Below are 116593 nucleotides of genomic sequence, written 5' to 3'. Positions count from 1 at the left end.
GTCTTCATGTGGATGACCAGCGGTGGGTATTTACGCACTGAAACCATGGCGAGGTGAAGCAACCAGAACTGGTCAACCTCCCCTTGACCATGATGTGCCCCCGAGACAAATGCTCTAACCAGAGCCACCACAGCACTAGTAAAACAAAAAATATGACGAAACCCAAAGGGGTAACGCCACTTGGCCTCACAGGGGAACATTTGTTTACATTACAGTAACATTGTGCACACCAGTAAATTACAATTTTACTACGCTTCCACACAGAGCAGGAAAAAAAAACAAAAAAACTCCTCCACCCAAAACATAACTCATAAAGGCAAACAAAAAAAAAAAACATAAACCAAAGATAAAAGTCAGAATAGGTAAGTGAGTGTAACTGTTAATTTGAAAAGAAAAATGTTATGTCTCCATAAACAAAACAATCAGGCCTGAAGGAGAGAACAACACCAGGCAACCTTGGAGCCTCTGTCTCTCTGCCTGCTTCTCTCTTTTCTCTCTCCACACTGAAAATAACTCAAAAGATTTACTTAAAAAATATATTGTCAGTATTTGCACACAAATGACTTAAGTAAAATGTAATGCTGCAATATCAAGTAACACTCACTTGCAAGTATCAAGTAAATTTTACATTCCATAAAACATAACAGTTCTGAAGATATTAAGTAACATTTACTTAATTCCATCCAAGTTTTAAATTATATTTATTTAACCAAATTAAGTAAAGTCTATTTGTTTTTTCATAAACAAGAACATCATTTTACTCAAAAATTTAAGAACACTTTATATATCTGTATATTGTAAAAAAACAAAAAACAATAGCTACTCAATAAAAAATTAGGCAACAGATTGCACGCAATATTATGAATTAAATCTAACTATGTTACAAGTTGAGTTAATAACAACTTAAAAGGAAGTGCCTGTCAATTAGAAACAAACAAAATTCTCTTGATTTAGAATTACATACACATAAAGATTGTATTTAATATGATCAAAATAAGTAGAATACTTCTCAAACATTTTTATATTTAAAGTTACTTAAACAACTGCCTCAAAATCAAGGACACATTTATATTGAATACATTTTATCAAATATATTAAGTAAAACAAAGTGACTACAGAACAAGTCAATTAATCACCTTTGACTTTGTAATAATAAAATACAATAAAAACTGAGCAGGTAAAATTTTAACCAAAATAGAAACTGGCAAAGCTGTTTTACTGGACATGAATATTTCATTAGATTGTGCGGGTGTCCCAATTATTTTGTACTTATTACAGATCTGGAATAGTACTTTTTAAATATGTAGTGAAAACTTATCACCCTCTTAAACAGAGTTTCAACATTCATTACAGAAATCAATCACACAGACATGCTCAAAACAACTTCTGGGGGAAGGTCAAGACAGAAACAATCTCTTAAACTTTGAGCAGTGGTATAAGGATTATTCATATCCTTATTTAAATGGACAAACAAACAAACAAAAACAAATTTTTTTACACGTACTGCATTAAAATTTGTACTAACAGTAAATTAAAGATGTATCTCCAGCAAAAGGAATTTAAAGTAAGACTTAGTATATTTTTAAAAGAAAAATATCCAAATTTTGAGTACAAGCGGGGTAGTGACTGGCCTTGACCAGTGTGTGGATACTTCCACCTATATTTTTGTATGTATAACACATAGTAATGTAGTATTTAAACTTATTATCACCATTATTAACCTACACCACCTGTTACCATCCCCCACACACACACCCACGCAGCACACACTTTTCATCTCACACACCTATTTTCATCCCTATATTGAGTGAAGACATGCTCTTTTAATTTGACTTTGAAGTGTTTAATTCTTCAGACATCCCATTCCAAATTTTTACTCCACTGAATGAGATGCAGAACCTTTTCTATGATATATATGTTCAGATAAATTACTTTGCCACACATGCTGAGTCACAGATTGTATTGGACGCATTGCCCCGTGTTATGAACCAGACTGAGAAGCTTCTACAACATTTATAAGAAATGTTGCGCTCAGACACTTGGAGTTAACTCAGTTCAGCACACAGTTTTAAATACAATCTTGACAGAGTCATCAATAGTTTAAAACCAACCTCCCACAATACCCACAGACAATTCTCAGAGTAGACACACCAGACGTGATCTTTAAATTCACTCTATGAGAAAAGACCCAGCCCATACATTTCAACCCTTCATTAATCACTCTGATTGATTATTATATAAACACACATGTTATGAAAACTTCTTGATTAGAACAGTTTTAATTAAAACATTTTGATTGGAATATTGATTGGAGAAATACAGCGAGACACTTTGCCTCCTGATTTTTGGCCGGATTTTCTAAAAAGAAAATCCCCCTTTAATCAACACAGAGAACCGTATTCTCTGTCTTCAGGCTGGATTAAAATCACGTAATCCACCTTTTCTGCAATTTATACAGCGAACTCCAACCGCGGATTCCTGTTTTCGGCAAGACTTGTCCAGTCTTCCTTTACATCAATAGGCCTTACAGCGGGACCGTTATCCCCTGTCTTCGAGCTGGACAGTCGTATGTCCCCTCTTTGTTCTATTTTTATTTTATTCTATTTTAATTTTTAATTAAAATAAAATGTTTTATTTGTTTTATTTATTTTTTTATTATTTTTATTATTTTTTATAAGTCAATAAATCTTCTTGACGTATTGTATTTCTAACTATGACATCTGTTTTCTATTGACAACAACTCAATTTTGCAATTAGGCCAATTTGCACAGATTTTATTAAAAAGATTTGTGCTCACCTTCCTTTTTTAGGGTACCCTGCTGTTGTCAACAAAGTCTGGATGTCAGTGGTATCAGCAATAATTCAGGCTGTTATCTATTTCCAAAGAGAATTACAGGTTAAATTTCAGATCAAGCATATATAAAAAAATAATTTTAATACTCACGTCCTCCAGCTTCCACTCCCCATCACGTCAGGGTCACCATTTGTTAGAAAAATTGCATGAGGCAACCTTGAAAATTGATAATCTGTCACCGACAGAAAAAAATCTGTCACCAACAGAAAAAACCTCACCATTTTTCTGCGCATTCGTTGATGAGGAAATGAAGAGCTGGAGACGTCCAAGTTTCTCAGTTTAACAAAAGTTTTATTACAATACGTCAAAAAATGTGCACTTTACAGAGATCTCCGGGTTCAAAATTAACTCATGTCCCTGAATACAAACAGACGTGTTTCAGTTCGTGAAGTCTGAACCACGACTCCCTCCCTGGAACCCATTAAAATACTAACATTTGTTTACAAAACATGCTGGTCGATTTCTTCCAGGAAGTCCCACCTTCTTGATCCGCTCATTCGCCAGTTTTAATGCATACAACGGCACGTCATGCCACCTGGTTGCTTGCTGCCGAAACCAGGCCTTGCCTCCCACCTTCTTGATCCGCTCATTCGCCAGTTTTAATGCATACAACGGCACGTCATGCCACCTGGTTGCTTGCTGCCGAAACCAGGCCTTGCCTTGGCCTACTAACAAACTTGTTAGCACAAACATTTTTCCTTGTTATGACTTACAGAGATTCTCACACGGGATTTTCATTCGGCCTTCTGTGGTCTCCCCTCTCCAGACACACATACACACACACACACTCACAAATGCACATACACACACAGCAAAAACTGTGCACCAATATATCTGGATGTCATTCTTTGTGATTTATAGAATCTTAATCAGTTTAAGCAAATGGAATATATGTAATTAAAGTAATCATAGTTTTCTACATCAATATTAACACACAAACACAATCAATGTATCAAATCATATTGTCTGACTGTTAAAATAATTGATTATTTTCTATATTGGTAAATGGTTCTCTGTGGTCTGTCTCTGTTCTCTGTGAGTGATGCAGGTCACTATCAAATGTCAAACCTTGACTGTAATAAATATCTCTATGCATTTATATTAAGTCAGACAATATGATTTGATCTATCTATCTATCTATCTATCTATCTATCTATCTATCTATCTATCTATCTATCTATCTATCTATCTATCTATCTATCTATCTATCTGTCCGGTGCACAGGAAAAAGTCAGCCATTTTTACAAGTTTAGATTTGTTTGGTGTCACAACAAGCTGTGGTTTAAGCACTTCAGTGACTGCTGTGCAGAACTTATGCACACAGCAGCAAACAGACGCTTCCCCAACAGTGACGATCTGCTGCAGTTTTGTAGTCACAGGGGTGGGCCAATTTTACAGAGGGAATGCCACTCTCCTCTGCGGAGAGATGCAGAGGCGATAAGTGGTATCCTGCCTCTTCAACTGTGGCTTCAGTGCCACGCAGTAATAGGGGAAGGTATCTCTTGATAGCCTGTAATACTGCAGCTACTGATCATCTGTGAAAGTAGCAGCTGCGCCCCTTCCAGTTGCTGTACCAAGGATGGAACCACACTTCGGTTCTGTTTAACATACGATCCTGAAATGAAGTTCTGGGTTTGGATGTAAAAATAAACATGTAATAACAAGAAAGCATACAGGGAAGCCAGAACACACCGACACCATGTTATCCTTACAATTGGGGATGGGCAATAGAAATATTATAAATCAGTCAGCGTGGGTTCTCTCCGGGTGCTCCAGATTCCTTCCACAGTCCAAAACATGCAGTTTAGGTTTAATTGGTGACTTTTAATTGAATTAGAGCCTGAATGGTTTACTGTCTCTATGTGTGAGCCCTGCGATAGTCTGGCGACCTGTCCAGGGTGTACCCCGCCTCTCACACAATAAATATCACAATACAATATAACAGAAATCCAGCAATCACTTGTGGAGCATTAATAGGCAAATGTTTTGTACTTTCAGCTATAACTAGCTAGCCTGGTCAAGTAGTTAGTCTCTCACAAAAATACACATCATCTGGGACCATCTGGCACATCAAAAGTTATGGAAGTCTCCAGACCTTATTATTATTTAAATCTCACTAATATCCATTTGTCATGAGCACAGAGGCCCAACTCTGTTTTGATTTTTCCTCAGTTATTCTTGCATCCTGTTGAATGGCTCTATCATGCACTCCTGTGGCCAAAACTGGACACTGCATGCAATTGCCCGAAATAAAGTCACCAGAAGTGTCAAGAGGAACAACTGGAGTTGAGCAAACGCAGGCTACATGTGGCGGCTGAGGGTCGGATGGACCTTTCTCTTGGCTTGCTGAACTTCACAAGACAAACTTTCTATACATGTGAGAAACAGCAGCGACTCTGCTTTCCATTATGTCTATCATTTTTTCTAACGACTTTTTTGGATGAGATATTCACTCTCAAAATGAGATAATGGCTGTAATGGAGAACTCAACCAGCGCTGTTCCCTATGAATGGGAATACTATTATGATTACCTTGATCCCGTGATTGTGGATGAGAGCAAGCTCCAATACAATAAATGTAAGTCTTGTGTTTTATAGATTTTGTTTGTAGCGATCTTCTTGTGTTAATAAGTAATAAAGACAACATCCATTTTCTTCCCTTTCAGACTCAATTGTTATAATATTCTGGATCATTCTAGCTGCTTTTGTGGGATTCCTGTTTCTCATTTTGAATCTAATGTCTCACATTGGAAACTTGCCAAGGTAAGTGTGATGCATCTTTCAAAGACTTCCTCTATCTGTGTAAATACAGATGAGCTAATCAAAACACTGAAATACACACACACACACACACACACGCACGCACACACACACACACACACACGAATTAGCCCCAACATAGCTCTACTTTAACTCAAACTTTGTTTTTATTGTTGCAGGAGTCAGAGATCCAAATTCAGAGGAAGGCAAAGGATGTCAACAGTTTGACACGGGGCTGGATCTAAATGAGAGCACTTTTTATGGATATGAAAAGAATTAAAAAAAAAAAAAAAAGAGGTGATGGACACAAGTTCAAAATCAAAATAATGAAAAAGCACCTGGAATGGTGTCAGGGAAACAGACATCTGAGATTAGAGGTTTCCAGGCCATGTGTAACAAAGTAACTAATGATTCTGCTTTCTTTCCATTTCACAAAATAACTACAAAGTGCAAGGCTAACTATTAAACACAATGTTATGTAACCATCATCCTGTGCTATAGCCTGCTTTAACCTGCAGTGTGCGTACTTGTGAACCCTGCACTAATGTTTGTAGAAGGATAGCACAAGTATAACAGCGTGCTTCATCAAGAAGGCAGCTTTTCTGCATTTAATCCAATTTTGCCTAAAAACCAAAATGTTACACAGGTTAACAGTTAGATCATACCGACCATAGTATTTCATAGTTAGATCACTATGTAAAAAAACAAAAAAACAACACTTTCACAAATTTGTATACAATTTGAATATTTTTATAACAAGAGGGGTTTACAAAATATCTTCAGACTTTTTACAAGAACCAAAATGCACTAAAATGAGAGAACACCAGCTTCCTTGGAATGAAGTCTATTTCAGAGAACACAGTTGTGTTGAGCAATCTTCTTTTTTTTTTAACTCTTCATGGTCATGATGTCATTGCAGATGGCTCTGATGGCTGTTTGCGTCAGTGATGATTTGGATGCTTTCTGTTTCTTACACTTGGCTCTGTTCACCATAGTGACATGAGACAGGAACAGCTCCGCTGACATGGCTCCACTCCACAACTCATGGATGTAGGACGACACCAGAAACAGCCCTGCTTCTGAAAAGGAGAAAATAAGAGGCTTAATTAATTTATACTACAACTTATTTATAATAAGTAATCTTTAAGTTATATTTATAATATAGTTATCTTCAAGATCCAGTCTCTCCTACATACTTATTGTAAATGTGGCACATATGCTAGAAAAATGTGTTGAAGATAAACAACTGATTGCATTGTTTTGTATGAGAACCACCTCGCTAACACTTGCTAACACTGTCTTTGTACTACTTTTATGGTGAAAGTAAATCTTTTAATTTAATTTTAAAAAAGAACACAAAAATATGTATCTGTATTACATCAAGAGACATACAGTTTGTCGCATAGATATATTTCATCCAGTAAGTTTTGTGGTTTATAAAAACAAAATGCAAAAAAAAAAAAAAACTGAAAAAATAATCGAAAAATTACAATAAAAAAAAAAAATCCTGAATCAAGTTCCACATAAAAACAACAACAACAACAAAAAGGTGGTAATTGGGGCCAAACCTTTCACTTCAGAGTTATAATAATGTAATAATACAGATAATGTATACCACTAGATGGCATTCACATGAAGTTACATTTTTGGCCATTCTTTGTTAAAAGTTTGTGCACTCCTGCTAAAGAAGCTCTAACTCCAGTGTTACAATACATTAGAGACCTTTTAGTAGTATGGAGTAAAAAAGTGAGTACTGAGGTAGTATTGTTTGGTATGCATGCACACTAGCAGTCACTGAGGATCTGTGAATAAGGTGGCAGAATCTTACCATGTCTAGACTGATCATGTGTGGCTTCTGGCAGGCAGGCAGAGATGACTGCCTGATGCAGCTCTGGAAGGTGGCCTTGGGTCTCTAGTAAGTGTATCATAATGTTGGTAAACAGCTGAAGGACTTCCCCTCTTGCTGAAATGCTGGAGGGACACTGAGCTGCAAAGGCCTCATGGTAGAGTCGAAGGATGTCTGCTTTCATGCAAGGATCGAGCAACACAACATTCACAATTTCCCCGTGTTTTATCACAGCCTTATCGATCCAGCGCAAGAACTCTTTTGCTCTGTTTTCGTCATACGAGTTCTCCAACAAGCACCTCAGGGACCATTTAGTCAGCAGGTGTGCAGTATCGCTAGCCAACCGACTGGGATCCAGTTTGTCTCTTGGCTGAGCTAACTGGGGTTCAGAGAGGGGAAACACAGGCTCCCAGTGAACAAAGATACTGCTAAGGTAAAATTTACACTCTGTCAGGAGAGCGTCTTCTTGTTTCTCAGCCTCAGCATCTTCTGCCAGGTTCTCTTTTTGTGTGCGAGTCTGGGAAAAGGACCCTTTACCTCTGGCCCTTTCCTTCCCGATCCCTGCAGAGGAAGATGAAGAAAACCATGTTTATGCCATTAAGGATAAAAAGAATGATTTAGATACTGTGAAGGGGAACAAAACTCTAAATTATCCACTGTTTGTAATGGAAAAAACGATGAATCCAGCATGTAATCTCATCACATGTAACAAATGTTAAAGCCTCATTTCTATTCATTTCCCTGCAGAGAAGAGAACACAGGGTCAGCAAAGGAGCAGCCATCCTGGAGCAGTTATTGACTAGAGCTGATTCAGTTATAGTATAGTTTTGCAGGGTTCAAACTTTCAAACATGAAAACTTTATATCAAATATTGAGCATCATTTGTGGGAGTAAACGTCAGTTTCATTGGTTCTATGTTTTTTTACTGCTCGCATAGGATCAGCAGAACATGCAACTGTAACAAGACTTAAAGAAAAAATATGATACATTAGTAAAAATGGTTTTCTTCCATTATCTACAATCTATAGTTAGCAATGATGTAATTATCAAGGATATGCAAAAGCTCTGTTCGAACAACAGTGTAGACAGTAGGATTTGATAAATACACAAATTAAGACGTAAATAAACCTTTATTGGAAATACTGCTACAAGGTTGGTCATATTTAGGTTTTCATGACAATTATTAGTTAATGTGTACACAAATATATACTCTTGTTAAACAATTTATTCCATTTGTAAATGCTATTTCACTTTGATGATGCCCTTTGTCTAAGTTTGGCAGATGTTATAACTTTTTGACAAATTGAGTTTTTGTGACCGATGTACAATTCAGACAAATTCCATTAGGTGTTGACAGTAATTTGTTCACCCGTTTGACAGAAAGACAACCATGACAACATTTGGAAAGAACTTTTTCTGTATGATTGAATTCGTTAAGACATTTAACGGCACTCACCCAGCAATTCCTTCACTTTGTGCTTTTCAGACAAGGCTCGTATTTGGGTTTGAAGTGCTGTGTTACGGGACAGGGAGGCCCAACAGAGAAGCAGAGCGAGGGCTTCGGTACAAGAGAGGGGCTGTGGGTGGATTGTTAGCCGGTCAGCCTGTTTGTTTACATTGAGAGCTGTCTCCCGATGCTTCAGTACAGAGCAAAACGTCTGTAGAAACAAGCTGAGCTGAGCGGCCTTCACACGCAACCTGATGGGAGGAGAACAAACAAACACTGACCCATGACCAAAATATAGTTGACATCCAATATGTAATATATAGCATGCAGTGGTTAAGGCAAGATAATGCTTGTGAGCTTGAAGAGTTGTCCAGGAGGAAATATGTAGAATGTATTAAATTAGGAGTTAGAAGAAAATGTATTATTAAGTTTTGGGTCAAGTTTCTGAAGAGTGACTCGAAACTTAAGAAAAATACATTCACTGTGATTGCCTCTTGCATCTGATAGTTATGGCACTTTACCTGAGGTGCCTGCTGATAGTTGATGTCACACTCAGGAATTCACTGATGAGTGGGAGTGGGAGACACTTCACTGAGCTCTGAGGTTTCTCCTTTGTTGATGAGGAGGTCTTTGCTTCATCCACCTGCTTCTCTTTCTGCCCAAGGTTAGTAAACCACAGCACGTGGAGCAGATCTATGATGGCACTTAGCAGCTGCTGGTCTAGATTCCTAAAGAAGATAATCCCTACAGACTTAAGTATATAGATTGAAACTGATAGATTATTGTAGTAATATGGATGATAATGTCAAAATAAAGAGCTAAAAATAAGACTGGACGTTACTCTCCAGCTTACCTTTTTTCAACCATTTGTATTATCCAGGTTAGGAGTCCACAGTTCTTGGTGAGGTTATAAGCTGCTCTGGTCACACGGGCGGCCTGGCACAAAATCCTGATAATCTGTGTCTATTGGAAAAATACATGTGAAGTAAATGCTCATTAGACAGAATTTAGTTGTTTTTCTTATGGAGTGCTTATCAGAATAGCTTGAAAGAAAATGTATTGCATCATTCCCATTGTGTACCTGGGAGTGTTCATCACACAGGGGGCTGCTGCTGAAGCATAAAAGGGTCTGAAAGATGCCTTGTTGTTCACACAATTCATAGCAGTGTCCATCACTTATCCCTTCCTCCAGAACACTCAAGATCCATTCACGTTCCATTTTATGCTGCAGAAAAAAATAGACAGTCAGTCTTACTCTCATGGCTGACACCCCTTCAAAGAAACAGATAACATCAGCCTCAAATAACACAAGCTCAGCAAAATAAACAGACAAAGGTTAAATGTTGGCAAGGGTCTATTTAGACAATCATTTATTTTTGGCTGGACGACAACAAGGCAAGGCCATATAAACGGAAAAAGCTGTTACTGACTGAGTCACTGAATGAGTGATGAAGTAACACCACTGGCCAGTTGAGTGATGGTTTTACTTCATTGGCCATTGCTCTTCAAAAAACAAATAGGCGCTCATATAGTGCTGATGGTAACGTCTTTGACTTAGTGAGTCAATTAGTCAATTACCTGATCCACTTTATCAATACATAAGCAGTCCTATATTACTGTAGGGAGTTGACACAATTTGATGTATACGTTATAACAGTAGTGTTGCTGTTTTGAGGAATAGCTGCGTAGCGTGTGGAAGTGAGCATGTGGTCGTGCGAGTGGCAGGGGATGTAGTCTGTGATCAGAGAAATTAGCAGTAAACTTGTCAAGTGGTACTAAATGTGCAGTGTAGGATTTAGTCAGTCAATTAAAAAAAAAACAGTCTCCCTTGTCTCTTTAGATGCAATCCAGAACAACAAATTGTTGATAATAGCATTGACTATGTTGTTGAATTTATGAATTAAAGCACTTCTCAAAGATTTGACTGAAGCATAGCTTAACTATGTCCTATAATGCTCTATTTCTGTACACTTTAAGAACAACTATTACTGGGACCGGACCAACATTATATGTCCAGGATTTCACATTATAGACACCACTGCTAACTATCCCTGTAACTATTTAAAATATTGATCATAAACAGTTCTGCCATATACTAGTCGTCAGATTAATGACGATTAATAACTTGCAGTACCAGTATACAAAACAATGTTTTCAACAGCATATATTATACCTTACCTCCAAGTCAAAGCCATAGAAAAGTTTAAAGAACTCAGGGACTCTTCTGAAGTCAAGGCTCTGATGGGACAGCAGAAACCTGTTCAAAACCACGTACATGTGGTCCTCTTGGAAATCAGGAAAACAAAGAAAAGGGTCAATGATCCTGAGGACAAAGGAGGTTGTGAAACAGGTAAAAGTATACATCCTGCATGTAAAAAAAATAAACAAATAGAGCATTTAAAATGATTACAATTTTTATGTCACTTTGTAATTATGCTTATCAGTTCAGTGAAAGTCTTATACAAGTCCTAAAGAAATACATTATCTCTGTAAACACTATGGGTCAATTCATTGTGGTCAGAAACTAACAAGTTTTTAGGCTTACACACCAGGTTTGAGCATCTGCTGAGCCACTTTGGCGATGTAAGTAGTCAGAACAAATGGAAGTCTTTGATTCTGTTGTTGAATTCCATTCTTCACTGTGTCCATCAGGTACAGCAGCTGTTTGATAAGAAAACCAAGCTCATCAGTGTTCCTGGAGGTGATTTCCACATATAAAATATTTAAATACTGAAACGTCCCATTACACTTTACCTGTCTTTTCTCTCTGAAACGAGCACCCTCCAGGTGTTGGTAGAAGCAGCTCAGCACATAATATGCTGCCGCTCTCACTTTTGGGTCATAGCTACTGAGAGCCATTATAGTCACCCCAAGGGCATGACTGGATACAAACTTGAGGCAGTCAATCACACACTCTGTCAGACAGAAAAGGGAGAAAATGTATTAGTTATAAAGCAGTGATAACCTTAACAGATGAGGAGCAATAATGATGGCAATGAGATATACTCACCGGGCTGCAGTATGGTGCTGAATAGAGGCAAAAGAAAACGAGGATCATACAAATTCTGAAGGTCCTTTACTGCATTGGTACAGTACAGAAGCTCCTTGTCATCCTATAGGAGAAAGGGATAGGAATAGAGATAGGAAACGTCAATCTAAACGTATAATATATTTATAACAAGTTTAGATATCAGTCTTTGAGATTCTTGCAGCCACACGATCAAAATGACATATGAAACATAAAAACGAAATCCATATGTTATAATACATTTTTGTAAATAACTGACTGTTTAAAAGGTAACTTTCAATAAAAATCCTTTCTGAAAAGTAATTTAAAAGAAAAAAACTGACCTGCAAGATGATTCTGCGTTGCTGAGGGAAGTGTGCAATCGTTTGGAGCATCCTGTCAGTTTTCAGCAGGGCCAACAGGTCATCTGAGCTGGCTTGCTTCCACAGAGAAGCTCCAAGGCTTTTCCTGGTCTTGTGGTGCTCCACAGCTGCTGGGCCCCACAAGAAGGATCTGCAGTTGAAAACGCATAATCAGTGTTTGCGCATAACAAGTGCATTTGCTGCATCTTCAACATACAAATATGAATGGAACTTACTGAAATTTCAGCAGACTGACGTTGTTCTTTTCATATCCCTGAAGAAGCATCAGCAGCTGCTGATCTGAATCCAAAACAACATGTAAGAGGAAAAAGGACGATTTACACATAAAAGACAAAAATACTTAGATTCTCTGTTTTACCTGAAGTACTCAGTGTAGCTCCATATGCTCCCAAAAGTACAACAAAGTGACTGTTGTTACAGACTGTTGGGCATTTCTTCACCAAACGGAGAAGAAGGGACACTAACGCTTCTGAAATAAAAAAAATTTAAAAAGTGTTAAATAATGAAATGATAAGGCTTCAGGTTTTTTTCTCTCTCTATTCTGCCTCATACATGCCTTTAGACTGACACCTGCTGGGCTCTTCATCAGAGTCCAACATGGTGGGCAGGAACAGAGAATGGCTGCTGGTCATCATGTGAAGGGTGGATAAAGGAATCAGATCCTTCTGGACTTCACTGCTGCTGTACATCAGTTCCAACATGCTGCTCAGTGTGTTCAGAAAGTGCTGATCTCTGTAGCGATATCTACAGAAGAAGAATACGTTTTAGGTAATTGATTTAAAAAAAATCTAATTAGATGCTCTTGAACAAACATGTAGCCAAATGGATTTAGACAGATATCTTACTTCAGTCCATTCTTGACAAAACTGTTCCAGTCGGATGCAGTGATGTCTTCAGCTGATGTCTGTGTAAAGAAAATTAATTACGACATACATTAAATTAAAAGATAAAATGTACAGTATGTGTGAGGAAGAATGAACCCACTAGTAGTCGTTGCAATCTTTCCAAGAGGCTCTGCTCCTGCTCTGACGGGGAGCTAGCTTGATCTTTAGAGTGACTGAAAGCAGCTGTGAGACACTTGAAGGCAGCAGTGGTGACAGACTTCCTCCAGGCCTCTTGTTCTTCTGGGCAATCAACCAGTTTCTCAGTGATAACATCTACTAGTTGCCATCTGAAATTGAAAACAACATTTAGCTAATAACTTGTGACACTGATAATTTACTCATGGTATTAAGAGTTAATTAATACCTTTCAAAACTGTCAACTTTTTGAAGAGCCTTGGGCAGAGTGGTGATTAAGTCCTTGGTGTCCTTGGTGCTTGCAGAGAGCTTGATCAGGCTAGCTAGTGTTTCAGCAAGCTGCGCTCCAGAGTCTTCTGTCAAGCTTCCCAGAACACATTGGGACAATTTGGCGAGCAGTGCTTGCTTCAAGGCCTTGACAACCCCTTTTCGCACTATAAAAGAAAGCAATTGATCTAAATTAATATTCAAGTGGAAATGAAAGACACAAGTGACACATCCTGGTGATGCTAAAAGGCAACAAATAAGTTGTTTTACAAACCATCTTCGGGACTGGCAGGATCTTCTCTACTGGCCACCTGCAGGTAGGTGTTGATTAATGGAAGGAATGTTTCTGTCTGGTCTGAGAGCTTCTCCATGTTTGCTGGCTCCAGGCACCACATTTCAAAGCAGAGGCGGTGTGTGGAACAGTTTTGCAGCAGCAGAGAGCTGATGGCTACAGTGTCTTGGAGGGGCGACTGGAGACAGTGCAGCAGCACATTTGTGTGGATGAGTTTAGCACTGCCTGGCTCACTAGACACAGTCTGCAGCAGAAAGGCCTCCAGTGCAGGGCTGGAGCAGGACAGCAGCAGGGTACTTAGGCCGTGGAGGTGTGCTTGAGATAGAAAGATGCTATGGTCCTGGGAAGAGTTTGCTTTAGACTCTGTAAGGATATGCAGAGCTGCACGACCATAGACACTAAGCTCAGCTTGTGTGACCTCACTGCTGTGGGAGATTAGGCTCTCCTGGGGGAGGAGTAGCAATTTGGAAACCACCTCTCCCAGATTGCAGGAGTCCATGTAGCTGTGCAGAGACAGGAGGGCCTGGAAAGGTCTGGACTGTTTCTTTGCCGCCTGGGAGCTCCTATCCGTCAATTCCTTGAGCACAGCATTTTCTATAGCCCCCATGTACTTACAAACAAGCTCCAGGTGACCAAGATCACAGAGAGTGGGGGTGCTGGCCTTTAGCAAGGCCAGAATGTCATCATTCAGCTGAGCACACAGGTGTTTTAGTCTGATAGGGTTTAGAGTGTGAGGAGGCAAAGCAGCCTGCTCCAAAGCCAGAAACCACTGCTCCAAACAGGGATGTTTGAAGATGGCGCCAAGGGCTGAAACAAGGATCTAAACACAGATGGTGCCATATTAGAATTGGTCATTTTAAAAAAAGTAGAATTAAACTTTATAACGTTGGTTTGAACAGTTTCTTTCCATCAAATAAAAGTCAGTGTAAAAATTGTGAACTTTTCCTAACCTGCTCTTTATTGGCTTCTACTGTGGACGACTGGTTGATTTCCAGGAAGAGGTCTGATCCTTCTTGGGAGTTCTCTGCTGCTGGCTCAGAGTCTGTAGTCTCCTGAAAGCCTTGCAGCTTGGTCACCAAATCCAGGAGTATTCCCATTAATGTCTTCACAGGGGCAGTTCCTACTTCTTTGGAGAACTGTGCAGAAGGACATGATGGGTTTTATATGTTTTAACTTAGTAATGTATTGCTCAGTATGCTTGTTTTGAGTTCTTACCGTGCCAAGGTGTTCTATCGTTGATTTTATGTAGAGTAAGATCTGCCTGATTGCTACTGGGTAATCAGCCATCAACATGGAAGATAGAGTTCCTTCCACATTCTTCCTGAAAGTGTCCTCAAGCAAAGCGTTCGGTCCTTGGCTATACGCAGCTTTCATCATTGCCGTGAATGAAATGGGGGTTGACAATCCATTTGAACGGCATTCAGAGGACTTGAACTGTGAAAAAAGAGGACTATTATTTTCTACATAAACACATTACAACAATGTCACACTTTCAGATAAACAACCTCTTGGTTTCCCCCCAAAACTGACCAGTTCCTCCCTGGACTGCTGTGGGAGCCATTTGGAGTAGTACTGATGAAGGTCTATGATGGAGGGATGAGGAGAAGCAGATGGTTCTGAAGTCACAAGCTCTTTATCGTACTGCAGCAGAGCCAGACAGAGGGGGAGAGGCTCTCTCTGACAGTGCAGCACATCTGAAAGCACGGCAGACAAGTACTCGTATACCACCCCTGAGAAAAGAAAAGACAGATGGTTATCACAAGACTATAATATACTATGCAATTAGTTTGGAAACACTTATGGTGAAAGAAACACTCTTTAAACATAAATAAAAGGCATTAGTCCAGCAAATTATAAGGTTTCAAGCTGCAAAAGAAATGCTTTTTACTTGTGCATCAACTGAGGCAGAAGTAATTTACCCTTGTCCGCTGCCAGTTTGTTCCGGGCCTCCAAAGCAGCAGGTACTACCACACTGAAGGGGAAAGTCTGGATAATGAGGTCTTCACTCAGTGATGGGCCGAACTCCTCCATCTGACCCTCATTACCTTCCATAATGACATCCAGCATGTCTAAGACATCTAGAAGACATTGTCAGATTGTAAAAAAAACAACTTCCACAGACATGCCCATGGTTGGAAGAAATAAAAATCCATATTTAAAAGTTCACCATCTATGTGAGAGACTGGGATACTGGCAGCGTCGCCCTCCTGGCTACTCAGGTTAGCTTGCAGAAAGGCTGCCTCCTGGACCAGGCTTGCAACCTTATCTGTGTATGTGTATGAATTGCACACCAGTTTCACCAACACCTAGAGTGAGAAAGCAGGAGATGATTGTAAATGATAACTCATATGTTGTGATTTAAAATGACTTTTTTGTCTAACCAACAGTATAATAGTAACAGACAGAGATGTTGACATTTAAGCAAAGAGGTCAAATAGATGGGCTCACCCTTTCCAAGAACTGGATGACAGTCTCTTGTTGGTTTGGCTCTACTCTGGTCAGCTGGTCGAGCCAGAGCTCAAGCTCACTCCAGGTGTACTCAAACACCCCGCTGTCCTTTAGCACCTGAACACAAGGAGGAAATACAAAACAGCAGCTTTTTTTTACTAAAACTGATTTCAGCAGTAGTGTTGGGAGACATTAAGTAAAGTTTATATGAAAGTTAAATGTTAATCTAGAGACTTTTGTCAATGCTGCTCTTACTTTATCAACTCCATTAATATGTAGTTTTATAACAGTGTCATTATGCTTGAGGCTATTTTAAGTATTATGAACAAACTGCTTTTCTAAACTCTAGGAGTGAACTGTTCCCTCATATAGCTATAGAACTGCAAACATAGCCTTAAAAAATGATGTTGTGCTGTCAGCTGAAAGAGAAATGTTCCTTACTTTTAGAACAAGCATCCGTGTGGAGGATTTCAAGTGGCTGCTGCTGCTGCTGACAAACATCTTGAGAAGGAGGTAAAGTACTGACTTCTCTCCAGATGATGATTCTGTATCTGCAACATCCTGGTTAGAAACAGCCATATACAACACATTAGAATCAATGCTGATTACACAGCAAAACCTTCTAAATAACAATCACTGTAAATGAAAGTGAATAGTGAAAAATAACACAACAGAGACATTTCTTCACCTGTATACGGAACCAGGAGAACTTGCTTGCAGGGAGATCGATGGCCAACTGCAGTATCTGATACTGCAAAACTGGGGGGACTTCTTCCCTCATTCCTTTCTCTGACACAATCCCTGGAGAGGTACAAAGAAAAACCTACTATGAAGGCTTTGTTGAGGAATCACCAGACGTATACTCAAAACATATACCTGATATATGAACTCAATTATTTACAAAAGCATCACCTTTTAAGAGCTTGCTGAAGTCAAATTTGCACTGGCTAACCAGATGTGGCACTACTTTCTGGTAAAGACATATGACCTGAAGAATCAGAGTCTTCAGCAGGATTACCTCAGCTGTCTCAGCAACTGGTGAACACAAAAACAGAGTCAGTCAAATATTTTTGATGGTAACCCATTTTACTTTACTAGACTGATTAGAATAAACAATATACATTTAATGTATCTTATTACCAGGCACTTCATTTTTATCATCTGTCTGTTCAGCTCTTCCTTCAGTTTTGGTCTTTTTTTCTTCACCGTCCATCTTTTCTTTCTTGCTAAGTGACTGCCACTTCGCAACTATGCTCGTCATATCAGGCAAAATCTGGAACAGAGCATGAAAAGTAAACACCTGAGTTGAGTAACGGGGCATTATTACTATTTGTGAGTTTTAAGACGTTTAAGACGTTCCTGAGCTTACCCTGCTGAGTGTCTCCCTGTACTGTTGCACCAAATCCCCCATCATATCAAGAGTGTAAAGATCTGAGCTGTGCCACTCAGACTTATCCAAAAGGTACTCCATATTCTTATTGGCTCTTTTCAGGAGGAAATTCATCATGGACAGAGTTGTGAGCTGCACTGCTGTGTTGGAAAGCTGTCAAATACAAGAGGAAATATGATATGTGACAATCTATGACAAAGCACTGTATATTTTCAGTATCATGTGTTACAGCACTGATTGATTCATTGTATGAGGCTCAGTCACTTACACTGAGGCCCTGTGTGAAGAAGGCCTTGTTACAGACTGGAGGAAGAGATATCACCATGATCATGGACAACAGGCGAGGGAGAGGGATGACCTCACGGGTTTGGAAGACTGTGGAAATCTCTGACTGGGCTTCGTAGATCTTAAGTTTTAATTAAAAATGAGGTTCGTTATTAAAAAAAACACGATATGTGAGATATGAGTCAACACAAAAGGAGCCTCATAAAAAATCAAATATATTAGCAAGTATTACCTTTTTTAGTAGCTTGACATTGTCCTGCCAAGAACTTTTGGGGCGGGGGGTGTATGAATACTGAGTCTCCTGAAAGTATCTGGCCAGTATGTCAGGGCTGGCTTTCAGCACATTCACAACCAGCTCCATCACCAATTCATCCTCTGTGGCCTGCTTCTGCCCCACCAAGAACTGAAGCAAAACAATGTTGCCAGCTCTGAAAAATAAATAAAATCCTATAATCAGCATGAAAAGTTTCCAGAAGAGTACAAGGTAAATTTGACACACTGGTTTCTTACCTGCCAGCTGTCCCAAAGCTGGCATCATGAAAGCTGATACCGTGCTTACGAGAGCAACACAGGTCAAGAAGGAATCCGTGAACAAGTTCCCGGATGGCAGATATCCCAGCATGCTCTGAGTCCCCCACCATCTTAAAGAAATAAATAACATTTAGACCCACAGGTTGAAAAGCAGATTTGGATAACAGAGCGTTTGTTTAAAAAGTCAAAACGACAAAAACTCACCTCGTCATCGCCAGTAGTTGCATCCACAATCCCATTCCATTTATACAGAGATGCGATGTTGGCCAATATAGCAGGTGTGAAAAAACGCACTTTCTGCGTTTTACTTATGGCTTTGTTTAGTACAACCTGCAGCAAGACAAATAACAACAAATACAATGATCAAAACTAGAAATTGATTTTTCATTGTAAAGTGTGAACTGCAGCACTTACTCTAGTCTTCAGTGTAGACAAAATCAGATTGACTATGGACATCCTGTCCTCCTTCAGACCAGTACTCAGGATCTCTGGCAGGAGTTCTGACACACACAATTTACATGTCATAAGCACATCTGGGATATGAGCATGTTGTGTTAATGTGAATGCATATCTAATTATTACCTTTGATTTCTAATATCTGCCCAACTGCAGCATTATCTCCAGACACCACAAAGGACAGCACAAACTGGATAAAAGCCATGCGGACATCAGGTCTTCCCTGGAGAATGTACAGAGAACAATGTAAGCATACACATCTGCAGATCCCAACAAACAGACTGGAAACTGAAAAAGACAGATGTTCCATCACACCCTCTTGTCCTTTCTCTTTGCCAGTCCAGACATTGCTTTATTGATGTGAATGTGACTCATGATCTCTCTGGCAGCTTCTGGACCTTGAGACACCATGGCAGACAGGAGACTGAGGCACTGGCGGACAAACCTGCGCAACACACAATAAAAAGGCCACAAGAAGAGGAAAAATCTTAACCTGGGCTGAAGACATTGGAAGTCCTTGTGCTTAGGTTATTACACCAACCTGTGGTTTTCTGAATGGAAAGATTCCTGTAGAAGTTTCATGTAGCTAGAAACAGCCTTTTTCACAATAGCATTGCCAACCATGTTGAAATGGGACAGATCACTGGCTGTCCTAAGAAGGATCATCTCCAAGCTCTCAAATATCAGCATCATCTGGACAGAAGCAGGGTTTGATTAGAGATTAACAGGTACAAAAGCAGGTAACCTAACCATTCAGTCCCATTCACTGAGAAAAGTACTTACCTCGCTCTCTATATTCCTTTCTCTCTCTAGCAATTTGAATATTTCTGCACACTCCATGGATATTTTAATATAACCTTCAACCACATCATACAAGTCAGGGCATGGCAGCTTCTTAGCGGTCGATATAAATGTCTCCAGGCCTGCAGGAAATAAAAGTAAGACTCAGCCAAAGCAAAACAGAGAAGAGCACTGCAGACATCATATAGGCAGGAAAATGGTGCTCTAACACTGACTGCACACAAGTGAATGAATCGGATAGATAGATGAATGAAAAAATGGAAAGATCATTAAATAACTTTGTATTACTTCTGATGGGTTTGCGTAAAAAACAGTACATAACTTTATCACTCACCCTTCATGGCTGTGGTGGGTTCCTTCAGCATAGCTTTAAATACAGTCCCATTAAACTCCGGGACTTCTTTTTTCACCGGAGTGCTTGACTCGGCCGAGTCTTCACTGTGGCGCTTTTTACCCATTTTAATGTGTATAAAAACAGATATTAGAGAAGTCTAGTTTTTCTTAGTCCCCTGCCATAAAAGTTCTGTCACAGTGTCCCACGTTGTGTGCTGTAAACATGAGAGCTGTCCAACAAAATTGTCCTCCGGTCGGAAACGTTTACGGCAGCATTTTAGTTCCGCATTGTTTGCGTTCTGCTTTTACTTTAAAGGAAACTCCCTGCTCCATGTTCATGCACTGGTCAATTTTGAGATCTCATTTATTTCCATTCAGCCTCCATTGAATGCCTTCTTTCAGGCTAGCGAAAAGAAAACAATCCGAAATACACATTTAGGCGTAGATTTCTCATAAATTCAGGAATTATAGAGGGATTTTATATATATAAATCATAGCCTGATTTATTTCCTTTTTAATCCCCAAAACAAAAATGGCTGTCTACTGTAGCCTCCCTGTTAAAATCTTCTGACTCTAATATTTAAAAAAATAAAATGATTTTGAACCTGACCTGACAATGTTGAGATGTGTGTTCTATTAGTCTTCAATACTTTGACCTATTTGTGTCAGGTTTGAAATTTTAGCAGCTGTTTGTGTTCTCTCACAAGAGGGGAAATTATAGTAGTTTCCCCTTAAAATTATGAAGATGCATCTTCATATGAATTCTTGTTAGGCTATAGCAAAAATAACACAGACTTCATTTTATAGAAACCTCAAAACTATTTAACAACAAACTGTTTTTCATTCATCAAGTTTTGTCAAAACAGTTTATGGGCACGGTGCAGTTTTGTTTTCTACACTTAGGTACTCAGTTTTCAACATGCCTTGTTTTAGTTTCATTCAACTACAGCATAATTTTGGGAAAAGACAGATTTTGCTCAGACCATGTAGACATAGTTGTGGTATAGCTTTGTAGCCTATTTGAAGAGTGTGTGGTTAACGAACCAAAGTGCAGCCTCTTCTCAGTTATTCTTTCAACAAACTTTTGCAGGCACTGTTTAACCAGAGTTGATGTCAACTTTTAAGGGTCCAGTGCTGTTAGGTAAAGCAATGGAAAATGTTTTCTGAAGTTCAAATTCTATTTTTGTCAAGTTGGGCGGACCTGTATGTTGTCAGTTTTTACAGCCATACGGTCATTATGAAGAGGGAAAATCACGCAGCTCACCTGGTGTTTGCACTAAATGCTAAATAAGTAAATATGACATCTTAGTAAAGTAGGATGCATCATGTCTAATCAGGCTTACACAACACACACAGGCTGTTATTGCAAATTACACGCATCTGCACATATACTCTTTTAGTTGTCGTTCAGCTGCATTGCCGCCGGGGGGCACCATTGCTTGGTTGTGATTATTTTGCAGTAATAATAAAACTGAACTGCAGATTGGCATTCAGCAGCTGTCCAGGCTATTCCAGGCTCCAATAATCAAATAGGATCCAGTCTGACAGACATGCTGTGAGTCACCTTTGGAGGCAGGTGCATGCTGCACGTTGTGAGGAGCCCTTAGATTTACAGTGTTAAGACGACTAAGCTCCATTGTGAGGTTGGGCCTGCAGGCAGTCTGCTATTGTCTGGGACGTAACTTGGGATCCTGGTGATGTGATTATAGCTCACTGCTGTGCATGCTATAAAACACATCTGCATGCGGTGCAGAAACCAACAAAAACTTTAAAGACATTTTTAGACTAAAGGTCCTAAATTAGATGAGTAAGGATCTGCCTGTGATACAATACACTCTAAACTACCTGTGATATGTAAAACTTCCCTTTGAGTTCACACCCTCAGTTTACACTATTTAATTACATACCTCTTGCTTATATGCACTTGAATAAACTCTTGGGGCATACTGTATAGTTTAAAAAAACTGGAGCCCATGTATTAACTCCTAAACTCTCTAGTTTAAATGATTATTTTTTTGTTCATAGGAAACACCAAAGGTAAGAGTGGCTCATGCCTCATCTCAAAATTCATGTATGTATGTATGTGAAAGGTGACCAGAATATTTTTTGGAATGAATTCTAAAACTTTGTAGCCTGACTGTTCTGATGCAATTGAGCCCAACAGTGATTGTTCGCATGTTCGCTTCCAAGTTAACAGCATATTTAGTGTATGAATGCCTGGAAGGCATGGCAAAACAAATTGAAATATGTCTTTAATCACAGTGCAGGGATGTCAGACTGTTCAATAATATAAAAAGAACTGAAATGAAAAATGAGTAAAATATAATGCTAAACTAAAATTTCTAACAACAACATGTTTTTCATACGTTCTTGAGGAGGCAGTAGCTCAGTCTGTAGAGACTTGGCCAGTTCAAGTCCAGAATAAACCATCTTCAGAGTGGAGACTAGTAGCTGGAGATGTGCAGTTTACCTCCTGGCTACTGCCAAGGTGGCCTTGAGCAAGGTCTAACTGCTTGAGGCACTGTCCTCAAGAGTGGATCTCTTGATGCAACGTTGTGTGTAAATAAAAAAATAGTAATAACAGTATTTATATTATTAATACTTACTTACATACTTACAATATTATTATTATTATTATTATTATTATTATTATAATTATTATTATTATTATTATTAATAATAATAATAATAATTATTATTATTATTAAGATAATTAAGAAAATTTACTTACAGCTAGTGTCACAGTTATTGCCAAAACAGTCCCTAGAACAAACAAAAATGAGCATTGCTCATTTACTTAATCCTATTAGGTGATGTTTACAAGACAGGGTCTGTTCAGTTTTCTTGCTACTGCCTGATTTTATTTTTATTTTGACGAATCTTCTGAATTCTGCAGCTGTCTAGGGTGCTGCCCTGTCATGTACGTTGGGTGGAAATGATGATCATCAAAATCATTTGGACGAATCTTCTGAATTCTGCAGCTGTCCAGGGTGCTGCCCTGTCATGTACGTTGGGTGGAAATGAGGAGCTCTGGGCTCGAGCTGAGCAAAGACTTTGGGGTCAAAACAAGCCTGATATAGCAGTAATTCTACATGTTTTTCCACATTTTAAAAAGTTATGACAATAAAACACACTGCCAATTTGAAATCAAGTCATGATCAGATTTCATGTATTTTTCAACTATATACGTTTGATAGTATTTGTTTATAACCCTATTGTTGATACACAACAAGCTGGAATTACTTTTTGTAATGAGTACAGTTGCTCCTACTCTGATGCAGCCTACATTAGGCAGGATTTTTGTATCAACACTTTTCTCAGAGTTTGGGCTATGTAAGCAACTTTTGCTCTTGTGTGTTATTGATCTTGGATGCATGCTCTAAACCAGCAAGTATTTGAACCTCAAGGCATAGGTACTTAATGCTTGAGAAAAAAATCTGCTGCACTGCCTCTTTAGGACCTGTTGCTGAAGTGATCTTGCAGTGGGACCAAACTTTGCTGGATGAGAGGAAGCAGGAGTGGCATAGCTATGTGAAGCCTTTTCCGGTCCATAAATGCCATGTTTATTTTTGAAGTTCTAGCCTGGTGTGCACCACACAAAATGGTGGGTGTATAAAGCCTGTCACGGCGCTGACAGGGATGGTCAGGCCTTTATAGCTCTGGGATGTAGGAGCAGGATGTTCATCAGTTCAAAGGGGTTTTAGCCACGTGTAGCTCAGGCAGAGTGATCATGTCAGCAGAAGGGCAAACTTCTTCCCTTCTTTTGCAGTGGAAAAGGAAAAAAAATGTTATTTATGACATTGGTGTCCTCCATGCCACAATGTGCTACAATACTCAGCCCTGATATATGATGGAAAAAGCATTTCAGCGTAGAAATCAAACCGAATACATTAACATTGAGTTATTATTTTTATTTTTTAAGTTTTAAGTTTTTATTACACAGTTTCAGATATTTCCATTTCTTTCATAAAAAATACACTTAAAGATTAAACACCCTTCTCCTTCCTTTGGGTGTAACTGTAAATCACAAGGTTATATACTATACTTATGTGTTTACTTCCTCTATTACGATGCCAGTAGCACGAGTGGGTCTGGATGCTGGGTGGTTTCCAAAGAGTTCTTTTCCACAGCTGAAGCCACTTTACCATGCCTGTTTTCACCACAGTGCACCACATGCCCTTCTGTGAGGTTGCTGCGCTTCCGTTGTGTGACTCTCAGTGCCTCTCAAGCCCTCCTCACGATAACACTACAGCCAACGCTGTCGAAGGATCAAAGATCACCCCACGCCTAACAAACAGCTAGACACTTGGCCTATCAGAAACATCTGGGAGTGGTTGGTTGCAGCTGTTGGTGCATGCCCACACCCCTGAAACAATCAGGACTCAGGCCAGATGTGGAGATCATCTCACGTAAGGTACAGATGTTTCTGTTCCTCACCACAACGAGAAGTAGGATGCTTTCTGAAGTCCTATTAAATTTAGAATGTTTGTACTGCACCCAGATTGGGTTCAGTGCCGTGGGATATGCCACCGGCTTGCGGGTTGTCACTATTCAGCAAGTTGATTGAAAACAGTGCTGCCTGCAAAATGTTTTTAAAAAACAGTGCAAAAAATGTTTTTCTCCAAGTGGATGAATGTGAACCACTAAATATCACCTAGTCTGACCTTACTGATGATATAGAGGCGAGAATGTTGCAGAACTTTTTCATACATTGACATAATAAGCACTTATTTTGCAGTTCTAGAAATATGCCACCTCAATTTGATGCTTGTTATAGACATTTTATGTTCACAACACGACACTTTATAACATCCCATAACCTCTCAATGTCAAAACCCAGCAGTTGTATTATTCCTGTACCCTCATACATTGAACAATATTCGGATAATGTAATAAAAATATAGAGCAGACATATAAAGTCACACAAAATGTTTAACTAGGTATCATCTGACACTGAGTCTTTGGTTTTTCAGGCTAAGGTATCTGTTATAGAATTTATACATTAGGTTTTTACACATTTATCTAATGAGAGATGAACATAGAACATAAAAATGCAAGTGGCTTTGTGTCAGTGTCCAGTCTTGTACATGATGCATTAGAATCCACTGTGGAGATGTAACGTTAATGATACATATACATGAAGACACCTATTAGTGATTGCAGAGTTGACATATTAATGCACTGGATATGATGTTAATTCCAGACCTGAGATGGTCTGGAGAGAGTCTTCCGCTCCTGCAGGCTCCCTGTGGTGATTAGAAAAACACTTTGGTGGATATTACACCCTGTTATTCTATCCCTCTGCTGTCTCTGCCTGTTCCCTCTCTCTGCACACCATTAAAACAACATCTTTGGCCCAGGCTCACCGAGCATGACATCGGAAGTAAAGTTTAGTGAGGTACCCTCGCCGTGACCCCCTCCTCCCCATTCTCATGAATGAAATGGTTTTGTTCTGTACATCAAAGGGAGGTCTTTTGTTTGTACTGGCTTTTACTTTCTGTATATCTCTTCCTCAAGTTTTCCCCTGCAGTGTAAGCGTGACCAGTGCCTCATAAGACTTGATAACATCAGTGCCCTTGATACGCATTTGTTTTTTGTCTTGAATTTATATGATTCCCAATTGGCGAAGTCCCATGTCTGCACTACTACTTTTGCTGTCTGTCCATCATCAGTCTTTCCTCCAGCTGCCTGGTGGTCCTAAAGTGAAACCTAATGGTTATCTGTCACAAGGCTTCACGGAGGAGTGTTAGTTATATTCTGCCCCCATTACTCATAAGGTCCATATTCCAGATATAAGACAATGCTGTGGGACAGTGCGTGCAGGTAAATGGGGAGAACTAACAGGGTTGTCTTGTACATCCGTCTGCAGATGTGATATAGCAGCACTTTCTAACATGGATATATCTCTCAGAGGCTTTTCTGTGAGAGCATGATGTTCAATTATTAACCAATCTCTTGATTTAGCATATGTCACTGGGAAAATCAGCATCTGAATATCAGCCATTCTTTTTTTAAAATAACTTTCAAGTTATTTCCTTTTTGCACATTAATTAGAATTTTACTTGGAGTGTGAGGCGAAGTGTCCCTCATGATAAAATCCATTCATTTTTCAAACTTTTTTTCAATTACATATCAGTTAAAAAAGGCAAACGCCCTGGTTCTAACTCTTGTGTTTCACATTTTTCATGTTAAAGGATACCTCTAGAGTAGAATCTACAGTCAGTCTTTTTTTTTTTAACAGCAGAGTTTGGCAATACATCCTAACGTGCCTGAGGATTTTTGAGCCGTGGTTGGGCATAGAGTTAAGTTAAGAAGCCTTCTGAGTGTCTCCTTTTTCAAACAGGTGCTTTTGAAAGAATCAACTAAGAGACCAAAAATTAGACCCTGGAGACACTGGAGAAATCATATCTTTTAGCTAGCCTGAAAGCGGTTGGCAATCCCCTATAAGGCGTAGCAGCAAGTTGGTAGGGAAATGGATGTTGCCACCACAACCCTGACCAGGATAAGATAACTTTTTGTTTATAGTGTTATTTTTGGAATAATTGGACAGCAACTTCCAATGTGCACATGAGCTGCACTGAACTGAAAGGAAAATCAGTAGCAGGATAAGAACTATAACTTCTAGCAGGGTATGTGGTTTTGAGAGTCTGGGATCCACAGGGAGAAGAAGAGGGAATGGACTATTCTAATCTTGCTTGGTTTTATTTCATTTTCTCTACCTTCACTCACTTTCTTACCAACTGATCATTGGGAATCTGACTTGCATGCTGTTCGACTGTGAGGAAAGGCAGGCGAGTGAATGCATGTAAATTTAAAATTAGGCTTGAAACTAAATTAAACATTTCTTGAGTGTCTAGTTTTGCTTCTTGTGTTTTCCATTGAATAAAAAAACACTCATTAAGGGTTTCATCCTTGAAAGAACTGATTCTGCACCGATAATTGGTCTACGACCTTACTGACATGCAGAAGCCATAGGCTGTCTCCCATCTTGCATCCTGAGCTTCTCCCAGCCTTCCTTGATCATACAACTATTATATTTCTTACAACAGCCTCACCATTTGTTAATTATTCGGATACAGGCGTTGGCTCTAGGTTCCTGGACTGATGAGTCAGAGAATAAAATTACTGTTTCAGGAAGAAGATTTGGGTTTGAAACCTCAGCAAATCATCAAAGGGTAAAAAGGGATGTGGTTATTTACAATATCTGAGGTTATAAAATAATTTATTTCACCATTAAAATGATTACACTGGTATATTTATCTGTAATGTCTGATGTGAAACCTTGCCTGTGTATTTTTAGTTGTGGGTACAGCAGCTGGTTTATAGGGTGCTTCTGATTATAGTGTTTGTTCAAACCAAAGCACATATGGCTTTGACGGAATCACAGCAGCTCTCGTCCCAAACATCTGTGCATGACTAACACTGAAACATGACATATTGATGTAGGATCTTCCCATGGGCCATTTATATATTAGATTTACTCCCTATCACCTTTATCCTCCATCCCTCTTCTCGAGTGTGCTATGGATTTCTATGGCTTAACTATTTAGCTTTGTTCCTAAACTCCTGACATGCATTTATTATGTTTCCCAAGATGGGCTTATTTTACAAAACAGGACGTGTTGCATGCTATAGCAGTTTTCACTTGGGGTATTTAAAGTCATAGATCAAAACTGACCAGCTGTCCAGACTTTAGAAAATGGATGTACATGGTCACAGCTGTGTGTTGTTGCCCTTTGATGTCACTATATTCCTGAGATTCTCACAGTTTGAATATGAGGTAAAATTCCTACATTTAGCAGCTGAGCCTGGCCAATACAAAATATAAGTCTTTATAATGTGAAGGCTTTGCCCCAAGGACAAATACAGCAGAGACACTGAAACCCACAGAGAGTAATTTGTTTTCATGGTATTTATTGAACAGTTATATTAATCACTCAAGAGCACGTAGGAGCCAGATAAGATGCCAGCCTAATGCTTTATTTCCATGGAAGTAAATCTTTTTGGCTGGTAAATGCTATTCTTTTAATGGATGTTTGCTTTTGTAATGGCCTCAAATGATGCAAAATGAAAGTGTTTAATATCAGAGTTTATCTTTGTAGTAGTTTTGTTCCTTTGGGGATCATCAGAATGACAATATGATATTGTACTGATAGAAAACAATTTCACCATGTGCTTTAGGGTTTTACCTGCCACTAGTATTTTTCTATATTGGACAAATAGTTTCCTTTCCATGCATAAAATCATGTTAAGTATTGAAATATAAACAAATATAATTTGTTCATCGTCTATGATTTACAGTTTTAGTCGTATTATTCAATTCAGGATTTCTGCTCATGATTTTTATAAACCCAAGAATGCTTGCATGTTTGCAGCTTGTGGAATTTGAATTACTAACCATTTATGACAGCCAAAGGATGAGCAGATGTAGAGTAAGTGTATCGGACCATAGAGTAGGATGTTGACCCTACCAGGCTGGAGGGAGTTTAGAAAACCCTGAGGATATATATACTTCTCCTAGCAGACAGGTTCTGAACAGCTTCCGTTGCTTTCAATCATCACTGCTGGGAGCCGGTGAGGGATGGACTTCATTTAATTGTCCAAGACGATGCATATTTCCAGTGCACAATTCCTCGGACAAATGGCCAGATACACTTGACATCTTATCCCAAATTCCTGTTGGGTTTTGTGGTTGGAGCTGAATGATTTTGACAGTAGCACTCCGATTTTTAACTGTGCACCTGGTATTCAGTCTGTGGATACCAGCATCCAAATATTCTTAATATATTCTATAACAACCCAGTTCGACTCTATGTAGACTTCATATTTAATTGTACAGGAAAAACAACAGCTACTGTCATTACAAAAATAAATAAATTGACTATTAAACTTCACAACACAGCTGCAATAACAAATGAGGAAACCATCAAAAGTATGTGGTTGAGTTAATTAATCCCTTATAATTTAAAGGGATTTTTAAAGCAAACAACCACACATTCTGTAAAAAACACTGGAATGAGACAACCCTGTTTTCTGAACTGTAACCCTGCAAAATAATAAGGCTATCTACTACTTCCACATGGCTGTTGACGTGATGTTTGTCTTATTTTGATTAACAGATAGGGGAAAAAAAGTATAAATCCTCAGTTTTATGTTTTGAACTGGTTTAAAGAAAGCTGTTTTTTATTTGCATCTCCACAAGGAACTGTTTACCATTTCTAAGTATTCAGTCCTGTTTTTTGTTATGTAAATGTTTGCTCATGTGCATGACCATATGGATCATGTGACCCTTGGACAAATTGTTGGTGAAGTTGGCAGCCTTAAGGGCTGATGCCTTACCCTCAAACACGTAACTGTCAAAACAACATTCCTTTTACTTATATCCTCTTTTGAAAGCACACGCACAGTGTAAAATGAAATAAAAATATCCTGCTTATGTCTCCAACAAGAAAATCTGTGCTTGTACTATACAATTGCTCAGAGGAACCTTGGCAACTTCTAGTTCATGTGGAGCATAATGTGACTGACACCGTAGCCACCGTATGTATTAGGTCTACTCCCCCACATGGACCTCATTTAAAGAGGTTAACTATATATGAGCATTCAGAATTTTGTTTTGTTTCCCTGTTAACTCAAGCAGGGTCAAAGACTGCTTGATACAAATCGTTATTGTAATTCAGTATTGATTATCTTTTGTGTATGTGTTGATGTTGACTGACAGGTTGAGAGGAAATTGTGAAATAAGATGACTTTTGCTCCCTCTGCCATAAATACAAAAATATATTTTATTGGTGATAGGGGGGTGTGGGTCATTAATGTTTCCTGTGGAACTAACCGAAAGCTTCACATCTGCCAAAGAAAATGATCACATCAACTGACTCATGGCAGAAAAAAATAGTTTCCACGGTTATATATTATTTCAGTTTATTCTGTCACTCCATCTGTATGAAGATTGGAATGAGCTCCCTTTTTTAGTCATGTTGGTTGAGATCTATAAGTGACAGGCAGTTGTTAGAGAATAAGAGTTCAGTGAGGCTGAAGAGAAGAAGGAATTTGCCCAGCATGCTCCGTGCTGACCCTGATAGTGATTGTTCACTTCAATGCCAAGGCTTATTGCTATGGTGTGTTTCAAAATGACAGACCAAGCAGAGTCAACAGTTTCTAAACTTTCTCAAGTGACAGCATTGTGAAGTGTGGAGTAATGGGATTAGAAGCCTTTTTTTTCTTTCCTCAAAGAAACGTTTGCTTGAACAATTTAATTGTTTTGGGAATTCCAGTGCATCCCTCTCAATACTGAAGCATTCCTTTCCTAAACAACAGAATGCATTCCTGGAGAATAAAAGTGATCTCCATCAGAATTACTTAGACTCCCTACAATGTCTGAGGAATGTTGTCCTGCAGGAGAACGACGTGCTGCACTGTGTGATTGATAGTGTATTAATTAGAAAGCATTCACAGTGGACAGCAGAAAAAGATTTGGCTTTTCTGAAGTGGGTGTCATTGTTATAAGCCAGACTGCAGTTAACTGGGCAAGAGCCCGAGGCAGATCTAACCCTGTGTAGAATTTAGAAGCAATGGAATTTGGGGGATAAAGAATATTACATATTCATATATCAGGATGTTTACTGTGAATACAAATATAGGTTGGGAGTAATGGAATCAATTTACATTTACTTTGGATAGCAGAAGAGCACAAGGTTTTGGTAATTTCCAAATCACATTAGAGCTGCATCTTCCAGCAAGAGAAATCCTTTCACTGACATGCTTAATTTATTCTCATGCTTGGTAGATCTTTTCTAGCAGAGTTTGGTTCCACTCCTCTAGTCAGAAGAAGAGCTTTCTGCATGGCTTTAGGGAGAATTCCAGTATTATTGATTTTCTTAAATATATTTTTCTTTACTTCTTCTGAGATTGTTATCAGAAACTTCATGTGGATTTTTTCACATTGACATTCATTGTTTGTATGATGCTATTTGGTCCATTCAATGAGGCTCCTTTTTTACTGAGAGCCACCACAATAGAGATAGTTTCACAGTAATAACAATTAAGGTCACACGATAAAAATACAGCTAATTAGAGTTGGTTATTTAGCATCTTACCGTAGAAATTTCTCAGACTCCAACCATAACACCATAAGCCAAGCTTGAAGACAAACAGATTCAACCCAGTGTTTGCACATTATACTCCTTAAGAAATATAAATTCCACCACTGGATATTCTTACTTTGGTCACTAATTTCTATTCACCATTCATCATTTTGTGTTGAAGTGTACCCTTGCCCTCAAAACTCCTTGTTATGAAGTACTCCAGGTTTCACAGCATGTAATATAGAAGATAGGCCAACAAACAAAAATAAGCGCATAAAAGTGTACATAGCCCATTCTGCAGCAGCATTAAACTGTTTAAAGTGGATTGGTCCTGTATTGTGTAGACCGTAGATGGACAGATGTGGCTCGTCCGCTGGCAACTTACTGGCTTTGTCGTCAGAGGCTGCACGTAAAACAATATTGTTGTGGTTAGTCAGAGTATTTTTTAGCCTTTGATTCTACAAGCATGTGCAGAGTTGACTGAGTCTTTGTCTGCAGAGCCCTGCTTTGTATTTATGTAGTCACACAGATTCACACCTGGGACTTGCTGAGCACGACCACAGCTTTCGTCAAGGGTCCCTCAGTGCTAGCTGTCGAGGATGAGCACAGTCCTCTGAGAATTATGCTTTGCCTCCTGGGTGTGATTCTGCAAATATGCAGTGCACCACTGTGCAGTATTTTAAACTTTCTATCCTGTTTTGCAAAGGAACTTTCACTTAACTTTGTCCTCTGGTACAGTGTGGACTATGAGACCACAGTTTATAATTCAAAGAGAGCCCTGAGTGAACAGTTGTGAGAGCAAAGCAAAAGGCTATGCCCTTTTCCTGGTAGCTCAGACAGAAAATCATAAAGTTTTCATGCTGGCATCACAGTGAGGTCTGACCTAGCAAAAGCAGGGATGGCACAATTACCTTTGCAGGCGCTTTACTTACTTTACTAGAAGGACAATGCCCGCAGATACATTTGAAAAAAACAAGTAAAAAAACAACTGAATTTGCAGGCAATATAAAATAGATATGGGATATGGGGAAAAGCAAATCAATATGGTTTTGTAGACTATCCGATACCACCATTGTTGCCTTGAAACTACCTGTTTTTTCTCCAACAAATGAAGACATTAATTACTACTAATACTAATAATAATAATAGTAGTAATAATAATAATAAAGAAAAAATATATAATAATGATAATTTATTGCGACTATCATCGTCAACTGTACTCACTCACTATATACCACCATGGTAGACTTGAGACTGCCTGTTTTTCATCCAACAGCAAATTTAGATTATGAATATCAAATTGTTTGATACATAATGAGTCAGTGAGCCCTGATTTCAGAGCCCAGGCTAGGGTATCACAAAGAATTTAGGTTTTTTTTTTCTTTACATGAAAGATTTATTGTTGCAATTTTTGGAGTCAGGAAGCAGTGGTAACACTAAGCAGAAACCTATAAAAGATCTTTTACATCATGATTAACCAGAGGATGACAAAGAGGTTGTACTCCCAGGGTTTTTCTTAACCAAATCAAAACCACCTGTGCACTTAATGTCTAATATCCTTTGGAAAGGATCACACTGGGTAAGTCCATATAAAGTATGTGAACACACACAATACATACACACAGTGCACAGGCAATAAGTGTAGTAAAGTGTTCTCTTATACAGTGCAGTGCAACACTTTAACTTGATGAAGAACTTATCTCAGGTCTTCTCATTCATCAACTGTGTGAAGCGCATTCTTTCAAAAGTAACGTTCAATAAAGCAAAGCTCATATTTCTTCAAATGCACAGCAATCTGGAGGAAATGGACCACAAGTGCTTCTGGTTAATGTTTTGTCTCAATAAAGGGCCAACATCAGACTTCTTTTCAAGCACATGCCCAACCCCCCAAAACACCACTCTGGTTTCTCCATCAAATATTCTACTCAGTCCACATTAAGGCAGAGTTAACTCAAGCCTTAAATGTACCCTGTCCATTTGTGTGATCCATATTTGTAGCCTAGTGAGTTCTGACTAACAGAATATTTGCATTCAAGAAACACAAACGATTCAGCACTTTGATACAATGAGCAATTATGAATATGTTGAGAAATTAAGTACATGCTATTTTATGTATACATGTCTGATTTTATTCAAGAAATGATGCAACAGTTTATGAAAACTCTTTTATCAGAAAAAGTAATAAGAAATAACAGACGTTGAAGAGAATGTTTGTTCAAGTTATGCTTTAGTTTAATGATCTTTGTTTTTCTTTTTGCTTTGATAAATTATAATAAACTGAAGCCAAATAGTTTCACTGTGGGGTAGGCTATGTAGTGAATCAGTACAATAGGGTGAGATCATGCTCTGTTTCTGTCTCTCTTCTCTTTGTTTTCCAAGTCTTGATAAAATTCAGATTCACATTCATGCATGTTCTAAAAAGCAACCATTTAAAGTTTTTCTTACCTAAGGCACACATGCAAATACAAACAATCAAAACATTGTGAGTGTAACAAACACAGTCTTTGAGGGAACTGCTGTACAAAAGCAATACACAAATGTGATGACAGGAAGAAGATCTCAAGAAAATCATAATTAGTAATGCCTATCTCTTAACAATTGAGGGCAAGATGCAGGAACAGATGAATCATATTCAGCTTCCCACTGCATTAATATTCCATGGGCAGCTCAGTTATTACCATCTTAATCTCATTTCACTACATTGTGTGTTTCAGGCTCGATGCACTTTTCTTCTGGTTGAAATGAATTCTTCTGGTGAAGCGGCCTGTCACACACTTAACTTTAATCTTGATTAAATTCGATCTGTTTATTATTTCATCTATGGACTTTCAGCATGACTAAAGGAGCCAAACTGTGTGGTTTCCTCTCCAATCCATGGTCAAATGTCACTAAAATAGCCATCACAGAAAAACGACTGAGACCACAACCTTGTGATGTGGACAGCATCTAACCTCAAAGTAAAACTGCAGATCTATCCACCATTACAGCACCTTGCTCTCTTATTCAGGGTCTCCTATGACTCAACCCATGAGGATGAGGCACTGAACTTAGTGGATAATGTGCCTTGGACAGCCTTATGCATGGTTAAAAGATATGAAAAATGCATTGAAAGGTACCTTGAATAAGATAAATGCATAATGAAAAGCGCAAAATCTGAGTTTGAAACCAAAGTGGCACTTTTGTATCGAACTAAAGTGCCAATCCTAGATGCTCCTCTGATTTTTTGATGCAATTTATTCAAAGCACAATACCTAATCTACCTATAACCCTAAACAAATTCATCAGGTTGACATTTTTTCATTCACTGTCACATCTTTTCATCTTTCATCATTTATCAAAGTCAGAATAGACAATTCTATGTAGTGAATATTTTTTCTCTGATTAGTATGCTATTGGCAGGATATTTGACAATCCGTTGTCTTGTCAGTGGGCTGTCATTATGGAATCAATCTTTGCAGAAAATAAATAGCAAAGGACATTTCTATTAAAAATGAATTATGAGACAAGGAATTCACATTTTCTCTGCTTAACACACACAGTGACAGACTATACAGTTAGTGAGTCAACATCATAACGAGTTGATAATAAAACAATGTGTTATCCAAGAAGAAAAATGAAAGGTAACCATTTTTATTTTCTGCTATACGTCTTAGGCTGCTGATAACTATGAGATGCCTTTTATGTATTCACATCTTTATTGTTTTACTTAACTTTGTGCGATCTGTAAACATTTATTGTGCGTTTGACATGCTGTTTAACTCTAAACAGTGATATTAGAAAAATGAGGGGCAGATAATGCAGATTATTTGCACAGTCATCCCTGTAGAAGTAAAGCTGTAGGCTATTCTGACTTGGCAAAAAAGAGTGTCATCTGACTGTGATTGGATGTGTGTGACCACATGAATATAAGTGTGGATTGGCATGTGTGTGTGTGTCTGCATGTCTGTGTGAGTTTGCCTCCTCTGCTCTGCTGTCACGGTAATAATGAATAGCTGCCAGCTCATTCCACTTGGTGATATAGCAGTTCAGAGTGAGAATGGGGAGACATAACTAGGTTGCTTGGAGGAAAAAAGGTTTAGCCAGCAAAAATGTTGAACTCTGGTAGGGATGACACTGACCAACTTTTTTTCAAAAGTTTTATTTTTCTTCATCAGCACAAACAGAACGATACAGCTATTCACAGTATACGCAGTATATTCACACTGACTACTAAATACTGTCACTGTATTTGACTAATGTGATTTAATCACAAATCATGACTTCATTTTTATTCTTGTTTCGCCAAGGATGAATCAGTTTATAGAGTATTTTTCTTTAATGATGACAACAAAGATGAATAAACCAACAGATAAACAGTGAATGAAAGCAAGATGATCCGCTGCATGCATTCACCCGACTTATGTCAACTGTTTCTCCACAATAAATATGATTGTTGACACAGCAGAGCTTCTCTGTTGTTCTTTTGTTTATAACTTCCAAATGCAAAGTGACAAGGCTTTAATAACTTTCAGAGATTTCAGTGATTGACATAAAGTGAAGCAGGATCATGGCTCCAGCACTATTAGAGATAAAAGCTGCGCTCCTCTCGGGAGTTGACTGGAGATGCAGGCTATGCTTCTTTTAAGAGTCAAAAGATGTGAGAAAAAGTTAGGGGCATTGTCTCTTCTCAACACTTAGATCAAACATACCCCCAAGAGGTTTCTTGACTTCCAAGATCTGAAAGAAAAAACTGTTTGTGTGATAGCTTGCTTCCTTATGATGGTGTAGTTTTGTTGAGGATATTTTCTCAACGTATTACATGTACTGTAGGTCGATATAAGGCCAGTTGCACTATGGCATCCGAGAGCCTGAAAGCATAATACATTGATACAATACGTTTTTGAAGATATATGCTATAATTTGCCTCAAATATCCAGTGCAAGTTACCTTTAACACCAACATATTTTGACCATAAAAATCACCCTAAATCTAGTCTTCATGTGAAAATGAGTTGCTGTTTGATGAGTTATTGCAAAAGAATCTTCTGGGGATAGTATTTAAAGAAAACATAAAATATACATGCTGTAACTGTTTTGCCAGATAAAATATGTGACTCCACCCAGTTCACCACAGAAATGTCTTGCCATGTGCATATTTCGACAGCACACTTTTCCAAACTCTTGTACAATTGCTTTTTTATTTTTATTTTTATTTTTTTTACTTTATCACAGCATTACAGGTTATTTTAACCTGTGTGGAAACTCTAGCACTGCACGTCATTTTACTGATTTACACTTCCCTTTTGCATAGGATGGTGGCACCAAAGTTCAGCAATAACCTGGACTGCCTCTCTGCAGTCGGTGAGGCTCCTTGTGGCAGCCACAGCAGCAGCAGCAGCAGCACTTCAGAGGCGAGGAGCAGGAGGTTGCACCCCGTCACGTGTTGAATAAATTAAATTTGGAGAGGGACGTCCACCGCTTTGCCCCACACTGTTTGGTTTCAGTCAGCGTGCTGCAGCAGTGTGTCTGCGACCAGACTAACACACAGTGGATGCCGAGAAGTTGATTACATCTACTAGAAGAGGACGACAGGAAAGTTTTATGAAATACAAGTTGGTAATTTTACTTTTAATCTTATCGCCTGGGAAGAAATTGGAAAGAACTAAATAGGAATTCAGCAAAGAAACAAATCGCGTGCAAGGAGGAGGGAATCTCTGCAGTCACTGGCAAAGGATACAAGTCCTGAAATGGATGTAACTTTCACGTTGGACTTCATAGGGGAATACTAAGAATCTGGATCTTGAAACTCGGCTTATCTTCTCTTAAACACAGCAGAGCAACAGATGAATGTGAGTATCCATCACAACATGTCACACCTCACAAGTAGCTTACCTGGTGCGAGTTGTCCATCAGTGCAGTTTATCCACAACTTTTTCATTTAGTACTTAATGTGTAACACACTTAACAGCCCACTCGCTGATCCCCTGCCTGCTGCAGAGACTTTCTAGTGGAAGGATGTATAGAATATATAAGACGTTTGCTACTTTTGCAGACCGGTTTCCAGCTCTTTCATGATCAGACTTCTATGGAGCGGTCATGGACATAGCTAGAGCTGCATTGTAATCAATGTTAAAACTCGTTTATTAACTGTTTAAAGAATCAATTTGTAAATGTGTAACAAATTTGTGTTCGCATGCCGTGTCTTTTTTTTTTTTTTACAAGCTTAGCGTGCGCGCATACTTTGTAGAGCAGCCAAATATTTTAACTGCATGTCAGGTCGCACTTTTTTTAAACCCCTCTGAGACATTCCTCCCAAATTGGTCAACCTATGGAGTTATTTCATTGTCCTCAGAGTGCTGCTGCCGCTGAGCCTTTGTGCCTCTCTCGTCGTCCAGTGGAACACATACCAAATAATTACCCACATGTCGGCAGTTATTGTGTTGGCAGACTTGTGTTCATTGACCGTGAATAGGTGTTCCTTTCCCTCAATTAATAAATTAATTAAGTCTCCCCTGGGTTCCATCACCGACTACTTTAGTTGTGAGTGTGATGGTTGCCATGGTGCAGCTGTGTAATTATGCAGCCTTTTTTTGACTTTAGAGACAAGGAGTGCAGGCTCCTCCTTTCTTTTTTTACTCCCCACCAGTCATCAGTTTAAGGAGCACAGCGAAGTCCTGCTTTTGGTTCAATTTGAATGCAACCTCCACAACTGTTAAGTTGCTAAATGTTTACTTACATTGTTACTGCCAATCTCCTGAACACCTCATGCTAATTATAATAACATGAGACTAACTGACTGAATCCTAACTGTATCCACATCACTAAAGCTATTTAAACATGTAATTGTCAGTGTTTGTCATTTATCCAATTATCTATACATAAGCTTATTTTTTGGGAATTTTTCAGTTCCTCTTTAGAGGTATCTCCTGTCTAGAGCATTATTTTAATGTTTGCCATTTTTATGACCGTGTTAAGTTACAAATTACAACTCAAAGAGAAAACAAACAAACAGTGCAAAAAAAGCAGCGCCGATGGGTAAAACCACCAAAATTTGGACCTCCACAGCTTTTACAACATTCCAAGGATTATGTCATAAACCCTTGGTGCAGTGCATGAAGTAATCATTTCACTAGTCTTGTCTTTGTAGCTTGCATATGCTGTTGATGAAGCTAGTGTTCCAGACTCCTAAAAAGGAATGAAAAACACAAGATATGTTTCTCCCAGGACGGCCACACCAGCACCACCCAGAGAGTTTCTTGCTGCCTTACATTTCTGAAAATTGCCTGGCTGCAGTCTCTGTGGTTTTATTCATCTCCTTGCAGTGTCGTCATCAGTAAAATAAGTCAACTTTATATCAACCATGGTGTTTGAGGGTGTTGTGTCAGAAGGCTGTCATCTCTGCAGTTTGTTTTCTTATTTGTGACCAAACTCCTTCATCTAAAATAAATATTAGACATCAATGCTGAAAGCAGTGAACCCTCACATTAAAAAAAAATCACACCTGCTTAGAAACATTTATGTGACCATTCAAATATGAGGTGAACTTTGACCGTAGTTTTAGTAATGTTGTCCAAACTTTCCTTGCACCCCTGCTACTGTAACTTGATGCACATGTGTTTTTAATGATGCAACCACTGGTACCCCCAACGCAATATCAAATGGTGTCATCTTCAAAGACACAAGGTGTGTGTTTTTTTATCCGGAACATCTTACACAAACAGCTGAACCAACCCATGCTGCTCTTGCTGTGGGAAAGAGATGATCCTTCTTGTCACAGACCCTCAGAAAACCTTAAGTTCATTGTGAAAAAGAAGCCAGTGTGTTTTCCCAATACCGTGCTTGTTATGGCCAGGAAGTGCATGCGCATCTGAGGTCTGTGATGGCTTTTCCTGGCCTTTTTACATGCCGAGGGACTGACGTTTCAAAGACTAATGCAGGGCACAGCAACGCTGCACTTGTGAGAGGCAATAGTCTGGCAAACGTTCAGGGCTTTTTAGTTTTGCTTTGTGCTAAGCTTGTCATCCTCATGTCCAGTCAATCTGCAGCTCTGTCTGTGGTTTCCATTATGGCTCCATTGAGCCTCAGGCAGCCTGGCATGTTCTCCAAACCTCAGAAGTTTTCTTTGAGTTAACTGGAATCATGACATGGAATTAGAAGCTCATTTTACATAGTCTGTCACTATAGTTGTCCCTCTTGGCCTGTTGGTGGTGAAAATAGTTTGTTGTGTTAATTAAAGTAGTGCAGCTGAGGTTCTGTATTTGGAGTCATATTTTTGATGACTTGGGATAGATGTTAATCAGTATTTTTGGTTGTATCCCTGTAGATTAGATGGCCTGGACAGATGTGGAAAGCACCTAATTGAATTCATAAGAGACTATCTTAGATATCTTGTATGGTTGTAGTTGGAAATATTATCTTAAGATGAGTATTTGATGATTATTCAGTATACCCAAGATGTGTCTTCGTATATGAAATTATATGATTTGGCCACCTTGATCTGTGTATTAATTATGATGTTTAACCGTATATTTTTCTCTTGACAGTCAAGTATCATATTCATATTTAGAGGTTTGGCATTCTACTATGTAGTGTAGGTATTGGCTAATGGAGGGAGGCAGCAGTGTTTGTTCAGATGTATTGTCTATTGTAGGTTTTGCCAAACCAAAGGTCTGTTTGTCTTGATCTTGTAGTCAAATAATAAATAGTACTCCATAGAAAACTGAAAAGCAAAAAAATAAATAAGCAAATGAATTTTCAGCTGTCATGAAAAGCTGTCATGAATATCTGACACAATTTGCCAAACATGATCTCGCTCACAGTGGAGAGGTAGAAACGAAGCGCTGGTGTGCCCAGCATTTATTGCTGCCAGGAATTTTGATGCTGACTCCAGTCATACTAGCAAAATGTTCACAATGATATCGACTGTATTCAAACAGAGGTTTCATTCTGAATGCAAATCCTAGAAACCTTGGATTTGGTTGGTTGACTTGGTTTAGAGGATTCAAAAGAAACTGGGTCAATGCTATAGTTATTGCTAACAAAGAGATGTACATGCTGTATTACACATGTGCCAATCTCACTGAAGCTTTTGTGTTGTCCAAATGAAATATTTTAGAGTATTTGCTGCAGGTACATGGGGGTTAATACTCCAGCTGCATCATCTTAACAAACCTCTTCACAGAGCTACCAGCAGGAGGGACTCACAATGATCTAGGACAATGATGCAAGGAAAAAATCTGAATCCAAGCCACAATGGAATTGGCTTACTAAATGCAACAGCTTTCAACCATCAGCAGCTATTTTGAATTGTTTTTTTCCGGATTGCTTTCCCTGAAACCCTATGCACGAAGAGGTTGTTACCTTTTATATCCTGACTGCTAACTAGCCACAAACTTTCAGACACAAAACTCTCTGGGACGGAGGCCTGGGTGGGTGACAGTATTTGTTATATATTTGGTGAACTTCTTAGCTTTAAAGTGCAGAAATGTCTCTTTAACTTCATACTGAATCTTTTAAAACCATATGTCCTTCTTAGCCTGGTATTGTGCAATTAGCCTACCCGACTGTGTCTGTTATATCCATTAGGCTGCTCCGCTCTGCAGAGGTCCTCCACTGTAGCTCAACCAGAGAGTGCATTATTTCAGTTGTGGCATTTGGACAAAGATTCTGGCCTTGAAAAGCTATCCTTTGTGCTTTGGAGAAAGCTTTGTAAAAGTGCATCCCCAGTGTTTCAGTTAAGTAAATCAATACTGAGACTTAAAGTTCAAGTGCTGTCAAAATTTTCAGGCTGTCATGGATGTGCTTATGTTTTGGCCAAGAACAGCACTCACAAAGCAACCCAAAATATGGTATGTAATGGTGAATTTGCAGTGGTTGTCTTCATGGTCCTGTCATTTGCAATAAGTATAATCTTTGTAGAAGTAATATGAATTTGGAATGAATGCAGCAAATTTATCCAGAGTTAATTTTCATTTCTAACTTGTTAAGTAATGTAAAGAATAATGTGTTAACGGCACTGATTTTCAAAATAAGTTTCTCACAACTCAAACTAAGTTAGGTTCAAACCAAGTAATTACATTAAAGTTAGAATCTTTGGTGTTGTGGGCTACGAATCACGGCAGACTGAAATTAGCACCGAGATCTTGTGCGTTTATGGCCAACTTCCAGCAGCCCTCAATTTCAATGCTGCAGAGCCAGAAAAAGGGAGAGAGGTAGACTGCTTGGAGCCCTTTAACTCTGCTGTACTGCTCTGTCACTCAAACACACTGTCACCACCACGGCTGAGACAGATCGCCATGCTGCGTTTAGGGCCACATGGGAGGCATTTAGTGTACACACACACACACACACACACACACACACACACGCAGATACACACAGATACACACAGATACAGATGTTTTGTGAATGTTCCCTTGCAGATACAAGTTAAACCACTGGGGGGAGCCTTGAAAAGCTTTCACTAGACACTCAATTCCTCAGAATATAATAAAGTATAATGTGCTTCTGTATATATTTCCTCAAATTAAAGCTAGATTTACTCCACAAACAAGTCAAAGTAGTCGGGAATTACACACGTTTAGACAGAACCACAGACAATTGGAAGCCGTTCTCTTTATTTAATGAAAAAGACACAATAATTTTCTGTGTGCCAGACACTTGGTGGTTTTGGATTATTCTCCAGATGGCGACAGTCTTGTTGAATAATTTCCACATTGCTCCAAAGTGTCTCTCAGTCTCAATTACAGATCCTATGCAGTGGTGTAGGTCCGTTGCCAGAGTGTGCCTATTGTTTATGCAAGAAATTCTAGCACCCTTTCTACTTTTTAAATATCAATATTTGAATTCACTCCCCTTGATTTAACATCTGATATTCAAATTCGATAATCAGAAGTGCTGAACGATTGATATGTTTGCTTGGGGGGAGTTGTATATTTTAAATGGTTCTTCTTGGATGAGTGTTTCAAAACTGAGTTAAATGTTGTAGCACACATTAATATTAAATCCAGGAATTAAACGAGAGGGTAGTGCTATTCTGAACACACTGGGTAGTGAGTCCTGCATCTTTTCAATTTAAGTTGAATAGCCACAGCCAAAGAATCACTGTTTGAGGTAGTATGCTGCAGCCTGTGGCTTTGATGTTTCTTTAGCAAAGGAGAACTTTCTGGTATGTAGAAAGAACAAGGTGTTGACTTATTAGGTGAATGAAGAGGTGTAGGAAAATGTTATATGCGGGGTGTGTTGTATTTGCTGTGGTTGGGAACAGAGCCAATAAAACATATGGGAAAGTGTTCAAGGCATATACTTGTTTTTTCTTAAACTAACTTACTCTGTATTTTGACATAGAAATAATACACCTCAGTTTCTACTGTTGTCCTGTTTTGATATTGCTCAGCTTTTCCTCTTTGTGTCTGCAGGTTTAAAAAGAAGGAGCCAAAATGAAGACAGCTGCCAAGGGTTTTGGGAAGTCTATAATGGACCCTTCGCACCGTGAGGGTTGGTGGAACAGAAGGATAGTGCTAATGGTGTATGTGGCCTTGGAGCTTGTAACAGTTCATTCACCCGTGGTCCTGGGGACCCTTGAGCTACAGTTAGACGAGGAACAGCCAGCAGGCACAATTGTAGGTGACATCAGTGCAGGACTCCCTCCTGGTGTCACAGCATCCCTGTACTTTATCTCTGACCATGAAGGCACAGGTGTGGGTAGTGATTTGGATATAGATGAGAGCACAGGCATTATTAAAACCGCCAAAGTTCTGGACAGGGAATTGAGGGATAGATACAACTTCATTGCAGTCACTATGACAGGTGTGACCGTGGAGGTGACCATCAAGGTGAATGATATAAATGACCACGCCCCGACATTCCCGAGAAAACGGGCCACGTTTAAAATCCCTGAGCAGACAGCCATTAGCACCAGATTTCCTCTTGAGCCAGCTGTGGATGCTGATAAAGGCCAGCTTACAACACAGGGTTACCTTATCAAGGATGGAAATGTTGGCCAGGCGTTCACCCTGGAGACCAGGAGGGGAAGCAATGAGGTTCTCTATCTAGACTTGGTGGTCAATGCCATTCTAGACAGAGAGAAAAGATCCACCTATACTTTATCTCTGGAGGCCTTTGATGGCGGTTCTCCCAAGAGGACTGATCAGATGACATTAGATATTACTGTACAAGACATTAATGACAACGCTCCCGTTTTCAACCAGAGCCGCTACCATGCCATAATATCTGAGAACCTCCAGCCAGGAAGCAACATCCTTCAGGTGTTTGCCACAGACGCTGATGAAGGAGACAACGGGATGGTGCTGTATGAAATCAACAGGAGACAGAGTGACCCGGACCGATACTTTGTCATTGACTCTCGCACCGGCGTTATCACACTCAACAAGCCGCTAGACTTTGAGATGAGGAGAGTCCACGAGCTTGTGGTCCAGGCGCAAGACAACGCAACCCAACCCGAGGTGACCAATGCCTTTGTCACCATCCATGTCAGAGACTACAACGACAACCAGCCCACCATGACCATCATCTTTCTCAGTGAGGATGGATCTCCCAGAATCTCAGAGGGTGCACAGCCAGGCCAGTATGTAGCCAGAATCTCGGTCACTGACCCAGACTATGGAGAGTATGCCAATGTCAACGTGTCCCTAGAGGGAGGAGATGGGAAGTTTGCCCTGACCACTAAGGACAGCATCATCTATCTGATCTGTGTGGACCAGATTCTGGACCGGGAGGAGAGAGACACCTACGAGCTGAGGGTGATGGCAACAGACTCGGGCACTCCTCCTCTTAGGGCCGAGTCCTCCTTCATCATCCAGGTGGTTGACATCAATGACAACCCTCCTCTCTTTGACCAGCCAGTGTACAGGCAGGTGATCCCTGAAGTGGTGTTTCCAGGTAGCTTTGTGCTACAAGTGACAGCTAGGGACAAAGACCAGGGGCCCAATGGGGACATTAACTACAGCATCCTGCAAGACCGAGGTTCTTACTCGAACTGGTTCAGTATAGACTCTGTTACAGGGATTATCACCACTCTCTCCCAGTTGGATTATGAAAAGAATCCAAATCCAAGTATAACTGTGGTGGCCACAGATGGAGGAAAACCTCCCCTGTCTTCGACTGCTGTGGTAAACATTGTGCTTCAGGATATAAATGACAATGAGCCTGTTTTTGAGAGAAACTTCTACAATGTGTCCATCAAGGAGAACACAGCACCGGGGACCTGCATTCTTGAGGTAGGACATTGTGCTTTCATATTTATTTCATTAGAAGTTTGTGAATTGATTGATTTGTAAACACACTCCCACACTTTAACGCTGAGCTCATGCTCAAGAGTGGGAGCTCAACTTCGGGGCAGCTGTGAAGAGAATAATAAATGTAAATTTCTTAGATAAAAAGAGGAGAAATTTGTCAGATTTCTGATTCTTCTCATTCTGCTGTGGAAAGTTATTATTTATTAGTAAAACTGTTTAAATTGGACTGCTTTTAGTGAGGATTTACCTGCGGGTTTAGGCCAAGATGATCTCTTCTTTGGCTGTCCTCCCCTTCACCTCTCAAAAGGTTTCCAGGGTAACAGAGGCAGTGTAAAGTCTTCTGTCAGCGCAGGCACAAAGGGGGTTTTCACATATTCACAGGCAGAGACAAATTCAGGGCTTTATCCAAAGAAATAGATGTCACTTCACTCTCAAAAGGCACCTTAATTAGGCTAGTTGAGCGTGAGAAAAAATGGCTGTAGACGACAAGATGAATTAAAGTTCAGACAAATTACAACACCCCCAGTGAATGCAATCCTGTTCTTTAAAACATATTGTTTTCTCAAGTTGTTTTTGGCGATCTTATTAGAAAGACAGTGCTTACTAAAAGACAGCTCATCCGTTATTTAAATCATTCAAGTGATTCCTCGGGTCAAAGCTTTTTATTCTTTTCACAAGTATAGACTTTCATACAAATTCTTTTTCACAAGTGTCTGCAGTAGTATTGCATGGATCAAGGAGTTGGATACAGAGTTCAGTCCAGACAGAGGGCCTAGCAGACGGGATCTTGGCCCAGGGTTTGGCCTTGGGAGAGGGAGGGGTGAAGGGAGATGCAGGCCTTACCGCGACTCCTGGCTTGAATGCAGAAATAGAAGCTACGAGGGCTTCTTGTGGGAGGTCCCCTAATTATAAATCACAGGGACCACAAGGATAAGGAGAACGAGCAATGCACTGAAATTGATTATGGAATTTGGAAACTGAACCAAAGCATAATTAAAAAATATATGTTTTGGAGTGTAATGCTCCACATTCACTCTTTCCAATGTGGGTTGAAGTTCATGTTCTATGAAAACATTTGAAACCACCAAATTTGTTTTTTTTAAATTCAAAGAGAGATGGTCAGAGTTTTGTCTTGCCTCTGCATTGCCTTGAGAACCTGCTCTCAAACAACTCAAAGAGTATGACAAGTTTGATCAGTGGCCTCACAGGGTCCAAGAATGAAGTAGTTCTTTTAAAGCTGCTCTCTGGCCTCTCTCGGGCCTTCCTGGATGCTGCAGACGTGTGTTTGGCGGGCCATGTGAGAACAGACTGCTCTTACTCAGGGTGCCAGCCCTACATCCAAACATCTCAGCAAGACATCTCTTGACTGCCTTTTTTTCTCTGTAGATGAAATTCTCAATGTCCCCTTTTTCCATACAAAAATCTGTCCAAAAAACCATTACAATATGGGTATTGTGATCATTAATTCAAACGTTTGAAGTGGCTCTTTTTTTTTTGCCTCAGCAGGTCACCAGCGCAGCGGTTCATGATTATTCTAATGTAGTCTGGCTCCACAGTGCTGTGCCTGTAATATTTTGTCACTTTCTGGTTTACATCATTTGGTTTATGGATGACTTTAAAATTAGATGTGTGGGGGGGAAAGATAACTAAAAATAAGGCTTTAAGCCTATTAACAGCAATCAGTCTTGTAATTCAATATGCAAGATCTACTGCAAAGAAAATAGGTCATCTTTGAGAGAGGAAATCAAATACGACATGAAAAACAACATTTTAAAAACCATGAGTTGCATTGTGGAATGTGTTTCATGAGCCATTACTAATTCTATTCTCCATTATTAGCTTTCAAACTGTGTCCAATTTTACAAGTTTTCTGGATGGTGTAGTAGAAGTCAAATATAACCGTTACACCACAGATCTGATGCCATAAAGGAACCGCAATACCAAAATAGCTTTTTATACTTTTTGCATACATCTATTTGATCCATTTATACAGTGAATTATGTTCTCTTGCTCCATTCTATATCTCAGTTTTACACTGTGGATTACAAATATGCGTTCGCTCGAGATACTGTTACACTGTACTCTGCCAGTGAATGCTTTATTACTAAAGTGTGAAATCTCAGAGAAACAGGAAAGGAAAAATCATTACTAGAAGGTCACTTATTAGGTACTGGAGGAAAGATGCTTTTTATTCCTGACGAGTAATAGAATATGTCATTAGGCATAATGAGGTACATCAGCCAGGCTTAATATCTCCAACTTTGGTAAAACAAAGCCTGGTTGTCTTGGCTTTGAGAGTTATTTGCCATTCACTCTCCTATGTGTTATTTCACTTATGAAGTAATGACACTTTCCATTTGGTTATGACAGAGTCATGCAATGGGGAGCAATTTACACCTCATATCATTGTGGTTTTTGGTCGGTTTGGAGTGTGTCTTAGCTAAGAATTGTCCCCCTGTCTGTTTTGGGGGGTCGTTCTGGCTCCAGCAGAAAGGCGAGAGGGGGTCTCTAGGCAGCTGAGGGGGAAATGAGCCCTGACAAGCGCTGGCATGAGTGGCGGAGGTGACATGAGCAGGGGGGCTTCCTTGTCTGTCTGTTGGTCTGTCCCTCTCCAAATTCTTATCTGATCTCACTTCATTTCTCATTAGCTGGGTGTGAGATAGGCCAGACCTAATTTTTAAACCGGCCGCCCCCATATTCAGAATGGGCTGCTTGTCATCGCTGCAGCCCCCTTAGCAACATGAGATGAACAGTGATTGCTGCGAGTGAAGGAGCAAACATTTTGCCGTTTTTCTTCCTTGAAGCTGTAAAAACAAACTTTTGTATCCATCAGTTCTTTTGCCGCCCAAATTGCTTCCTGTCTCAGTGATGTCTTGGCAACTTTTTGACAAAACATATCACTTTCCTTGAAAAAACATTGGTGATATTGCATAGGATTTTTGTGCTTTGGCTAGAATTTCTTTTGTGCAACAATACTAAGCCTGCTAGTTTTTAGTTTAGATAACTACAGTTGCATAATACAAGCTTTTTAAGCTGTGTAACCTACAGTGCCACTCAAACACATTCATTATTTCACAGAATTCTTTAAAGGCAGCGTAGTTGAAAGAGATACCTCAGTGAAGTGGCACTCTGAAACACTTCTCCATTCCTGCCAACATAAAAGCAACCGGTCCATGGGGAAAAGAAATACACATAATTGCCCTGGAGAAAAAGTATGAAAGATTGAATGAATTCATTTCTTTCATGCTAGTCACTCAGTTTCTACAGTCTTTTTGTACTATAGTGACCACCTACTGGTGACCACCAGGCAGGTGCTAATAACACTGAATCCATCCTTGAGCTGTTTTACCTGATGAAATAATGTGTAGTGTGGTGTAATATTTTTACTAATCCAGAAAAGTTCAAATGTTCTCTGACATACGGTCAGGATAAAGACCAGTTGTTCACTTATTAATTGTGATGAAGTGCATCTTGCTTTTCATATTCTCAGCTTTCATTCTTTTGTCTGTTCAAGAATATGTACTCTGTATTCCCTGTACAGAATCCTTTCTTCATAGTAATAAAAAAGGCTACAGTAGGGAATGTCATAAAAATTGGTGACTGAAGTGGACATCTAACTGCTCTACTGTCACTCTATATTCCCACCTTTTCTTTCTGAAATGCACTTTGCTAACTTATCAAGTAGTGTCTTTTGGATATTTTGTAAAATCTTAAACTATGGTGATGAGTGAAATTGCCAGTTTCGGACTGGTATTTTGGTACACAAAGCATATCATCAATTCTCACCAGACATTTTTCTGGAGATGGTTTGTGTCAAACAAAATGTTCACTTGTCTGTTTTAATACCAGACTGGCCTGTCTCCCCATGAGATTGGTTTAGCTTGAGGGAAGCTGACTCTGCTTTTGGTCTCCTCTGTTTCTTTTTCCTCCTGCTAACTACCAAGCTTCACTGTGGCTCTGTGGTATAACAGTATTTTCATGGAATGGTAAAATTGCAGGAAACTGGATGTGCTACTTAATGTGTTCGCAAATGTAATACTTCCTTGAACACTTACTCCTGGGCCTAGCAAGGGCACTGAAGCGAACATAAACACTGATGTACATCTGGATAGAGTGTGGGTGTTCAGGTCAGAGTTGCTGTGCTTCAGACAGCTGAACGCATTTTATTGTGCTCAGATGTCCATCATCAAATCCACTGCTTCTTTCTTTCCACCAGCTCAGGAAGAGGAGAAAGTCATTGTAAAACTTTTAATGTTATATAGCTGAAAACAGAAGCTGGCAGGAAATATTGTTAATTAGTGGAAAGCCAAAGCTGTGGGTGTTTGAACACCAAACTGTGAAAGAGAATAGGGACCACTGTATTATTTCTTTTAGAGCTTTTGTTCTTGTGTATAAAATGTCAGAAAGTAACTGAATTCTGTATTTCCATCAGACAATGAAACAAAAAAAATCAAATCTATTCTATTGAGATGATGAATATCATGAAAATAGAGAAAAACAGCAAATCCTCACATTTCAAAAGCTGCTTCCAGAGATTGTTTGGTATTGTGCTTGATAATTTACTTAAATGGCCTATCATGTCTAATGATACTTTGCTCTGGAATAGTAAACGGGGTCTTCTAATTATTGTCCCAATACTATATTTTTTAGAATGGGTACTATACTTTCTGAAGCTTTTGATGAGATTGTTGCTGTATCATACAGGGGAAACCTCCAGCCAGTGATATTTTGAAAAACATGAAATCAAAATTCTATATTGGAAGCTACCCCTTATGTGGGTGCTGAGTGGTAAAGCATGCAGTGTTTACAAGCCCTCAGGGTGTCTGTAAAGGGTGAGTACGAGCTGTGATGTAGCATGCGGAGTGTGAGAGATAAAAGTCTGCTGGAGGGGTTTTCTGCCCACATCTGGCAAGGAAGGAAGATGAGCTTATATGCCTTTCTCATGGGTCAAGAAATTTCATTAGTCCAGTCCGTCTGTCAAACTGTCTGCTGCAGGTGAGGCAGACTTTCAGCACTGCTTCTAAGTTTCTCTGAAACAGTGTGAGGGTAGTGAAAGGAAAGAGAGAGAGAGAGGGAGAAAGAAAACAGTTGAGAGTCTCCAGAGGGACAGTCAACCTCTGGCAGCTGTGACAAAGCCCCGACTCAGCAGCTGGATCCAGCTGTTGATCCCTCATCTGACTCCGAGGGGTGGGATCTCCTTCACTCTTCCTGTCTCTTGGTCTCAGTTTGTCTATCTTTTCTCTTTCTTCTTGTCTGTCCAGACTTCTTATCTCTTCACACTTCCTTTTCCCACACTGCTGCGTCCCCTCTGTGATCCAATTACACCTCTTCACTTCCCCCTGTTTCCCTCTGGAGCGGTGACATGTGGATCGGAGCAGGTGAGAGCAGCACATCTGCCTGCCTGGAGACGCTCCGGCCTCCCTGGAGTGATGCGAACACACTGCGTTGTGGGTCCCAGTCAGACCCGGCCTGAGCTTATCCAATTTAATGATGCAAGAAAGAAATGGGTGTAAATTACCAATAGAGTGAAGTCAGACTGCAGGTGTGTGTGCCTTCACAGTCACGTTGTCACAGTGTTGCGTTCAGGCTCAAGAGAGGAGCTCTTTTTCTTGACCTTCGTAAATAGAGACAATTATTCACTTTGCCTCCCTTCTCCTTTGAGACGACTGAATGTGAAGGGGGGAGTAGGGTGAGAGGCTCGCTGTGATGAGGGCTGCCAGGCCGTCTGTTCTCACAGCTCGTGGTCCCCTTGCACATGTGCAAGGCAGTTGGCACTGCTAAACAAGCTGGGCATCAGGAAGCATCATCTGCTCGTGATATTCATTCTGTTCCAAAGCAAATCTGTGCTAAATCATCCATCCAGTCCCCTGCTGTCCATCAGAAGCCACCAGACTGGAAAGCAGACACTGAGTGACAGCTTGCCAGGTAACAAAAATCAGTAACCAGGAAACTAGGTTCCAAACAAACAGCAACAAATCAATTTTTGATGTGATGATGAAGTGCAGGTATTGTAACGGTAGATAGTCGCCAGCATGCTTTGTTTTACATTCATGACAAAACTGCCTCTTCCTAGAAAAGCATGCACTATATATACACAACCCTAAAATATCTTAACCACTGAGCAAATTGTCTCCATATCCAGAACTTCACTGTTACAAAGAATGCATCGCTTTAGTCTGCCAGCAACCTCAGCCCCCCTTTTGCTCCAGCCTTGCTGCAGCACTGACTGCCAGTTGAAATAACGATTGAGAAGAATGTTACTGAGCCCAACAAGCTCATGGAAAGAGTGGAGCATTCAGTTACAGGACGTGTGGTCAGATCATCCTATTTCTGCTCTCAATTAGATCAATTTTGGTTAACAACCAGGTCTGATGAGGGCTGTGAAGGTGGCTGAGCATAGGGATTAGTCAATATCTCAGTTCCCCATGTGAGAAGTAGGTGATGAGGGTAGTGTTACAGGAAAGATAGGGTAAAACAGGGAAATGTGCAAAATACAAACAAGGCCAGAGGAGAAGATTCCAAAGCCAAGGCTAGCTCTCTGTGTGGTCAGGGAAATCTGGGACCCACACTGACACGTTTAGAGCAGGATGTTTTGCAGATGCTTGTTAACAGTAATCACGCTACGAAAGGTTTCAGCTCCTGTGTGTACCAAATTAGTGCTTAAGGGTATTGAATGTCAATTTTTGTTAGGCACTGAGTGACATATGACCAGGCAATGTGTATCAGAAATGCTAACTCAGACTTGTATTCCCCCTTACTTATTATTTGATCAGTTTCTAATTTTAAATGATTATTTGGCAGCATTTTGTAATTGATATGATTTATATAGCTCTACATAGCTAGCATGGATCTTTTTTCATGTAAGAAGCTATTTTCTGACATGGCAACATGTTTTTTCTTGAAAAACATAGTTACAGTCCTCAAAGAAAGGTATTGATATTTTTATATCGATATTGATATTTGGATATGGTACTTATTCAAGTGACACCCAGCCCTAATACAGATGAAATGATAAGTGTATTCATAAATTAGCTGGCCAACTGGATTATGTATTTAACATACAAAATTTAAAGGAAACTATAAGTAACTGTATAGTTACTGTTTTAAATAGATTACTTGAAAATGATTACTTTAATATCTCTGCTAAGGAGGGCCTATTTGTTATATATATATACTGTTTGTTTGTCAGCAGGATACGGAATAACTGCAGGTCTGATTTTCATAAAACTTGGTGGAAGGTTGTGGCATAGGTCAAAGAAGAACCCATTAAATTGTGCGGCGGATTAGAAGGGCAGAAACACAAATTATTTTTTTTAATATTCATAATTTGTTGACATTGTGAGATAGGTCATTTGGCTTTGGAAGAGGTGACCTTTTAGTTTGTTTTTGTTTTGTTTGCTCTGAAATTAATATGAGACACACGTTTCCCATGAACTGATTTTATATCTAAAAGTGTCAAAATGTGTGCGTGTGCAGTGCACCTGCCACATGACAATATCAGAGGAGAAGCACAGCCAGGACACAGTCAGCAATGTGTTTTTGGAAATACAAGAGCTAACGCGGCAATTTAATTTTAAAGTTTTATTTGAGAAATCAGTTGAAATATGTTCCAAATTACATTAAAGTACAGGTAATCTGTATTGTAGTAAGTTTTAAAAGTAACCTCCAAAAACACTGTTTATCAAGAAAATAAGGATTTTTTCGCTACTCTATTCTAGTGACTAAGACATTTTGTCAAACTTTGTGAGACAGAGAAAAAGATAGCAAGAGGGAGTGAGCGACAAACCACACGGAGAAGGAGGTTTGTGGGACGAGATGCTCCACTTTTACATTGTGGTTACCCAACGTTGTCTGTCTTGGCTTCAGACAGAGAGGCACCCAGGCCTTCTCCAACCAGACTCCCAGTCTGTGTGTACTGATGCTCCATGGTGGTCCACCCTCACACTGCTGGTTGCATATCTTGAAGCCTTCGCCACATCTACCAGAAACGCCCCTCTTGTTATAAGGGAGGACATCTGTTATGCCTTATCTATTCTAAGGTGATGCTGTCACCCTGTGGATAAGTTGTAATAAGGAGACAACTGCTTTGCTTAACACAGCCTCTGTGAGAGCTACGAGGTGATTTAAAGATTTAGCGGGGGAACTAATTACCGCAGGGTTGCGTACCTCATCAATAAGGCTAATTTGGTCTGGTGCTGCAGAGTTTATGTTGAGAGTGGTGTGCTGCTTCTTTTAACCAGCGTGTTGAAAGGCCAAATCTTTGTTTAGATTGTTGTGCACAGCCTGGTGCTGTGAGGAGCCCGGAGGCAGCGTGGGGAGCAGTGGGACTCTCTGCTGTAATTAGGCAGAGCTGGTATGCAGGAGTGCAGGACTCAAGATGTGTGATGTGGTATCAGAAAAGGCGAACAAAAAGCCAGGGACCGGAGTGTGTGTATATGCGTGTCTTGATGTAGACAGGGTTTTAGGGTGGAAGAAATTCTCTAATCAGTGTTCTGGGTTCCTCCCAGATTGCTTCACAAATGTGTCTTGTTAGACCCAAAGCATCAAGACAGGAGACTGAGAGCAGGGAAATTTATGAAGCACATATCATTTTAAATGCCCATGGCTAAACTAAAATGATGCACATCAGTGCTGTGCACAACCCTACCATTCCAACATGGACATGCAGCCAATCTGATCCAATTGGGGCAGAACCATGTTGAGTTGCAGCACCTAGGAATGTGAAGTGAAAAGAACTGACCTTACAGTTTTGTGTTTTTACTGTGAGTGGCCTGTGCACACTGAACAGAGGGTGTCTTTCAGGCAAGGCTGATCACCCTCATGAAAAAATACTTCATGGTTAGTTGCCCAGAAAAAATACATATTGTCTGCAGTGGCCTCCACGAAATCAGCTCACCACTCAAATCGATGCAGACAAGGAGCCGGTCAGTGCAGTAGCTGGGATAATGGAGAAACAAGTTGTTGATGCTTTCAACAAGCCAATTCATCATCACCAGAGCTGAAGGCATCCAGACATCTGGTTTCAGAAGCTGTCTCCAGTCAAACCTGGCTGTGTCTTTATAGAGGATCCCTGGAAACGATGCATAATATATTCTATCAGATCCTTGATGCAACTACAAAAGCATCAAATCCTAGTTGCATTTCTGTCCTGTGCTACAGAATACTGTATCATATTCCTGGATCCATCTGCCAATTTTTACAACCAAAAAACTTTTTTAATCACCTGTTTCAGTGCTGCGCCAGTAACAAAATGTTTTGCGAGTTGTTTCATTTTTGTGTCATAGATTTGGGCTTGGGGTTTTGTGAAGTGGCACTCACATGTTACCTTACTGAAGGGGTTTGTGGGGTTGTGCAGATGTGAATAATCTTGGTGTGCCTGGAGAGAACTAGTCACCTGCTGCCAATTTTTACTATCAACAATTTATTGCTTATAGGACCTGATTAGCGCAGACAGCGGAAATGGTGATTGATGAAGCAATTTGCCTTTTGTATGTGAAGTCACGACATGCTGGAATAACACTAGCTCATGCCTTGTATTTAGTAGTTTGTCTTTTTAACTCTTTAGTAATTCAGGAAAAGTCAATTGATAGTTGCTTTTGTTCCCTTCCTGCATCCCTTTCACAGCTCTCAAGTACTTTACTTTTTTTTTTCTACTGCCCATTGAGAAGATTTTGCTCAAGGGCAGCTAGGTTTTGTGTGAGGGAGAGAATTCCTCAAGTCACATTTTCACTGACAATTTCCCAGTCCATCCATCCATACTGTCAACTGTCACACTCAGTTATGGGCCTGTTGGTCTAATGTCTTGACGATCATAGTCTCCTGACAGATTGGCCAATACTGTGAATACAGGACGCAGGCAGTTTCATCATCACAAGCATAACAAAAGCTTTGATTAAAAATAAATACTGTTTTCAACCAAGGGGAGACCAATGAATGATGTCTAAAGTTGATTTTGACAACATCTCTAAAGTCTCCTGGGCTTCATTCAATGGACGTGTGGTCTCCAAAGCAAACAGAATGTTTGATAAGATGGTTAAGATGTAGAGTCTATTACTAACTGCTGCAGGGTAGATAATACCCTCTTGCAGAAATGCTCATTTCGTGGTCATAATTTAATGTAAAAACTGCTACAGTACGTGTAGGATTTTCAATGCTGTGTGCATCCTGTAATGCTCATGGCAGTTCTCTCTGCTACATTAGAAATGTCACTCATCAGTGTGTCTGAAAGAAATTAAAAATGTCTGACAGGAAATCTAACTTTAAACATCCTAACTCTACCCATAAGCAAGTACAAAGCATTTCATTGATACCACTATGTGTAATTACATTTTTGAAGCCTCTGTTTGAAAAGTAAAATGCACTGTCACAATACTCTGGCAGTCACCTTTTAGTGAACAATAATGTACAGAGTATATCATGACCGTGCAGGAGAAAGATGAGAAAATAATTAGGCTCCTTTTCTCAGCCAGTTTTAGTCAGCGCTCTTCCCCTGTCACCATTCCTGTCATCGCTGCTACTGCACCATTTTTTATTCATGGGCCTTCCTTTCCATGTTTTTTTTACCTCGAGCATACTAATTCTACACTCTAATAGGCTTAGCGGTATCTGTGCCATTTTTATTCTCTTACCATGGAGTCATCTTTGAACTATCATCCTCCTCAATATAAAATGAACTGCACCAATATCTTCTGCTCTTGTAACCCCTTTGCCTTAACAAGGGGCAAGGTTTTGTCCTTTAAGATATTTCTGGAGGTAGAGTCAGAAGAAGTTTTCTTCAGACTTGTTTTACCCTGCTTTAGTATTTCAGAGGGCTTTCATTGGGAGCCTCTCTCCCTCCTGCAGTTCTGTAAATGACTTGTAAACAGGCGTGTGAAGTCACCCTATGCCCTGTTGCTTCCGCTCTTTATTCATCACACCAACACATATAAGCATAAAGGTATGATGAATGTTTTTGTTAAAGAGCCGGGGGAAGGGCACCACTGCTGTTATGAGACTGGGCCGAGCTCTTACCCACTCTGCAGGAAACATTTGTGCAGAAAAGTCACTAGAAATTGTTCAGAATTTTTTTTTTTTAGTCTGACAAGTTCAATATGTAGTTTGTGACTGATTAGCCATCAGTTTAAATAACAAAATCATCATTAAAATAATGATATTTTAAATGTCCATTTAAGCCTATCTCTACAAAGCTATTTATTATGTTTTGTGAATTTTTTTGTGAGATTCTAAAATTGTGTGAGTTTCTGAAAGATAAACTAGCCAGAAAAAAGGACAGTACTCTGACATGCACTCATTTGAAGAGAGCAAATCAAGAAAGTGGAAAATGATTGAAACAAACAGGGAATGAGGAAAGAGGAAGATTGAGAACAAAAGCAGATGCTAGGAGAGGAGGTGATTTACCTCATGCAGTGTGCGTGCGAAAGTGGCGTGTAGATGAAGCTCAAGTGGTGGTTTGTTACCATGGCAATATTAGGAAACGAGGGAGGCCTAAACAAGAAAGCCCATCTATTTCACAGTCAAATCATCATCCCAAGTGCCTGTTTTTTCTCTTGTAATTGCGGTGGTGTATTAACGCAATAGGATAATCCCAAAATGAATCGTGGATGATATGAACTCATGATACCTTGAAAACTAGCTTACTTCACAGCTGGCACAAACACAGTTGTGAGACTATTTTTTTCAAGGCACTGGGCTGTTGAGAGTTAAGCTGTCCTTTTTCCAGAGTTCATCACTGTTTCTTTTTGGACTGTCCCGCTGTCTCGGCTATCGCACAACATTATCAACACATTCTAGAGGTCTGGGGAACATGTAGCAGGGTCTTAGGATGTTTGTTTGGAGATAGGAACATCATGATCTCTTGGCTAGAGAAGGTACATTTATCCTGGTGTATAAACACAGAGTATAAACTGAGCTATCAGATGAATCTATATTGTATATCAACTGAGGTTTTCATTTGGAGAGGGAATCAGGGGGGTAGCAGAGGACTGAATATGTTTATTCAACATGTTCGCCCTCCTCAAGCCCCCCACCCTCGCGTGTTGTCAGTGGCTGGGCCTCTGCATCTGTCATGAAAGACAGACATGGGGGAGAGTTCACAAGGCCTTCTCTCTCCCAATCTCCAGCTCTGCTCAGTCGTCTTTGTCCATGCTTTTTGTCTCGCTGCAGGGACTTCCCTTCACCCAGCTCTCCTGTTCTGATAACCGATCATCCTAATGAAGTGCCAGCATGATTAGATTCAATTTGCCATCTTTTTCCCACTTGGGATGGAAAAGCTATCAGTCTAAAAAACACTTCCCTTTAGAAACAGACTTATCCCACACCTACATCCCCCTGTTGCCTGGAGCGCCCTGGCTGTTGCTAACATTCGGCCTTTGTCTTTGGCCATGTGAAGAAACAAACAGAAATGTGTTATCTCAGACCAGACAAAGCCTATGTGGGCACTGTGGAAAACAATTCAAATATTTAAAGAGGGCTACTAATGGATGGGAGTCTGTCTGGGGATAGAGGATGTCCTTTCCTGAAATCTACGTTTAAGTGAAATAGTTTAAATGTTATAGTCCTGTCTTGCGTAATTCACAACATGTGGTTTCTGACTTGTGGAGAAACTGTAGTTTTGCTCTATTCGTCCAAATTAAATTCTAGTGTTGGGCCAGGTTGCTGGCAGGAAATCTCCACTGCATGACAGGAAGTGATAAATTATAATATATTAAGTAATCTATATAATTAAGTAATACTTTTTTCAACTCGAAATTACACTGCAATCTCCATTGTGCTGCAACCTGTTAAGCACCTCCAAGAAGTAGTCAGGATCTAGAGACTGCATCGTTTACTAATGACACATTTATGAATTCAAGTTATAAAGTAACAGGTAATGATTTATATTCTCTGGGTATTTGGACGAAGCAGTGTGCAAAGTTTCCTTGAGGCTTTAAGACTTTCTCCTCTCTTGAAGCCGAAGCAACTACATAAGTAAATATTATCTGTGAGATGCATTTAAAAATGACTATAAAATATAAAGAAAGATTGTGTTTTGTAAGGGGATGAGAGGGATGAATTGTGCTGCAGTTTGCGTGCCAGTGTGTTCTTTTCCCAGTCTAGGAAGGTGGAACAAAGCTGCAGGATTTGGCCAGTGTTTGTGCAGTAGGAGAAGGGTGCATCAAGATGAGGCCAAAGCACACAAGCTGAAAAGATTTTTGGCCTGGACATACAAGAGACAATGCTTCAATCACAGCAAACCATACCTAGAGACTGGTGGGATTGGAAAGCAATCCATGACTTAATTGACCTAAATCTTCAGTGTGTGTGCTTATGATTCAGTTGAAATCATAAAATTGGCCAGCTAATGATATGACATGACAGGACAAGTACTTAAAGATGGAAGTTTAATGGAATTAGGGTACATTGATGGAAGGCACCCTACGCACTTCAGCAGAGAAAAGACAGCTCAACAGTCAATCTGGTATACCTTCTGTAGATGTTACCGTGACTCCCACTGGCCGGTAGGGGCATATAGGCTAAGTGCAACAATTGAAGCCGTGCAACAACTCACTTGTGGCTTTTTTAGTTTTTAGTTTTTAAGTTGTTAGAGACTTGAGCCAATTGGGGGGACTCCTGCAGGATGCTGCACTGTCCACATCCTGGTTTGGCTTGGGCTCTGCCTGAAGGGAAATGAGGAATGATCTCCTTCAGGTCACAGGCCATCATTATGGCAATAAGTATATGAGGAAAGAAGTACTTACACAAACTATCCCAGTGGATATTTTGTGTAGTTGTGGCAAGTGCTACAGAGTTGGCATTGCAACTTCCAGGCCTTTGTAGACCATTTTAACCACTTAGGTCATTTGTTATTTTCTAGAGAGCTTCCTCTCATCTGCAGGAGCAGCACTACCATTTGGAGCACTCATGCTTTGTTGAAATCACCACTTTTTTAAATACTCTGCTGATTTATTGTAAACAATATTGAAGTGGGTCAGTCCTTTCCTCAAAGTGAGTTATTGTCTCATAAACTCTTCTATGTAATTGAGTCGAGTTGACCTTAACAATAACTTTTCGAGTTCTAGCTTTTTAAATACAGATTTTTGGGTCCTTGACTGTTTTGCCATCATTTTCTGTTGTTTAGGCTGCCAGCGGTTTCTATTGATTTCACTACAGTATGAAAATCAATTAGCAGACTCTCTGTTTGAGGTACTCCGTCATGGTTTAATCAATTCTACATAATCCATCATGGTTTAATCAATTCTTCATATTCCTTTAATGTGACACTGCTGTTGCTTAGTGTGAGTTAAAGTGAAGATGCATTTGAAAACTCTGCACAGTATTACAGCATTGTAAATTGTGGGCTTTACTGATTTTTTTGGAAGCAGAGTAGGGACTTCATGTACTCAAGCAAAACTTTATAAAATGTAATACTATAAGTAGTACTAGTAGAAGTGGTATACGTGTGCTATCAAGTAAATTTTAGTAAGTGGGCAAAACCTTTTCAAAGGGTCCACTGAGTCAAGGTTTCATTTTTGTTACAAAGTCCATTTATCCTTGTGGACATAGCCTTGCCTCTCTCCTGGAGAGTTGTTGCATATGAATGAGTCATAACTTTTTGTGATATTGTAGGGGGAGAGATTTTCTTTTATAAGCTCTCCTAACTGGCAAACAAATGTGGTAGTTTTGATATGACCTCTCCTTTTCTGGTGCAGTTTGCAGTGCCTTGCCTTCTGTGAAGTTCATTACTGGTTTACAGTATTTAATAAGCCTCATTAATTCGATCCCAGTGGTCCTCACTCCTTTACTCAAAGGGGTGAGTGCAGGATTTGGTGTGGTCTCCCCGAGGCTTGGGTGGTATGGTTAAAGGGATTAACAGTGTGACGTCAGAGTGCTCTGACTGGAAAGAGTGGCATGATATGCTCACATAGCTGTGTTCATGCTGGACAGTAGGTTAGTTTCCAATCCCTGCTTAAGCCTAGGAATCTTCAGATGTGGGCACTGAAGGAAGCTAGTGGAAATGAACACCGTGGCAGTGGTGCGCTCTGTGGATGAAAGAGAGGAAATTGCTTGCTCATACAGCACCAAACTAATTCAGGGTTTTCAAATGCTTTCCAGGCTCACCAAAGAAGACTTTATTATATAACATACTACTTTTGTTTTCTATTTCTTAGCTCATTAGATATACAAAAACAAAGAGCAGAAGGGAAACTGTTTTTCTAAAGCCAATGTCAGACTAGATTGATGGATCAACCATTTCCCCATATTCATGCTATTCTGCAGAGTAAATTATTCAAATGAATTCAACTCAGCCAGGACCGCTCATAGAATACTTTGTGTGAAACTCCTTTTTTGAGATACAGAGCTCATTTAGCTATGGTTGTTAGCAGACTGATGGGTGATGCTGAGAGGAAAGCAGATCGGTTCTAAATAAATCAAATAATTCCTTTATCTCTTGCCAAGAACCTTCCGACTCTGCCTTTGTCTTTTATATGAAGAACTTTGCCTCAAGTACTGAAGAAATATAAACAGTTATAGACATTTATCTGTGTTCCGGACATTGATAATTGTGGTCATGCCCCCATTTTTCACCCTCATACGACTTACAAAATATACTGCAGTGACTGTTTGTTCCAATCTAGAATTCTGGTAACCTGTCCTAATTAAGGTTTTATTTACAAGTACACCAGTATCCTTGTTGCAATGTTTCTTTTAAACCAGAGTGCTAATGTGAAGCGAGGGTCTCTTTAGAAGACCAGTCTAGACCCTTTTCACTCTGTGAGCTTGCTGTTGCCAGGCTGTTAGAAAATGCCGGAGGAGTTGCCACAATGTGCTTGTATAGAATGGCTTATGGCACAAACACGGCACTGTCTGTGTCTGTAGGGACTGTTGATGTGGGACAGCTGCTTTATGATGTTAAACTCCTTTCCTGAATGCTGAGGACCCCCTGCTAACTCGCCAGCATAACCACATTGTACGTGAATTGACTCAACGTGTTGGATTAGCTGGTTAAATACAGTGATCCTTTCGCTCAAAATGTACAATCCTGACATTTAGGGCATTAGGATACCAACAAAGACTGTTCAATCTTTCTCAGGGCTTTCTTTTTCTTATTTATTCTTGGCCCAGTGGGAGGAAGATAGCAACCTGCATGTCAATTATGCTTCTCACTGCCACTCCATGACAGAGGTTACATTTTGAGATTAAATCAAAGTTTGAAGGAGGCAAACATGAGACACTGGACAGTTTTTTTGGTTTACAATGGCTCTGTTGTAGATAAATAGCTTTTGTGCAGAAGGGTCAAAGTACTTTGAATATATATATTGCATGGATACTGCCAAACCAATGACAGGGAGCTCTTGCCATCTTGGCAAGTGTCAGCGTAAAATAAATACAGCAAAAAAGAAAAGGGGGGAAAAAGCAAGTGAATATTGGGATCCAAACCAGAAACCTAGCAGTGTAGGTTTTTTCATTTTCCTCTGTCATGCATACAGGCTGAAACGCATCTCAACACCGTGGAAGAAGAGGACAGCGGTAAAGAGATAGACAGAGAAGGCAAAAGTGGAGAGTTGACAAAAAAAGAGCAAGAGAGGTCTGAGCAGGGGAGAAGGAAAAAAAAGAAAGCGAGAAAATTGAATAAAAATAGGCTCATGATGGAGCTGGTGTCTCGATGAGGCAGCCCACTAACCTCAGAGGCGCCACACTCCCTGGCTTATCCCAACCCAGTGAAAAGGAGGGGCCACACCACAGATCTTTCTGACTGCCAAGGCTCCAGCGCCAGGCCGACTCTCTCTCTTTCTGTCTGGTTGTGGAGGGGCCAGGCATTGAAAGGCAACAAATGCTGCTCTCCTTTCTGGATGACAGGGCAACCCCTCATGCTTCAGAGCGATGAACTCCCAGCCAGGTGTCACATCAGACCTGCAGGTTTTGTTCTATGTGTGCGACTGCTGGGACGGTTCTGTTGGTTTAGCAAAGTTACAAAGCTCAGTGTGGGAGCTGGTTGCTACTGAGTCAGAAGTCTGACATTTGAACTGCCCTGGCAAAATGACTGCATGCTGCAGTGTAGGTCACATCAATCACAGCAAGTTTGTGTCTGTCGGAGCAGACATGAACCTGGCAGGAGGTTACTGACCTAAGAGTGAAATTCCACTGGTTTACCATCACTTCCTGTCATCCAGTACTCTCCTGTGGGTTGGCTAATGAAAATCACTGTGTAGTAGACAATTTGAAAATGCCAGTGACTCAACAATTATATTGATCCATTTGAAAAATCTAATCATAATCCAGATTTTCGATATATGTGACTTTCATTCTGTTTCGTCTTTGTTATCAGATATCTGAGGGAGCAAGGAATTGCCTGTTTATAAACCATGTTTATGTTTGAGACAGTCATTGTAAGTAGAATCGCCTCAGTTCTTCATATGAAAACAACAGAGTCTGATCTATCAGGAAGTCTACTGTCATCAGGGAAATATTGACAGACAAAGAGGGGAAGAGATCTAGACAGCTCAACATGCTCGATCATCTGGAGGATATTCAGAGGAAAAATATTTTCATAACTGTTTGAAATTTTACATATTAAGCAGATTAAGGGGACTGTACACACACATTTTCCCTCAGTTTTGAAGAACATCTGGATTTCATTAGTTGTGTCTTATAAAGAGTATTGTACTTCTTTGGATTTGTCACTTCACAGTCAAAGAAGTATACATGAACAAAAAGAATGGCTATTTTTATTTAGTTATTTCCCCTTTTTGCATCCTACCCTTGTAAGGGATGTACATACAGTATAATTAGATCGCCAAGATTTGAAACATATAGTTTTCAAAGCCACAGAGGTTTGACATTTCCTGAATGGTTACATTGCTCAGTTATTCTACATCAGGAATTTGTAAGTCGCATCTTCCTTTTGTTGCTGTAGAGCTATATTCTATAGAGATTATATACTGATTTCATTGCCCTTGCATTTCTTCACTTCCTTTCACTATATAACAAAGTGTTGATGTTGAAGCACTCAAGTTAAATCCATATTATTGTGTCAGGGATCTACCTTTGAAAGATTTTATACCTTTAGATTTTCTTCACGAATGTGTTTATGGTTTATACAGATGGCCATACTCTGCACAGTAATAGTGTTGGCACACAGGGGTGTCTGATTGTTGTCCAACTGCTGCAAAATGACCATAGTTCATACAGAAGCACTGTTTTTAAACAGGGTTGAATAGATGTGGCTTTCCATGTTTATGGAGGAGATGTATAAGGAAATAAGGGAGTGTAAACATCATAAGAAGATGTTGAATCAAAACAAGTGAATGCACAAATACCAGATCACACGTGTTACTCCAAGTCCGTTTTTGCTGAGACCAAAATATCTTTACAATTTGGTGAATGTTTTTTTGTTTAGTTTTTTTTGTATGCCTCACAAAAATAGGTTTCTACCACAGGTGATCCTAGTGGGAATAAAAACCCACAGAGTTAAGTTATGTAAGATGCTTTTTCATCCAGCTACAAATTCACCCAACAACCAACAGTGCTGAAAACCATTTTTGCAAAGCTTATAGTTCATTTTTCAATTGTCTTTGAAAATGGTTAACCTCAAAATACCTTGAAGACCACAAAAAATGTTTCTTTAGGCAAACAACGAGAAGACTTTTATCCATTATTCCCTATTTTTTTTATTCAGAATTCTCATTATCGGACCATTTGGAGCAAATTAAGTTTCATTTCTGTCTATGTCACACCGGTGTTCTTTATTTAGTGTGGTCCGTGATAATTCTCCAGGGAGAGTGGAGAGTTATAGCTTTATTCAAAACCGCCCCGTTTGCACTCTAAGACCTTTTCATCTGGTAGCAATCTCCCCGTGAGCAGTTTCAGCCACCAAAAGCCCAATCCATCAGCCACTGTCATGTGCCGCAATGAAATGTGAAAGGGAGTGTAAACGCAGAGGGGCAATGTTCTTTTAAAATGGAAAATACCAGTTTAAACTTAATTTGTGCGTAATTGCTTTTTGGAAGAACAGGAAAATAAGGAAATCAATTCAGAATTCCCTTTATTTATTTCAAGATGAACACTGAGCATTAAACAAAACACTTTTAAACTCGCTGCATGCTCATTACTCTTAAGATAACAGTGGGATTTTGGGTATACTGATTTCATTTGTACACAACAGATTGCTTTTAATTGGTTACTCTTTCATGTTTTATGAGACTGTCACCACAGTGTGTTTGGGTTTGATGTAGAAAATGAGCAGCAGATTACAAAAACTCCAATGCAAACATGGAAAATAGTTACTGTGTGCATGCAATGTAAGGGATTGTTTCCATATTATATGCACCATATGTATTCCTTGACAAGAGTAGACTTTCTTTCATTTTTTAAGAATTCCTCCCAAAGTCATCACAAAGTGCAGCCATGTTTAGCTACGCCAGCTAACTGCTTCCATGTTTTTTAATTCAAATGGTCTTAAGCCTGCGGACAAATGATAGCAGCATAGCAGGTCAAAGAAGGACAGGACAGCCTTCAGCTATCGCCCACACATAAAACAAATAATATCCGCTCAACTTAAAGGAGTAAGACCTGGGATAAAAGGTAATATTAACTGTCTGTCTAAACAGATGAAACAGAGTCTAAGAGCATGCAGCCTCCTCACTCCTGCCCGGAGCAACGGGCACACGGTCAAAGCTGCAGTATGTCCCTGATGAAGGTCAATGAAAGGCTGCATCATGGGATTATAAGACACAGGATGTCTGTCCTTACTAGACAGAGAAAAGGAAATGAGAGGTGTCTATATAAAGCCAGTTAAAATGAGTCAGACGAAAAGTGAACAAGTCTCTTGCACCATTCACTTGTGGCTGGAGATGAGATGAAGTTACACACTGGAAAGGATAATATGGGGATACAGAGAGAAGGAGGGAGATACAACAAGAGGGAAAGACGAAAGCAACAGAGAGGGAGGGAGAGAGACGATCTTGCAAATCACAGCTGTTGGAAACACAAGCTGACTCACAGTTTTTTCATCATTATTGTATGTCTCCTGTGGAGAAATGAGGTCTGCAGGGTTTAAGTGTCCCTCGTACTGAGCCACAATGTGAGACTACACTAAAGCAAAACAAACTAATGGAGTTTTCTGTATTCTGAGCATTTGTTTTTTTCACCCAGTCTACTTCATTACAGAATTATATTGCAGACAACTTTATCAGATTGATATATTTAGACCATTTCAGCAGATTAAGGCTAGATTTAGGCCAAAGCTAACTGTTGACCTCTAGCTGCAGGTGACTCTGATCAGGAATAATCCAGTTTAGAAAATTGATAAGTGGATAGATTTTATCTTCAAGATGTCCCAGAGCTCGAAACCTTAAGTTTACTGGAATTACATTCTTTGCAGGGAGGACTAAAATTAATTGAAATGCTGTCTATGCTATGTTTGTATTTGTTCTTTATTTATATTTTATTTGTAAATCCGAAAAAGCTGGTGTTCCACCTAATCTGTAGTTTTTAAATAATTGTGTTTGATTTGCTTGCCAATGTGAACTGACAAAGTAAAAACAGCTAAATGTCTTCTTCCTTCCAAAGAGGCTAACATTAATCCCTGGAATGCTAAATTGAGATGATGCATCAAATCTAATTTATGCTTTTGAAGAGATGTCACGGTAAAAATGTATAAAATATGTGTCAAAGGCGACACCGGTAGCATGTGATCAGCAACAGTGACGTACAGAATGAAACACATAGGGGAGGAGGCGACAGGAAATTGACTTAATGATGCTCTAATGAAGTACACAACCATGTCTGTGAAGGTTGACAGGCACATAACAGCCTTTCACTGTTTCGTGAAAATGAGTGTGTCATCTGTGTGTTTGAGACTTGTTGTTTCTAGTATATGTTTCACAAGAAATTGCAAAGTTTAAACAGAAAGCTTTGAAAAGGTTAAGACCCTGGCCAACGCTTTATGCCGATGAAACTGATTTACCTTTTTGTTCGTCTTTGTTTTCCCATTTACATAACTGTGAGTAGTTTTACCAGGGTGAAGTGAGGCCCAGCAAGTAGCCAGCAGTAAGCAGCTGCTTCTCATCTTACTCTACAAGCATGTGTGTTATGGCTCCGCTCTGATTGGGTATCACATAACCCCCTTGTATCTCCTGAGCCCTTTGAGACTTGGCTATAGGCCTTGGCTGTTTCATTATTTCAGACGTATCTGCACGTTAAGGAATAGCTCATGGCAGAATTAATTTTAAATGTATATCTGTCTGTGGGGCACTTTTTAAATGTAGGTAAATAACTAAATGGGGTTTTTCAACTACAAACATAAATACTGTATTTTACAGGTAGTTTTTCTAATCCAGAATGAAACATGGTCCATGAAAGTCAAATTTAATTCAAGAGTTCAATTGAAGCACAAAGGAAACGACTTTGGGAACTCTGTTGTATAAGCTCACCATTATTGGACAGCGACTGCCATTCAACATGACATCTCCATTTCCAGTGATCCCATCTGGCTAAAAGCTTTTCTCCCTTTTCCTCTTGTCAGGGGTCACTTGCTCAGATATAAACGTGGTCGCTTGCCAGGCTCAGGCTTATATCTGTCTCTCTGTTTTGTAAGCTGGCCCTCTACATGGCTCCTCCACTTCCCGCATCCTTCGCGACGGTCCTTAGGTTGTTTGTGAAATGGAAGTAGCTCAGGACTCCTCTGGGATGTAACAGAGAAGGGAAGGTCTGTAGCCCCCTCACCTCTGTGTTCCTGCAGAGTCTCCAGTGGCTCAGTGAACAGTGAGCTTGCTCTCCATGTCTCTAAACTGTGTGTGTGTGTGTGTGTGTGTGTTTGTCTGAGAAAGAGAGAGGTCTTTACGGCTCTGTGTTGAGGGTGGGCCTTTTTGCTTTTTTGCATTAGAAGTAGATGTCACATTGAGTTAGTCCAGCAGTCTGCTGAGATCTGGCTAGACTGGAGAACAATATTTTTCTAAGATTGCCCTGGAGTGCCAGTAGCCAAATGAAGGGATGCTGCCGTCTAAACTTCTGTACATTCCTCTTTTTGCTCTGCATAACACTTTCCTGCTCCATCTTTATACTGTATCCTTGCAACAGGTTGAATTATGCATAGTTTCCAGCTCATAATTATGCATTGTCTGCGCCAGCCTATCAGTCTCACTTTGCCCCTTTTAACACAGTGAGCTGCAGTAAGGTTTGCATACTGTTATCCTTATCTGCAGGATGCACCAGGCAGACTGCAGGAATACAGTCTGACTGAAGGGTGGTGCATTTTCTGTGGGTAAGATATACTATATCTCCAGCGCACAACTTCTGTGGTATCATTTGTAATTGATTTCAGTTGTGCTTTGTGCAGTTTCTCATATTACACCCATTGGAGTTTCCCTCCCTGTCCCGAAGCTCAATTGACTTTCAGGCTTGTTTGAGCTCATCAAATGTAGAGGGAGATTTTCTTTTCTGGAAAAAATTAAGAATCCATTTATAACAATAAACTTAACATTTTCTTGGATGAGACAACAGGCAATGCTTCACTAGAGGGGAATTAGGCTTTGTAATTTCTTCTCAACAAAAGATCAGGGACGTCCCACATTCCCTGCCAAGGCATTGAATCTGTAGCATGTGAAACTAAAGAATGTGATTTTAGTAACTGGCATGAGTGAGTACTTGTTTGGTTCTGAGGTGAAGGTCCACCCAATCCCACACTACTGCTATGAAATCCAATAGTTCCCATGGTTGATTTTTTTTTTCCGCCTCTTTAAGCAGCAAATGAGAAAGTGTTGTGGGCAATCATGCACACCTCCATTGGCCGACTGATTTGGATTGGCTAGGTGGTCTTTCTGGGCAGCTGTTTCAGCCCAGGATTGCACAATGCCCAGGTGGGAGTATCCATGACAAGGCTGAGGAGAGAGTGGCACACTTGGGTTGCCAGCTTTAGCACAAATTCCATCAACACCCACATGTCGTCTGTCAGCTGCACTAATCTGAAGCCAACAGTTGTAAAAATAGTGCTTTTAGATGGTAGATCTCCCTTCATTGATTCAGTCTGCAGGAGTGCCCTGCCATAATCCTGCAGTTGTTCTGCTGATTGAAAACAAATGCGTCCTTCATTCATCAAAACCAAAATTTATTGTAATTGATTGATCTATAGATAACATTTCTATGCATTTTATTTTTGTGAATTTGAACATTATTACTTTTTCTCATGGTGAACTAGTTATGACAAAACTACAGTATGAAGTGAAATCATTTCAGCAGCATGTCACTGCAGCTGTTTTTACACTGGGTGCCTATGATTTCTGGGGTATGAGAAAAGGAAGCCAAAGACACAATTAACTAATGGCAGTGACAAAATACACACTAAGGCATAATTAAAATATCATTAGAAAAAGGCATGGAAAAGTATTTTGAGTAGCACGACTATAAGTCAGATACACTCATTTGGTTCTTATCTGGCCACAGATCACAGAGTGGGTAAAACTATGGATCAGGGGTCAGAGGATGGCCAAAAGTATGCTGAACAATTCTGCAGGGCCTGAAACCCTCAAAAAGCAAAGACATACTCTCTGCTGAAAGTTTTGCTCAGTGATTCTCAATCAAATAAAATTGCTCCAAACAAGAATAAGAAGAAATACAGGAGTTTTTCCCCAAGTCTTCCACCTCTGCTGCTCTCTCCAGTTCATTTTTTTTCTGGATCTGGTGTGATCTGTTTTATCCATTAGTCCGACAAGGCCTATGCCTCTTTGTCTTAAGGGATATGTCAAACTGTTAGCAGTGTATGGTCTATTGGCACATAACATCAATCAGAGAATTGAAGCAGGGGCTTCAAAAGAGAAACCGCTACAAGGCTGACAGACAAACTGAATACAGTCCATAAGCCAGTAACCATGGAAACTACTTTCTCAGCTTTGACAATCAAAAAACCTGACAAACTATATTAATTTGTAATTTACATATTAAATTACAATAATAAAGGTGTATTATCTTTAGTATTTGAAGCAAGTACTGGGGAAATTCTGAAGTATTTATATCAGAAGAGCTGAAGTGAAAGTAATAAACAAAGAGGCACCCAGAGCTCTAAATCATATGACCCCGCACACTTTACTTCTCTACTGTCAGTGATGAGTGACCATATAGTAGCATTTTTATGCACCAAATCTCTGGAACAAACTCCCAGACTCAACTTGAGGTCTGCTGCAACTCTCAGCTCTTTTAAATCAAGTCTGAAGACTTTTCTGTTTCCATTTTAACCTGTAATTTTTATTTATTCACTTTTTTTTTTAAATTCGCTTTTAAATGTCTTCTAATGTGTTTTATGTATTTTAATCTTGCCCCTGTAAAGCACTTTGAATGTCCCTGTGTCCGAATTGTGCTATATAAATAAACTTGCCTTGCCTTGTCTTGCCTATTGTGCTCAAATGTGCTAAACAATATTAACTATCTTTTAAAATTGCTTGTGAATTTTCAACTGGATGGCAATTTGGGGACCATTCAGCAGATCATGATGACTTTAAGCAAGGCTGTAGAGCATTTGTGAAGGAAGTCACTGTGCTGAAAGAGAAGATGGCAAACAAATTGACTCAACCAAAGGGATGCATTGATGTCCAAATGACTATACCAGAAACTGAGGAAGAGAGAGGTCAAGATGCTACAATAAAAGTGATTTTATCTTTGAAAGATGTCCCTTTCAACATCATACACAGTATTTGTGAATCCATTGACTCATAACACCTGCTATCAACATGCAGTGGTTATTTCAGAGAAAATGAAAGGAGGTATTTGCTCCTTTATACTTTGTCTAGAGTCACTGCCATGAAGCATTAAATAAAATCTTGACATACTGCTGTGGATTTCAGCGACTGTTGAGCCTTGGCTTTGTTAGTTTGTGTATGGGTGGTTTGTTATTTCCGTTGCCGTCTCTACTCTTTCCAGATCCCCATCCTCTGTCCCCACTCTATTTGGCAGTGCACATTGTTGTGTCGCTTGTGGTGTCAAGCAGCAGGTCCACTCAAAATCATCCAGAAGCCAAGCCTGGAACCGTGAGAAAAGACTGCTGTGTGATTGGATTAGCTTTTGAGCGCCACGTTGCTTAATTAATGAAAATGACCCGGGAGCAGAGAGTGAAGCCATTGTCAGCGCAGTGACAGAGTCCCTGCCCATCAACAGTATCCTTAACAGGATTTCACAAAGTACGCCAGGCGTTCTTAATTTGTTGGCTTAGACCTCTACAGAAAGGCCTTGGCAGCTGAGATGTTTGCGAAATTTAAAAGAAATAGCAGTTCACTTCAGGATCATAAAAAAAGAAGTACAATTTTAAATTACATTTTTTGGTATTTCTTTGCAAACACAGCCAGTTTTTAATTAGCCTTGCAGTAGCAAAAGCTTTTCATTTCCACACTCATCTTTTGACTTTACAGCAAAATGCAGTCATTTAACCTTCATTTCCATTCTGCCGGCCAGCAACTCACACCTGCAGATTATGGCACAGTTCACTGCATTCACTGCATATGTGAACAGTAGCTATGGTTCACTCGATGATGTGTGAGCCCCTCCCTCTTTCCATCCTCCTTTCATTCCTCCTCCTTTAACTTTCTATTGAAGAGGGATGTAAATGTGGGCTGGTATTATGAGGGTGACGACCCTGCGGGGTCTTCTGAGAGGTTCAGCAGAACCAATGTGACCAGATTAGTTTGCATTCCTCAGTGCTGAATGGCTCTCTCTGGAAACTATTACCTGGAATTACCTCAAATCAAAGACTTCTTCCTATTATCTCAGCAGGATCAGTCAAAGAGCAGAGCAGACTCTGACTGCCAACTAAGATGTTAGAAAAACAATACTGCATACCTGTTCCCTAGACAACCAAACTGTGGTTTTGTTGAATAAGCCAACCCCCAAAACATCCTACTTCCTCTAGGCTTCAGCAATTGTGACACTAATTTCTCAAATTGGGAGGACAACATATCTGAAAGTAATTAATTAGTCATTAAATGTATGGTATTGCCCTCTATGTAATTGCCATTTGGCTTATGCCAGGCAAGCAAATGAAACAGGCCTATATAGTTCTCTAGTGTGTCTCAAACAACCAACAATACCCACACACACTTGCAGACTCCTAAGGCCCACACCTGTCAGTCTTTCTCCACAGCCTCATGCTTCAATCACTGTTAACACTTGCTGACAGTGGCTAAATATTCCCAATGGCTCACCCACTCATCATGTCGATGAAGATGTGTCAGAGACAGTGGAATGCTTTGAGTCTGCAGCCAGTACAAAGACAGCATGCTTGTCCACCAAATAGGCCGTCTAACAGGACAACTACTATGTGAAAGAGAAGCTTATTTTAGAGCAGTGCCACAGTCAAGTCCTCAGGCACGAGACCAAGCAATATTATAAATCTGAGTAGTGTACTTGTTACCACAATCTCCATCCAATCTGTGGCAGATTTGACCTCGGTGACAGTTTTCTATTTTTTTTTTTTCAACAACTCAGTGCTAAACTCTGTGATCATAAGAGAAAAACAAAAACTAGCAAAAGCTAAAATCTCAAAGAATACAGAGCAGCCAGAAAATCTTATAAATATTGGCTTAAACTTAAACTTTTCTAGCCATTGTGGTTCATAACTATAAAGCTTAGATAAGTGACACTCTAAAGAACACTTTCTTACTCACTGTGCTCGAGACTCTTAACAGGCCTCCCCATACGTATGCATATTATGTTTTAAGTTCCTCTTTGATGTTTTTAAATCTCATCTGAAATTTGGTAAAGCATGAAGACTGCCTCTTTCTTCTCAATGCTTTCCTTCGAAGGCCTTTTGTTATTCTTTTCCCCCCACAAGCGTTTGCGGTTTCAAATTTCTCCTTGGCTTACAATGATCTGGAAATCTCTGAGCTTTTGACTGCATCTGGAACACTGACTTCATGTGCGCCGAGGTTAAGGTTCTGGTTTGGTCAATTCAGTAGAAATCTCTTCACAGCTTGATTTCTGTTTCCATTATTATGTATTGAATGCTTTATTTCATTATTTGTTCCTTTAAGAAAGAAATGAGTAAATAAAGGAACAGCAAGGAATGGAGCAAAGCCTTTGCTGCTTTAAAGCCACTGAGCTGTACAATTTAAACAATGTCAAGGGGAAAAGTAATAAATGAATTAGATCCCCCTCTTGAATTCATTTTTGCTATTTTGTGTGGTTTTCTTCATTTAGGACTGGTGTTGAATCCCAGGCTACTTATAGCTGGGCCTCTCTCTAAGGGAGCTGAACAACAACTCAAAGACAAATGATCCACTCACCCATAGTACTACGAACAGAGTTCCTGGGCAACTTGCCCATACAAGTGAATTTCTAGTTCTCTGAGTGCAGGAGCGTTTCATAAAGTGTGTATCTGTGTGTGTGTGTGTGTGTGTGTGTGTGCAGTGCTGGCGATGACCTTTATATAAGTGTATACTGAGAGCGAAACACTCTAATATGTGGGAAAATCAACATCTTGCTTCCATTGTTTTGTTCTCTTTATCTGACTTTAAAATAAGTCAGGATAAAAACAGGAATAGTCTTTAATTTCCCCTTTGATTAGATAGGCGGGGAACTCTATTCCCTCTCTGGTCTCTCTCCAGTAGGCTTGTGTGATAGGAAAGGTCCTAATCCCTTAGAGTAAAGGGGTCTGTTGTGGGGAAACTCTTATGAGAACATATGGTCACAAAGTGTGTGGTTCCGGGGTCATGCATGAGTGTTTTTAACAGGATCACCAGAGCACAGCAGTCTTTTCTTATATTCATGGTCATTTGCATGAATCTTAATATATGACAAAAAAAATAACCTGTTATCAATTCTCAAAAGGTACACTTTTGTTTGGGATTTGAGTTAAAGTTCACAGGTCTAATAATATGTGGTGGCTTAACCATATGCTGGACTGCTTTGAAGAGCTCAGCTGTTCACCGGTGTCTGTGAGACCAGACAATGACCTACCGTAGCTCAGTCTAAACCCTTTTTTATTGGTTTTGTTTTCCGGACAAGGTGTGAAAAATATGTTTTTACTACAGGAACTCTACATTCTGTGTCCAACACTATCAAGATGGGAGTAGTGAATATGCCTTATTCCCCTGGTGGTAATTTTTTAACTCACACCACACTTGGGGTGGGAACAGCGCATACAGCCCAGCAAATGACCTGCTGTTTAAAATGTACATCATAAAAATGTCAGTTAGAGGAAAAGCATTTATCATCTCGCAGATTCCCGCCGGAAAACATATTTGAAACAAATGAGTCGAGAATCTAAAGGGATGTAGCATAGCTTTAGATTATAGTAGCTATAGGTTGACACCCATAGCTAACCTGTAGCTACCTTTAGTTACCTAGTAATCTAGTGTCCCAGCTGGCTGAGTGGCCACAAAGAGACGCATTGATACTGAAGTGTTTGCTTTGAAAACAGCTCTGACACAGGTGTGAAATTGATGTGTGACTTGGTGTCTTGGTGAAAGTGTTTAATGAGCTGAAGACATGTTAACTGTTAAATACATTCCAGGAAAACACAAAGTTCGTTGTAAGAGAGGGGGACATTGCTTGTGGATGGTGAAAGACGACAATGGTTTGCAGGTGTTCACATCCTACAGTCTATCCACATTCCTTATGTCTCAAACTGATATGTTTTTATGTAAATGTGTGATAGACTTTCCCACCTCAAGTGTGACATCTGTCAAGAATATGTCGATGAGGGCTCTCACTCAGTGAGCTCCGACTCAGACAGCAAACAGAAATTATACATCTCCACCTGAATAAGCATGAATGTCAGTTTTAAATTCAGAAAAGGTTATCTGTAGTCCAACGGCAAGACAAAGTTCAGATTTCTCCTCACTGGAGCCATATTATATATAAAAGTAACAGAAGATTGGACAGGATTAAATCACAGATATGTTCTGCAATGATTATGTTATCCTCCTGTGTCCCTTTATAAAAATAATCACATCTGAGCGGAGCTTAAGACTTCATGCAATGAATTTACAAGATCAAAGTGAATATGAAACCGTTTCTTCTCATTGATGTGTCTAAGTCACTCAAAGATAAACAATTGTCACAGCTAATGTGCCTTACTCACTGAATTCTAAATAGAGCAAACCTAAATATTGCTGTTAAACATAAACTCTATCTATCTGTGATTACTGACATAATCCTCTTGAGGCTGTCTGATTTACAAGACCCTTAAATAAATACATGTACCTACTGTGTGTCTGATATGTAACCAGCATAGACTATACTGTGCTGTTTATAAGATTTGAAAGATACTCTTTGTTCTGTACTGAAGTCACTTGTTAAGCTACCCCACCTGCTGTCTGAACATCAACCATTTGCAGAAAAGAATAAAATATACAATACCAGCTTCCCCATTTAGGGGCTGATTAAATTTTAATTGTATCTCATCTGTTTTTTTAACCTGATTTTCAATAAATATTAAATGGTACCATCAATACACTCTGATGTATGCAGGAAAACAATTTCTTACTGTATTTACCTTGCTGTGTCCAGAGTTGACAAAATTTGTCTCTTACTGTCATTGGCTTACTCATGTTAGCTATGTTTAGTTATGATGGGCATATTGTGCTTTTTCTGGAGTTAAAGGTCAGTTCTCACCTAATGAATTATTACATCATGCATACAAGGGAGGATAGTTTACATATTTTCTCTTTTCTTTGCAGAGTTCATTGCTACGTCATTGAGCTCAGTAATACATTTACAGACATGACAGATATGATAATAGAAAGCAGTATTGTGTATATGAAGTAAACTCAATGCTTGGTTAGTGGTGTTGCACAAAAAGCAAGTACAGTATCTTTTTAAAGATTTATCTAGTACCACCCATCTCTGAAGAGGCGGGAGTGATAACAGGCCACACACTCCGCATGCTCCTTCAGCACATTTCCTCACTGCTCTGTGTTTGTTGCTAATATTCTCATTAGGGCCAATGGAACGGCCGCCTAACATGTTTTCACAGCCGGTGTGTGACATCATCACTTTTCAAAAGCACCTCATAAACACATAGTGCTCGGCTGAGGTCGGGTCTGGGAAAGCTTATAGCCACCCCTCCACCCGGCCGGTCATTGTCTCTGGTGTGACAGTGATCTAAGAGACCATGAATGATGAAAGCGGCTGAAAATGTATAAAATTGGGGAGATTATGAATTATTGTTTAGAGGTAGGTTTAAATAGATCTGCAGTATCTATTATTTGTTAAGTTCAGCATTAATTTGTGAGATGTTGGATACCAGGCTGCACTATGTGGAGAAATTGGATTCATTCTGCAATTAAAGATTTTCTGGAATGTCTACAAATAATCCTGCTTTTATGAAAAAAAAATCATCTCAAACAGCAGTGAAAAATTGAACAAAGAAAAGCTTTAAAAAAAAGTTGGTCTCTGGTCAGCCAAAAGGTCTTAAGTAAGTTCATAATACCAAGGCTGAAAACTTCAAATGTGTGAAGTATGTTTTCCAACAGTATTGTCCTTTTTAAAACTCTAACAAAAGGCCACACAGCGTGCAGAACAAAAAGTTAAATATCTTTCTGAGACTTTGATCTCCAAAGCAAGTGTTTGGCAAAGACATAAATGTTTCCCCACAAAACAGCTTAATGGGGCTGAAAGAAAAGGCAGTAATCATCATCCACAAGTACTTAACAGCTTGTTGGCATGGTGAATTATTATGTGCACATGGTGCAAACGGATGCTGATATCACTCCTCATTAATTATTGATCATCGATTGAAGCTTTTGCTCATAGCTGATATTTTTGGGTTTCTCACTTCAGAATCAGCATCAGAAATGAAAAGCGTGTAGAATTGAAAAGCAGCTGCTATGAGGTTTTTCACCAGTGAATAGAAGGATCAGAGACTAATTTACATTTTTTAGAATATTTCATTACTGCACATTTTATATTACAGTAAATGAGATAAAACTGCCTATTTTATCATGCTGGGTAGAAATGTGATGCTATCAGACTTTTATTCAGTCCTTTTGTGTCAAAGGCTGGTGCTTTTGTAAAAGATGGCATTACAACTACTCAGTGCAGAGTGGTAACAGTTATTTTTCATTCCTACTAATGTACAGCATAAGATCATCCAGTCCAACACCCGGCATTCTGAGTTTTACTAGTTCCCCTCTCCGAGCCTTTGCCCTCTGAAATTAGATGTAATCCCTTTGAGGAGTGGTTGATCTTCTTATCGTTTCACTACACACAGAGCCAGTTTCTCCACTAAAGAATCTATCATGTGACATCTGAATCTTTAACCCATCAAATGAGCTTAAGTTATACTGGTGAAGCAAAGTTCGAGAGATCCCATGACTTGCCAGTAATCCACAGTCCCCATTTCCCATTGGCTTTTTGGATTACAATATGTTTTCTTTGTACCATTTTTCTTTTCTGCTATTAACACTAAAACAGCCCACATAGCCTTGGGTTTCTTTATGAAAGCCACAACTAATCCCTCATTACCCCACATTCAGGCGTTTATTGAAATGTTTGCAAGCCTTGTATGTGGTCCTGCCGGATTAGTGAATTTGGCATTTCACAGTTGAGAATTTTCAATGCATTTTTAATACATACATGCAGATATACCTCTTTTAGTAGCTCTTTGCAATGACCTGTGCATTCTCACCTATGTCTCTGCCATCATGCAGACCTATAAACACCAGGGCCCCTCACAGCAGCCGCAGTTAAAGACACTTTTGTTAGATACTGCAACTGTTTGTAGTTGAAGGGAATAGACTCTAGTGTGCTGATGTAATCTGTTAAAGGGAAGGAAAACATTGTATAGTTGTTGCTGAATGAGCCCTGGAAGGCCTCAGCCTCAGAGGAAACTGGGAACAGGGGGTTGGAGGATTAGAGTGTTTTTTTCTCTCAGACTTTGGCTTTACTTTTCCCCACTTTTTCCTCACAGTTTTTTCCCTCGTTTCCTTTCTTTGTAAAGGGCTACTAAATTTGCTCCTGGCCTCATTGTACAAAGCACCTCTTTACACTTTCAGAAACTTTGACTGGCAGATGTAAGTTACTGCTGTATGTTGTCGTGAGATTGAATGGAAGTGCTTTACTATGGAAGATCTCAGATCAGTTTGCAGTCTTTGTTTCGGACCCAAATCAGTACAACAGTATAGCGGACATCAACACAAAGATTCACTTCAATTTTCAGAAAAGAACCTCAGACTGAAACTATAAGCTTGTGGTCACATAATGGTTATGTATTATCTTGAGTGTTGTTGGTGTTCTTTAATGTGGCTTTATTTTCCAATCCCAGTGCTTCCAATAAAGAGTAGACATCAGCAGTTTTTTAAACCATAATAGAGTTCAAACCATAATTTTGCTACCCCGCCATGTACGCTAGATGCTTATATCAGCCTTGAGGTCCACAGTTTGAGAGAACCATAGAGGTTTTCCATGCCAGATCCCAAAAGTTGATGATTTCCTACTTAAAACCCAAACAGTACAACAATGGACGCCACCAACACTGAAGCTCTAATATCTCAGACAATACTCTACAACAAGATATTTCTCAGAGACTGGGATCACGCCTGTTTTTTTTTTTTTTTACAAGATCTCACAGCAGTCTTGTATTTATCATCTTTTGTACTAGTTTATATGATGTGCAAATGTTGTATGACTAATTGTGTAATTATGTATGAGCTGAAGTTCATGCATCTAATCATCTGTGTTGACTTTCTTTCTTTTTAATATTCTTCAACATGTGATCTGTCTCAGGGATTAGCTGTAATGTTTTGATGAAGACAGTTGTGTCATAAGGCGGGTTAACCAGCAGCAACAGGGTGTGTGCCTGTCTGTTTCTCCTACACAGTTGCTATCCTATTGTCATGCTCAATTGGGTCATGCTTACCTTCACATCGAAACCACATCTGCTCTTCTAGAGCTCACTTTCAATTTTAAAAGCATCACTCAGTTCCTGAAATGGCAATTGACAAACCAAATAAAAAATTCATGCTCCCTTTTTTAAATGACTGGCGAAAGAGTTCAATGACCCTCTTCTTTCATATCACACATGGGAAAACATCTCTTATTTTCTTTTCATCTAAAGCAAAATCTCCGTCTGATGTTTGTTTTCATTGGGTTGTTTATTTAGTTAATCTTTCAGCACCTCTTCCTTTGTCTGACTGGCTTAGAGTAGCACTGCCACTCGCACCAGCTCATCCACTATCCATGAAAGCGGTGACCCTAGGGTAACCCCGCCGTGTTCGTCTTGGCCCTTCTCCCATTTCAGACAGGCACCAGAAATGTAAGACACGGGTGTATGTGTCGTTTGACAGCTCATCCTCCCTACTAGAGGACTTGAATTGCCTAGTAGCCCCCATTATTAGTCATTAAACAGCTTTCTCTCTTTGATCTGGTCAAGGTCTATGTCCTTCCTGTCTATCTGCTCAACTGCTTTCATGGCCTCTCCTGTGCACCTATACTGAAATATCACTGCAACTGCTGTTATCTCCAAATGAGGATACGCCTCAGTTTCTACACTAATATCAGGCTTGAAATGCCCTGACAGTTTTATATTAGGAATAGGCTCTTTTAAAAGTACAAAGCAACCTTTCACATGCTTTGGTCATTTTTTATGTAACATGTGCTGAGAGAATCTGTTCAAATGTATGCCTCTAATATAAAGACCATATGAGGATTAATCTGCAGCAGTTTAGAAGCAAGAGCACATACCTGTAAGAAGAAACACATTTCATTATTGTTAGCCTCTTGGTGTGCTGCAGTAGACCGATGAAGAGCTAAAAGGGCAAAAATGACTGCTCTGAGAAATGTTTTCAGGCTGTAAAAAGTCAACTTATCAAAGAGACTGCTGAGACAAGTCACATCCTCTTTACTCACAAACCCACATTTTCACAAATCAAAGTCTGTTTTTCCCTTGGAGAGTCTGCCACCAATGAAGAGTGACATATTAAATATGAGCAAAATACCAAACTGCCTCATTAAATAGCAGCAAGCTGGTGCTCTATCCAGGGAAACTTAGTCTCTTAGACCTTTGGTATCCTTTCACACAAAGTAATCACAGTGCAGCGAGGTTAAGAAAAAACTGCTTTTTATTTTGGCTATTAAAGTAAAGCGTTACATCTTGCTGTTAACTTTTGCTGTCTTTTCAAATGGTCCCCTGTAGTTCACAACTGACTTTCGTCCTACTTTTCTGTGCTTCGCTCACTGCACCAGAACAACCATGCTATTTTCCTCTTTCCCTATTCGGGTAGACAAGGAAGAGATACGATGACCTTTGACTGTTGTTGTGTCTGTTAGGTCAGGCAGTCTTTACACCCTGTGACACATTCCACTCCTTCCGATAAATCTTTCCTCAGGAATCAAACTTTGATTTATTTCTGCCATTGTCACAGGGGTCTAGAGCCAAAGCGCTCAACAGAGAGTCACAGAGGTTAGTGTCCAGGGTCTACCAGCAGGACATGATACATTAACCCATTCACTTCCTGTGTAATGTCCTCTAACACTACTTTAATGGGCTAATCTGTTACTATTATGGGCATGGTTGAAAGACTAATATGCATGACTATGAATAATTTGTTCAACTAATAACATTTGCAAGACACAAGAACTAATGTAGAATAATGAGTTTCTCAACCACACATAGGACCACTGCCAGTTGGTAATAGCAGTCTGAGCCTCATGTAATGGTTACTCTACAAATGTTAAGGTAAGGTCAGTGAAGCATGAAATATACTGTTTATTGAGTTTTGTTCTATTTTTGTAGCACAACATTCACAATCAGCATGAATAATAGTGACATATTTTTTTAAATAAAACTAGAAGCCAAACTATAATGATTAAAGCTACAATTACAATTACTGTGTGATAAGCAAATCACAGAAGTCAGTGAGAATGCTTGAAAGTGCACTGTTGAATTGGGAAAAATGGAGATATGGAGTTCTAACGCATTCTCAAACCAATTTGTCGGATACAGACGCTTTGTTACAACCCTCAGCGTGTGACACAGACTCACATGGAACCCTTTGCTTTGCCTTTGACAGCGTGTCACTTTCCATTAGTTTCATGCATTGTGGCTTTTCAAAATATAAACTTAAAAAACACACAAAAAATACTGGTTGGGCTTAAAAACTTCTGTACTTTATAGCAACACAAATATATTAGTTTCACATGGGACACGCAGGCTTCTGGGTCAAAATCTGGGCTTTGTTTGGCCCATTCACTCCTACCTGTCCTGAGCGAACAGCTGCACTATTTATGTTATGTAATTTACTCTAAGAATCTAATATTGACGCAGATGGGTATACATAACAATCAGTGGAAAGCCTGGTGCATTGTATAACGATGTTAAATGGTCCCCTTTGCGCCTGTATCACACGCTGAGGGCCATGAAGAGGCAGCAGTATCTGGAGAGTTCGGAGTGAGATTGGGCTGGGAGTCCATATTTTCAGAGCTATCCCTTTGAAATAATGAAGCAGGCAGTGCAATGTAAACCACTTTATGATTATCTTATGCCAGATTGCTTTAGTGTCAGTCATCCATGACAGATATATATTCTTCCTTGTGGCATATGAAGGCAAGGATTTCGTCTAGCCTGCCATAATTGGAACCAACAACTGAATCTTATTTCAAGATTATTTGTTGTTGGCATGCTTTATTTGATAGTGACAGAGAGAATGGAAGGGGGAGAGAAAAGAGACCTCGGGCCGGACTCGAACCGGAGCAAAGACAGAGGCTGCAAAACCATACCAAATATATTTTACATATATATATATTTTACAAATTTTGCAAAATGCCCACCATCAAGTCATGACCAGACACGATGCCTATACATTCCAACTGAGATTTGACATTATTGGCACAGAGGTGAAATCTAACTTATATACATATATAAAAGAAAACATACATATTGAATGAACTCTTGCTTATAGGTAGTGTTAAGAAAGACATGTAACGTCTGTCCAAAATTGTCCATGTTGTCTGTTACCTCTTTTTTGAGTCAAAAGACATTTTCAGGCTTTCCATCTGGCAACTGTTCATGTTTTTTGCATTACTAATGACATCCACAGCAAATATTTGTATACAGAAATCCACATTTGAAATTCATGTGCTGTTTTTGTGAGTTGATTGGAGGTAGAGCAAAGCCATGCATGCTGGGGAATATGCAAAATTTCAATGAAATCAACTTTATCTGTACCTGTTGGCATTGAGACTTAAGGCAATTAAAATACATCTTACTTTAAAAAATGCAGATCTAATTCTAATGAAAAAATAATCTTAATATCAATATTTTGTGTTTACTGACTTTTAATTCTGCAAAAAATGTTTTTTCTCATAAGTGTGAATATTAGTGAGTCTAAGTTTTTGAGCTGTCAATTTATTTTCATAGTTCTGCAGTGACTGGTTTGCAGCAAATTCGATATCATTATTTTGTCTGATCATTTGCATGAAAAACGTAATGTATTCCAGCATATAAAGGTAGCAGTCGTTACTTCCTTGTTTAAAAGAAGATCTCTAACTGAAGAATTTGAGTTATATCAGCATTATTGGACTTGTGAAAGCATCCGGTATGCTCCTGTGCTTCGATTGAGAAAAGAGTAAGAGAGATACTGACATCAGCAGACAGAAATCTTTCGGCTGCCAGCAGGATGTTGGAAGATGAGGGATTCACACGAAACCGATGATGACGAAGCTGTGCTGGCAGCCCATTATCTGCTCTCACACAAAAAAGGATTTGAGATTAATCATAGAACCCTGACATATGTTTTGCTAGAACATCGCCCTACCGTAACCAAAATAACAGCCAGAGTTCACATTTGACTTGTTGAATGTGTCTGCAGATAAGAAGATGATAGACGATGACCCTGTCACCTCTTTTTTGTATGTATTCAATTGTAATTATGATGTTTCTCTGCTGTGTTCCCGAGGTCAGTTTAGTTCACGGCAGTGTGTTCGGTTTGTTCTTGCATTTTCATCACTCGCAGAACAAGAAGCCACAAATTGAGACAAAATGAAACACAGAGGATGGCTGGAAATTGGAGTTTCAGTATAGCCAATGAAGCATTGATTCCAACATCTAAATGACAGAGTGTGAATGCTGCAGAACTGTAGCGTAACATATTAAAGCATTAGGCGAAATGTTGTCATTTGGCTTCACTTGCTGGTTTAATAAGTGGGTTTCTGCTTGTGGCTTATTTGAAGATCATTTGTCGGTCTGAGATGCCCTGTAATATCATACCTCAGAACATCAGAGCAGTCTTTAATTACAAAGTCGGAACAACATTTGCTTGGATCATGGAAAAACACAAAAGACTCAAGGGAGATGTAAGGTGCCAATTTATCTGTGATTTACATTACCCTTCCTTTTTCCTGTGCCATAATTCACTTGTCTGCCTCTATATCATGGTTATTGATGAAGGCAGAAGAACCTCCCTGACATAAGTGGCGGGTGGCTGGCTACTAGATGAAAGACGGAATAGATGGTTGCCAGGCCAAAGGTCACGGAGGGCAGCTGGACGTTTGGCTGACCTGTGACCTAGGACCTCACATGTTAGCCAAAACTTTTTGCTTGATTGGGTTAGATTAGTTATGCTTCATACCCCTTTCTGTGTAAATCACACACACACACACACAGATGCATGCACAAACATGATCCAGTATTGTGTATAGGTACGTTGGGGTCAACACTCAAGACAGGAAAATCAGTCAGCTCCAGTCTCTTGATTTTTTTCTTTTCTCTAGGCATCAAATATAACATTGTTGTACTAACAATAAAACAGCAGTGCAAAGAATAACAAAGATAACAGATTGGCAATTAAGAAAATGTGTGAACGCAAACAAAGATGTGGTTTTTGCTCTAATTCCTGTCACGATATTAAGACGAAAATTGAATTGGAAAACAACAAAACTTTGGGAGAAATATAGTCACTCAAAGTTTTAAGAATATTTTCACTATAGGTGGTTCCAACGGTGTGATTTTATCAATTTCATTAATGTATTGTCTATTATTTAGCCTATCCCAGCATGCATTGCATACAGGGCGAGAAAACACCCAGGACAAGTTTCCTATTCATCTCACGGCATGTCACACTGAGCTGATTAAGGTCTTGGCTCAGATGAGCAGAGAATTCATTTTATTTATTTATTTTTTCAATTCAGTGCCTTAAGAAGAAGAAAAAGTGGATCCATTCTTTGTGTTTTTTGTCAACGGAGGAATTATGTTATAGTATATATTTTCACTTTTTTGTTCAAGTGTTTGGATATCTCATTTTGGAAGGAAACCCTTCCCTTATTTTGAGTAAAAACCAGATAAAGTCCTTATCAGAGTATATATTGGCACAGTAAGGCGTAGTAAAAGCAAAGCGAACCTGTTAGGCGTGGCTTCTGCATGCCTTCATATGCTGTTCCTATCATATGCTGTCTTCCTTGCAGCTTTATTGAAAATATCCTGATTTATTTGGGGAACCGTAATGAGACACAATCAGTTTATGTAGCCAGCGCCCCTGGCCCTCACTTTAGCTAAACTTAGGTCACCAAACCTGTAATATGCTTCTGGAAACCCTGATATTAAAGGGTCAGTTCACACAAATAATAATAAAAAAAAACAACAAAACAAAAACAGCCTTGTAGGAAGCTGTGGGAAAAGTTTGATTTTAGTTTTTTGATATCTACCGTTAGGACTACAACCTCCAACAAACAAACTCAGTAGTGGCATGTAATACAAGAAATAATATCCTGGTTAAGTTTTTCATAATTCTAAAAACTAACAACAGATATAATTATCTTTAAACCTGTTCCACAGAGTTTCATCACTGAGCCTTTATTCACCAAATGGAACAGCTGGACAAGCAATTAATACTGAAGCATATGTCCAGACACTTGATGATAACAACCCCATCCTATGTAAGTCTCATTGCTCAGAAAAAAGCAGGAAATGTAATCACTGAACAGACACAGGCAGGAGGATAAGTGCTCTTGTGTAGTGTGTGAGGTAAATGTGAGGTGTGTATGAGTATACCACGGGGATCATTGGGGGGAAGTCCTGGCCAAAGCTCAGTTTTTGTTAAACCCAAACAGGTTTTTATCTTTCAAATAGATGAAAAATGTTTGATTCAGGCTTGTGTGTGTTCCATTTAGGAGCTTGCGTGAGTGTAATCTTTCGGAGGACATGTTTACTGTGGAAGTCCCTTTTGCTTTGAGAAACAACTGAAGTGCTCACTGACTACCTTATGTATACTCAGAAGGGATTGTTTGAAATGAATCACATGAAGGAGGGGACTGGACATGTATACAAGATAAAATATAATTACTCTATCACCTAAATATTTTGCTGAAAACCAAATAAATATCCTTGCAAGGAAATGAATCCCGTCTATTGCTTTACTTTCAAAAGAATTTGTGTGAAAAAAAACTACTCATGAATCAGTGCAAACATCTCAGATGGTAAACATACAAATATCACATAGTAACCATATTGAACATGTCAAATAGGAAACAAGCTCTACCATAACAGAGAAGGTTCCAGTTTAGAAGGTGACGTAGTTTTACATGTGGAAATATGGAAAATCTCATTATCACATTTTCCAGCAACTTTGAAAACAAGATGAAAGGTGTAGCGATGACAGAGCGCCAGCATCTCTATCCATCTCCATGTGACACAGCCAGAGCTATGTGAAGAGCAGCTGTTGTTTGTTGTTGGCAGAGAACTGTTTGGAAAGTTACAGTACATATTGTGCGTGCGTGTGTGCGTCCTCATTTGTACATGATTCTCTGTCCGCTCGGGATGAATCTGTGTTGATTTGCAATTATGTGACTTGGTGAAACAAAAGAAAGAGATCCAAACAGACACTCAGCTCTCCGGATCGCCTCCATTGCGAGAGCGTGTTGTGTGTCCAACTCACGTCTGAACCAGGGATGACTTCCTTCAGGTCTGGGCTTACAGTTAAACAGACTTTACTGGAGAAACCGCGTGTACGCCAGAACTCTGCCTGGGCAGTCTTCATTTGTTTGCAATGTTTATCAGTCAGTGACAGGGTGTGTTTATGTGTATGGTTCCAGTAGGCCTTCATGACCCCGATGCCCTGACTCCCCCCCCCCCCCCCCCCCCCCCCCCCCCCCCACCTCCCTCTCCTCTTTCTTGCCTCAAGAGCGACATTAGTACAGTTCTCTTCTCTCAGGATGGATTACATTACTACAAGAGTAGCACAGTAAAGCTGCTGCTGCTGCAGGTGGATTGTAATCACTCCCTTTGAATCAGTGGGCTTACGATAATATGCTTGAACCTTCACATGAATGATGGAATTCAGAGAGTCCATTACTGTGCCAGAAAACTCTTAAGGATAAGGACGTGTAATAACTATCTTGAAACCAAACACATACTTAATTCATGTATTTATCAGGACAAAGCACATTAATCAGCATTGCTGTAAATTTGCCAGTGTGCAGTCTTTGACGGGAAGCTTATACACCAGTGAGGTGATGGTTGGACAAGACAACATAAAAACAACAACAAACCAGACTTTTTTTATTTTGCTTGGACTATAAGACCGTCAACTGCAATGATAAATGAGCTGGGTTTAAATGTCATTTCTTTAAATAAAGAAACTGAACTTTTAAAAAAAATGCTATCAATCCTTGACTGTTTAAATAAATAGCCTTTATGTTATAAAAAAAAGCAAAAAAAAAACAAGATCAAGCCTCGAAGCTTTTAGTCTCCAAGGTTGACTGATTTCCACACAAAGTGAACATTAAATGAAATGCTGGTGCCACATGGCAGCAAAATTATGGTCCAGTTAAATTGTCTCAAAGCCACATCACAGCAGGAAAGTCTGTCAACTCCATCATTATGGTAAGCAGCCACTGCCTGGGGTGAGAAAACTGAGTAATGATGCGAGCTGTCACATAATGGAGCCACAACCATATTCATTTAGAAAACATGCGAGCACGGTGCTGATGATCTATTGATTTATTTACATTTTCAGACAGACGCTAGTGGCTCTGTCAAGCTGTTTCAAGTCACGTTTGCTTTGTAATACTAAATGTATTCTCATGAGCAGGTTGGTAGGATTTATTACAAAAACATTGTAAACCTTATGAAACAGAGCTACTTATTGGGTTTGACTTATGTCAGTAAAAACAAACTGGTTGGGGTAAATAACTACTTCTGTAAAGAACTTCCAATGCGAGACACCAATCCAAGAAAGACTTGGGCTTGTTTGATCCATCTACCACCCCTCCTGCCTGCCATATAGCGGACCTAGATGGCTTTGATATTATGTTGCTTCATCACTGGACAAAATTTCATGGGATACCTACGAATCCCTGTGCATTCTTTCTTAAAGGATTACCATACAGTTCATGAGAAAAGCCTGAATACTACCACTGAAACCAAGTAAGATACACAGTATGTTCAATCAAAAATGCAATTCTTAAAAGATGAATGACATGATATAAACAAAAAAAAGTACAATTTACAAACTTTTATTCTGTGTTGAAAATTCCTCATGCTTGGCTTGCTGCAAATATAGAACATCTTCCCGTCAGGAGTTTATTTTTGTGATCCTTCTGCGAGGTCTAGACATTCAGCATAAGCAACGACACAAAGTGACACAATAATCGGTCTGTGCTTTCCAAACTGTCTGTTTTAATTACTGTTTTCCAGCAAGCTGAAATTAAATTACAATGGCAGTACAACTGTCAATAAACATGTCCGTCATACTGAGTGACTTCTAACTGTCTGCTATAAAATCAAACATCTAAAAATATCAGTGTTGTCTGGTGTCTGCCTCTTGTGCAATACTTATCCCAAGTCCTTCCCTCTGAAAGATGAAGGCAGTAGAGAGGTGAAGTTTTGGTATTTCATTCGAGCCCTACTGGTCCCGTATAGTAAGAGCTGTAGACTCGAGTCCCTGCCACCCCACCGATCTGGCTCCCTCTGCTGCGCTGGGAAACCTCACCAATCCATCCCAGTTTTACTCTAACTGCTGACCTCAGCTCTGCCTCAGGGACAGTACAGTAAATGCACGCAGAGCGAACACTGCTTGTATATTTGTGTCTACATGTCTGTATCAATGTCCATATGTGTTGCATCGTCAGCATCTGTATGTGATTCTGTGTCTAGGGGAGAGTTCTTCATGCAAATTTAAATCCTCACTAAAAGAATATTAAAGTAGAAAAGAAAGAATGACTTTATAATCAGCCAACTATCAATGCAGACAAGACAATTTAAATCTGATGTTTATTCATTATTAGCGATTATATGTGCTGCTTTGAGTTGACCACCGACTGATAAAATAAGCTTGTGGTTGCATGGTACTTGCTCTCTATTGGAGAAAATAATACCAAGTCAAAGAGTTTACTGTCTCCTAGAGGGTTTAGGAAGATAGGACTCCACTGGTTGTGATCACAAATTTACTGAAAGGCAGCTTGATCACAGGAATGTAGCAGCCTGAACTGCAGATAGAGAAGAGAGGACTCCAGAACTCCAGCATTGAATCTCTCCCAGTCCACCTCATCAAACAGACTCGTGGATCTCTGGGAACCGGGGTCCAATCTGGCTCTGATACCGCATCTGTGCTGTGTTTTTGCATGCCATGCTCAGTGGGCATTCTCCCACCCACTGCAGGCAGCTGTAGCATTAGCCTAGCCCACATCAGTGCTCCTGCACCCCCACACGCTGTGCATGGTTCATATTAGCTCCCCTCCCACCTACCCAGACCCTGGGATCCACCGCCTGGCCTGCCTCAGCAGACCAGAGCTTAGCACGGCTATTGGATGGCTGTGAAAGGGATGACTAGTTGAAACAAAGCCAAGCTAGAGTCCAACAGGCACCGCTCCATGGGTATCTGATGTGAGGTCACCCCCCCTGGAGGATGTCTCATGAGAGTGGACCTACTCAGCAAGCTTCTAGCATCAGTTCACCTCCCACACTGGACATTGGCAGGTCTCAGAGGATTTTAATTTGCTTTGGATGGGTTTATTGGAGGTAACTGACCCTCAGCAGAGTACGCTGATGTAGAATCAAGTTAGTCATTATGTCAGATTTAAAAATGCTGCATTTCTAATGCAGCTTAGTATATTTGCATAGATGTTTGAACTATAAATGCTATGAGCATTTTAATTCCACTGTGCCCTTTGAAATTAAGTCAATTGTATTTATTTTCCAACTCGCCTATAATTCAACATCTGCAATGCTAATGGCAGAGATAATTTTGCATCCATTAGAAATATTAAACTTCAGTTAAATTCAGGCTCCTCCAACCCACTTGTTTATTTTAAATCCTCAACATCTTGTTATGAGATTGTCATTCAAAATTATTATTCCTCAATGCAAATACCTCAAACTAGCAATTTTCTCTTTATTTTCTTTCCGTTGGATAATTAGTGGTCAGCACACATGCTAAAATAGTGGCAGGTTTGTTTCTCCCATTTGACCTTTTGAAAACAAACAGGCTAATGTCTTAAGCAGGAGCCTCTCAGATGGGTAACTGAGCCTTCTCTGTCATTCCAGGTGGCCAAGGGTTAACGCCACACACACCAGTTTGCTTACACTTCCAGTGGAGTTTTTTGTCATATTTATTTTTCTAGCCAAAGCAAAACCTTCATTGAGAATTATCCCTGATATTGTGTGCGAAGGGTTTGTCAGTGGTGGCAAATGCTGCACATTATAGCAAAGTCCTCTCCAGCTGTGAGCCTACACTAAGGTCAGCAACATGTCTGGCATGCAGGCCTTTCCCAGGACCCCCTGCTAACCTTTCCACCCATGTGCTGCTCAAAATTAAATTGCAAACATTTTGTTGCTATAATTTTGTCCTTCAAGACATTTTCAATAACACCCACAAATCAAATTCTCCAAGTTTACCTGTTGAGATCAAGGACATATCATATATTGAGTGGGTTAGTTCACACCAGAGGGCTTTTAATGTTGTTTTCAACCTGATCACATTGCTTCTTCATGACCTGTTTACAAGTCCTGCCTGTAGACGCAGAAGTACAATACACATTATAGAGCAGCACATTTATAGAGCAGATATAAACACGTTTCTACTTTACCTCACTACTGCTCTAAGTAGGTATTTTGTCAGCAATATTGCAATATGTACTACTTACATACCCTGCACACCTAAAAATTGTATTGCATGATTTGTCTTGAATGCAGCTTCCACTCCATTCAGCTCAAGTAGTGCTACCTTTTTTCTTTAGCTGAACAATATCTCTCCTCTGCTCATTTTGACTTTTCTGGAATCCTTTTCTCCTTAAATGGTTTGATGCCTAATCACATCCAGATGCGAGGTCTGGATGAAAGACAGATGCTTCAGTGCTAGAAGAAAGCCTAATGAAAGTTTTTTTTATTTTATTTTTTTGAAAAATGCAGGCCACCTTACTTCCAACAACTAAAGTTTGTCACAACTCCTAAATTGCAAACTACAAAGAGTGTTGCATATATTTCAAGCATTGTGAGACTTCAAAAACATGTAGTGATACATATAGGCAAAGTGACAGGCTGCTTGTTTACTGGAGGTTCATTTGGGAAAATATATGATAATGAATGCCAAGCTACGACTTGATTAGAGAAATACTACTCAGTCTTGTGTGGGGATTTTTAACTGTGATGCCACTTAATAGGTGGGATTCTTGGCATTATTAGTCAACAGAAGAGCATCTATCCCAGAGCAGTAGCATTAGCTGTTCATTTGATGTGTTTCTTTTTTTTCCTCATACAATAAGTTATTTTTTACAGGCATTTGGGATTAGGGATGTACCAGCAATCATGAAGACACAGCGCTTCAGCAGAGCACAGTTCCCCAGACTGTCATATTGTTATCATCAAGAAGAAGCACCATAGTGTGAAAATTTTAAATTCTTAATCCTGCTACAATGTTGTGGCATGTATAATCCTAAAAGAATAGAACAGTAATTCTCAAAAGTAAACAATTCAATCAAATTTGGTGAGTGACTCCTGTAAAAAAGACAGTTTATTGAACAAGACTTCTTTTTTTTTTGGAAGTGGGCCTTCCAAAGTTGTCTTTGGTAACATAAACATTTGTTAGCATTCTGGCTTGATGTTCTTAAATTGCATGTTTAAGCAAATGTAATTCATCAACACTGACCTTCTACCCTCTTCACATGATGTTTTGACTTACTTTTTGCCGGCATTGTAGTAGTTATGGTGAGTGATGTGTGAGAGGAAAGGAAAGAGACAGAAACCTTATCCTGTCCTGTGTCTGCACTCTAACACTGAGTGTGATTATACCCCTGTCTGCTATATTACCTCCCCTCTGTTCCTCTGCCAGATATGTGGACCTTACATTAAACTAACCTGCTGCCCTTAACCCAAGTCCTACACATTTATGTCAGAGCACTACACAGAGAAAGATGAAAAGCTGCAGTTCATGGAACGGTTGTTGATTTAGAAATCAATACTTCTTTGTCTGCTCGTGTCAGAAAGTAGTTGTTTTTTATGTCCTGAGCTGAGACAATCCCATTCTTAGAAACTGGGGCAGTAGAACCTGCTGGGGCTATAAGCTTGGCAAAATGTTACTTTCCCTGCTGCAGACTTGTAAAAAAAGAAAAAATTTTCCCAAAGACAGACAAAAGTTACTTAGTCTGGGCAACTGAATTATTTCAAGAGCATATCATTCTGTAAATTTACTGTAATGTATTATCTGTTGTCATGTTTATCCATCAGCACATGTGTAATGGATTTTATTAGTGTTCATCTACAGTCCTAGTCTGTTCAATTCATTAGCCCCGCATGGACAGTTGGAACGCATTTCAATAGTGAAAGGACAGTTCTGGATGATATGATTTGGCAACTGGCACATAACTGTATATTTTTAGAGAAATCAGTGTGATTAAGATGGTTACTGACCTTGACAGTTATATAGTGTTTCGCAGGGATACCCCAATACAGCAGATGTATTTTAATGGACATCTGGATGGAGAAAGTACTTGACAAGCCTGGAATAGATTGTTCATGTGAAGTCATGCAGGGATACTGAAAGATGTTTTGTGAATTTGAATTGCTAATAATGAAAACAACTCCACATACCAGTTTTGTCTGTGATTATAAAGAGCGTGCCGATGCCAATGTAACGTTGCTGAGCCTTTTACAACAAAAATTCTGCAAAGGATAATTGAGAGCGGATGTAAATGTTTCATTCAAAGAAGGATTTGCTCCCAACATGAGGATCCCACCCCCAAAAGCATTTTAGTTGAATCATGTTGGTATTTCAGTCCATCCATTCCTCCAATGACCTCTGTGACCTTCCTTCAGGTCAACACTTTGCTTTTTCCAACACTGCTACATGATAAGGTGTCTGGGAAACTATTGGCTGGATTTCCATTAAATTCATGGTGGGTATTAGTGGTCCCCAGAGGGTGAAGCCTAATGTTTTTATGACCCGCTTACCTAGCCTGCAGCATCACCATCAAGGAAACATTTCCATTTGTGGACAAGAAATATAAAAATATCTCCAACAGATTGCCATGAAATAGACTTTAATCAATTCATGGCTGGTGTCACAAACCTTTCGTAAAAAAAAAAAAATACAATTTTGCAAAGTTAAACTAGTGTGTAGGTGTAAGTCAGACTGTCAATTTGCAATGCAAGCAGCTTCTTTTCCTTTACACAGGTAAAGCTCATTTTTGTTTTATAAAAACTTAAAATACTAGAAATACCAGAAACTGGAGCAATACAAAGGAAAACAAATACCCTAAAAAGAAAAGTACCTCACAGAAGAGCAAAGTAAAGCAAAGTCTATCAGCTGAGTAGTGCCTTAAGAAGACCACTGTATCTGCTCTGGCTTTCTCATAGATCTGCTCTGTGCTCATACTGTATGTAGACAAGCTGATTATCACAACAAGGCAGCGGGAGATGTTCTCTTATTCTGTTTCAGCTGACCTCTTTTGAAACGTCATTACTTTTATCACACTTTTATGAAGCAGCCAGACATCGCAGGCTACAGTTTGATAGTTTTTTAATGTCGCCGTTTTGTAGACCTTACACATGTCTAAAACTATGCAGTGAAGATTTCAGCTTTTTGTCTCCTCAGTAACCACCAAAATCTTTCACATATGGTTGGTTACAATCCAGACAATGCTGTCTGTGCAGCGACGTTTTGATATATTCGTCAACAGTGTGTGGGCTTCTTCCTTCCACCAGGCCGGTGTGGTCTCTGTCTGGGTCTTTAGTGTGGTGGTCGACATGTCACAAAGCCTCTGACCTGCCTACCTGCTACTTTAGTTAGTAGTGAAAGAGGCCTTTAGGAAGTCTCCACCTCGTTCTCCTCATCTCTGCTGGCCTTAGAAGTGATGCCAGAACAATAGAGGGAGAGGAGTGTGCACGGCTTCACACCAGCTGTGAAAGCTCAAAGCAACTCTCAGTCCAGATTTCTGCAGCTCACCCACTCTTTTGATTTCTTTGAGCCTACGCTTTCCTCTTCGCCTTTACTGTCTTTTAATGATCTCCATGTCACTCCATCAATCTATCAAACACTGCCTGTAATGGTTCTTGTGGGAGTCCTGCTATTACATGCTTAATTAGTCATGTCTGTGAAACTGTCATTAAAATTTGCTTTAATATTAATTATTTGGAATCATTGAATTAATATCTATAAAGTTTCCACTTTTGTGAATGGGCTTGACATTGCTGTAAAAGTCAGATTGAGATCAGATTAAATGTGGCATCACTGGATTTAAATACATCTCGATTCCACGTTCAACTGGCCGATGTGTCACATATGCCACTGTGTCACATATGGTGCTTTAAGTAACAGCACTCTCCAAGTAATATAAAAGCAGGCTCAGTCATAAATTTGAGCTTAAGAGATTTAGACATGTCATGTCAGAATTTTATGAACATTTCTTTATGCCACAAAGTTGCAGAGTTTAATTTAGTCCAGAGTCACAGTAGCCACTACTACGTATTGTCTGTGCTTAGTTTGGTTACAAAGAGTTTCTGGTAAATACAAAGAAGATTTGGGTGTAATCAGAGTGCAGAATGAACTTGGTCTCGCTCTTTTGCTCGACAGGCATCATGAGACTGTTATGAGCAATGACTTTATCCCCATGTGTTTGTACATTGGTGTCTTTGCTTATGCATCGAAGATACACTCAAAGGACGTGTGCATGCAGAGTTTGATTGATGTGTGTGATAATTTCCCAGTTGGCAAACATTTACATGCACACTCCGTCATTTGTGGCCTATTTGGATTGGCAGAGATGCAGACCTGATTGGCTGGTTTCACTAAGGACTACGTGAGACAGATTTGTTTGACTGGGCACTCTAAAATACGGGGAGCATGATTAAAAACTACATCGCCTTCATTTCACCCCTTGTTGGCCTCAATGGTTTCAGCTCTACATCATTCATTTACTCACAGGTTTTTTGCACTAGTTCTTTCCACAGTGGAGCTTTTTTGCATGGCTGCACAATGAAGATGAATAGAGGAGCAGAGCAAAACATTGCTTTGGTTGGACGAATAAGGTCACGCTGACATACATGTGTTTGTGTTATTGACAAAAATATAAGAACAAGAACTAGAAAGCCACACTGGTAAATCATATATCGGAGTTATAATTGGCCTTTTGGGAAACTCTGCTCTAAAAATAGAAAGCACCCAAATCCTGGGCTTGTTCTTTTCCAGTCCTGGCTCTCTCTCTCAGACCACAGAGTGAGGACATGGGCCAGTTACTGTGAAGCATCCAAAAGCCTCAGGATCATTATTCCATTTGAACATATTATACGAAAACATACAAAGGCATGTTCTCTCCGGTGAATCCTGTTTTCTTGATTGGACAGTCGGTTAGTCAGAAAGTCTCCTCTGGAAGGCTCCTGGAATCTGATTGGAGAACCACAAGTACCCAAGTTATCTTTGGATTCCCCCAGCTTGTTTTACTAAGGATTGGGCCAAACGTTGCCTTTCCCCTGCTGATAAGACAGCTCTCATCATGCCTCACTCACACACATGGAGTGTAGGGAGAATTCTGCTGGCTGCTGCTGCTGATCTAAGATTACTCCTGCTTTTGAAATTCTAATCCAATAGAAATAGAGACTTTGCGTAATACCTATACATTGCAGTAGAAAGAGTAAAAAGCCAGTGGGAAACAAAAAAGAGGCCCCTCGTATTCATGTCAAGATGGATACGACAAAGTGGTGAGTGGTATTTTTCTCCCCCCTACAGGGCAGGGAATTCCTAATTTTGACTGGCACATCTTAAATGGCTTTTTGGTCATAAATATTTCCTTTTCCTCAAAATGTACAGTATGCCAATGTAGAGGAGGTTAATCACAATATACCTACCATATGTTGATGCATATAAGATAAGCTTAAAGATAATAGAAAGAACATTTGAAAGGTAAACAAGTGTGTTGCCAAAGTATTTAGATGAATGATGGATTATTTCTTGCTGTGAGATCGCTGCTGAACTGCTGCATTATGTAACATCGCAAGCAAGCGTCAGTCAATAATTCAAGATTTTGTGAGAATCTCGTTTCATGTGTTGAGATTTATACTTGCTCTGTTATTGATTTATCCTAATCTTTGACACCAGATGCCACATTTTGCTAGGATATCCTCATTTCTCAGGGTTCATGGTTTGGCGTTTGGCTAATTGTCCTGCTCATTTTTCATTTGCATATGGCATCATAAGTCATTTCATATGTGTGGCTGACAAATTATAATCTCCTGGACAGACAAGTTGCTGCGTTCCAGCAAGATGACACTGATATGCTACTATTAACTTAGAAATGAGAGTGGAATTGAAATTGCAGCCTCTGCAGATTCCAAAATAGACTGATTGCTTCAGGCACTCTACTTACGTGGTTAGGATTTATGCAAATGTGATTGTGTGGGTTATTATTTTTCAGTACATTCACCCCAAAAAGCCATACACTTAACTCATGGAACATATTGTTCTCAGGTTTTCATACCACATATGGCTCCAAATATCCTCAGAACTCTGTGCAGTACTAGAGCACTAGAGCACTGGGAGAAGTGTAATTATTGAAGCTCCGGATCCTCCTCATGTAAATTAATTTCATGGCGTGCACATCACTCAATCCGGTGTCTCTTCTGAATTTGCTCAGTATCTCTGTAGCACACACTGTTCCGCTGTACTTTGCTTAAGTTTAAAGTTTTAAAAGTTGTTGGGAAGCCGCAGTTCAATATGAATTGTGTGTTAAGTTTGAACATACCAGTATTTTTTACTGTGTATCATTTTAGATTCATAGAGTGAGAAGAGCTTCAGCTCCTACCCCACGATAAGTAACTTTCATTTACTTTCTTCTCCCTTCTTTTTCGTCTTTTTTCTTTCATATTTTTTTTAGTTTTTGTATCATAAATATATATGTGGGCTTTTTACATGGGATTTTTTATGAACTGTATGTGGGTGTACTTTGCAAAAAAAGTTTTTATGGCTGGTTGTGGCTCAAATGGAAAGCAACATGGAGTCTTCTCAAAAAGCCTGTACACTCAATGCCTGCCACGAATGGCTTGGTCACAAGGGGGGAAATATTTTCCTACAGATCTGTTTGGAAATGTTTGTAGCACATCTGCTGAGTTTATAAAACTCTTTGTAAGACCCAGGTATTGCTAAAATGCAACTCAACTTTCCCACCAGCTGACACTCATCACACAACTGTGAAGAAAACAAGCACATAAAGCTGTGGGGTTGTTATAAATAACTTGTCCCACTCCAAAATGATAAAATATTACAGTAAGCTGCAGCCTCCGCACGTTAAAAGATGGAGTAGCTTTCTTGTATTGCTCTTGGTTTCCCCTTTCCTCATGTGGTTTATTATTCTTCTCATTGGCTTGCGTCTCTGCCAGCTTTACAACTCCCTCACTCCTACACACTACTCACCCTCTGTTAGGAGTTACAGTCAGTAGTGTGGGGCATGCTCTCTGCTGAGTCCCCCGTCTGCCATCTGCTCAGGAAAGAGATGGAGCCTGAATTACCACAGCCAAACCTTCATCGCCTTGAATGAATGATTTCCATCTACTCACACTCATACCAATGCCATCTTTTTAAAAAAAAGTCAGCTTTGATGATAAGCATGGCTTGCCTTATTTCTCTTGGCAAAGTTCCTGATGAATACTCCTTCTTCAACAGAGGAAGTTCCCTGCTGCTAAGTGTTGGAGCCCCTGAGCATGAATCAAGCTTTTTTTTTCTTTCTTCCAATTAGTGTTTTCCTAAAAAGATCCATTTTTAAAAGATGGAAGTAAGGATGCTTCTAATCAACCTGTGAGGTTTTACCCTACTGTAATCTCTCGCAAACTGCAATCCAGAGCCAACACTTGCAAACAATTATACTGCTGGTACCTAGGGGCCCGATCTGATTGGTCTATTTGCCCTGTGCTGTCTTGGGAGATCCTGTAGTAATTGAGTCGACTCCCCAAATGATGGCTTGTGAGCTGCTTTTATAGCTCCAGTGGTTCCAGCCCTCTGTAGATGTGCGGCATTATTAAAACCAGACCGCAAGTGGGACACTACATTAGGGTATAATGCGCTGCACTGAAGCATACTGTGTGGTATCCCACTGGTCCCCAGCCGTCCCTGTCACTGTCCTTTGTAGACAGACGCCACTCCTGAAGCAGGCAGTTTTCCCTGCTGGCAGCCCTCCCAGAGCCTGTAGAAGTCATCCTCCTTCCAGCCACCCTCCTTCATTCCCTCAGAGCCCCTTTCTGCCAAAGAGCCTGTTTGGCTCATGCTCAGGCTCAGATAAACAACAAAGACTGGGTCCAAGGATGCTTTCAAAGGCACCTGGTATGGTGCTCTTGTTTCAGTTTTAGGATTGTCATCACTCTTACATCCCTCTAATAGAATTTAGATTTGATCTGCTGCGGCTTTAGAGTAGTATTATTAATGAGTATGGAAACTGCTGAGTTTATCCAGTAGGACATTTCCCGTCCAACTTAATTAATTTTAATTTTAATGCACAATGTTGGAATGTTTAACCAATAGCATGTTTTCTTCTCTGTAGGTGACTGCGACAGATGCAGACGGCGGCTCCTTTGGCTCCATCACCTACTCCCTTGGCTCTGGCATTAACAGCGCTGTTCCCTCTCAGTTCACCATTGGCAAGGAGACTGGCCAGATCTGCACTAGTGCTGCACTAGACCGAGATCAAGGGCCAGCCAGCTTCGACTTTACTGTTACTGCAGTAGACGGGGTGAGCCACCGCATTTTGAAATCGTGCTTAATATGAATCTATTCAGCCACAGAGTAATCCTATAAACACAGCAGCTACGCTTTTCATACAGACAGGAGAGCAAAGACATGGCCAACTGAGCAGAAAAACTATGATTTGGGCAGCCAAGTAAAAAACAAAATCTTGAATGGCTCTCCATGGCAGGCTTATTCAAAAAAGTATATCCTGTTCACTTTATGCCAAATAATACTTAACAAATAAAAGGTTTAAAATGAAAGAAAATGCCTGCAACCATGTTAAAGCAATCAAATGGAGAAATGCCTTAACTGTCAAGCAGTAATATTTTAACAAGTTGGACTGCCGCCTCCCTCGTTTTTGCCACCTGGTCCAAATGAAAAGCCTGCACTGTATTTTCTGCAAATGAAAAGCTCATGAAACAGATTGTTCGGCTGCGGCAGGCCCTCTCACCCTCCACGGGTCATGACATATTGCTCTTTCTCGAGGGAAACTATCAATCTGTATCCCTGCACAAACCTGTTGGGACTATATTTTAGAGGCTACGGCTGTACATTGAAATTTTAACAGGGTTTACTGCTGCTTTTTACTTTTACTTACTTTGACCATTAATGTGGTCTACTTGCACCATTAATGTGGCCTAAATCCTGCTTTCAGGTGTGTTTTTTCTGTTCATGATTTAATGTATGTGAAGGTATAACAAAGGAGCTTTTTGTTTCCTTTGCAGGGTGGACTGAGCTCAGTAGCCTATGTGAAGGTAGATCTGGTCGACATTAATGATAACAGACCTGCCTTCTACCCTGTCAGCTATGCTGTCAGTTTGAGCACGCAGAGCGCCCCTGGGACATCTGTTGTCAGACTGACGGCCTATGACCCAGACTCAGGCGAGAATGGCAAAATTACATATAAAACAGTACCTGGAGGGGCCTCCCCTTACTTTACTCTCAACAAAGACACAGGTTTGCACAAGTTGTTTTCCAGTTCCTTCTTGCATACTGTCATTTTAAGATTTAGAATGTTTAATAATCTAAATAGTTTCAGCGTGAAATGTCCATCACATTATTGTCTTGCATGGTTTAATGTTGTATGATGTATAAATAGCCTGTTTTATTACCGTCTACTGCTTTATTTTTGTAGGCGTGATCTCCTTGTCTCGGTCTGTCTATGGGAAGGCCAACTCTGTCATTCCCATGGTAATCACTGCTCAGGATGGTGCAGGTCTGGTTGCCCTTGTCAATGCCAGAGTCAACATTAGTGTGGTGGCGGGGCTGGTGGCACCACCTGTATTTGAACAGACTCAGTACTACTTCACTGTATCAGAGGACGTCTTGCGGGGGACAGTTGTAGGCATCGTCCAGGCCAGCAGTAAGACAGGTCAGGCAACAAACGCATCAACCCTCACTCACTCACTCACTCACTCACTCACTCACTCACTCACTCACTCACTCACTCACTCACTCACTCACTCACCCAAATTTGAGTCCCACAGCCCATATTGAACAGTTTAATCCACATTTATCAGTCACACTGGATCATGCTTATAACAGTTCTTTCCTGCGCCCTGTACCACTTGTATAAATAGGCGTTGGGCCACTATACACACCTAACTCTGAAATAACATCAATCAAAAATTCCATTTCACAACTTTGTTTATATATTCATTTTCTTAGTTTTTAGAGCTCTATTACAGTCATGAAAATTGAAAAATGACATCTTTGGAGTATACTGTTACTTCAGTGCTTTTAGTGCAGCCTCCTGGGTCATGGTGACATGTCTCTGGTTTTTGTCATCTTGCTCTGTTTCTCAGGCACCTCAAGAGATATCGCCTACACCATCAGCTCAGGGGACCCTGGAGGCTACTTTACAGTGGATCCTGACACTGGGGCCTTAAGGACCAGTCTGCCCCTGGATCATGAAGCCCAGTCAGTTCTTGATTTGGAGGTGCAGGCTCGCAGTGGCAACCCCCCAGCCTTTGGCCAGACGCGTGTCCACATTATCATCGCAGACATCAATGATAACCCACCTGTCTTTCTGCCCTCGTCCTCGGAATCCCTGTTGCTGCCAGAGCATACAGAAATGGGCACAGTGGTGTATCGAATCCAAGCTGAGGACAGAGACTCTGGAGTCAATGGACAGCTCACCTTCGATCTTTCTTCTCCAAGTGGTATCCAGAGGACCTTCAGCATAGAGCGCAGCAGTGGAGAGATCAGACTGGTAGGAGGCCTGAACTATGAGAGTGCCCCTCGTTATGACCTCCAGGTGATTGCCAAGGATAGTGGAGTACCCCAGCTTAGCGCCACCTTTGTGCTTGTGGTTCATGTCCAGGCAGAGAATGACCAGGGACCTGTGTTTGATACCCTCACCTACCGAGTGGAGCTAAAAGAAGGGACTCCAATAAACGCACGTTTCCTGCAGGTCAGGGCTCTGAACAGAGAAACCTCTGGCTCAGGGTATGTCAGTCCCCTGGCGTATCATTTGCGTCCAGACGGGGATGCTGCAGGGTTTGGCATTGCTGCAGACAGTGGCTGGCTGTTTGTGAAGAGCGCCCTAGACCGAGAGGTCAAGGATATGTATCTTCTAACCGTGCTGGCCAGCCAAGGTCATGGACAGTTAAAGAAGACTGGTAGTGCTACAGTGCGGATATCAGTGACTGATGAGAATGACAACTCTCCTCGGCTCACTCAGGAGAGGGTCTTCATGGCTGTGAGAGAAAACCTGCCTGCAGGAACAGGCTTTGGTCATGTAACGGCCTCTGATCGAGACAGCGGCCCCAACGGACGTCTCAGCTACCGCTTCCTTCACCCTGATCGCCACTTCCAGATAAACTCTCATACAGGTAAAAGGAAAATGTGATATACTAATATTAATCACAGCAATCACTATTGGTCTCCTGTATTGGAGTGTATCAACAAGAAATCTGCACATTATTGCAAAGAACTACACACTATATATACAGAAGTCTTTGGAGATATTAAAGAGAGAGATGCTTCAAGGACAGAGCAGTCGTAAATAAAATAAACAGTTGACTGATGTCATGCTTTAATAAAGCTGCTGTTGAAAGGCTTTACTACTGTTGTAAAATTTTGAACCTCTTCTAGATTATGTAAAATATGTATCTTACAGTATCTTCTCTAGGCACTTGAGCCCAAAATGCAGAATGCTCATCTATTATTGTTTCTGTGGACTTGAGCTAAAACTAAAGTGAAATTGTGAAGACAAGTATCTGGGCTCAAAGATCCAACATCAATGTGAAAAACGAGCTATCATGATTACACATGAAATTCATATTGAAAATGTATTTTTGTAGAAAAAAAAACTTGTGGGTTGACTTTGAAATGTTTAATCAGCCCACTGAGTTGCCTCTTCCCTACTGTCATAAATTAGTCATGTGATTGTGACAGTAGCACTTAACATCTTGCTGGGCTTCTAATTGGCCTGCTGAGTCTGTGAGTCTGTGGGTGGAGACTCTGAGTCTAATATGTGATTAGTTTCTGGCTGTGTTGCAGTATGAGTCTCTCCAGCATCTGCCAGCCTTCCAGAATTCCTCTATTTGGGTGCATACACATGTACACGTACATCTGCACACTGTGTATTTCTATTACTTGTGTGTCCCTGATCAAAGTCTGCTGGCTCTCAAGTCTCTCATTATTATTCCAGTGCGCTGGACTAATGCCTCAGCATAACATCCCTCTCATCCACCCCCTCCTATCCCCAGGTGAGATCAGCACAAGGACTACTCTGGACAGAGAGCAGCAGTCTAGTTACCAGCTGGTGGTGGTGGTTCAAGATGGAGGTTCGCCCCCTCGGAGCGCCACAGGCACAACTTTCATCACAGTCTTGGATGACAATGACAATGACCCTGCTTTCACCCACAGTCAGCCAGGCAAAAATCTCATCATACAGGTGATGGCAAAAATCCACAAATACAGACAGGAAGTAAATGAAATGTCTTTTAAGCCACTGATCACATCTATTTTGATTTTAATCCACAGGTGACAGAAGGCCAGTCCTCTGGGTTTTTACTGGGCATGCTGCAAGCCAAAGACACAGATGAAGGCGAGAATGGGACCGTATTCTACTCTTTGTCAGGTATGGTGCCTGCAGGAAGTCCACACAGAATTGTTCCAGCTCGGAAATCAATTTGTTGTTTTAGTCGAAAGTATGTTGTAACTGTGTTTAGAAAACTACAAAATAAATAAATAAAATCATCATCTGTTCCCATGCTTCTAAAAACTGTTAACGTATGACATCATAGTTGAGTTGATTAGTAACATCTATTACTTATGTTTTCATGCTTTGATTTGGAGATGACAAAATGCTACAACTGACTCGTTAGGTTTCTATATTTTTCTCCTCCACCTACATCGCCTCAAGTTGAAGTTTGGACTCTGACTCTCTTTCTCTCCCAGGTCCCAGGGCTGAACGTTTCTCTTTGAACCCAAACACTGGGGAGTTGCGTTCATCATCCCCTCTCAGCCATTCGGAGCGGGCTGAGTACACTCTGACGGTGACAGCTACTGACAGAGGACTGCCCCCTCGCAGCACCTCCTGCTCCCTCACCATTCAGGTCAGACTTTCTTTGGAGCCTAGCCAGCACAAACACCCTCACTACTCACCTATTTAATATCAAAGAATAGACTTGGGGCTGAGAGGATCCATGTCTCTGGGCCCCTCAGACTAGCTGCAGACATATCAAACTCACTTCTGACAAGCTTCCCTCCCATCCCCTCCCTTTTCTTCCCCTGTGACTTTTCTAAAGGGAAATTTCTATCTGAAATGGAAAAGTGGGTCTGAATCAAATACTCCCAGCTGGCTTGTGATGAGGGCCAGCTGTAGACTGCTCTGATCAAGGTCATACTCAATGACTTCAACACTTTTTTAATACAGTAGCCCTTTTTGCAATGAGCAGCAGGGATATACACTCACGTAAAACACAGTATTGAAGGTAATTCAGTTAATATTTAATATAGAACAGAAAATGGACACAATGGAAGAACGCTGGAAGGAACATAGATTTATGGGTTCCAGGAAAATAGAGTTGCCATATAAACAGCTCCATTAAGTGCCAGTTCAGTTTTTCCTCCTATCCAACAACAAAAAAATGAAAGTCATAATTATTAGCTAATTGGATTAAACAGTGCAGTGTTGTTCTTGCCCGCTGACGCATTTCTGTAATTTCCTTTAATCATCTTTTCAGACTGATTTTCTAAATCCATCGATGATAGGATGAGACTATACCAATTTATTTCTGGAACACTCATTTTCCATCTAATGTGGAACCAATTTACAGCTTGTGTCATGTAAGATTTCACAACAAACATCATAGTTTTTTAGTGCCTACTTAGTTCCCACTTTTAGTGGGAACTGTTCTATAGAATGCAATGCTGAGTATCAAGATCACATCTTCAGCTTACAAAACACTGTCAGTAATGCTGCTGAAAATTTGATCAGCGCAACCTCTCCCTCCTCCTTTTACAGCTGCTTATCATTTATTAAAACAATGTGTCGTGTGTTACTTATGGTGCTCTTTTTCATACAAAGGAGAGAAGTAATAATGTTGTAGTCTTTGAAGAGACTTGAACTGCTCATCAAAGGAAGTGTAAAGCTACACACAGTACAGGAATGTGTCCCAGTACTAAATCCAAAGCCTCTCACCATTTCCTCCTCTCATTGTGTTACTTTTATCATTTATTATTTTTCTTGGCAGAGACATGAGTATTAGATTAAGAGTGATTAAGGTTACCAGGCGTGTTATTCAAGTCTATAAAAACCTCTTGTAACTGGTTTCATTCGTTCCCAGTGAATACATACAGTAAAAATGAGTGGAGTGGACCAAATCTGTTTTTGCTTTGCCCAATATCCATGAAATATTTCCATTCTTTTTATTGAAAATTGTAAACTTGAGTTGCCACCGGGCATCTAAGTGAAGCACTGCTGTGTTGCTCTGTCCTGAAATACTCATACAGAGTTCTTCCTCATTGCAGGTTCTCAGCACTAACAGACCTACTTCTAAGACCAATTCCTTCTCCATATCCTTCAACTCTGTGGAGGAGGCCAAGCCTGGCTCTGTTATTGGCACAGTCCGCATTCATGACAGAGAAACCCCAGAGGAAGGGGAGGTGACGTATACAGTGGTGGGCGGTACAGACCGAGATGGGACCTTTGTTGTGGACCGTCTGACCGGAGATGTGTACCTGGCTCGACCTCTTGACTATGAACGTGACGCACGCTACACTCTGCAGATTGAGGTGGATGACCTCTCTCATGCCCTTCCTAGTAGCACCCTCGTCCACCTGGACATTGATGTGGAGGACAGCAATGACCATGCCCCCCAGTTCCCTGAGGACCCCATCACCATCGTCATCCCTGAGAACATGGAGCCTGGCTCTTCAGTCTATACTTTCCAGGCCACAGATAAGGATGGCAGTGGGCCCAACAGCGAGCTGAAGTACTCCATTTTGCACCAGTGGCCAAACACCCCTGGCCTACTAACCCTCAATCCTTCCACTGGGGTTCTCTCGTTGGGCCAGGAGCTGGACCATGAGGTCACCTCCAACCTGATACTGGTTGTAAGGGCTACAGACTCTGCCCACGATGCCAGCCAGAGGCGCTGGGGTTCTGTTACGGCGAGGGTCTATGTAACAGATGAAAACGACAATCCACCAGTGTTCAGCTCGCCAACGGCTGTCAGTGTGATGGAGGACCAGCCGGTGGGCTTTGTGGTGCTGTATGTCATGGCAAGAGATGCAGACCAAGGGGAGAATGGCAGAGTGACCTACAGCATCCAGACAGGCAACACTGGAGGAACATTCAGCCTCAACCCTAACACTGGTGAGTCCAGCCTAGTGCCAGTGAAAGTTGCCATGCACAGATATTGTTGAATCAGAAAATGTAAAAAATTGTTATTGAACATAATTTGGAGTTTACTTTATTTTTCAAACTTGGCTTTTCTTCCTAACTCATTGAAGGTGAAAGCAAACCCGAGAATAACTCCCATTTTGGAATGAGCTTTGTCAACTCGGCATGTCACCTTGCTATAATTGCATTTTTTCAGCAATGTCTTCACTATGTTTGTAGCTTCGTGTCTAAGGGGTGATGCCCAGAAATGTCCCAAACACAGCAAAGTGAAATTAAATAGAAAATACAGGCATAGGGCAGGGTCTATACATTACAGTGTACATTACATTTTTTTAAGGAAAATCGTGCATATTATATCTTTAATAATACTAAAACTCTCAGCTTTTTCTCTATCTTTATATTTCCAACACCTGTTGGAAATTCCATACTTAAGAATTACTGTGTCTTCCAAATCCCTTGCTCATGTTGAAATATTTTCAATTTAAGCGGACAAGCGAATCTGCATCTGTTCACCTCTGTTTGGATCTTTTCATGGACTTTTTAAGCATTATTGCCACCTCTAAATGTGACTTTGCATTGCATGTATGCTCACCTTTCCATGTGCTTCCACAAAGCCCCCACCATAATTACCAAACCTGCACCTACATAAACACACACAAACTCTGCTTACGTCTTACTGCCGCACAACTCTTGCTTCACCTTTCATGACTTATTTCTCTCAGTTGGAGGCCAGACAGACAGAGCAGCCTGCCAAATATTAAACACGCGCACACACACACACACACACACACACACACACACGTGCGCATTTGCATGCACACACATACACACACACACAACCCATCATCTGTTATTGTGGATCTATTCCCATGAAAGACCAAAGAACCTCCTGCTCGGGCTTCTGGGAACCATTAGAGAAGGGATCAGTTACGCGTGTTTGTGTGTACGCACGTGTGTGTGTGTGTGTGTGTGTATGTGTGTGTGTGTGTGTGTGTGTGTACATGTGTGTGTATGCACATATGTGTTTGTGTGCTTGCACAAGACTCTGTCACTTAGTCAACATTGACCTTGGGCTATTTGGTCCTGTGGGCTTTGTTGTGGTGCTGAGACACGTGTCAATGTTGGCTCCGCCTTCCCCTTCAAGTCACCAATAGGGATGCCCCCTAGAGCAGCTTGGGGATGGAAACATTCAGCGTCTGTCATGCATGCCACTTCTGCTTCAGCCCAATACGTTTGCTCATCTTGAAGTGTTTTCATGCACACTGGTTATTTGTTAGAATACTGACAGAGTTAATCCTCTGAGCACCTGGTTTGCTCCTGTTTTAGGGTCAGTGACCGGAGACCTAGTACCACCTCTACACACGGTTTTCATTTGTTTTACTCACAGTTAACCACAATAGAGATAACTATCAAGCTGTTATCAGGAATATAAAGTCACAGAGCGGGACACATTCTCATCAGTCATTGTCAGAAGGGAGGCCATTATTTTCAGTTTGGGAGGGAAAGTACACTAGTGATATGGTGGATTGCTTCTTTGCAAAAGACAGCACTATTCGGGGATTAACATATCAAATGTTGATAAATGACTTCTGAATATAAGAGAAGAAAAATGTGTTTGTTTTCTGAGCAACCTCAGCTAACCCTCACACTGCAGTCCAAAGTGATGGCGCCACAAACCTCACATAGGCTTAAGATGTTGGAATTGAAAACATCCAAAATAAAAACTTTCCCCTGTTTCCCACTGTTTTTTTCTGCCCATGTGTTATCAGTGACCAGGAATACGGCAGGATCACAGAGGAGTCAATTTTGGTGAAAATATTCCAGCCTGTAACTCCTACCAGATTAAAGGCTTAGGGGCAAGTTATCTCAGTCCTAGCAAGATACAAAGCAAAAACATGTACAAAAAAAAAGTTAAAACCAAAACAGCCCTGACCCTCCTTCTTTAACAGTTGCAGCTCATTTTAAAGCATGAAATTGAAATTGAATCAATGCAAGCTCTACCCTCTTAGGGCAGGATAATGAAAAGGCAAGGGTGCCCCTAATTTCTACAGAGCACGGCAGGCCTGGCTGTTGCGTGTCTAGAGCGTGTGTTTACTGCTTCTTTCTCGATGGCTGCGGCATTCTCCAATGGAAAATCTCGTAAACTGTGGCCAGACTGTTGTGCTGTTACAGCAGTGGTGGTGGTAGCACTCAGGTAGGCAACGCTGTGTGTGTGGAGGAGATTATCTCTGATTTGGCCCTCACACGGCAACTTTTCACACTTGCTTTTTAAATCACTTGACTACACACAGCCATGGAAAGTGGCATGTTTTATTGCCTTTGATAGCATGCTTTCATACCATAGTTGTCGTGCGTAACTGCCTATGTGAAACAGGCTATAATAAAGTACACCCACACAGAGACACACACACACATACAGGAAATCTCTCCTCGCATTTCACCCCTGATTCATCTTTCTACAGGCTCTCTGTCTATTTTCAAACCTCTGGACCGTGAGGAGCAGGACGTCTTTAACCTCACAATAACCGCTGAGGATCATGGGATACCCCAGCACTCCTCCAGCCAGCTGCTGTGTGTCCATGTGATTGATGTTAATGATGAGGTGCCCTGGTTTGAGGAGAGCCAGTATGAAGCACAAATCTCTGAGAACCAGCCCGCAGGAACCAGTGTGTTGACAGTGTCCGCCTCTGATCTGGACCAAGGTAAGACATACAAAGTACCCTGACTGCTTCACTATACGCAATATTACTTTGTAATCAGAAATGTGATCCTACTAAGCATTTATTTGGTAATTTGCAGATTAAATTATTTATAAGATAAAACTTGATTCAAAAGTTTAAGACATCTATGTTACATTTAACCAGTGTTCCAACATTATTTAAAGAACTATATTTTGATGTCAGACAGGACCAAACTACATGTTGAAATATAATCATAGAAATGCTAATTATATGTAGTCACATGTAACAGAGATGTCTAAAAAACTAAATTTAGCTGGGTTTTAACCAAAACATGCAGAAGATCTGCAAATCATGCTGTATGAGTGTGTGTGTGGATTTATTTAAAATGGATATCAAATTGTGCTGCTTCAGCAATTAAGACGGGGAAAAATGCCTGTAATCGTTCTCAGCCTTCATGTGCTGAGTATGTGTTCACATTACAGGCATTAACAGTTGTTTTTAATTGAGAACTCAGTAGGGTGGGGGTGGGCGTACAAAAAGGGTGCATTCCCTCTGACTTAGTCAGAAGCACATAAAACAGAAGGATTATAAACTTTCTCTCCAATAGCAATTAGTGAAGTAAACAGGTGAGGTTGCCAGACTGCTTTCTGTTAGCACGCAATCTGGCATCCAGACACCTGAGGGAGGGCCATCACTGCCAAACGCTTAGACAGCAAAACTAATGACGAACAAATAAATACACAAGCTATTAACAGGAGAAATCCAAACATCTTCTACATGCAGTTTTTTTTTTGTCAAATATTTACATGTCATGGAAATTTACTTTTCGAGTTCTAATGACATGTTGAAGCTTTGATTCTTAAATTAAAGTAAAGTTACTGTGTTTTTCTCCACAGGAACCAATGGGCAAGTGACATATGGTGGTATCTCTGAGGAGGGCTTCAGCATCAACCCAGTGACTGGTGTAATAACAACCACTAAGTTGCTAGACAGGGAGCTCCAGGAGTACATCACTGTGACAGGTACTGCCCCATCACAGATGAAATGTGTCCCAAGATGACAAAGTTTTTATTAAACAATATAAAGAGTTTCAAATTGGTCGTGCTGCATTTATCATCCATTTGAAATTGTAATTAATGCTGCTGTGTTTTTGTTCTTTTCTGATGTCTTGACAGTTTATGCAAAAGATGAAGGCCTCCCCCCCAACTATGCCAAAGCCACAGTGAGGATCAGAGTGCTTGATGAGAATGACAATGCCCCTTTCTTTGGGCGTCTCTACTACAGCATAGAGGTGCCTGAAAACCTGGAGGCATTGCCTCTGTTTACCCTGAGAGCCACCGACCAGGATGCGGGAGATAATGGGAAGTTAAGCTACAAAATTACAGGTGAACTTGAAATCTGTTTTGCTGTAGTAATCAATTTTAAATTATCAGTCCAGCTGCTCTCATCATTAATACAATTTTATACATTTGATGACTTTTTTTCCCCATTGCTCTCCTTGCAGCTGGAGATCCATTGGGAGACTTCCGCTTGGACAGACAGTCAGGTGTCCTGTCCACTTCAAGGCCTCTGGATCGGGAAAAGAGGGCTGGGTACACACTAACAGTAACAGCTCAGGACCAGGGCCACCCTTCCCTCAGCAGTACTGCTACAGTTGAGGTGACTGTTATGGACATTAATGATCACAGCCCCCAATTTCAGAGTAGCAGCTACACTGCAGATGTTTCGGAAGATGTTCCAATTGGCTCACTGGTCCTGGAGGTAAAAGCCATTGATCTGGACCAGGGCCCCAACAGCCAGGTGCTGTACTTTCTGAGCCATGGCTCCCAGAGCATGTTCATAATAGACCAGAACACAGGCCGTATTATCACAGCAGCACCCCTGGACAGAGAAAGAACTGCCTCTTACACCTTTGAGGTGTGTGCCACTGACTCCTCCCCTGCAAACCCACGTAACTCCACTGTTCAAGTGACAGTCTACATTCAGGATGTGAACGACAATGCACCCTTCTTCATTCAGGACCCACTTATTGTGAACATCTCGGCCAGCAGCGTGTCAAGCCGACGAGTGCTGGCCACCATGAGAGCGGAGGACAAGGACTTTGGGGCTAATGGCTCTGTGTTTTATCGTTTCGCCAACCATGTGAGGGGCTTCACCATCAACTCACTGACAGGAGACATCCAGGCCACAGAGAAGCTGCAGACTCTGACCCAAAGCCAGAGGACTTTGATAGTTCAGGCCATGGACCAGGGCAACCCGGCTCAATCTTCCCTGGGTGTGGTTATCATTTATATCAAAGAACAGAGCTACAGAGGGATTCGCTTCTCTCGCACAGCTCGAGACGTCAGTCTGCAGGAGAACGCTGTTAAAGGTTTTTATTTTAGTTTTCAATCGTTTTACTTGTGTAGCATGGTGCCAGACGCTGTTGTTCGTCCGTGTGCATTTTACTTTAATGTATATTGCAAATAACAAACTGAAGTAAAATGTTTCAACTAAGTGTATTTTCTTCCATAGGCACAGTAGTAACACAGACTCAGGCCCAATACCCAGATGGCTCTCAAACTGGAATCAGCTACAGTATTTTCAGTGGAAACAGAATGCAATCTTTTGGAATAAACCCCATCACTGGTAGGTGCAAAAATGGCAGCACACAATATAAAACAATGTTTTCCAAATTTTCTGTGTGACTCATTGTGATTTTTTTTTAATTAGGGGAAATATGGGTCCAGAAATCTGAAGAACTAGACTTTGAGGAAACCCCGAAACTCCGCCTTGTGGTGAAAGCGGAGACAGCATCCTCCAGCTCCTACATGGCTGTCAACTTAATCCTGCAGGACGTCAATGACAACTTGCCACGCTTCCAACTCCAGAACTATGTAGCCTACATTAGAGAGGCACAGGGCTACGATTTTCCCATTATTCAGGTGCAGTAGCCTCTCCCCCCACACATTTATTATGGTTGGCTGTTTGAAAAGTGTGAAGTTGTAGAAAAAAAAGAACTCATGCTTCAGAAATCTGGATAGTTTCAGCAGTGTAGAGAAATTACTCTTGTTCAATTGCATGTGTTCTTTGTGTCCCAACTGAATATAGTATAGAATCACTTGTGCCATGAAGCCAAGTCCATATAGCCCATTTTTATTAACTCTTGACTTCCAAGTCTGATATTTCTCACTAGTTCATGTTACACTGAAACAGCTGTTGCAAATATTTCTATATTTTCATTTCAAAATGGATTGGTAATTTCCTTAGGTTGCTGCGGATGACCTGGACCAGGGACAAAATGGTCAGGTGACCTATTCTATCAGATCATCATCCATGAGTGGCTTGTTTAAGATAGACCCATTGACCGGCAGCATCACCACTGCAGCCATTATGGACAGAGAGATCTGGACGCAAACAAAGTGAGTTTTTATCTTTGTCTATTATCACATTCTGTCATGAGCTTCCTCTAAGCTCATCTCTGCCTTTGACACAAGCATACTTTATGTTTGTTACTGTGATAATGTTCATTGCCTTCGAAATAACTTTGTCATAACTTTTTTAATGGTAAAGTTCCTTTTTGTCGAAATTTCCATTAAAAATACCCATATTTAAAGAGAGCTGTAGATAAGTTCACATTACTGCACTTCACATGAGGTCAAGAGTTCCTCAGAAAATGGTTTCAGTTAAAGAAAAAGAAGACAAAATGGGGGAAAATGCAAATGAGCTGATGGTCATGCACCAGTGCCTATCGAAGTTATAAAAAAATCATGTTTGCCCTGCAGATAGTATTTAAAAATCAACTTTTGAACAAATTAAGTCTCCAAGATGCGTTTCTGAAATTGTACTTTCGACCACTTCAAAACTGAAAATAAGTACTGATTAATTCAAGATTTTTAATGTTTAATATTTGTTGTCGAAAACAATCTATTAATGCTTGTTCTGAAACAAAAGAGGCTGATCTTGGTGGGGGTTAAACATTACACAACCGCTTTCATAAAAGTTAAAAGTTCAGACACTGACATTCATTATGTGGCACCAGGCTTGTTGTTACGGCAACAGACCGGGGAACCCCGCGGCTGGCTGGCTCTGCCACCCTTACTGTGATCATCATCGACCTCAATGACAACAGTCCCATGATTCCTCTACATCGGGAGATCCGAGTGCCTGAGGGTAAGTCAGCTTCACAGTGGAACTTATCCCAGTGATCGTATCATAAAGCCTCACATCACACTCCCCGGCAGCTCACTCAGTGGGGCTCAGTGAGAAAACTCTGACCCTATTACCAAACAAGCTATTGCCAAGTTCCTCAGTTCATTTCCTGTCTATTAGATCAAGGCTTTCCAGAACAGGATATTTCTTAATAAAGAAAAGCTTTTTTTTTAACTTAGAATTGCTGTGCTTCATTTCAACCTAAATGTCTTCTTGTCCTGCCTCCCCACCTTGTTATCATACAGATACTCTGATTGGCACAGTTATCACCCAAGTGACAGGCAATGACGTTGACTCAGGACCAGCCCTGTCCTACACACTACACCTGGATACAAACAGCCAAGGCATGTTTGGGATTCATCGTTATGGAGGAGGGGTGTCCCTGACTGGCCTTCTGGATTATGAGGAAAGGACGTGGTACACGCTGACCGTCCGCTCCTCCGACTCTAAACATCAAAGCGAGGCCAACATCACCGTGCTGGTGGATGATGTCAACGATAATGCCCCCACCTTTACCCAAGACTTGTATCAGGTGCGGCCAACTTCACACATCTGTCTTCACACCTGCATATACCACCACCACGAGTATTAACACGTTTGTTTGTTGATGTTTCTGTAATGGATATTTACCTATCTCCTTATTGTGTGTTTCTCATCAGGTGACTGTATCAGAGCATCTCCCAGCAGGCAGTGCAGTCATCACAGTAACAGCCACCGACCGTGACTCAGGGGACAACGGGAAGATTACCTACAGAGTGATGTCATCAACTCGGGGTGTTTTCTACATTGACCCAAGCAATGGTGAGTTTACTGTGCACGCATTTATGAATGTTTATAACTGTTTCCTAACCAGAGCTCCCCTTAATTACCCTTCATAAAAATTTGATCCCCTAAGGCTCTACTTGGATACAGATTTGGGGTTTGGACATATTTGCAACTGACATTGCAAAAATATTTAATCATTTTGTTCATTAAAAGTAATTGAAAGCCAGATTTATTGTTATTTGCCTCAGATGTTTTGTTTGAGATAGCATCTAAAAATAAGTATATTATAAAAGAGGACTCTTTTTGCCTCAAGCTTTTCTGTCCCATATTCTGAAATGCAATTCCTTTACCACAAATAATGTTCCCTTCAAACTGGTTACAGTTAACAATTAATATGTTGAGCTCTGACCAGAAGATTAAAATGCTTTTTTTATGACTGTGTTTTTTGTTATCTTACAGGTACTCTGTTCGTCAACCAAAAAACAGAGTTTGATTTTAAGGATCCCTCCATCTTGGTGGTAATTGAGGTGCGGGACCAGGGCACTCCCTCCCTTTCATCCATTGCCACTGTCCAGGTACAAGTGGCCGATGTCAACGACAACGCCCCCATCTTCCACCAGTCAGAGTACAGAGCCACTGTGTGTGAAGATGGGCTTCCTGGATCAACTGTTCTGACCTTAGAAGCTGTGGATGGAGACCTGTCCCGGGACAACTGTGGTTTTGATTTTGCCATTGCCAGTGGCAACTCGGGTAATGCATTCCAGATTGAGAGCAGCGTGCGCTTCTTGGAGGGGCAGGGCTTCCAGACAGTCGGCAGTCTGATCCTGGTGGAGGAGCTGGACTTTGAAGCAGTGCCAAGTTATAACCTGACTGTTGTGGTATCGGATCGTGGAATCCCTCAGCGTAGCTCCAGCGTGCCCATTCTCATCAGTGTTACAGATGCCAATGACAACCCTCCAGCTTTCAGCCGAGCAGAGTACAGTGTAGTACTGAGTGAGGGTGCAGCAGCAGGGACAGAGATCTTGCATCTGTCTGCCACAGATCCAGACTCTGCTCCCAATGGAGAGGTGCAGTACTCCATAAGCTCAGGGGATGAGACAGACCTTTTCCAGGTGGACCTATGGACCGGAGCCTTGAGACTGCAGAGACCTCTGGACAGCGAGAGACAGTGGTCCCATATGATTGTTATCCAGGCTACTGACGGTCAAGGGCACTTTGCTTTGGCTCCAGTCAGTATTGAGGTGAAAGACATCAATGATAACCGGCCCTTCTTTCCCCTTAAAGTAATAACTGCGAGCATCAAGGAAAACCAGCCCCAGAATGCCTTAGTCACCATGCTGCATGCCATCGACCATGACAGAGGTGTTTTTGGGCAGTTGAAGTACTACATGTTAGACAACTCTAGAGAGGGAAAAGAGGCCTTCCTCATCAATAAAACATCAGGAGAAGTACGGACTCGCTCTACTTTTGACTTTGAGAAGGTGAACTCCTTCCATTTTGTGGCTGTTGCCATGGATGCGGGCAACTATTCTGCTACTGTATCAGTGCAGGTTTATGTTACAGGGGAGGATGAATATGATCCTGTTTTCACCTCCTCAGAGTTCTCATTTGAAGTGCCTGAGGGAGCAAAGAAGGGTCAGATCATTGGCAAAGTGCAAGCCAGAGATGAGGACGGAGGCGTCGATGGAATTGTCCTTTTCTCTCTAGCAGACAGTTCGCCTTATTTTGAAGTCAATAAATCAACTGGAGAAGTTTCCTTAAAGGTGGACAGCTATAGTAGACATAAGAGCCGCTCTAAAAGAGAGTTGCGTCTAATGACTCTGGACGTGACTGCACACAGCCCTCTGGAAACATCTCGTGTAGCAGTGGCCAAAGTTACTGTAGATGTGACCCATACATCTTTTGGTCTCTCCTCTGACATGAATATGATGCTTATCAGTGTCATTGCAGTTTCACTTGGGACCATAGTAATACTAATAATAATTGCTGTGGCACTCTTTTTTGTTAAATTAAGACGTCAGAAGAAGGAGCAAAAAGCACATGGGCGAACACCAGCGTCAGGCACCATGCTACACAAGTTTGAGGAAACAAAGATAGCAGCTAATGAAATGATTTACCATCAGACCCTTCCTGGATACACAGCTGATCAGAGTGGCAGCAGTGGGGGTCCATATACTCGAGGAGGGTCCTTGGATCCCTCCCACTCCAGTGGGCGTGGCTCCGCAGAGGCAGAGGCAGCAGAAGATGATGAGATCAGAATGATTAATGAATACCCTCGAGTGTCAAGTATCTCCTCCTCCATGCAGGAGCGCATCTCTGCCCGAGGTCCAGACTCTGGAATCCAGCAGGATGCAGATCAGCTGTCAGACGTGTCCTGTGAGCCTTCCATAGATTGGTTCAAAGGAAAGAAACTGGGCAGTCTGAATGGTACTTTATTAGCTGGCCAGGTGCCAGTTTACAGGGATGAGGGGGGTGGATATGTGGGTGTGGGACGGGGACTCAGCATCTCCCAGCCTAAAGATTATACTTTCCCAGAGGATGGAAAACCTGCTGTGGATGGCTCCCTGACAGCCATCGTGGCTAGTGATGAGGAGCTGAGGGGCAGCTATAACTGGGACTACCTGCTAAACTGGTGTCCCCAGTTCCAACCTTTAGCTAACGTTTTTACTGAAATAGCTCGTTTAAAAGATGAAACGGCTCCTCCTAATCCTCGCAGGTCATTTCATCACAAACCGAAGGCAGAGTCAAGAATCGACCCCCCGCCTCTCATAACCTCTGTGGCCCATCCCGGGGCCAAAACTGTACCTCCGAAACCTGCTGTAGGGAGGACATTCCCCCACTTGGCTTCTTTACGAAGATCTCCCCTCAGTGCAGAGGGATCCATCTCCTCAGTTGCCATGTCTCCAAGTTTCTCCCCCTCTCTCTCACCACTGGCGGCACGTTCTCCCGCAATCACACCCTTCAGTGTCTCACAGGGCCCCTCTGCATCAATGATCAGCACAACTGAACACAATTTAGAACACATCGAGGAGGCAGAGCTGAGGATTTAAATTCTTGAGGGTGAATGAAAACTGAATCATTGCTGTCCCAGACTTGTTCTACTGTATGACCACAGGGGCTGCAACCTGAAATGAGTCAATGCTAGTCTCTTTCTCAATAGTACACAAGGTTACACTAAGAAGTCAAAAAAGCTGAAGTTGTGGTGCTTACTGAAGAAAAACTAAACTACATGACTAACGGGCCAAAATGGACTATGCCTTTTTATTGTCTGTGTTTTTGTGAAAGAAACTCCTCATTCTTCTGTTGATCAGTGTTAATTTGCACATCCGAATGGAGATTCATACATGATGTCAATATTTTGTACAAAAGCATTGTCTATATTTTTATATTTACACGTGGTTTCTGACAAAAAAAATGGCATTAAGTGTCAAAAGGTTGCTAAAACCTCAGAATATATTTCTATATTTGTATATTTGTAGTTTGTACTGTATACTTGTCTGTACTGTAAGTGGGTTTTATCTCTTGTAATTCTTAACATTGTGGTTTTAAATGAAGCTCTTCATCAATGCTTTATGAATTGGGATTTTTGTAACAGATTATTGTAAATATTTATAGAGGAAGAGACATCCTTGCTTGAACAAATGAAACATCAGTCAGAATAGACTATTGTGTGATCAGATTTTCTATGGATCCAGTGTTTGATCTCACATCAAAAGGTAATCATGAATGTGAAATGCTGAAAAGTTGTCTTAGTCCTCAACACATGCCCCTTCATTTCCTGCAGGGGAAAATGGAACTTGACATCCAATGATCCCGTCCTTCAGGTGCCCTGGCTTTAATTTCTCACAACGAGCCTTACTGCTCTCATTTTGCATTGTGAAAATAATTCATGTGAGGAAGAACATTGAGCAGCTACATGGTAAATGTAAAATTGTTTGCTCTATCAGCAGCCTAATCATTCCAGAGAATGTACGCATGTCTTGGACATTTGTCCACTTCTAATGTTCCTCAGTAATATATTAAAGAGACATTACTTAAGCTCTAAATCAGTGCCATCCTGACACTGAAATTTGCAGCAGGTTTTTCTCATTTTTGGTCCTGATTTGTTGCATAGCACTATAAAGAATACTATATTGTAGTATTAACAAATATTACATACGGTATGATGGAAGAATGAAAAAGGTTATTTTTATGAATGTTAAAACACCACCAGAGAATGTTTCCTAGTTAATAAGAAGAAAGTAATGTTATGTACATGTTCAGCCATAATTCACAAAATGCTTTTACACAGATGCCTATGCCATTAATGCATTAGTGATCATAATTGTGTTTTTGGCAGCCTCTACAGAATAATGTGTAAATTTGCATTAATAACTATGTAGACCCCTGTTATGGCCTAATAGTAGATTCCCCTTTGGTTCAAACTGTTACAAAAGTGTTTGTTTGCCTAATCCCCATTAGACCCTTGCTAACATTATCCTAAGCAACACTAACATTCTGCAGTATTTTTTATTTATTATAAAGGTAGACTTCAGAAGCTGAGAAGCTTGGTAAATTATTTACAAGGATACTATTGTGACCATGGCCAAATATACATGAACACTACCTATTTGATAGAAGATACCTTTTTTGTTTTGTATTGAACAGTGTTACCTGCCACTTATGTTTCATATTTGTTCAAACTGTGCATATAATGGTGCCATAGAAGAGAAACTCTGAATGTTGACACATATTCTAGGTTCGTCCAGAGAAATGTTTTGAGCAAAAAGTGCCTGATTAAAGTACTTATGTGAACGCCTTGTTGTCTCTGTCACATCTTTCTTAGCTTAGAATAATGTTAACATATGAAAATTAGTCATATGATGGTAGTCATTATGTGCAGTTAATTCATATATATTCTGACTTCTATGATTTTGGATAGCAAGTGAAAGATCCCAAAGATAACCAGTGTTTTAAGTCAATATGTATAACAAGCAGGCAGTGACGTGACATTTACCAAAGCACAAGACCAATGTTCTACCCTGAGGGTTTATAAGTTGGGCTCCTCTGATCACTGATGTTTTGTTGATTTAGGCAGCTTCAGAAGGCTCAACAGTGTTTTCTGGCATCCCAGACCTCCAAAATCTAAATACAGCTAAATCACTACCCTGTAACCTCAGGCTTATACCTTGTATAAACTGTGCAACTCAAAACTCCTTATTGTCCCAGGGGCAGTAGGATAAACGCACAAATGTGGGACTCAAAAAGCCCAGTTCAATCCAAGGACTGTCTCAATCTTATGAAAACATATCCTAAATGAACAATATTTGATTTAATGATAGCCATTAAGTGTTATTTAGAACTTGATAGGAATATATGATGTAACACCATCACAATACCAAGACAAGTTATTTGAAGTAATGGATTTACAGATGCTCTTATTTCTACTAATAGCAGTCATGATCAACAACAACCAAAAGACACTTTTAAAAATGAAACTGGACTATATCCTGTGTTTGTGTTTTGCCATTCATGTTTTATTTGACAAAAAAGTGTAATTTGCATTATGTTTTGCATCTCAGAAGTCA

The 116593-nt window shown here is 40.2% G+C and overlaps 2 protein-coding genes across 3 annotated transcripts; one reads left to right on the top strand and one right to left on the bottom strand.

The window, feature by feature from the left end:
- Nucleotides 1-5756: 5756 nt before the first annotated feature.
- Nucleotides 5757-20336, bottom strand: urb1 (URB1 ribosome biogenesis homolog). Of its 2 annotated transcripts, none has more exons than XM_059331716.1 (39): nucleotides 20120-20336; nucleotides 19768-19907; nucleotides 19526-19677; nucleotides 19300-19429; nucleotides 19111-19207; nucleotides 18943-19028; nucleotides 18733-18858; nucleotides 18508-18638; nucleotides 18230-18425; nucleotides 17981-18118; nucleotides 17692-17865; nucleotides 17463-17595; nucleotides 17235-17360; nucleotides 17011-17123; nucleotides 16764-16883; nucleotides 16323-16439; nucleotides 16042-16180; nucleotides 15794-15952; nucleotides 15405-15604; nucleotides 15090-15308; nucleotides 14825-15010; nucleotides 13857-14694; nucleotides 13545-13749; nucleotides 13281-13467; nucleotides 13142-13200; nucleotides 12853-13040; nucleotides 12655-12765; nucleotides 12512-12575; nucleotides 12258-12426; nucleotides 11917-12019; nucleotides 11661-11821; nucleotides 11456-11567; nucleotides 11085-11191; nucleotides 9988-10131; nucleotides 9760-9869; nucleotides 9428-9634; nucleotides 8916-9157; nucleotides 7442-8020; nucleotides 5757-6692 (listed from the first exon to the last, which is right to left on the bottom strand). In XM_059331716.1, exons 1-39 carry the CDS (start codon nucleotides 20241-20243, stop codon nucleotides 6502-6504), a joined length of 6783 nt encoding a protein of 2260 aa, XP_059187699.1. In that variant the 5' UTR covers nucleotides 20244-20336; the 3' UTR covers nucleotides 5757-6501. The 2 variants fall into 2 exon arrangements, with proteins under 2 accessions (XP_059187699.1, XP_059187700.1); XM_059331717.1 differs by having other exon boundaries at nucleotides 17235-17357.
- A 16392-nt stretch (nucleotides 20337-36728) lies between these two features.
- Nucleotides 36729-115823, top strand: LOC131970380 (protocadherin-16-like). Its single transcript, XM_059331765.1, has 21 exons — nucleotides 36729-37032; nucleotides 42601-44421; nucleotides 96349-96537; nucleotides 97259-97490; nucleotides 97669-97905; nucleotides 98339-99367; nucleotides 100247-100434; nucleotides 100524-100620; nucleotides 100941-101098; nucleotides 102516-103362; nucleotides 105852-106091; nucleotides 106967-107092; nucleotides 107246-107455; nucleotides 107575-108441; nucleotides 108585-108698; nucleotides 108783-108994; nucleotides 109320-109471; nucleotides 110092-110222; nucleotides 110507-110793; nucleotides 110921-111062; nucleotides 111486-115823. The coding sequence occupies exons 2-21, from the start codon at nucleotides 42622-42624 to the stop codon at nucleotides 114074-114076; spliced, it is 9849 nt and encodes a 3282-aa protein (XP_059187748.1). The 5' UTR covers nucleotides 36729-37032; nucleotides 42601-42621; the 3' UTR covers nucleotides 114077-115823.
- Nucleotides 115824-116593: the final 770 nt, after the last annotated feature.

Source organism: Centropristis striata, chromosome 4, assembly GCF_030273125.1.
Source record: "Centropristis striata isolate RG_2023a ecotype Rhode Island chromosome 4, C.striata_1.0, whole genome shotgun sequence".
Classification (NCBI taxonomy): domain Eukaryota; kingdom Metazoa; phylum Chordata; class Actinopteri; order Perciformes; family Serranidae; genus Centropristis; species Centropristis striata.
Note: the sequence above shows the minus strand (reverse complement) of the source record. Positions and strands in the feature narration are given on the sequence as shown.

Excerpts from the sequence above, each read along its gene's own strand:
- LOC131970380 (XM_059331765.1), top strand. The coding sequence starts at position 42,622 with ATGAAGACAGCTGCCAAGGGTTTTGGGAAGTCTATAATGGACCCTTCG. Across the intron at positions 101,099-102,515 it reads CCTGCTCCCTCACCATTCAG|GTTCTCAGCACTAACAGACC; the intron begins GTCAGACTTTCT and ends TCCTCATTGCAG. Across the intron at positions 109,472-110,091 it reads GAGATCTGGACGCAAACAAA|GCTTGTTGTTACGGCAACAG; the intron begins GTGAGTTTTTAT and ends ATGTGGCACCAG.
- urb1 (XM_059331716.1), bottom strand. The coding sequence starts at position 20,243 with ATGGGTAAAAAGCGCCACAGTGAAGACTCGGCCGAGTCAAGCACTCCG. Across the intron at positions 17,866-17,980 it reads TCTTCACACAGGGCCTCAGT|CTTTCCAACACAGCAGTGCA; the intron begins GTAAGTGACTGA and ends TGTATTTGACAG. Across the intron at positions 13,750-13,856 it reads TCCTGCCAGTCCCGAAGATG|TGCGAAAAGGGGTTGTCAAG; the intron begins GTTTGTAAAACA and ends TTTCTTTTATAG.